Below are 144,179 nucleotides of genomic sequence, written 5' to 3' on the forward strand. Positions count from 1 at the left end.
AAATGGCAGAACATCCTGTGCCGGTGTAATGAAAACACAGGCACAGGAAATTATGTCATATTCTCTCCTGGATTCCTTTTCGGATCCAGTGTGAGAGAAGAGAACATCTACTGTGAGTACAAGCACTCCACTGACACCAGAACACATAGTAAGACACATTTAACCCCTTGATCACCCCCCAGTTAACCTTTTTACTCCCTGTCACAGTTTCATTAGGTACAGTGTACAGATTTTTTACTGATCACTGTATTGGTGTCACTGGTGACTCTAGATAGAGTTAGCTGCAGTTAGCATCAATCCCGGATAGCGTCAGATTACCCGCCACATATTCAATAATACATTTTAACTCTTTAAATGCCAGTAGCATCGGCAGTTAGCGGCAGTCACAGTTAGGGTCAGGGTACCTAGCATATATTCCCTAATAAAGTTTTAACCCCCTGATCGCCCCCAGTTTACCCTTTCACTGCCCTGTAACAGTGTCGTTAGTATAGTGTGCAGATCTTTTTTCTGATCACTGTATTAGTGTCACGGGTGACACTAGATAGCGTTAGCATCAGTTACAATTAATCCCAAACAGTGTCACCACATATCCACAAATACATGTTAACCCTTTGATTGCCAGCAATACTAACACACACACACACACTATACACTTCCATTACTAGTATAGTCTGAATGGATCAGCCCCAACACCTGGTAGCCCCTGCATTTAGCCCTCCCCCCAACAAGTGCAGTGCCAGTAGATCACTGTCACATCTGATACACAGTAGTGTATCAGTTATGTTAGCAGAGTTAGCAGAGTTAGGCCTGATCTTTGCAGGTAGCGGTTCAAACAGTCCTTGACAACCAGGTGCTTTTTTACCTGTGAGTCATACTAGGTACCTATAAATTTATTGTCCAAAATGTCAAACGAAAGGTACACTAGTGAAGAGGCCTACAGGATACTGAGAATAACAGATCACTGTCAGAATCAGGCTCAGGTATATGAACCTGTAGAGAGCAGCGGCACCCAGACAGATAGCTCTGATGACGGAGTAGAGATCAATGCTACTGTTGCCCGTATGTAGCAGAGTGCCAGTATTAGTGCTGCTCTACCTTCTGGTGAACTGGTGAGCACCAGCGGCCTAGTACATTCTGGTCGTAGACAAACCAGCACTGCATTAACACTTGGTGATGTGGCGAGTCCCATAAGTGCAATTCAAGCTGGTGTGGTGGCTAGCACAAGTAGTGTCCTGCAGCCACCATGAATTCAAAGACAGGCCCAAAGAGCTTCCTGAAGCGCTTGAAAAATCCTGATTGGAGGCCCATAGATTCTTCAGCGCACGTACATCCCCCCAATAAAAGTGAATTATTTCTTAAAATATCGTACCTGGGGGGTGTCTATAGTATTCCTGTAAAGTGGCGCATGTTTCCCGTATTTGCAACAGTCCCTGCACAAAATTACATTTCTAAAGGAAAAAAGGTAATTTAAAAGTACTCGCGGCTATAATGAATTGTCTATGGGAGAAATCAATAGTGCTAATTATAAAGGCTTATATGCATGGTATTGTCATAAAAAGTGTTTGGGGACCTGGGTCCTGCCCCAGGGGACATGTATCAATGCAAAAAAAAGAGTTTTAAAAACTGCAGTTTTTGCTGGATTAGTGATTTTAATAATGCTTAGAGTGAAACAAATAAAATGAAATATTCCATTAAATATCGTGCCTGGGGGGTGTCTATAGTATGCCTGTAAAAGTGGCAAAGTGTTCTCATGTTTAGAACAATACGACAGAAAAATAAATTTCTAAAGGAAAAAAAGTAATTTAAAACTGATCATGGCTGTAATGAATTGTCGGGTCTTGGCAATATAGATAAAAGTCACTGGAAAAAACAGCAAGGTTTCCCTCCCCCCCCCCAGTCCATTTCCAGGCCCTTTGGGTCTGGTATGAATATTAAGGGGTAACCCTGAACCAAAATTAAAAAAAAATTGTGTGGGTATCCCCCCAAAATCCATACCAGGCCCTTCAGGTGTTTTTTTAGGGGAACCCTGCACAACAATTTAAAAGAAAATGGTGTAGGGATCCGCCCCAAAATCCATACCAGACCCTTATCCGAACACGCAACCTGGCAGGCCACTGGAAAAGAGGGAGGAGCCATACCAGGCCACATGCCCTCAACATGGGGAAGATGCTTTTGGGCCCTTGTTAAAGGGGGCTTCCAGATTCTGATAAACCCCCAAAGCCACTGGGCAAGGGTTGTGGGGATGAGGCCCTTGTCCCCATCAATATGTGCCCTGGCCATGCGCACGGCCTCATGGCCGTGCCTGCTATATCTATTACACAAAGTGACATACAATGGAGGCGATTCGCGTAATAGAGCCAACCTGCTGCAGTACAACTGTGGCAGCTGGTCTTTAAGTGGTTAAAGTGGTCGTGTTTGGTATCTATGTACTCGGCATAAGATCATCTTTTATATCCTACCAAACAATTGGGGAATATATAATGTGATTTGTGATATATAATGCTTGGGAGTTCAAAGTAATTTTCTAGCAAAAAAAAAATAAAGTGTCAGAAAAGGCTTGGTCTTCAAGTGGTTAGAAGAATAGGTGATGTGTAGCATAAGCTTCTGATGTTGGGCATAAAATGCCAGGACAGTTCAAACACCCCCCAAATAACCCTTTTTTAGAAAGTAGAAACCCCAGGTTATTTGCTGAAAGGCATGTTGAGTCCAGGGAATTTTTTTTTTCCACAATCAAAATGTATTGAAAGTTTATAACAGATGGCAATATGACATCATATCAATGATCAAATACAGCTTGAGTATATATGTCAGTTTACATGGATTTTAAAGAGACAAATTAAAAAAATATATATATACTTAAAATAATGAATTAAGTGGAGCATACTGTATCTATGTAAAGAATACATAAGGAGAAGGTGATAAAGGAGGTATTGTTTTTTTTTATAAACAATAAAAAAAAAAGGAATAATAATCATAATGGATAAATTATAATATAAATTAAGTAAACATTGGTAATAATAAAATGGTCTGGTATTGTAGATTAAGGAGTTTATTGTACTAGGCACTTAAAGTGGATGTATAGTCAAAAATTTTACTTTTACCTACAGGTAAGCCTATAATAAGGCTTACCTGTAGGTAAAAAAAAATATAGATCTAGGAGATATTGCCCCTGCAGTGCGCACAGGGGATTCTTGGCTGAAAGCCCGGCAGACAACGGACTTTGCCGGAAATAAGTCTCCCATGCAAATGTGCGGGAGTGACGACATAGCGGCTCCAGCCACTCATAGCGATAGAGCCGCGATACCCGGAAGACACACCGAGGAAACATGTCAGATACCTCGGTGTGGACCAGGTGAGATACCGACGCCTCGTTCTAAGGTAAGTATTTTATAATGAGCTAGTAGCTCATTATGCCTTTTGCCTACAGGTGTAAAAAAAATAAAAAATAAAGTGTCAGTGGGTTTACTATCGCTTTAAGATTACATCTTTAATGTAGGAATATGTATGAGAATTATGTATTCGCATCAATAAATTTGTCAAATTGTGTGGAGAGCCACCAATGTTTCCACATCTTGTGAAATTTTGTAGTTTCTTTTTGCATCTGGCAACAGATTATAAAATTGATTAAACATATCACTGAAACTGAACTCTTACTCAATTGGAAAATATAGGAAATCGCTTATTATGCATCTCTTAAACGCAGCCAAGGCTCCTATCCCATTACATTGGAAATCCACTCATGTCCCAACAATCAAGGACTGGTTTGAAAAGATCAATAATATTTATAAAATGGAATATTTTATGTTTGCTACAAGTTTCTGGAACATGACAAAAAAAAAAAATATATATATATATATATATATATAATTTATTTTACACAAAGTTAAATGATATATTGCTCAAACATGTTGTGGGTATATGTGCACATACACCATAAAAACATTCTGCTCCTGAGTATGGGGATACCACATGTGTGAGACTCTTTTGCAGTCTAGCTGTATATAGGACCCCAAAAACCAATTGCTGCCTTCAGGCTTTCTAAGCCCTTGTACACACGGTCGGAGATTCCGACAACCAAATCCGTCGGATTTTGTCCGAAACTGTTGTATACACAAAGTTGTCGGAAAATCCGACGTGATGACGTTATTTCGTTACGACGGGACTATGTTCACGCTAGTAGCCAATAGCTTTGGTGTAGGAATTTGATCTGAGCATGCGTGGCACTTTGTCCGATCGGAAATTCTCTACACATGATTGGAGTATGTCTGATCAGAGCATTTTGTCAGAAAATTTTACCAACAAGTTGGAAAACTTGGTCCGTCGGATACTCAGACGGAAATAGTCCGATGGAGCCCACACAGTCGGAATAGCCGACAAAACAGTCCAATTGGACACATTCCGTCGGAATCTCCGACCGTGTGTACAAGGGCTAAGGGTGTAAATTTCTCATTTCACTTCCTCACTACCTATCACAGTTTTGGAGGCCCTGAAATGTAAAGATAGCGCAAACCCCCCCCCCCCCCCCCCCCCATGACTACTTTTCGGAAAGTAGATACCTCAAAGTATTTGCTAAGAGGCATGGTGAGTATTTTTTCAGATCTCATTTGTTGCCACAATTTTTTGGAAGATCTAGAAATAAAAGGAAAATGTTTTTTTTCTTTTCTTTTTTCAATTTTCAAAACTTTGTGACAAACAGCAAAATCTGCAAAATACTCCACATGCCCCTCAGCAAATAGCTTGGGGTGTCTACTTTCTGAAAATGTGTCATGGGGGGGGGGGGGGGGTTGTGCCATTTTGGCATTTCATTGTAACTGAAACTATGATAGAAAGCTCTTAGAAAGCTTGAAGGTGGTGATCGGTTTTCAGGGTCCTGTACGCGGTTAGACTGCCAAGAAGAAGCAGCAGAATGTATTTTGGTGTGTAATTCCACATATAGCCATGGCATGTGTGAGCAATATATCATTTAGTTGACAATTGGGTTAATTAAGTGGGTTAATTGCTAATTTAGGTCTAGGGGAACAAAAATAGAAGTTTTTTTTTCCATCCCATTATATATTTCACTGCTGCTGATCTCCTCTAGCCTCTGTCAGCCCCTTCCTATCTACAAGCACTTGCTTCAGGACATCATTGATCAGGACCAGCTTCCTATAATGCCGCGTACAGACACGACCAGTTTTCCCTTTGGAATAAACTCCAAAGGTTTTTCCAACGGAGTTCCACTGAAACTGTCTTGCATACACACAATCACACCAAAGTCTGATCGCTAAGAACGCAGTGACGTACAACAACAACGACGGGACTACAAAAAGGAAGTTCAATAGCCAGTAGCCAATAGCCTCTGTCTCATACTTGCTTCAGAGCATGCCTCGTTTTTAGTCTGTCGGAACAGCATACAGACGAGCGGTTTTCCCGATAGGAATTGATTCCGTTGGAAATATTTAAAACATGTTCTATTTCTAGGTCTGTCAGAATTTTCTTTAAAAAAAAGTCTAACGAGGCATACACACTATTGGAATATACGATGAAAAGATTCCGTCGGACTTTTTCTGTCGGACATTCCGCTCGTGTGTGCGCGGCATTACTGATAACAGCAGAGCATGTCAATGTTTCCATTAGGGGTGCATGTAACAGGGTGACAATGCAGGAACACAACTGGGGGACAATTGTCACCCCATAACAGAAGTTTCTTCATGGTGTGATCATCACCAGAGGCTATTTTCTGAAAACTGCACATTTAAAAGGATTGAAAACATCTCTTGAAATTGCATTAACAAGGTAAAGCTTACAAGAGATTTTAGTAATTGAGTTTACATCTTCTTTAGGAATATTGTTCAAGCAGAAAAAAAAAAAAAAAAAAATGTGACAGAGACATTTGATGGAAGAAGATCTAACTATAGGCGTCTGTTCTGTGCAAGATCATTTTTATCCTACTCCTCCCCCATTGCCTCCTCCTCCTTGTCAGTGCTCTCTCAATACTCTCAGCATCCCTTTCTTCCGATGAGGTGGAGCCTGGGCTGGCAGTTTTCGTAGCTATGAGCATAGAACAAGTGAACTTATTCAAAGCAATCCCCACTTCAGTGATCAGTGGTGCAGACAGGAGTCTGGGGCTTCACTGCTCTCCTCCAGCACATCTGGAAAACTACAGGCAATCTGTGAACAAGAAGAGGACCAGGCAGTATTGGGAGCTGGCTTATCTAAGGGAAGACAAAAGGGACCTCTTTATCATCTTACCATATAAAAACAGCTTTGTGCTCACATAAAAGCAGAAAAGTTCTCAACAGTCATGACATTGGACATAATTACTGGCCAGCTGGGAGCCTGCAGTCATGTAATCCAGCTCCTTCAAGACACAGGATGCTATCGTAAAAGGTAAATGCACAGAGGACCATCTTCACTAATCACCACCCATACACTTTTGGCTTTGTAGTAGTTACAATGGTCACATTTAACTAGACTTAAAAAATTGATTGAATATGCAATTGTATATACATGAAAAGGGGATAATCTTGCTAACAAACAGAACAGCATGTCTTTACCAAGGATAGAATAGAATAGAATAGAATAGATAGATAGATAGACAGATAGACAGATAGACAGATAGATAGATAGATAGATAGATAGATAGATAGATAGATAGATAGATAGATAGATAGATAGATAGATAGATAGATAGATAGATAGATAGATAGATAGATAGATAGATAGATAGATAGATAGATAGACAGACAGACAGACAGACAGACAGACAGACAGACAGACAGACAGATAGATAGATAGACAGATAGACAGACAGACAGACAGACAGATAGACAGATAGACAGACAGACAGACAGATAGATAGATAGATAGATAGATAGATACGTAGATAGATAGATAGATAGATACATAGATACATAGATAGATAGATAGATAGATAGATAGATAGATAGATAGTGTATAGATTTATGGAGCAGTAATGATGTGCATTAAACCACAAGAACAGAGTAGTACTCTAGTTAGATCAGTAACAAGGTGAATTCACCTTGATTTCTGTAGATCGCGTGATGCTCATTGCCCTTCACCTTTTTTAAATAAGTTGCTAATTGTTTTAAATATAGTAAAAACATATTCCGGTTAAATTACATATTTTAGAATTATGTTGTGCAATGTTTTTGATTAAATTGATAAAAATGTAATGAGCTTATTGACAAAAATAGTACTAATGGAAATGAAATTGCACATATATTAGCATTAACAGTGGCATTATTATTATTATTATTATTATTATTATTATTAATAATCACCTTTAGAAATGAATGCGGTTAAGTATGAAAAATGTATAAAATGAATGTATTTAAGTATGAAAAATGTATACAATGTTTTTATTATTAGTTGCATTTTTTATATGTAATACTGGGAAATGTAGGGGTTAAATATAACAAACAACATGACAGCATATGGTAAGGGAGAGAAACCCTCTAAAGACTATTATGCTTTATGATCCAATCTCGCTGTTAGGAGTCAGAAGCAATGCTCCAACATGCACAGCAGTGTTGTGATGTGAAATATTTCTGAGATGCAGCTTGTGTCACCTATAGTAAATCACTGAGGGTTATACACATTATAGAAACAGCAGAGCGTAATGTATGGCAAATTGAAATCAAAGCCATACATATAGTCAACAATAGTGGCAAAAGCAAAAAAATCTGAACCTATTTGGTGTAGTCCATATTCCTGATGGATACAATCATAAGCATAATGTAATTAGAAAAAAAATACTTAGATGCCGTTCAAATGTTTAATGAAACCACACTGTAGAGAAATGTGTGTAATGCTACATACAGATATTCAGCATACAATACAACAGTTATTTTATGGAATTGTTATTCAAAGCTCCCACATAGTCCACGGATTAGTGTCTGTTCATTGTAATGCCTTGGAAACAGCCAATCTAATTCGCCCTCTGGTTTCAAGCAAACCCTTCAGGGGCAAATGGCATGTGAGGATACCTTAAATGATGCCTTATTCTGAATAAATACAAATTTCTGAATTATTTTATTCCCTCTGCATTGTAACCATGATGACTGTTGAATGCCATTGGCACAATTGAAATGATCCAATGTGGCTCTCTCACAATGGAAACTCAATTAACTGTGCATGACTAGGGGAGAATCATGTGCATCATTTCATTTATAGCAAAATCAAACCATAAAACCTACTACAGCTTACTTAGTTAATTGAAGATGAACATTAATAATGTTAACCATGTGCAATTAAAATAAACAATGTATTGTAATGTAATGGTGTCAGAATAAACTTTGTCAAATCCTATAACTCCATTAACAGTTCAAGCTGTTCCGTTTTTGGTGCTTCTTGAGCCTCACTCTACTGCTGAGGCAACTGAATGAGCAAGTTTTAGGATCACAGCATCAACCTGAATAAACTACACAGAGATCAAAGTACCGTAGTTAACACCCATACTGTTACTGCTCCCTCTTGCCTTGAGCATACAACTGCCTCCTCAAAATCTGGAAAGGATAGACAAAAATTTACCAAGGAACATATAAAAAAAATCTTCTGATCATTTCAAACCTTCCGTACTAACTGTACCTTACAGCAGTAGTTACTACTCAGTCACCCCTACTTTTTTCCCTGCCATTATCCTTCTGAATTGTCTCCATTGTAGAAAGTAATAATTTAGTTTAACTTATGGGTTGGGGCATTGAATCCAGCTTGGATTTTGGAGGAGGACTGCTTTTCCCTAGCCCCCTCCTCTCTGAGCCCCCATTCACATTATGTGAGAACTAATTGCAATCAAATGTAATGCATAACAAACAAAATATAGTGCAACCAAAATCAATAAATCAAGTTCACATAGTAACAAATTCCACCCATGTACAAATTTCAGTGACAGTTCATTAATATCCAGTGACTTCAATGAGTATAACCTCCTAGCTGGAATTAAAGCTTACCTTCAAAGGTTGACCCCACTACAGAGTCACACACGCCTGGTATAATATCTCTCTCTTTCAATAAATTTTTATTGGGTATGAAAAGTAGTGATACAAAACAAGAACAATGCTCAGTGGTACATATTGTAACATAGTGCTCTGCGAGAACAGTTTACGGATACAGAGACCTTGTGCCCAATGCCAACATAACAGTTCTGGCGGGTGTAAACTAGCATGAGAATTATCCAAGAGATATAACATTGTAAAAACATTAGTGACTGGAGATCGATAAGGTCCCCTCCCCCGGCAACATTGCTTTGTTCAAGGGGCAAACCTTCCAACCCCGGCACCCCAAATGGGATCTAACTGGGTATAATATCTCTCAGGGTGCCTCGGGAACATGACTCCTCATCCCAATGTACCTAGACAGCTCTGACCTCCTCCTGGGATCTCATTCAGTCTTGTGTGGCCATATAAAGACTAGGCTTGTGCAATTCGTTTATATCATATCAGCTAATTTATTTTGTGCCGGAGGATGGATTACTGGCAAAGTGCATTCCTGAGAACTGAGTGAGAAGGGTGTTGTATTGTATTTGAGCTGAGGAGAAGAGACGTTGTCATTGTGTGTGTTAAAAGATTCAATAAACAAACGACTTTCCAAACGAATCATTATCACAAATGTCTATGCATACATAAATAGCGAATTTTAACAAATACAAACGAATGAATTCGACACTCTACGAATAATAACGAATTATCCGAAAACTTATTAAAATAACATAACGAATATAACAGAACAAAATGATGTATTTTACGAATGACAACGAACCGAAACTAAACTAAATTTTCCGTTGTGCACAAGTCTAATAAAGACAAAGGCAAACCATAGTGCTCTCTGCTAGTAACATTTATTTAAAACTTTTAACTTAGGGATTAAAAATACATAAAAATGTGAAAAACATGTATATCATCAATTATGATGTAAACGGAGAAAAGACGTCCTGAATGGCGGCACCTTGCACCAACCTATTTTTCCAGGTGTGTGTGACTCTGTAGTGGGGTCAACTTTTGGAGATGAATAGGCATTCCAGCTAGAGGTGGTAGTCACTGGATATTAATGAACTGTCACTGAAATTTGCCCAACTATGGAATTTGATGTTATGTGGACTTGATTTATTGACTTTTGGTTGTGCTACATTTTGTTATTCGTATACTGAGAATCACAAGTGGATACACTCTAAGGCCGCGTACACACGGGCGGACTGTTCGTTCGTCGTGTGTGGTCAAGTCCGTTCATGCTAATTTTGAACGGACTGTTTGTCAAACTGTTTGACAAACAAAGTTGGGCGAACAGTCCGCCCGTGTGTACACGGCCTTAGTGGTGTGGGCAGCAATCAGGGCAAGCCTAATAGTAGGCTAATACATTGAATAGTATAATTCATGCATATTATTTTTGTATCAAATATTGTGCTGATTATATATTTTTTCACATAAAAATGTAATGCATATTTGCATTTAATATTTTATAAATATTTTATTATAGCTAAAACAGATTACAGAAACTAAATTGTCTAATCAATATTGCTGCCTAGCCCAAAAAAAAAAAAAAAAAAAAAAAACAAGCAAATAACAGAGTGGAGTCTGCATCTAGTAGAGTGAAGACTTTCCAACACAGCAGACAGATGTATGTAAATATAGACAAGAAAATGTCTGTTTTTGTGGGCTCTGACTAATGTTTCAGGATAGTTTGTGACCTGTTCTTTTTTTTTTTTGTATTGTTTTGTTTTTTTAGCATAGACTAGATTTAGGTGGCAAAAGAGAGTATGGAAACTGAAATAGGCACCACATCCCTAAGGATAATAGATTTTTAAGGTACAAAATGCGTGACTTTAACCACTTCAGCACCGGAGGATTTGGCTGCTCAATGACCAGGCCATTTTTTGCGATTCGGCACTGCGTCGCTTTAACTGACAATTACGTTGTTGTGCGACATTGTACCCAAATAAAATTAATGTCCCTTTTTTCCCACAAATAGAGCTTTCTTTTGGTGGTATTTGATCATCTCTGCGATTTTTATTTTTTGCGCTATAAATAAAAAAAGAGCAACTGTTTTGAAAAAAAAAGCAATATTTTTTTACCTTTTTGCTATAATAAATATCCCCCAAAAATCTATAAAAAAAAACCCATTTGTTTTCCCTCAGTTTAGGCCGATATGTATTCTTCTACATATTTTTGGTTAAAAAAAAACGCAATAAGTGTATATTGATTAGTTTGCGCAAAATTTATAGCGTCTACAAAATAGGGGATAGTTTTATGGCATTTTTATTATTATTTTTTTTATTAGTAATGGCGGCGATCTGCGATTTTTATCGTGACTGCGACATTATGGCGGAGGATTTGGCTGCTCAATGACCGAGCCATTTTTTGCAATTCGGCACTGCGTTGCTTTAACTTACAAATACGCGGTTGTGCAACGTTGTACCCAAACGAAATTAATGTCCCTTTTTTCCCACAAATAGAGCTTTCTTTTGGTGGTATTTGATCATCTCTGCGATTTTTATTTTTTACGATATAAACAAAAAAAGAGTGACAATTTTGAAAAAAAATGCGATATTTTTTACCTTTTGCTGTAATAAATATCCCTTAAAAATCTATTAAAAAAAAGCATTTTTTTTCCTCAGTTTAAGCCGATATGTATTCTTCTACATATTTTTGGTAAAAAAAAAACGCAATAAGCGTATATTGATTTGTTTGCACAAAATTTATAGCGTCTACAAAATAGGGGATAGTTTGATGGCATTTTTATTATTTTTTTTTATTAGTAATAGCAGCGATCTGCGATTTTTATCGTGACTGTGACATTATGGCGGACACATCAGACATTTTTTGCACTATTTTGGAACCATTGTCATTTATACTGTGATCAGTGCTATAAAAATGCTGTGATTACTGTGTAAATGACACTGACACCTCTCCGTGACACGATCGTCGGGAGACAACGGGCATCGAGTCCACGGGACCTGCGGGCGCGACGACGGAGCACGCGGGGGGCATGCATGCAACGGCATGGTGGGAAATTCAAAGGGACGTACAGGTACGCCCATTTGCCCAGCTGTGCCATTCTGCCGACGTAAATGCGGTCAGCAAGCAGTTAAAGGTGCCAATTAACTAGACAGTTTTTTTTTTTTCAATTATACATTTTATTAAATAACAGTATCTTTAAAATATTTGACTACTCTTTGTCATTTTAAAGATACTATTATTTAATAAAATATATAATTAAAAAAAAACTGTCTAGTTAATTGACACATTTAAAGTCCCGCTTTTTGCACCTTTAAAAAAATATATAGATTTAGGTGGGCCTCCACCATACCACATCCAATATATATATATATATATATATATATATATATATATATATATATATATATATATATATATATATATATATATATATATATATATACACACACAGAATATGAACCCTATTTATCACACAAGGCAGACATTATCGGAACAACTTGAGGCAGCTTGTGTTAGAAATGTTAATATTTTAATTCTGCAGCAATTAAAAACTTAAAAGGGAGTTACAAACAAAAAATAAACTCCTATGAAAACAGAAGCACTCACCACCCACCTCATTTTTGGATTTTTTATTTTTCATACTTTTTTGCACGGCACTGTGCCCTCCTCCTTACCCCGGTCATCTTCTGGGACCTGTGTGCATCCCAGAAGACGACAAGACCATTCAAAAAGCGCCAAACAACTCGTGCATGCAAAGCAGGAAACAGGCAGTGAAGCTGCAAAGTGAAGCCTTGCAGCTTCACTGCCTGTTTCCTGCTTCGCATGCCTCTTTCCCTTAGTAATGATGCCATCGCCTGCATCCAGAGCCAATGGAGGGGTCGGTTTCAGGTGCTGACATCGTGGGCTCCCTGGACAGGTAAGTGTCCTAATATTAAAAGTAAGCAGCTACAGTATTTGTAGCTGCTGACTTTTCATTGTTAACCCAGGCTGGAACTCCGCTTTAAATATAAAACAATTGCAACACCCTCTGTACACATAGTAACCAATACCAAACAGGTACCCAACCCAGAAATGGAGATACTCAGTCGTCATGAAATTTCATGTCGACTGTGTACCTCCATTTCTGGGTTGAGTATCTGTTTGGTATTGGTTACTATCTGTTCAGAGGGTGTTGCAATTGTTTTATATTTAAGTTTTTAATTGTTGGAGAAATAAAATATTAAAATTTTTAACACAAGCTGCCTCATGTTTGCCATTAAAGTCCGCCTTGTTTTATAAATAGGGTTCCTATTTTTTCTGTATTTAGCATAGAATAGGTGATTAATTTGTGATTATCTCCTGCTTTGACTGGGTCCTCCCAAGAGGTCATCCTTCGGGTCTCTGGTCCTCCCTTCCTGCCATTTTATCGCCCCATCCTGTGCTAGGCTTGGCCTTGTAACATATTTTTTCAAAACGACAATTATACTTGTGCTAGTAGTAAATGTGTTCTTAAAAAAGTGTAATTCAGCAAAAAGTTATGATTTATGTAGGTTAACCTCCAGGTGTGAAATCCTCAGTACAAGTTGCTCTAATATCCTATATGGCAGCTGCAGGTTTTACTGTGTATTATTTAATAGCGTTGTAATACAGTATGCACTAGAGAGATCCAGGGTACTCAGTCATCAGCAAAATCTGACAGTAAAAAAAACTTCAGGGCATGGAGAACAGAGGCATTTATAGCACAGAAGTAGATTGAACAAGCTAACTTAATTTCCAGATGATGACATAATAGGGCACACGGATACTTCCTCTGAGTGTGTTGTCTTCTTGGAATGCTAAACAGACATGTTTGCATGAAGTGATGTCAGGGTAATATAAAATGAACCCCGGGTATATACATACATTTTTTCACAGGTAATGCAAGGAAAAAATATAATCAACTGTCAACATAAATTTGCCATGAATACTTTTTGGCTTTTAAAATGTCTGTTTCCCTGGCTGCCAGACCAATCCTTTGGCTTTACCAATCAGCAAGTCACTGCATGTGACATATGTGCCTTGGAAGTTCACTGACTACATAACACCTAAAGCAACTGTTAAAGGATGTTACCAATGGAAGTACCCACATTTCAAGTGGACTTTAAGTTTATTGGGGCACTAACCTGAGTTAGTTTGAGGTGAGTGTATTATCGGGGGGTACCTGACAAACAGACTTTACCCTGAAATATATAGCATCTTCTAATGATAAATACAGGCTGAACATCCCTATGTTGTGCTTCTTTCATTGCTGTCTGTATGCATTATAGGTATAAATCATTATGTAGCCACCCACTTATGAGGTCTTAAAGTGGTTGTAAACCCTTACAAACCACTTTGACCTACAGGTAAGCCTAGATTAAGGCTTACCTGTAGGTCCAAGAAATATCTCCTAAACCTACACGGTTTAGGAGATATTTGGCAAAACACAGGCACCGCTGTCAACGGCGATATGCCGCGAGTACGCATGCGCAGGAATGACGTAATCGTGGCTTCGTCGAATGACAGCGGCGGAGCAGCAAGATCCATCGAGAAGATGGATGCGCCGGACTACAGGGGACAGCGGTGACTTCGCTGGCTCCTGTGTCAGGTAAGTGACACATAATGGACTACTATGCGATGCATAGTAGTCCATTATGCTTTACCTTTGCAGGGAATCAAAGAGGAAGTAAAGGAAGGTTTACTTCCTCTTTAATATTTTCCTATGAGGTATTATAATATCTACTAAGATCAGAATAGCTATACAGTTGTAATCCTACACAGCTCCAAAGATCTGCGGCTTCCAGGAACAGTCCTAGCCTCTGATGACTTGTCCTTGGAATGATGAGGTATTATAATATGAGGTATTATAATATCTACTGAGATCAGAATAGATATACAGTTGTAATCCTACACAGCTTCAAAGATCTGCGGCTTCCAGGAACAGTCCTAGACTCTGATGACTTGTCCTTGGAATGATCTGTCTGTTTTCAAAAATGGCAATCTATACAATTGCTGAACATCCTGGTTTTCTATTTTTATGCAAATACATGCTGAAAAAAAAAACGTTATAGCCTTTTTCCCATATAGTCTAAAATTAACATAAAATGCACTCCTTATTTTACTGACTGAAAAATTATTATATTTAAGTCTCTGGCCAGAATAGGTTTAGCTCACATCTTCCTACACAGAACGAGTAAGTAAAATTGAAGTAATGGAAGTGGGCTTTCAAATCAATTGAGTAGAAGGTGCTGTGGGGGAGTACGGATTTAATAATTTTGTGCTCTGCAAAACAAATGAAGAGGAATTTCCATACTTCATATAAAAGGTCTCTAGGTGAGAAGTCATTAAAACCTTCTAGAAGAAAGGGAACAATACTTGCACACGAAAGCAGTCATTGTCACCATTTGTACCGCAAGAACAATGGATCATTTAAAGAGGTACATGCCTTATCTATCAGAAAAAAAAACATTATGTTTGTGACCCAGATTTTTGAAATGCCTTGTGAGCATCTTAAATTCTTGTGACCATAATTTCACCAATTACACAGAGGGGGTCTATAATCCAGATTACTAATGGCAGTTTTTTAGATTAGGGATGTTTCCATAATTTCTGAGAGTATGGGGCTTATTTAGTAATATGGTCCAAAGAGAAACCATGATATGCAATGTACAGTAACCCACAGCAATCACACAGATTTAATTAAAGATATAATGGCCAGGACAGACATATTGTGAACAGGCTATAGGACTACAATACCTTGTGGTGTCTACTCATACCTCCGAACTTTATCTTAGATTCCCAAGTGCCCCAGGTATTATGATGAATTTTGGGTGTCCTAATATACAAATAGCAACACTTCTAGGTACTGTTGGTAGAAGGTCAACCCTACATTTATTACACCTCCCTGTTGTCCAGAAAGCTGTACCTTATAAGCAAAAAGAAAAGTGCAGTGGTTGGGAGGAGTAGGCCTGCTATGGACACTTCAAGAAAGTACTGCCATTTCCACATTAGGTTCCCACAGAAAGGAATGGCCCCCAGAACTCTTGACAAAAATGTTTTAAATGTATGTGCAGGCAGTGTCTGCATTTTAGTCTGGTAACCACTTTACAACATTTCTAAATGTGTACTCTAAAGCCCAACCCTAGGAAAATAAAGATATTACCCCTTTGCATTGCCCCCACTGTAAGCCCTTGTACACACGGTCGGAGATTCCGACAACCAAATCCGTCGGATTTTGTCCGTCGGATTTTGTCCGACGGATCTTGTCCGACGGATCTTGTCCGAAACTGTTGCATACACATGGTCGGACAAAGTTGTCGAAAAATCCGATCTTTCAGAACGTGATGATGTAATTTTGTTACGATGGGACTACGTTCAGGCTACTAGCCAATAGCTTTGATGTAGGAATTTGATCTGAGCATGCGTGGCACTTTGTCCGATCGGAAATTCTCTACACATGATCGGAGTATGTTCTATCGGACCAGTTTGTTGAAAAATATTTCCAGCAAGTTTGAAAATTTGGTCCAACGGAAACAGTCCGATGCATACCACACACAGTCGGATTATCCGGCAACACGGTCCGATAGGACACATTCCGACGGATTCTCCGACCGTGTGTACAAGGGCTTAGGGTTATATGCTCCTAATGTCTAGCAAATTGTAGAACAGACTCTATCACTGACCCAACTTCTCGCTCTATCCAGTTGCAGCACTCTCCTCCACCCAATACTCTGGTCTGTAGGTGGGGCTTCAGCATAATCATATATAATACAGGAACATTAAGCCTGTATGGGGCATTGAGGAGGCTGAAGTGCAACCAGACTAGGTTATAGCTTACAGAGCAGCTGCAGGGGAACAGTGACAGTGCTGGTTGGAGTCTGCTGGAGCTATGAAAGCTTGCAGTTTGTGGGGGCCCCACTGCAAGGGGATTTAGTTTTTTAATTTTCCTGGAACTGGGTTTTAGGTGAAGTCAATCAGAGAAAAAAAAATTTAGATTAAGTGCAGTTTGCACATTTCTTGGGACATTTCAAGGCAAATGTTTTGCTGCACTGAATGACTAAGCCCTTGTACACACGGTCGGACATTCCGACAACAAAATCCGTTGGATTTTGTCCGAAACTTGTGTTGCATACACACGGTCGGACAAAGTTGTCGGAAAATCCGATCGTACGTAACGTGATGATGTTATTTCGTTACGACAGGACTACGTTCAGACTAGTAGCCAATAGCTTTGGTCTAGGAATTTGATCTGAGCAAGTATGGCACTTTGTCCGATTGGAATTCTCTACACACAATCGGACACAGTCCGATCGGATCATGTTGTCGGAAAGTTTTATAGCCCAGCTCTAAAACTTTGTCCGTCAGATATTCCGAACGAAAACAGTCCGATGGAGCCCACACACAGTCGGATTTTCCGTCGGAATGTCCGACCTTGTGTACAAGGGCTAAGAATGTCTAAAATATATCAAGTTACATTTAGAAATCCTTCTTGCACATTTTAACTGTATATTAACTAAAATGTAGGCTATATATAAATATTCATTTCATAAAAGTAAATGCACTAGTTTGAAGTAAAAAATACAATAATTGGTTAGTCAGTACAGCCTTCATGTTATTTCCATTTCCAAAAGAGTTTTCTCTCTTTGTGCAGATGTCCAGTAAAAGTTGAGACTTGCACAGAACTGTTAATCCAAGGACACTAAGGGGTAGATTTACTAAAACTGGTGCACACAGAATCTGGTGCAGCTGTGCGTAGTAACAAAACTTCAATTTTTTAAAAGCATAACTCCACTTTTGTTGGGGAAAAAAAACATTCCCCTCTGGGTGATCAATGTACATCACAAGGGTTATAACAAACTGTTGCAGATTCCTACCTTTTGTTATTTTGAATAAATCCATGTGTGTTTGTGCCTCTGTTCTGAGTAGGTCTAATGGGAATAGTTTCATAATTAACTGTCAGGTGTGGACCTACAAGGCACTAATGGGGACATCTGCTGGTCATGCATCCCTTTAGATGGGTTCCTATTGAAAGTATCTCTCAAAAAATGAAATTTTTGTTGCAATGGATGTCTTAAATCTGACTGGTATCTTAGGCAGACTTCTGGGAAAACTGGTGAGCCAATACCACAAGCAGGAAATTATGTTTCTGGGGAGTGGTCAGTACACACTTTGTGTACAGAAAACTCCAGGTAGCCATATTGCAATGTATTCTCAGAAAATTATATTGGCTGCAGATTGAAAAGGAAATGTAATTTTTATTAACTTTCAATTACAAAATTATTAGTGTCACATTCATATGCGCTATATTATCTTTTTCTTTATTTGCTATTTTTTTTCCCCATGAAAGTGGAGTTACCCTTTAATTGAACAAGCTGAAGTTAGAAGCTAATTGGTTACTATGCACAACTTGCGCTAGATTCTGTGTGCACCAGTTTAGTAAATCTCCCCCTAAGGCCCTGTTGATATCTACTACCCAAGTCTGGAACTTTGTTAGTTCTTCCCATGATAATTTTTCCTGCTTTTTCCATTTAAAGTATTAACATTACAATCAGCATTGTAATTTCCTAGAATGCAGACTAGCGGACACGTGTAAAATAATAGAAGTAGCTTTGCATCACTCTTCAAAAATGAGTGTAGCAATATAAATAGGCTTTTAAAGGACAGCCTCAGGCAAAAACAAAATTCCATAATAAATATTTCAAGCGAATGGTTATTTATCTGTGTCTACTTTTTGTTGCTGGATTCACAGTTTGAAAGGAAAAAAATAATGTCCTAAAAAGATATTAGCCTGTAGCAGGGAATGAAATCTGTCTCAAATAAAATCCTGCTTCTGACAACTTAGTAGCCATTAGTCAAAATGCATTTTGATCCAACACTGAATAAACGCTTGTATTCTTTTTCTTTTTTAACTGGAAGTTGCTGTCAACTATTGTTAAATGATTTAAGAGAAGTGACCTGCTGCAGTTCCAAGTAACAATGGCATGCTTCCATCCCGGGTAAATTGTATAAAAAAAAGGGGGGCAAGTGGGACTTTAAATTAAGCATGTCAATTGAAAATAAAAATAATAAATACATGTGAGTAGATGAAATGATTTAGATTTAATTTATAATCAATAACCCCTAGGGGTTTACCATGATCTGAATGCATACAATGGTAATACAGTAATATAAATATAGATATAAAATGAATATATTTTCATAATAATAATCAGAAAATCTGGAGTATAGACAAATCAATGGACATACATGGATGCCGTTCATATCAGAAATACATAAATTACCAATCAAAATCATAAAATCACATGAATGAGTACAAACTCTATAGGAAAAAATTGGTATCAAGGATTAAAGGATTAAGGATTAGGCTTGTGCAATTAGTTTCGTAAAGAAATGGAAATTCGGCCGAATTTTGCATCTTTCGGACATTCGGATGCATACGAATGTCCGAATAAAAGATAACAAATTACAACGAATATGAAAGAAATATAACGAATTAATTTGAATGAATTCGACATGATTCAAAATTATTTCAACCGCATTCAAAATTATTTCAACTGCATTCGACATTATTTCAACCGCATTCGAAAATATTTTGTGACCCGACTTTAGGGCCATATGTCTTGGGGTCACTTGGTGCTAGACACTTCAAATTTGGATATGTTGTAGTGCTAGTATTATTGTGTTTGCATACTAAATTTGGGGTTTCTAGCTATAAGTGACCCCAAGATATGTGGCCCCAAAATCGGGTCGCAAAATGTTATTAGTTATTAGAGCAGAGAATGACATTTTGCGACCCGATTTTGGGGCCACATATCTCGGGGTCACTTATAGCTAGAAACCCCAAATTTGGTATGCAAACACAATAGTACTAGCACTACAACATATCCAAACTTGACCCCGAGATACATGGCCCTAAAGTCGGGTCACAAAATATTTTCAAATGTGGTTGAAATAATGTCGAATCATGTTGAAATCATTTCGAATCCAGTAGAAATATTTTCGAATTTGGTTGAAATATTTTCGAATGAGGCCGTTTTTTTGAATTTGGTAGAAAACGAAATGAAATCCGAAAACAAATTTAAGGAAGTTAACGAATATAACTAAACGAAATTAATGAATTAACTAATTAAAACGAAACGAAACTAAACAAATTTTTTCCTTTTGCACATGTCTATTAAGGATTAATCCTTAATCAAGGATTAAAATAATCTTAATTGGGCATCCTTAGTTTGAGAACCCGACGCGTTTCTTAGCTTCTTGCCAGTCATCAGGGGTGGGATGCATGTTTTTAATAAAAAAAGCAAATAAATATGACAAATATTAATATATGTAGAACCTCAGTTAAATAGAGAGAGCATCAAATTGATCTACTTAATTGATAAAATGACTTACAATATAGCCCAAAAATTGGGCAGAACTTCCAGCAATGGAAACTGTTAGAGCTGAGATATAACCGTCTCATCCGGGGTTGAGGCAGGGTTCCAACCATCCCCCCCAACAATGTCAGGGGGCAGGCCAGGGGGAACCGAACCAGACACCCTCAACACTAGTCCACTAGGTACTGAATGTATATGTATCACCCAAATCTGTGAAAGAGAAAAAAGAGAAGTGTGATGTGTCACAAAAAAAAGACCAAAAACCCCCCCAAAAAACAAAAAAAGCAAAACACTGAGTGTTGGATTGAACGTTTTAAAAGGATATAGCTAATTACTGAAAAATGTGTGCGAATGAGATAATCAAAAATGATTGGGAAATAGAAGAAAACGAAATGTGTGTAAAATAAGTGGGAATGGATGATAAGGAAATACAAAATCATCCAATTCAAATGTGTGAAAAAATGTGTGCAGTGCTCTGAATGAAACAAAGTATGTGCATAGAGGAGAAGAAAAAAAACAAAAAACACATGAATAAAACTATTACCCATATGTAGAGTTAAGGAGTGATCCCTTCCTAGTGGAGGAGGGAACCGTCTGTCTGTCTCAGCTCATATACCCCAGGCCCTGGGCGGGTCCCTGCAAGCATCATGCATGACGTCTTTTGCAGGTGTGAGAAGATGAGGGAACACTCACAGCTGAGGATAATCGGTGGGTGCCCACCCATCTTAGCTGCAGCATCAGGTGGAAAGAGAAAAAAAAAACACACAGACTCCCACCTTGCAGCGTCTGTTGACACCGCTGCAAGGTGGAAGCCCCACTTGCCCCCCCCACCCCTTTTTTCTATACTGTTAAATGATTTGTAACCGTCATTGTGCAGGTATTTCTTTATCAATATTAAATACACATAAACTGATATTTTTTAAAGTCACTGAGAATGTTTATCCCAATTGAAGTTTACATTTTGGGAACTTAAGTTAAATTATTACAATTTGTGTTTATAGTATAATTGTAACCTGGAAATTCTTAAAGCCCAACTGTAGCCATTTGTTACGTTTTCGATAGAGTGAGGAAGAGTTAAATTGTGTGCAAGGTATTTCTTTGCTGAGACTTCATTATGGAGATTTTTCCTAACTACTTGTCGCTGTGTACAGGCATCACTCACCTGGACAGGAGGCATAGACAGCAATAAAAATATAACTGTACTAAAAGAGTGCTTTCATCATTGTCCGTGTTCCTGTTTTGAGAGCATAATTTTCTACCCAATAAGGAACAAATGGAAAAACAAAAAAACTAACAGAGACTCTAGTAATTAAAATGTTTTAACTTGAGTTGGGCTTTAACCGGTTCCCGACCAGCGCAAGACGATGTACGTCGGCAGAATGGCACGGGCAGGCATATTGGCGTACAGGTACGTCCAATCTTTAATGCCGCCCTGCCATGCCGCGTGCTGGTCGGGACCCCCGTGAGTCCGGTCGTGGGTCCCGCGGACTCGATCGCTGTGGGCATACCCACGATCGTCTCACGGGGCGGCTGAACATGTAGTACAGAAATTATTTCACAAACTCTGAATGATCTTTGGTCATTATTTTAAGTGATGAGGCACTGAGTAGAACCATTAAAAGTTATAGTTTTTGCAGCATTAGAACTATTCATGCACTAAAAGCACCATTCACCTAGGGACATTTGTGTGGCAAGCTTGACATACCGATGTAGTAGCATGTTGAAGCTTGGAGTGATACCATCATATTTGCATTTTCATAACTACTATGTATGTATTGATCAGTAAGCTCAGCAGAGACGGCTGTTTTTTTTGGGGGGGCAAACAATGCACCCCACCATGGGTCAGTCTGTCGGGTCATCCGCAACCATACCCCAACCCCCCCACCCCGTGGGTCGGTCTTTCAGTTGGTTGTTCAGCCCTGCACTTACCCTATAAAGCAGGCAGTGCTACCCTCTGGGTGATGGGTGACGGCTTCTCGTGAGTCTCCTCATGGCGGTTGTGCATCTCCTCCCTCCTACTCTCTCCTCCTCCCTTCTTCCCCTAGGCCAATAGGATCCCTTTTCCTTTCAGCCAATCAGGAAACGGGTCCATATTCATTTGCTATTGTCACACAACTGGGTGGGCTCAGGGCACAGTGCTCTGCGCCCCAAGCCCATCCTTTTTTGAAGCCTATTGGAGCCTCAAGCTCTAATCACATGCTTAAAAAAAAAAACATTGGAATCCATGTGTTCAACGCCCCGCATGTAGATTAGGGGGCCGGATGCATGAATGGGGGGGCGACACCCCTGCACCCTTAATGGATGGGCTGCCACTGAAGCTCAGGTAATATTTATAACCCATTGGCTAAGCTCTATAGGTGCTAAAACACGTGCCTGGATCCCCAACATGAGGTTTTTGCCAAATGATCTCATACCAACTATGATATGGCCTTTACAGGTTTTAATTGGCTTCCAAGGTTGCATTCTGACTTCATTGCATTAAATTCTTCCTATATTTCTATAAAGAACCCACTGAGGGGTAGGCAATACTATCACTGAGCACAGTGTGAGATTAGCACAGGTATGTTATGGATGCAATCTCTCCACTGAGGTTCCATTATCTGTATAAGAAGCATAGAATCTAACTTCATCTTAGGTGGAGGTGAAATTTGTAGGGTTAAAGGAAATGCATACTGATTTTATGTGTGTTTTCTTTATTGTGGCCAAGACAAAAAAAAACTTTTTACTCAGGATAATATGAAATGTGGCATATAAACTATTTGTTTTCTCATTTTCAGTCCTCAGGGGGACTTTTTAGCTAAAGTAAAGCCTGTTAATTTTTAGAGTTCTGTAACAAAAGCCGTAAGGGATAAATAGAATCTTATCTTTCTCCCTCTTCAATGTTAGCTTAGTTTTTGTTGTTTTGGATAGGACAGATAAGGTTAGGACCTCAGTCAAGGTTTTATTGTGTGAATGTCCCCACTCAGGAGGTTCCCTTTCTCTATGTATCTTGGTGACCATTATCACTAAGCCCTTGTACACACGGTCGGACATTCCGACCACAAAACCCGTCGGATTTTGTCCGAAACTGGTGTTGCATACACACGGTCGGACAAAGTCGAAAATCCGATCGTTGGAAACGTGATGACGTTCGCTCATTATGACGGGACTACGTTCAGGCTAGTAGCCAATAGCTTTGGTCTCGTAATTTGATCTGAGCATGCGTGGTACTTTGTCCAATCGGAATTCTCTACAAACGATCGGACAAAGTCTGATCAGATCATGTTGTCGAAAAATTTTACATCCAGCTCTCAAACTTTGTTGGCTGGATATTCCGACTGAAAAAGTCAGATGGAGCCCACACACAGTCGGATTATCCAAAAACACGGTCCGACCGGACATTTTCCGTCTGAATGTCCAATCGTGTGTACAAGGGCTAAGGCTAAAGCCAGCCATACATGAATCACAATTCAGTCAGTTTAGCAGGAAGTTTGGCCTTGCTGTGGCCTTTTTATAATAAAGATTAAAAGTAATAATGCTGTTATAGATGTTTTAAAATGTAGCTAAATGTAAAACTTATTTTTTTTTTCATTTTGGATAGAGTAAGTGAGGGTTATAACCTCTGTCAGTTTCTTTTTGCCATCTGTGCCTGTTGGAGAGATTTCCTATCACTTCTTGCCCAATATAGCCAAAACAGGAGGTGAGAGGAAATCCTGCCAAAGTGAGGAAAACCCAACAGTGTGTGTGTGTGTGTGTGTGTGTGTGTGTGTGTGTGTGTGTATATGTGTGTGTGTATATATATATATATATATATATATATACAGTACAGACCAAAAGTTTGGACACACCTTTGCATTCAAAGAGTTTTCTTTATTTTCAGGACTATGAAAATTGTAGATTCACACTGAAGGCATCAAAACTATGAATTAACACATGTGGAATTATATACTTATAAAAAAGTGTGAAACAACTGAAAATATGTCTTATATTCTAGGGTCTTCAAAGTAGCCACCTTTTGCTTTGATTACGGCTCCGCACACTCTTGGCATTCTGTTGATGAGCTTCAAGAGGTAGTCACCTGAAATGGTTTTCACTTCACAGGTGTGCCCTGTCAAGTTTGATAAGTGGGATTTCAAGCCTTATAAATGGGGTTGGGACCATCAGTTGTGTTGTGCAGGAGGTGGATACAGTACACAGCTGATAGTTCTACTGAATAGACTGTTAGAATTTGTATTATGGCAAGAAAAAAGCAGCTAAGTAAAGAAAAACGAGTGGCCATCATTACTTTAAGCAATGAAGGTCAGTCAGTCCGAACAATTGAGAAAACTTTGAAAGTGTCCCCAAGTGCAGTGGCAAAAACCATCAAGCGCTACAAAGAAAATGGCTCACATGAGGACCGCCCCAGCAAAGGAAGACCAAGAGTCACCTCTGCTGCGGACGATAAGTTCATCCGAGTCACCAGCCTCAGAAATCGCAAGTTAATAGCAGCTCAGATTAGAGAACAGGTCAATGCCACACAGAGTTCTAGCAGCAGACACATCTCTAGAACAACTGTTAAGAGGAGACTGTGTGAATCAGGCCTTCATGGTAAAATAGCTGCTAGGAAACCACTGCTGAGGACAGGCAACAAGCAGAAGAGACTTGTTTGGGCTAAAGAACACAAGGAATGGACATTAGACCAGTGGAAATCTGTGCTTTGGTCTGATGAGTCCAAGTTTGAGATCTTTGGTTCCAACCACCGTGTCTTTGTGCGACGCAGAAGAGGTGAACGGATGGACTCTACATGCCTGGTTCCCACCGTGAAGCATGGAGGAGGAGGTGTGATGGTGTGGAGGTGCTTTGCTGGTGACACTGTTGGGGATTTATTCAAAATTGAAGGCATACTGAACCAGCATGGCTACCACAGCATCTTGCAGTGGCATGCTATTCCATCCGGTTTGCGTTTAGTTGGACCATCATTTATTTTTCAACAGGACAATGACCCCAAACACACCTCCAGGCTGTGTAAGGGCTATTTGACCAAGAAAGAGAGTGATGGGGTGCTACGCCAGATGACCCGGTCTCCACAGTCACCGGAACTGAACCCAATTTAGAGGGTTTGAGGTGAGCTGGACTGCAGAGTGAAGGCAAAAGGGCCAACAAGTACTAAGCATCTCTGGGAACTCCTTCAAGACTGTTGGAAAGCCATTTCAGGTGACTACCTCTTGAAGCTCATCAACAGAATGCCAAGAGTGTGCGGAGCAGAAATCAAAGCAAAAGGTGGCTACTTTGAAAAACCTAGAATATAAGACATATTTTCAGTTGTTTCACACTTTTTTGTTCAGTATATAATTCCACATGTGTTAATTCATAGTTTTGATGCCTTTAGTGTAATCTACAATTTTAATAGTCATGAAAATAAAGAAAACTCTTTGAATGAGAAGGTGTGTCCAAACTTTTGGTCTGTACTGTATATATATATATATATATATATAAAATATTTATCTAGGATCCTTGAATGAAGATTGTCCTCTGCCTTATACCATTTTGAAGGCTGAGAACTTCATTTAAAGGCTTCGGTTTCTGCTGGTGTTAATTATGCACAGTAAATTTTGGAGAACACCCTCTAGTGGATTCTCAGTACAGATATGATTCACTGCCGGTGTCTTAAGCAGATTTGACTTTCAGCCTTCTGTTCAGCCTGGAATAGATGCCTAAACTTTGCAAAGGTTTTAAATTTAATAGACTGCAAAATCACAAAGAAATGTATTTTCTGCAAAAGATCTTCTATGCTCATTTATTATGATCACGAGATTATGTAAATGAAAATCATCCATTAAAAAAAAAAAATCTCTAACTAGCCAAGGTAAAATAAAGCTAGCATTGGCGTTCACAAATGTTTTCATATGTGATGAAAGTGATGATGAAGTGAAATCTAACTCATGCAAGCAACGGTGCTATGCCAGATAATGGCAGATCATTGCTTGTTACATTCCATTTTCTAGAACACAAAGGAGAATCTGCGTTACGGGGATAATTATACTGTTGTAGCAACCAGGTAATATGTACTGCATGGGTAACCATTTTATATTACAGAGATGCACCATATTTACTAAAGAACAATGATAATTTCCCCTTATGATTACTGGCTCACACTGATAAGCTTAAGGGTCCAATTTAATTCTATTTGCGCAAGGAGACCATACTGACAAAAGGAATCAAAGGACAGCTATTAGATATACAAAAAGAAAGATTATCCTTTTATAATAAAACAATATTCATTGCCTATCATGCTAGAAGCCAAAATAGGCACAATGTAAATTTCTTAAATATCGACTGTACTGCCCCCCTATCAGATAACAATATTGTGGGCCTGGAAAATTACCATTTGAATATGATAAGCATACCTGAGAATTATAAAGGCACAAAGCTGTAAAAGGGGTAAAAACAGTAACCCTACGGCAGAGGCGTGACTAGAATCTTCAGGGCCCTGGCGAAACAAACCATAAATGGCCCCCCTGACCCACCATCTTCCTTTTCCATTGGTTCTAAGGCCCTTCCCTATGAGCCTGAGGCCTTTCCCTTTGGGCGGGGGGGGGCACTTCCTACTAATACCAGTGGCATGCCTCATGAATTATATCGCCTGCTGAATTGGACCCATTCAAATGAATGGTGCTGCTCGGCAAGCGCCCCACAACTGCGTGAAATGCACATAATTGCAGCATGCTAATGCAGGGTGGAAGGGGTTAAAGCAGGCAGTGCAGAGGTAATACAATGCCTCCTTACTGCCTGTCAAATGATCTATGAAGAGCAATCTGAATGCTGATTGTTTTTCAGAGACCAAATCAAGTCCTTAAAGTGGATGTAAACCCACTGTCATTGTTTCTTATTTAATAACATAGGGCTTATCTAGAAGGATATACATGCCTCCTGCATGTATCTTTATCTGTCATAATTCACCCCTTTAGCTTAGTGGAGACCCACAATATCCCAAATCTGTGGGCGGATCTGCTGTCCGGCGCTTGGTGGGCAGAGTCGTGACATCGGAGTACTCTTCTGTCCACCACTACACTCCCCTGGTCGAGCCTCGTGCCAGGAGAGACTAAAGTTCACTGTCAGCCCCTATAAAGCTAGGGTTACACCGTTGCATGTAGGGATGTGCACAAAATTGTGGTTTTTCTGAAACACAGACGCACTGTCCTTTAGTAGACATGCAATTCTAAGCAACCCCCAAGGAGCAGTGCTACACTTAATAAAGAATAAAAAAAAGTGTCCCCCAATGTAAATCCCTCATCAATCACGCCACCCATCGCACCCGGAAAAAAAAAACACTCCTGCCGTCCATGAAAGCTGGCCACTTACTGCAGGCTAAGCCATTTGACAGTCATTATATAGGTAAGAGGCAGGGTTACCTGGCTACGTCACCTAATGGCACCTTCTGACATCACTGCCTCGGCATGAAATTGGCTGCTGTCAATCAAAGTCAGTTAGCCACTGAGGAGAGAGAGGGTGCAGGGCTGAACCGCGGCTCCATGTCTGAATGGATACAAGGAGCTGTGGCTCGGGTGCCCCCATAGCAAGCTGCTTGCTGTGGAGGCACTCAACAGGAGGGAGGGACCAGGAGCACCAAAGAGGGACCCGAGAAGAGGATGATCAGGGGGTGCTCTGTGCAAAGCCATTGCACAGAGCAGGTAAGTATGACATGTTTGTTATTTTTATAGAAAAAAAAATTAGACTTTACAATCACTTAGTCTATCCTTTATGGTAAGAGAGTGCTTCACTATTGGGTTAGTGATATGCTGTCGAATTGCACTCAATTGTCTCAATATGTACCCAAAGAGGAGATTCATTGATTGTGTGGTATTTCGTAAATGGAGCTATTTGAGCAGCGTAGTTATACCTCCCAAAATTGGGTAGGCCAGCAGTTAAGAAGGGTGATAAGTTTAGATAGTATAGGGGGATAATTAACTTTAAAGAGGTCTTCAGTTCTTCTAGGTAACTTTATACCAAGATAAGAGATGCAGTGAGGCGCCAAGGTAAATGAGAATGTATATTGTTGCTGAGATAGGGAGGGCTTGTGATTTTCGAAGATTGACCATTTGGATATGTGGGCAAATCATGTCAATAGGGGTACAAGGTTAGGTAAGGAAGTGAGAGGTAATGTTAAGAAAAGGAGGACATCCTCTGCAAAGAGACAGAGCTTGTGGTGTTCTCCTCCCAGTTCCATTCCATTCATTTTTGGATCTGCATGAATTAGCTGGGCCAAGGGTTCAATAGCAAGGGCAACAAGAAGGGGGGTGAAAGGTATCCCTGTCTGGTTTCTCTGCTGATAGGAAACATGTCTGATTTACAATATGTCCAGTGTATTTCAAATAAGTTTTTGGGTCTTTATATAAATAGGCCACCCATTGAGGAAATTGAGGCCCAAAGCCCCAATGTAAAAGGATATACTAGAGGCAAGACCAAGAGACCACGTTGAACATCTTCCATATATCAAGAGAAAGGAGGCAGGTGGGAATGCCATGTGTATGTGCCTAGTGGAATATGAATGAGGCTCTATAAATATTATCCCTTGCTTGATGTAGGGGGATAAATCTCACTTGAACTTTACATACCAGGCAACTGATTAGAGGGTTAAGGTGGAATGCTAGAACCTTAGCTAGGAGTTTATTGTCTAAGTTGAGAAGGGATGTGGGTCTAAAATTGGACAACGGGTAAGCATCGGAGTTCTGCTTTTGAATCATTCTATTAGGCCGCGTACACACGCGGGGACTGTTCGCTCAACTTTGTCCGTCAAACAGTTTCAGCGGACAGTCCGCTCAAAATTAGCATGGACGGACTTGCCCACACACGACGAACGAACGGTCCGCTGAAACCGTGCGCGATGACGTGAACAGCACGTACGACGGGACGAAAAATACGATGTCCTATACACTGCAATACAACTTTCGGCGTGTAAATCCTTTCTGAGCATGCGCGGAACTTAGTTTGACGAACAAGCCTACACACGAGGGGACTGTTCGCTGAAACAAAGTTTCAGCGGACAGTTTTTCGGAAATTCCGAAAAACTTTGTTCAGCAGACTGTTCGCTGAAACTGTCCGCTGAAAGCCCACACACGAGCGGACTGTCCGCCGAAACACCGTTCAGCGGACAAAGTTGAGCGAACAGTCCCCGCGTGTGTACGCGGCCTTACATGTGCTTAAAGTTTCCAAGCAGAAGTGCTGCAGCTAAAGTAAGGTATTAAAGACGGGCATGAGTATAGGGGCTAAGAGATCAGAAAATTTCTTGCAGTAGGTTGCTAAAAGTTATTTGGGGCCTGAATGCTTTTTGATTTTGAGTGATTTATTAGCTGATAGTACTCCTGTGAGGGCAATAGGGCTCTTGAGGTTATTTTGTTGTGCGTTGGAGTGTGTTGGCATTGTAAGACATGAAAAGAGGTCTGGGGCTAGTTGAATGACCCCTAAGCATGATATAGATGCATGAGCCAGGAGTGGAACTCTTGTAGCACTTTAACTGGGTTACTTCTGTGGGTAACCAGTGTGATACTGTAATTATCTATACTATATAGCAGTGATGGCGAACCTTGGCACCCCAGATGTTTTGGAACCACATTTCCCATGATGCTCATGCACCCTGTAGTGTAGTTAAAGCGGTAGTAAACCCGCAATTTTTATATATTTTTTTTAAACCTGCAAAGCAAAAGGCATAATGAGCTAATATGCACCGCATACTAGCTCATTATGAAATACTTACCTTAGAATGAGGCCCCGACATCTGGCCCAAACCACGCCGAGGGAGCCGACATGCTCCCTCGGCGTCTCTTCCGGGTATCGCGGCTCCGGCGCTGTGAGTGGCCGGAGCCGCGATATCGTCACTCCCGCGCATGCGCGCAGGAGATTTCAGTCCGGCCGGATGAGCGCTGCCGGATTTTCACGGAGAGAACCCCCTTGTGCGCATGCGCCGCTGCAGTCAGCGGCGCATACCGAGGGGAATATCTCCTAAACCGTACAGGTTTAGGAGATATTTTTTTTACCTACAGGTAAGCCTTATTATAGGCTTTCCTGTAGGTAAAAGTTAAAAATGTGGGTATACAACCACTTTAAGCATCATGGGAAATGTAGTTCCAAAACATCTGGGGTGCCAAGGTTCGCCATCACTGCTATATAGTATTATTCCAAAGTGTATGCAAATGGCAATAATAAATACTAAAATACCAGAAAAAATTAACCAAAGTTTGTGCAAAAAACTATACCATGATACATTAATAATGGGCCAAATAAACATCCTTATCAATCATATATATAGTACATTTCATACTGCGTAGTACAAATCTGTATCAAAAGACCCTGTAAGTTCCTATCCAGTGCACACATAAATGGTGAGAGCATTGTGAGCACTGAGGTAGCACAAAACAATGTATTATGGTTTTACACTGTTGTTTGAGCTAACAGCACTAGAAGGTTCAAAAGCATTTATGTGTGCATGGTATTTGAACATATGTTTGATATAGATCTTTACTATGTATTATGAAAGCACACAGACTATATATGATTGATGAGGACTTTTTTTTAGCACATTATTAATGTATCATGGTATAGTTTTTTGCACAGATTTTGGTCAACCTTTTTTGGTTTATTATTGGTATTTGTATATACGTTGGAATAATATTATATAGTATAGATATTTACAGTATCACGCTGGTAGCACAGCACTATTTATTAGTCTATTCATGTAATCATTGTGGGAACACAATGGGTGTTACCAGCTACCCACACATATTTTATTTTATTGCGTAGATTTATTTTTTTGGTGATTTTTTTTCTGTGTTTTGTTAGTAGTGAAGGAGTTAGATTTCATTGTATTGCCTGGTTGGAATCCCTGCAAACTATCAAGGTACCTGATGTTGTTCTCCTGATGAAGGCACGGGGGCGTGATGTAATGTGTAGGGTAGCCCAGACCCGAAGTGATGTGTTGGAGATCTTTTTATACTGAGTATATGATACCAAAAATGTTTTTACTGTTTTTCTGATGTAAGAATTACTCCTTTAATAAAATGATTTTTACTGACAAAATTACACTATGGGTGGTCACTTTGTTTTTAACCTAACATATGGATGAGCGCATGTGAGGGAGTCTTAAAGGGACCAACACCAGAGGATATCCAAATCAAGAAAGGAGTACAAGTGGGTGAACATCGATGGAGGAGGATTTCTATATGTAATCAAATGTATATTTGATTACTCATTGAGGTGAGAATGCTGGGAGCACTGAGGTGTCACAATTGGGTGAAAGTATACCATTTGTCTATATGTTGTCACACTGAAGCTGCCTGCACCGAAGAAAGAAAACTAGACACCTTATTTATCATTTGATATAGACTATTATGCACTTTTTAGCACACGTGCACTTTACTTTTATTGAACTATTAATTTGATGATTTGATATATTTTCATCATTAGTTCATACACTGTGGATTTGTTCTACGCAGCACAGAGATATTATTTCTTATTTACTTTCAAGGTACCTTGTTTATGGGAGGCTACAACCTGCAAGCGGTGGAAAAGGCAAGGGATTGTATTTTTGTTGGGTGCCTATTAAGAGACTACTGTTGGCTCTGAGTCTTTGCCCTTGTACACACGGTCAGACATTCCGACGGAAAATGTCCGATCGGACCGTGTTGTCGGATAATCCGGCCGCGTGTGGGCTCCATCGGACTGTTTCCGTCAGAATATCCGACCAACAAAGTTTTAGAGAAGGGCTATAAAATTTTCTGACAACATGATCCGATCGGACTTTGTCCGATCGTGTGTAAAGAATTCCGATCGGACAAAGTGCCACGCATGCTCAGATCAAATTCCTAGACCAAAGCTATTGGCTATTAGCCTAAACGTAGTCCAATCGTAACGAAATAACGTCATCACGTTCTGAACGATCGGATTGTCGGACAGCTTTGTCCGACCGTGTGTATGCACCAGTTTCGGACAAAATCCGTCGGACAAAATCCAACGGATTAGGTTGTCAGAATGTCCGACCCTGTGTACAAGGGCTTACAAATGACATACTAGGATTGGGTAATGACCTTCTCTAGGCATGAAAGGACTCCTCTTTGTTTAGTTGGTGCAGAGGCTAAATAGACCTGGGGTAGCAGTGACCAAAAAATGTAAGGGGTTAAATGAAACACAAAGTGCATTTCCTGGAGGCAAACTATATCAGTATAAAAACAGAGGAGAAAAATAGTGGGACTTTAAATGAGGACTATCACTACAGACAGATATTGCATAGAGTATAAATGTATATTTTATTGATCAAATACAGGTACATTTGAAGATTCCATATTCTGGATATACATAATGCATTTGTAGCTAGTGATATATCATATACAAAAAAGCTGCCATGTACACACACAAGAATACACATACATAACATTGGACTTAAAATCTATAAAATCTAGGTACATAAGTTGTATATACGGGCCAATAAAATTGATGAATAGTACCCCGACCTTGTCAGGGCACCCTAAAAAACTTGACGTGTTTCATGGCTCTTTACCATTCCTCAGGAGTTAGGTGCAAAGATAAAGCTTTAAATACAAAAGAAATGGGTTAATGAATTCTACCCTTTAAAAAGGGAGAAAAAGCTGTAAGCTGTTGTCTGTTCCGGGGCTGAGGTGGGGTGCCCCGACCAAAAAGGGAGCCCAAAGGCCGCTCAGATCGACATGTCACATTCCCCATGTGTAGAGAGTGTGTAGTGATCTAGCAAAAAAAGTGTGAAAAATGTGAAAAAAATAAATAAAACTGCGTGGAAGGGTGTGAGTGCCGACATGGGTGAATAATGGATATGTGTAGGTTTACAAAAGGTGAACTGTGTGTGGTGCCTCTCTGATGGTGGACACATAATGAAAGGTCTGTCGATCTGCCCTGGCTATATATGAGCCCGGCTAGGGGCGTGTCCCCACCAACGCCATGTTCAACGCCAAATAGGATGGGGGCAAATAGTGAAATCCACCCTCAGTGCGTGCGCCAAAAGTGGAGTCCAATGACCAATGAGTCCAAAAACACTGAAATATGCTGAGTTGCAGACTTGTCGCTGTCATTACTTTTAGTGTTTGATGCCGAATTTCCCCACTAATTATTATCGCACAATTCTGCAAGTGATTCTACTTTATTATCGCTGTTTTTTAGCTGGTCTATAACCACTTTTGATGTAAAGTGGCACTTTTTGGTTGCCATGGACAATCTCCAGTTTCCTGGCATAAGAACAGTATTTATAATATAAAACTGTATGCAGGGCACTGGACAAACCACTAGGGACAAAAGGGATGTGTAATTATTTGATACAGTGCTGTAATCTCTAAGATTACAGTATACTGTATCTATACTGTGTATTTTACTTTTTGAATTTGGAACCGAACTCCGTCCCTGTGCGTCGCAACGCTCGCAGGGAACGGAGCCCGGTGATGTGACAGATCGAGTGGAGGACGGCTCACAGATCACAGCGGGGGAACATCGCTGGATCCAGGGGACAAGGTAAGTAAACCCCTCCATGGATCCAGCGACGCGGTCCCGAGTCTGGCTTAGGAATATCGCTTATGGTATTTAAATCTTACCCCGAGTCAGATTCGGGAATACCGCCAGGGAGGCTACGCTTTGTCAAAAAAACTGGAAGCTGATTGGTTTCTCTGCACAGCTGCACCAGATTTTGCACTCTCCAGGTTTAGTAAATCAACCCCACACTGTATCTCCAGAATATGAAATCTTCAAATGTATCTGTATTTGATCAATACAATATACATTTATACTCTATGCAATATCTGTCTCCAGTGACATCCCTCATTTAAAGTCCCACTATTTTTCTCCTCTGTTTTATATGTATACAAGGGATGGAAGTTTGCCATTGCGGTGGTGGTCAGGTTACACCCCTGAACCTCTGCCCCAGTCTCAAGTCTTTTCCAGACTCTAATGCTGCATACACGTGATCTGACTTTCCGGCAGACTTGGTCCGGCGCACTGGAATCCGTCGGACAATTCGATCGTGTGTGGGCTCCAGCGGACTTTTTCCCCCCAAAAGTCTGATGGACCTAGAAATAAAACATGTTTCAAATCTATTGGACGGACTCAAGTCCGACGGACTAAAAATCGGGAAAACCGCTTGTCTGTGTGCTAGTCCGACGGACCAAATACAACGCAAGGGCAGCTATTGGCTACTGGCTATTGAACTTCCTTGTTTAGTCCCGTTTACATCATCGTGTTCAAAATGAACGGACTTTTGAACGGACTTAGTCCGGTCGTGTGTGGCCAAGTCTGTTCATTCAGAAAGTCTGTCGGACCTCCGCCGACAGTCCGTCAGGAAGAACGTCGGACCTAGTCCGTCGAAAAGTCTGGTCGTGTGTACGCAAAAAAAAAAATTTGATGACTCATGTGACCAGGTGTGTAATTGCCATCATCTCTATGGTAACAAGAAAATATGAAAAAACTCTAGTTTGGGATTTTTAAGGCAATGAAATAATAATTTAAAAGAAAATTCTATATATAAGAAATTTAATTTTAACATGTAAAAAATAGTAGAAAAATTCAACATGTTGCATAATTATACAAAGATTAAAACAATGCATGGTGTATTGTATTGGAAGTGGTATTTCCCAACTACTTAGTGAATGACCACCAGTGGAAACCGAATGGTAAAGAGTAGAGGGATATCCAACGTGTATCGAATAATAAATTGTCCTGTATTTGGCTCCATCCATCTACCCATCAACTCGGACCTGCTTCCCGGTCCCTGCTGAAGAAAAGCATCCCTACAACATGATGCTGTCGTGATAACCTTAGTGAAACAGCATCATGGTGGCCAAGGAACACACCAGACATGTCAGGAATAAATAATAAAATTAAATACTATGCCTACTGAAATAGCGTGTGAGATGTACCACAAGTAGAAAAGATGTAGCTGGATAGCCACACTCCAAATTATTCAACTTTATTTCAAATATGTAATTAAAATCATAGCATCTAGGCTGGTAAACAGACTAGCTGCACAGCCGCTGACATATTTCACACCGAACACAGTGATTCGGTGTGAAACATGTCAGCGGCTGTGTAGTTAGTCTGTTTACCAGCCTAGATGCTATGATTTTAATTAAATTTTTGAAATAAAGTTGAATAATTTGGAGTGTGGCTATCCAGCTACATCTTTTCTACTTGTGGTACATCTCACATGCTATTTCAGTAGGTATAGTATTTAATTTTATTATTTATTCCTGACATGTCTGGTGTGTTCCTTGGCCTCCATGATGCTGTTTCACTAAGGTTATCTAACAAACCCCTGGGGGCTTCACAGAACAGCTGTATTTATACTGAGATTAAATTACACACAGGTGGACTCTATTTACTAGGTGAGTTCTGAGAGCAGTTGGTTCCACTAGATTTTAATTAAGGGTATCAGAGTAAAGGGAGCTGAATACAAATGCACGCCATACTTTTCAGATATTTATGTATAAAAAAAATTGAAAACCATTGATCATTTTCCTTCCACTTCACAATTATGTGCTACTTTGTGTTAGTCTATCACATAAAATCCCAACAAAATACATTTACGTTTTTGGTTGTAACATGACAAAGTGTGGAAAAATGTCAAGGGGAATGAATACTTTTTCAAGGCACTGTCAAAATAGAGTTATGTCTCTAACAATCAAGAGAATAGTCTGATAGGCAATGCTCATATGATAATCTGCTAAATATTGTAAAAGTCTTAGCATAAGCTAAGTTGTGTTGATCCAGAACCGTACATGATCCCAAGCAACAATCTCTAGCCACTGGGTACAGAGGTTGGTAGGTTAGAGGTGAAAAGCATCCACGTTTTTGGGGACCTTGTAGCCTGCAATCTGAAAAGGAAGCCCCAGATTTTAAGGAAGAACAGGAGATCTAGCATCTTCAGGAAGCGGGAAGACAGGTGAAGATCTTCCAAGACAGGTTAAAATTCTACATACAAGTTTGATATTTGCCTTGATAAGTAAAGTGGAGCCCAAAGGGAAAGTCTAATTTTTACTTGATCTGGTGTTGTGTGAGAATTTGTACTTAAGGTTTTATAGCTCTGAATTTCGCTATAGTTAGGGGGGCCAGGTCCATGAAGAGCTGATGGGCTAGTCCTGGAAGACAATAGGCTCTTTTTCAGATGATGCAGACATTAGTGGTTCTTTTGTGTGATAATGACATTGTTTCGCTACAACGCCCCTGGGTGGGCTGTGTCGTTCAATTGGAATAGAGGGCAAGAGTTCTATAAAAAAAAAAGGTGGTGACACTGGGTTGTAGATCTAGCAGGGTTTCCGGGATCCCCTGTCTGCAGATATTAAACAGTTTGGATCTATTCTCAAGGTCCTTCAGGTGACTCTGAACCTTTAGAGTCTCTTCTTTAAGCACTTCAAATTCACAATCATGACCTTGAGTTTGTAGTTATTGGGATTGAGATTGTGGTTATTTCTAAAGTGTCTACCCTATCTTCGAGGTCAGCTGTGCATTGTCCAAGATTGCAAGATTTAGAGGCAATCTGTAATTTGGTCTGAGGTCACTTTAAGAGCATTTTTCAAAATCCTCTAAAGTTGTTTCAGAAGTGCTTATGGATAAAAGCTTTCTGAAGAGGTGTGTATTACGCTGACAATGTTTACAACCAAATCTTCATCCTCTCCCAGATCTGCAGGAGCTGTAGCAGGTTGTCACTGTGAGGCTGTGATGAGGGAGGGGGGTGCACCATTTTATTGGAAGCAACCTTTACAACACAGCGGAAACCCTGAAATAGTTCTCCGGTCTTGGGGGAACCCCTGCTAAAAATTTGAAAATCGACAACTCATGATACAATAGTGTGATGTCAGTGGGAAGAATGGTCCTTACACTTGGGCTCATTGGACAGAATTAGCTCCTTGCAGACTGCTAAAAAGATCAATGGTGTCAGTAACTTATCTGAGAGTCAGAAATTGCCCAATGCTGAAGGAACCCCTAGCAACCATTGGAGGAACCCTAGAGTTCCACAGAACCCTGGTTGAGAATCACTGGTTCATCTTGGGGCGGGTGCCCTTCAGGCACCATCTAGCCAGGTGTCTATGTTCCGGTGGCTGGGGAGCTCGGTTTGAAGCTGAATAGGGGCCTGGAGTGATGTGCCACCTGCTGATTACTCCTGCGGTTTGCAGAGCTCTAGACTGACACCGCCCTCCCAGTGAGCTGATGCACCCCCCTCAATCCTAGTCCATCTTAAGGGTGAGCAAGAGAGGGTGAGTACATTCCTACATATAATGGGGCCTTGGAGAATGAAAGTAGCCACATTCTAACAGGAAGTCAGATCACAGAAACAAATAAAAAAAGGAATTGCTGCGAGCAATAGAAGATGTTTGGGTTAAGAACACATAGCTAAATAGAATTTACTTTCTTAAAACCAGAGTTTAGTGTTAATTTAAAGTGTATGTAAATTATAACAATATATTCTCATATTTGCTTCCTTTTGGTCTGTTAAATATATCAGGGAAAGTATTTTATTATATCTGTTCCACAAGTGCAAAAAGGTAGCTGCGTCTCATGCCAGAAAACTTGTGACATGATAACTTCCTGTACTCTTCTCTGGACTGTTATCAGTTAGCCTTCCATGCTATATCTCTGGGGACTACAAAACACCTCCCCTGTTATGAGGATGGGGGGGGGGGGGTTATGTAGTCCTACCACCATCCCTGTCCTAGGATAACAGTGCTACTCAGTATAGCCACCCTGGGACAGGGAGAGTGTTAATGGCAGGATTACCAGGATAAAATAAGAGAAAAATGTGTAAAAAAGAAAATGAATGCTACTCCCATATCAAAGGACCAGTAAGCTGCAGTTCTATCAGTTTCTGTTCTTGGGTTTAGACACACTTTAAGTAATCTCTGAACCTGGCAAATAATGTGTTACTTACTTACTTAACCTAGTAAATTATAGGGTATTATGCGCAGAACTCTGAAATGTAATAGTTGTGGGGATAAAAAGGACATGCTCAGCCGTTAGTACTGTGAACAAAGAGACATATAAGATATAATTTTCGTTTTTATTGGAAATGTCTTTTTATCTAGGATATATCTGACAGAACAATTACTTTGGCGTTTTTTTCATTCTATACATCATTTCATCTGGTATAAAACAGTTATCCCAGAATAAAACCTGACAATAATTTTTTTTTAAATTACTTGGGATAAGTCAGATGAGTATTTTTGATTTTTCTATTTAAAGAAGAAATTTGGTTTTATTAAAAAGCAGGATATTTCTTTAAAATAAGGACCCACTAAAGTAACTAAATGGAATCGGTAGAAATGTATGAATTCATCTCCCAACCTTGAGATTCAACTCTAATCAGGCCAGTTTGGTTTACAACAGGGATTTGCAAAAATCTAGCCTGTACACACGTTTGTGATCTTTTGACATTATTAATATCTACCTGGCCTGGTGCCTCGATGACCAGAAAGCCCCTCTTAGCCCTTGTACACCCGGTCGGAGATTCCGACGGAATGTGTCCGATCGGACCGTTTTGTCGGATATTCCGACTGTGTGTGGTCTCCATCGGACTGTTTCCGTCGGAGTATCCGACGGACCAAGTTTTCCAACTTGTTGGTAAAATTTTCGGACAAAATGCTCCGATCAGACATACTCTGATCATGTGTAGAGAATTCCGATTGGACAAAATGCCACGCATGCTCGGTTCAAATTCTCACATCAAAGCTATTGGCTACTAGCCTGAACGTAGCCCCGTTGTAATGAAATAACGTCATCACATTCTGAACGATCGGATTTTCCGACAACTTTGTCCGAAAGTGTGTATGCAACAGTTTCGGACAAAACCCGTCGGACAAAATCCGACGGATTTGGTTGTCGGAATGTCCGACCATGTGTACAAGGGCTATGCCTTTGCTGCTATGAGCCACAGAAAATGATAATGCAATGGCACATGTGTAGCAATGCTTATCTGAACACTGAGTTAGATAGATCCCCAGGCTACTCAGAGGTTCCTTATAAGCAAAGATTGTTTCTTTCAAATACAACATCTGCACTGCTGCCAAAACTCTTCCTTATGATTATCGATTGCGCTCTTTGTTAGGAATTATCATATATGTTTATTCATCAGGCAAACCAGCAGTTTGCAAAAGTTCATCTAAATACTGTCATGCAAATTTGTCCAGTCTGCAGAGAAATGTACAATCCATGAATTGTAACTGACTGTATTACTGAATTATGTGATTCTTATTCAAGTACATGGAACATTTGAGAATCACTAATTCTCTTGATTTAATCACCACTAATCGTCATCATTCTCAGTCAGTCAATTGAAGCAGCTCTGGCTAAAGCTTACAGAGTTATAGAGAATGCTTGTTGCTAATTTTGATCCTCTTAAGAGGCCAATTTGACAGCCAATGCGAGAGCATTACCCCAAATGCAGACAGTGCGCATTCAGGGCCATCCACTTGCACCCACACAGCTGTCAAGTTAGGAGCAGTGGCCCCCGTTTGTGCAGCTGCTGCGTTCCAATTGAAATTAAATGGACGGGGATACATAAAACATCAGTGTATACCCATGCAGGCGAACACAGCCGAGGCATTATTGCCAACAGAAAAGCATACATCCCAAATGTCCTGCATTTTCAGGGACTGTCCCTCTTCTGGAACCAAATCCCTCTATCATACTCAGTTGTCCCTCTTTTTGGACAGATTTGTAGGCTTCTATAATAAATGTAATACTTAACTACCAAAAATGTTACACTACATTAAACCTTTCAAAAAAACTTTTTTATAATAATATTATTGTTTAACCGCTTGCTTTCTGGGCACTTAACCCCCCTCCCGTCCAGACCAATTTTCAGCTTTCAGCACTGATGCATTTTGAATGACAATTGCGCGGTCATGCTACACTGTACCCAAATTACATTTTTGTCATTTTTTTCCCACAAATAGAGCTTTCTTTTGGTGGTATTTGATCACCTCTGCGGTCTTTATTTTTTGTTAAAAAAATGTAAAAATACAGAATTTTTTTTATATATATATTTTCTTAAATTTTTTTGCAAACAGGTAATTTGTCTTGTTCATTGATGTATGCTGATGAGGCAGCACTGATGGGCACTGATAGGTGGCAGTGATGGGCACTGATGGGTGGCAGTGATGGGCACTGATGGGTGGAAATAATGGGCATTAATCGGCACTGGTTGGTTACACTGATAGGCAGCACTACTAGGTGGCACTGATTGACAACACTGGTGGGCATTGATAGGTGCCACTTGGGGGCATTGATAGGTGGCACTCATGGGCATTGACAGGTGGCACTGGTGGGCACTGGCAGGTGGCAATGGCAGGTGGCACTGGCAGGGGGTACTGGTGGCACAGATGAGGCAGAATTGCCTCTTCCTCTTCGGGACTGATGTCCCTTGCCTATAAGCCAGTGATTGGCTTTTTTTTCTCCTCACGCTAGAAAAAAAAACGATTACCATGATTTTGTTTACATCATGTGATCAGCTGTCAAGGTCAAAATATTAAGTTGAGTTGAGAAGTTGAGCTGTAGCTGGGCTCTTAACATTCACAGGGATGTTGAGGTCACCAAGAATGATAGTGGGTATTTCAGAGGAGAGAAAGTAGAGTAGCCAGGCATTGAAGTCATCAATAAAGTGTATTAATATCAGTTTTCACCCGTCAGCATTTTGAAGGAGCCAAGGTGTAAGGTACGTATATTTTTGCTGTTCTCCAGTGTTTTTTTTTCCACATTTAATTTTGTATGTATAATGGGAATGGGGGGGTCTTTAAAATATGTGTCTTGCTTTGCTCATGTCTTAATAATTCAATGGTTTATACATTTTAAAAAATATTCAGGGTTGGAAAAGCTATTGGGCAGCATTGTTAAGGAATGCTCATATAGTGACAGACCTTATTTTGTTTCATATGTTTACAGAAAATGTGCAGTAGAAACAGTATTTGTACTTGGACATTGATCCATGATCCAGATAAATGTTCCATCTCCAAGCAGAAATCTCAGAAATACGAAAGGAAAGAACAACAGGCTATTATTAGAAATGATCTTTTTTTCGGGATGGACATGAGTTTGACTGGATCTTAGCTTCATGGCAGTTTAGCGAATAGCCCCAAACAGACCAAATGTGGTCAGTTGTCTACTCGAACCCCCAGCTTATGTAAATTACCATCAGCAGGGGATCTGTCATTTTGTGTCAGTAGCACTACTTCCACAAACTGACAGATGCCCAACTGTCCAGTGTTTGTACATAAACCAGTTGGTGAATCCTGGTAATGTCATTGACCATTGATCACTAAATGACAGATCCCAAACTGGCTTATTTACAAGCAGAAACTGGCCATGTATTTTCCAATTAGCAGTGGTAGTGCTATTGTTGCCAAATAAAAGAAGTTTGACTAGCTTATGTTTGTAAAAAAAAGTCATGTTTAAAAGGTTACTGATACTGTTCTGTAACTTCTTTGAAAAATGATCTGTCATATTTGTACACACAGATACAGTTACAGTCAGAATTGGAGAAACGCCAATGATAAAAGTTCTGTGTGAATTTTGCAATGTTGTGCTCCCTTTCCCATATGTCCCTGCTTTCCATGCCTCCTCATTCTCTTCCAGTTCAACCTCTCACACCATGCTTGTAAGGTCCTTGAGTTTATGTTCAGATAAATGACAGTTGAAGTTGATTAAACAGCATCTGGTCTGCAGTTTTTGAAAAGTGAACTCTGTCATTCCAACTTGTAACCATAGAGAAGTTCTGGAACTGCAGCCAATCAGGAAAGGTCTGGCACTGATACATAACTGTATCACAGCATCCTGATTGGAGGCAATTCCAGGGCACCTGGCTAGTTACACTTTTCAAAGACAGAAAACACTTATATTAAACTGCGAATCTGCTGCTGTTTAATTCATTTTGGCTGCCACTCTCCTCCCCCCCATCCCCGTCCCCGTGCAGAATAATGATGCCAGGCAGTGGTACATTACTGGATTATGCTTAGATCTGTGGAACTGCAGGATTTGTGTAAAATTCAGGGACAGTCCCACAGAATCCAGGACTGTTGGGAGGTATGGTACAGCAAATGCACCTACTGTCATGAAAAACGGACACATAAAATCTGCTTGTTGCCACAGTTTCCTTTCTGATTTTAGAAGCAAAAGAAGGATTAAAATGGATCTGTACTTGTTCCTTTTATGAGACCCGCTGCTCCTACACTTTATGATTGACTAACTGACCCCAAGGCCAAACTCAGAGTGTGGGCACATGTAAAGATCTGTACAAACCGAATTAAAAGTATAACCACACAAATTGAGAAAGTAAACATTATACTATATGTAGCGCTGATATCCTTGTCTTCTGATGTGTATTAGCATTATAATGAAAGTCTAAGGACGGTTCTATAACTTAGTGTTGGCGTCATCTAGCGGTCAAATACCGAAAGTGAACTTAAATGATATTTGGCTTTCGAGCACTGAACTATTTACAGGAAGTGACTGTTATTTACATTGGAGAGTTGACCCCTTTACCCAGGATACTGAGTGACCTACCCATGCGATAAAAGGACCCTGAGCGGCCATTTTAGGTCTCTTGAGAACGCATGCCTGTGAGGACTTGTGCAGAGGCTTCCCGGAGGAAGCGACTTGTTGCCTGTGTGGAGAGCAACCCTGCTCGGTTGTGTGAGTGACTTGAAGTGCCAGCGACTCAGAGATCAGATTGAGAGGATCCAGAGATACTCGTTTGAACATCGGAAGACCAGGTCCACCTGTTGGGATGGGATGGAAGGATGGAGCCGGCTGAAGCAGAACCAAGCTGCAACTACTGGACCAAAGTTATGATACCAAAGTTCCGATCCAGTTGGTGAGCGGGTTGCTACCCACCATTTTCTAAACCATTGCACCTAGTCAGACTTATATACAGGCCTCGCTGGGATACTTAGTCCCACGGAGCAACTGACGCTAGACAGGCATAAGGCCTACTTACTATCACACTTCAAGCACTGTATTATATTTGTAGAAGCAACTCTAGGATCATTCTTAATTCAACTTTAACTGCTTTAACCTTGGATTACAAATTTTTATGGCGTTACCCTTGCTAGCGAAGATCCGAAGATAAAGACTGAGTATTTTAAGTGAGATCTCACGCATAGCTACAAAAGTAGGGGGAGCTCCCATATATATATATATATATATATATATATTGTTTGTAACTTTGTTTTACCAGAGTTCATTGTCCTGTCGATCTATTTTGGATGACAGTACAATTGTTGTTATCACCTATTTACAAATATATATAGTAAAATATACCTTGGTTAAGTACCACATTGTGTGGAGTATTGTCTTCTCTCAGCAGGTGGAGCCAGTGGATCCTGATAAAACATTACTAATATCAAGATAAAAACTGTGGAAAATTGAACATCAAATAAAAAATGTTACGTTAAAAATAAAAATTTAATTAGTCCATAACCATGTGTTTACTCATTCATTCATAGTGTACAAAATGACCATGCAGTCTCTGAATAGTGCTGCGCTGTATCCCTTTAAATATGGTGCAAATATTGTGGTTCCCTGCAGTGCTCCCACTCACTCACTAGCAGGTATGGACTCACATGTACATTAAGAATACAAGCAGAACACTGAACTAGAAGTAGCGCATCGGCGTGCATCTCACCGGCCGTAAATGACATCACCAATAACTGTAATCTGAAGCGATTCACCCCTTTTCCCCTGCATTCGCTGGTGTTCTGCTTGTATTATTTTTTTTCCCAACTATGTTCAAGAAATTAAGCAATACAAGGCATAGTGAATGTGATAGGTCGATGTCCCATTTCACCAGAATTAAACATTTTTAAAATAAGTAGTGTTTACAAATGAAGAGCAGGAAACAGGATTTGTCTAGTCAAGTGCAGAGATGTACTGGGGGAGTACAGGGTGGATTATAGCGTAGAAGTAGTGAAAGAAAGCATATTGGGGATATTCATTGTACCCCAATCTCCCATATCTGAGGGGGGGATACAAAGAGAAAAGACAGAAGGCAGAAAACATAAACATAACTTAAATCAAACATAAAATAAACCATCAATAATTGAGAATTGAATGGATTCTGCTAGCTGAAAAAACATTTTGTGTGTGTGTGTGTGTGTGGGGGGGGGGGGGGGGGGGTTAATGGTACACCTGTTTCCTCGAGATAAGACACATGTAGGTGAAATATAGATCAGGGAGAAAGTGCCATCCTTTAATGTAGATGAGAGAAGAGAGAGCTTAAGGGGCATCCTCCTTGTTGTAGATGCATTTGGAAGTCCTTGTGATATGCAAATGAGCTATCAAATGCCTTTATTTCCTCTTGAGACAAAGTGGAGCACATGAAGGCCTGCCATCTTAGGTAAAAAAAATTCCTGGAAGTATTGTGATTTAAGTCTATGGTGAGTTTTTCCTTGTATAGTAACATCATCGGTAGTTCCTGTTTCATCTGTGAAACTTTTGGTAGATAGGAAGAGGTTCAGTTTTTTAAAATGGCTCTCTTGGCCACTAAGAGGCAGATTAAACTCCAGTCCTTGTGTTGGGTATGAACATTTGGGGACCACGTTAGGAGTAGGGATGGGTGAACGGTTTGGCCCGAGCATAAGTTCAGGCCAAACTTTCGCTGTTCGGATGTTCCGCAAACAGCCAAACAAATGGGTCCTTCGCCCATTTGTTCGCCCCCCCCCCCCCGAACCAACCGCAATGCATTGCGGCACTGAACAGGGCAATGCAAGCCCTGATTGGCTGAAGCAGTGAAAGCTTCCGCCAATCAGGGCACAAGGCACTGTTAGAGTCAAGATTGGACACTGACATAATGACTTTATCCCATCATGGCTCATTCCCGCCCCACAGTATAAAAGTATTCTTTCAATGGCAGTCATTTTCAGTGTGATTTTGGCATGGAGAGAGCTAGAACAGGGCTCTCTTCAGTGCTATTAGTTAGTTAGTGTGCTATACTGTGTTATTTGGCTTCAATTGTCAGTGTATCAGTGTATAATATTCGCTTAGTGTCAGTCTAGAGATAGTGTGAGTGTAGTGAGGAGGACCATCATTCAGCTTTGCTTGCTTAGTGTGCAGCTAGAGTAGGGACAGCTCAGATAATTTCACTGTAGTATAGTGAGACCATGTAATTCATACATACATTAGGGTAGAGTAGGGACAGCTCAGATAGTTTCAGTGTAGTGTAGTGAGACCGTGTCAGTAATCTTTACATTAGTGTATAGCTAGAGTAGGGACAGTTCAGATAGTGTCAGTGTAGTGACGGTGATTTGATTGCGTTACTGCCAGTTTAATGCCATTTACTTCTGTGTGTGTTACTGCCAGTTTAACGCCATATTGTTTTGTGTGCGTTACTGACAGTTTAATGCCATATAGTTCTGCATGCGTTACTGCCAGTTTAACGCCATATAGTTTTGTGTGCGTTACTGCCAGTTTAACGCCATATAGTTTTATATACATTACTGACAGTTTAACACCATATAGTTCTGTGTGTCACTGTATGTTTGGCACATTGTATTGCAGTAGATTATAGTGTATCGGTGGAGTGTGTCTGTATAGTGTGAGTACTCAAATTAGAGTGCACCAAACACCTCTTTACATTGATTAAAGTGCATCTACGTACAGAATAAAGGTATAAAGTATTCTCGCGCCAGACTCCGTGCCCTAAAGTAAAAATAAAGACTATGGTTGCAGCAAAACACCGGCAGGGGTGATAACCCTCCCCAGGATAAGTGATAATAGATAATAGTTGGTGTTGCGCTCCAAATAAACAAACAAAGATACCAGTAAACTAAAATAAACTAACTACAGTGCCTAAACAGCAATAAATAGTAAATAAATAAACTCCGTGCATAAATAAACTCAGACAGGGATGAAGTCATATGACGATACGCGTAGGAACGCTATTGGAGAGTGAGGACACCGGAAGTGACGTCCGGAGTACGAGCGCGGCGCTCGTTCGTTTTGTAATTGTACAAGGTATATTTTTTAAATGTGAGTACCCAAGCTGTTTTCTTATCTGAATAAATCGAAATTGTGAATACATACTTCACTATTGGAGTGTTCCCCTTCCTTCCCTCTATGATACTACATGCATATGGTGATTGAGTGTCCAGAGTAAAACCATTTACTGAACCCACACCAACGGATAGCAAGTGTTTCTTGGAATGCTGTTTGCCTTACAGCAGTAAGGTAAGGTAGTTACTGCACCTATTGTGTGAACACAAGATTCACAGGAGCACCGGTGGAATTACCCCCCCTTGTTTGATCACGCAGGACATTGATTCGTTTACCACTGAATGGACTCACTCTTTGCATGATCATAGCTAACTATTATTTGATGCGATATCTTAGAGCACTTTTTTGGATGGTTATATTCTAGAGCACATTTTTGATGTGCGTTCGGTTTTTTATCATTATCTTCAGCACTGTATGCACTTTTGATACACCGATTGATATTGCACTGTATTAAGTTGCACTATTCAGTGTTTTATAAGCTTTACTCTTTTTTATATTTTTGATTTATTTGTACTTTAATTCTATATATATATATACTTTATTTATATATATGTCCATTGTCATTGCACGCTGTTTCACCGCTATTTTTGATTTCACATAGCACTTGATCCGCTACCGCTTACATTAGGTTTAGTGCACCGTTTGATCCACTGCATTAAAGTGGATATATACACTGTCTGAGTTTATTTATGCACGGAGTTTATTTATTTACTATTTATTGCTGTTTAGGCACTGTAGTTAGTTTATTTTAGTTTACTGGTATCTTTGTTTGTTTATTTGGAGCGCAACACCAACTATTATCTAGCATCTACGTACAGATTTCAACTTCTTCTTTACATTTGCTTATAAGCACCTCCCGCTCCCTCCCGATAATGTCTGGGAGAACAAAAAGGAGAGGCAGACGTTCCCTTTGGCATGATAAGGGGGTCAACAACACATTTGTCCACAGGCAAAGGTGGATGTGGTGGTCAGTCCTCAGGCAGGGCATCATTTCCTCTGTTTAGTGAGTTTGCCCATGCTATCCAGCCACAGCATGCAGAGGAGGTGGTGGACTGGCTTACTAAACCTTCTTCATCCTTGTCATCCTCTCTCAGGCAAGCAGTGACAAATGTGCAGTCCCTGCAGTTGCCAGAGTGAAGCAACCTGCCTCCTTGTCCACATCTATTCCTGCCATAGCCCCAACATCAGCCAATCAGGAGTCAGCTGAGTTATTTGAACATAGCATCAGCCACTTGCTCCTTGATGATACCCAGCCGTTACTGGATTCAGATGTTGGTTCTGATTTTGAGGATGACAGGAACATGGGCCTTGGGAGAGGGAGGAACACTGGTAGACAAATTGGCATTCATGTTTCCCAAGCTGCAGCATATTGCCAAGTTGTCTCCAGTGGTAATGATGAAGATGGAGGAGATGGAGATGATGATGATGGGTGCCAGATAGAGGAGAGGAGGAAACTGAAGGTGAGGCGGCATAACCCCAAGGAGGCTGACATCAAGAAAGAGTAGAGAGCCACCACCCTATTCCATCACATTCTGCAGCTGTTATCTCCCAGCTCACTCCCCAAAGCTCAGCTGTCTGGGCCTTTTTCAGCACATCTTCAGCAGATCGCACTGTTGCTATCTGCAAACTGTGTCTCAGGCACATCAAACGTGGCAAAAAACAGCAACCATATGCATATCATTGCGATTTTTTTTGCCTTCATCAAGAGCACCTCTATATGGTTATGGTGGGAAGGCGCCCCCGACCCCCAAAGACCAATTTTTCTGCACCTGTTTGACAGGTGCATATTATTGCAATTTTTTCACTCTTGTTATAATTGATGTGAAAGCCAGAGCAGAGTTTAAATTTATCAAAGGTTTCCTTAATGATAATCATGTCAGAAGCAGGGTTTACTGAAAATATGAGCACGTCATCCGCGAATAATGCAGTACGCAGTTCGCAGTTACCTATATGAATTCCATGTAATGGGGCCTGTCCATTTAAATATCTGGAGAGGGGTTCTATTGCTAAATTGAAGAGTAATGGTAAAAGGGGACACCCTTGTCTCATTCCTTTGTAGAGGTCGAATTCATCAGTGAGGAGGCCTGCCATGACCAGCTGGGCTGCAGGAGAGGTACCGTATATACTCGAGTATAAGCCGAGATTTTCAGCCTCTTTTTTGAGGCTGAAAGTGCCCCCCTCGGCTTATACTCGAGTCACCGCTGTCTGACTGCCCGAACAGCGTGTCGAGCAGACAGACAGCGGCCATTCTACCTTTCAAAAGCCGCGCCTCCGCCTCCGCCTCCGCCTGTGATAGGCGGAACACTCAATTTCCCAGCAGTCAGTGTTCCGCCTATCACGGACATCGGCTCATCCTCGGATGAGCCGATGTCCGTGATAGGCGGAACACTGACTGCTGGGAAATTGAGTGTTCCGCCTATCACAGGCGGAGGCGGAGGCGCGGCTTTTGAACAGGGGAATGGCCGCCAGGGCGCCGACGAAGAGCGGCGATCCTGGCATGGGACGACACGGAGGCTCGGGACGGGACGACACGGAGGCTCGGGACGGGACGACACGGAGGCTCGGGACGGGACGACACGGAGGCTCGGGACGGGACCGGACGGAGGCTCGGGACACAGGTAGGCTGGACACACAAGGCTGCACGGACACACACACACACACACACACACACACACACACACACACACACACGGATGGATGGACACACACACACACACAGGGATGGATGGATGGATGGACACACACACACACACAGGGATGGATGGATGGATGGACACACACACACACACACACACAGGGATGGATGGATGGATGGACGCACACACACACAGGGATGGATGGATGGACACACACACAGGGATGGATGGATGGACACACACACGGGGATGGATGGATGGACACACACACAGGGATGGACGGACACACAGGGATGGACGGACACAGAGGGATGGACGGACACACACAGGGATGGACAGGCATATCTCACCCTCGGCTTATACACGAGTCAATAGGTTTCCCAGTTTTTTGGGGGTAAATTGGGGGCCTCGGCTTATACTCGGGTCGGCCTATACTCGAGTATATACGGTACATTGATTTTACAAGGTGGTTGAAAAAAACAGTAAAGTCCATTTTTGATAATACCAATGAAAGCCTGTCAAAACTGACATTATCAAAGGCTTTCTCTGCATCTAGATTGATGGTGGCAAAGTCCTCCCCTGGGTTGATTTTGGCCTGTTACAGAACCACCAAGACTTTTCAAATATTTAAGGTAGCTGTTCTCCCTTTCACAAAACCTGACTGGGCGGGATGTATTAAGGATGGAATAATGGTGGCGAGTCTGGTGGCAGCAATATTAAAGAGAATTTTGACATCTAGGTTTAAGAGTGATATAGGCCTATATGAGCCCAAGTCAAGGGGGTCTTTACCTTTTTTTGAGAGTAATTTAATGATGGCTTGATTCCATATAGGAAGGTAAGGGCCTCCTGCCCATATGCCATTATATACTGCTCTCCAAGGGTAGGCTTGACCGTTTCCCAGAGGGTCCTATAGAATTCACCTGTGAATCCATCAGGCCTAGGGACTTTGTTAGGGGCTAGGTGTCGGATAATCGTGGCAAGTTCTGGCAGAGATATGGGAGCATTTAGAATTTCTAGTTGGGAGGGAGAGATTTTTGGTAAGTGTAGCTTATATGAGAATTTCTGTGCTATATTTTTGTCAATAGGATCAGGGGTGTATAGGGAGGAAAAGAAATGTAGCATAAACTTGTTGACTTCTGAAGGTGTGGTTTTAATGGTCCCTGAGATATCTTGCAAAGAGATGATGTGGGTAGAGCGATGTGGACCTTTACAAAGCATCGCTAGAAGCTTATACGCTTTGTTACCGTATTTATGTAACATGGCATCTATATGTACACATTTGGTCAGCTCTAGAGTGTCTGCCCAAGAGTCAAAGGCCCATTTGGCTGTGTGCCATTCAGCCTTGTTTGCTGGGGAGTCTTGAGTGGAAAGGGAGCACTGAGCAAGCTTGAGATGGGAGCTTGCTTCCCTATAACTCGTTAATGCATGTTTCTTGTATGAGGCAGCATATGAAATTACCCTACCCAGGATATAGGCTTTGCCTGCTTCCCAGAATAAGTTGGGGTTGTCCATGTGAGTTGAATTGTCAGAGGAATATTCTTTCCAAGCCTTGTCTATATATGACTGAAAATCAATATTGTTATGTAAGTAGGATGGAAAACGCTATAAGCGTGGATTGGATTGGGAGTTCAAAGGATACTGAGATTGGGGCATGATCTGATTTAGCAATATCATGGATGTCTGTCCCACAGATAGTCAAGATGATACTGTCAGTGCAGAAAAAGTAGTAATTTCTAGTAAATACAGTATGTGGGGAGGAATAAAAAGTAAATTCCCTGACAACCGTGCGGAAGAGCCACCACACGTCTGTGGGGTGGTGGGAGGACTTTGTAGAGGCAAAATAAATTTGGTCAGGTTCTCTGGTGATTTTATGTAGACGTTTGAGTGTGGATCTATCATCTGTTGGGTGTAGAATAGAATTAAATGCCCCACCTATTATATGTGAGATATGTGATGATTTTAGCAGTCTGGTCGAAAGATCCCCAAAGAATTGTTTCCCAGGGCTGTTTTGGAGCATACACATTTGAAATCATAAGGTCTCTATTACTGAGGCATACGTGGGCTGTAATAAAGTGTCCCTGATCATCAGAGTCCACAGCGTGATTGTAGCGATTGTTTGGACCAGAATATCTGAAGAGTTTTGGGGAGTCCTTGCCTTGGAGGAGAGATTGGGTTCCAAGTGTAATGATCACAGATATATCTCAGCCTCTGATGGGTCATGAAATGAAATGATCTCCGTTCGGTGCTTTGAGACGGTGAGTGGCGGGAAAGGCCAGGGTGAATTTCACTTGTTGCTGAATGAGCCATGCAGCTCATTCAGCAACAGCTGCTGGAAGGCTTTCCTTTTCTTAGAGATTTTGATGGAATAATTAGCAAAAATCAGGATTTTTATTCCATCGATTGGGACTCCCACAAAGCACAGAGTCTCGATCTGTTTTCCAGGTCTTCCAGCTTCTGGAGTATATATTGATTTGTTTTATCCTGTGCCTGTTCTGTAGATTGAGCCTGGTACAGCTCCTCTTCCATAGAGGAAATTCTCTGCTCAGTCTCATTAAGCTGAGTGGCATGTTCCCCTAACTCTTTTTTAAGAAGCAGCATCCCTACGCTGACATCCTTCTCTACTGTGGCTGTTATGGTGGAGGAGAGCAGCGCAGCCACAGCCTGAGCAATCCTTTCCATGCTGCTGTACTCTTGGTGTTGGAAGGGAGGGGAAGAGCTGACACTCCCCTCCATGACAGGCACCTCTGCCATGTTGGAGAGCAGGGCCGGATCCACAATGTCAGACGAGTGCTGGGCAGATTGCGATTTAAAAAGTTTAGAGCTGCAGCCAGTCACATATTGATCTTACATTGGTAGAGGCACTTTACTGGTTTTACACTTATTTGATCCTAGGCCTGGGTGTATAAAAGAAACAGTATAGGTTTTTACTGATGTCCAGGGCTCCATTAGAGGGACTTACCCTAATTTCCTGTCCTGCTGTCCTTCTTGTCTGCTGGCAAAGGTTTCATCAGATAGGATAGTGAGGGAAATCTGCAACAGGAACACAAATCTGACAGAGGTTCTTGCCTTTCCCTACCCTACTAAAGAAAACCCTTTCTTTTTTTCTTTCTGTGTTGCTGTTGGAGAGTTTTCTTCATTAAAAACTGAACCCGTGCCCACACTATGGACATTTAAGAATTTGCATGTTCCTAAGTTGTAAAAAGAGCTTTAACAAACAAGCCAATCCTAACCTCTCTAGTTGCTTTCACTGTGAATTAATTAATTCTCAAAGACAAAGTCAGGTTTCACTGGGTTTCAAACAGCTTAGAAACATCCACTGTTTACATTTATAGGTTGCTGGACTGACAAGATTCTGCAGCAATAGAAGGTAGAGGAGTAAGAGCAGCAATATCAGAGCTTCTGTTGTGAACTTTGTAGCTACAGTTATAGGCATTGTGGAGAAATTCATCCTCAAAGGTGATTGATGGCTTGATTAAAAGTGCTTTTACTGCTTCTTCAGAATATGTATAAAAACACTTTGTTGAGCATAGTCTGGGCACTTTTTCTCTTGATTGAATGAATGAATGAATGATTTTCACCAAGAGGGAAATAAGGTGTGTTAATGTGCTCCCAGATGAACCTGTGTACATCTTTGGAAATAGAACCTGCTTTGTGTTTTTTGCACAATGTTGCTTACACTAGTAAGAAACCACGCTAATTAAATACTACAAATTCAATGTTAGTAGCATCATGCAAAGCATTCATCAGACACTGCCTAAGTAATGCCTGCCAAATATTAATTATCCTTTATAAATGTTATCCCAAGTGGTGCAAATTTATGACATGTTAATTTCCCTGACCTTACTGGACCTATATTAGCTCAACTCCTATTCACATGATGCATGATCTAGGGCTTGAGTGTGACAGAGACTCCCCACATCTGCTAGTCCACAGTGCTTTCCATTCTATAGTTGCCAACGTTATTTCTCCTGGGATTCTTATCTAGGGCAGGTACAACAACAAGTAGACATGTGGCTCCATTGGACAATGTTACAATAATCTTTTGAAGTTCAAGCTGCTTAGAATTCCATTCAGTTAATGTGGGATAAGTCCTAAAATAGCATAAGATTGTAGACACTCCTGCTACCAGTGAGGTAGGGCAGTAACATATATAAAACCCTTACTGAATATTTTGTGAAAGTGGTAAGAAGGACTTTGTTTTATTTAACTCTGCCTTTCCTGTAAATTTTATATTCTTGGCTTTGTGAAGAAGATGTATTTCTCATCTTACATCTTACTCCCTTCAACTACCTAATATAGTTGAAGGAGAAATATCCAAAGTGTGCTTCCTTCTGGGGGAGGTCAATGAATATTGTGCTGGAAGCCAAAGTCACAAGGAGACTTTAGGATGCAATGCCTCCCTAAATTCCGTTATGTGCTGCCTTCCCCTAGACAGAAAACAAGTCTGGTGGAGCAGAATGCAGACGTTCTTGATACATTTTGGGTACTCAGTAATGCCCAGGATCTTGCTGGAAAGGATGGTAACACCACCCATGACTAGATACAGTAAGTGGAAGCCAGAGTAAGGTAAGTATATTAAAGAGGAACTTCACTCTGGGATAAAAAAAAGTTAAAAATCTGCAGCTACAAATATTGTAGCTGTCAACTTTTAGGAACTAAATGCTTACCAGCCTATAGAGTACAGCAGTTTTTTCACATCAGTCAGTTCTTCCCCAAGTTTCCGCTTATCAGCACCACACTCTTGGATTTGGGAGCTAGCTATGACTTCCTAGTGTCTCACAGCCCAACCCCCACTGCACAGCGAGGCATGGCAGAATTGTGATATGAGTCCTGCAGCCTCCTGGGATGTAATTGTCATTGTCGCCTGGAAGAGAGCTGAAAAGGTTGGATCGGGTACCTGTCAAAAAAAAAAATCACCTGCTCCCTGAAAAAAAATATGTGTTAGGGGTGAGGAAGAGAATGAGCAAGACTTTTACCTTTTGGATTTTTTCTCCACAGGCCTTTTTTATATTTTGATATCGGGAGAATGAAAAGAAACATGTTTGGTGCAAAATCTGCTATAAAGTGCCATAAAAACATCAAATTGATAAGGGCTCCGCAATTATTGTACATTCTGCATCAGCTATTTTTTATATGGCTGACTTAGATCCTACCAAGACCTGCAAGGAGATTCTGATATCTCTTCTAGCAGATTTTTGCAATACCTTCAGTTATGACACGCTCTATCGGTGCAGGCCAAAATAACCAACATGGAATTGATTTCCATTTCCTCATTGATTCTTTGGTCAATGTGGTGGACAAGAAGGGTCTTATTTCTTCCATCTACAGCAGTGGTTCGCAATGCCTGTCCTCAGGACCCACTAACAGGCCAGATTTTAAGTATTACCTTGGGGAGATGCAGACTAGAATACTGCAATCACTGAGCAGCACATTATATCACCTGTGATGTATTTCAGTTATCTTGCAAACCTGTCATGTTAGTGGATCCTGAGGACAGGAGTTGAGAACCACTGCTCTACAGGATGCTACTGGAGAAATCTTTAGCTAACATTCGCACACCTGGTAGGATAGGATAGGAAAAAGATATTGGAGAAATAGATGAAGAGACATGGCAGGTGATGCTTGATCAGGTTCAATTGACTTCTCTCTCACCCACACAGAGCTTGTCCCAGCTGTTTGTGCTCCATAGATCATATAGAACGCCCATACAGCTTCATAGATGGAATCGAAGGGAGGATTCTGATTGCCCACATTATCACAGCACCTTAGCTGATCTTTTATATCTGTTCAGGTGTTGCCCCAAATTGGTTCACTACTGGCACCGAATCATAGATACTATCAATGGGGCATTTCAAGTTAATTTGATTAAATTGGGGGTTTATGGATGAGGAAGTCTTTCCAACTACTATTAGAATCCCTCTTTCCAAACTGATATTTCTGGCATGTAAATGCATTGCATCTACATGGCTGTCCCCTCTCCCCCATACAGCTGAAGAGTGGCGATCACAAGTCAATTGCATGCTCCTCAAAGAATGCCATCTTTATTAACAGAGAGGTACTCCTCGCAGATTTGAGAAGTTGTGGGACCCATGGTTGCAAACCCCTAGCTTATCTCCCTTGACATTAGTATCTCTACGGAGTTTTCATTGTTAACAAGTATCAAAATGTGCCTGTTTTATTCCTTTATTCTCGCATTCACAGATAAGTCCAGTCACTTAACACATCTCTGATGGTACATGGGATGATTGGTACATGGGATGATAGGTACTGGCGAAATTGTAGGCGGGCACTATGTTAGCAGGTGTAGGGATCGTGACATTATTTAATACTGAGTAAGCGTTAGGACATGTATTATATATTCTGGTGTTTTTTGCTGTATCTTATGTTAAAATCTCACAAGGCACAGCATGCTGCATAGTGCAGCATGCTGTGCAAAGTTGCCATAGTTTAATTGCTTTTGGAGGGATTACGATTAGTAGTAGGGAGGGATTTGCCATGTGTTAGGTCCATGTTTGGTTTTTATAGAGTGTAGCTGAGGTGTATGTGAAGTGGAGTTGTAGGGAGAGTCTGTGTTAGAACTGGATACATTAGTACAACGGGGAGGGGGGTAGTAGGAAGGAGAGCTGAGAGGAGGAAAGGAGGAGAGTGTGGGGAGGAGAAAGAAAAGAGGGCAGAAGAGAGAAAAAAAAAGAGGGGGCGTGATGATGAAGGGGAGGGGAGGGGGGGTGTCCATCTCTGACTTCCCTCCTCAGGTTTTAAAGGAATGCTGGAAATTCCGATTGGATTTATGTATGCCTTGGAGTAGGACGAACCTTAAAGGGCGAGGGGTGGCAGGTAGCGTAGGATATGATTTTTTTTTTTTTTTGAGGGGATCAACAGAGTATGTGTAGTTATCTATAATTCCTTATGTGAGTGAATTGTGTATGTGTAAGTATGCAGGTGTCTTCTGAAAATGTAACCAGCATGCCATTTTTTTGCTGAATTTGATGGGGTGTCATATGAAATGTGGATCAGTTCTTCCATTTCAGCGACTTTACAGATCCTGTTAAACCAGTCTTTGATTGTGGGTATCTGAGGAGAGCCCCAGAGCAGGGGGATGTATTGTTTTGCTGTGTTATTTATGTGCATTGCCAAGAATTTAAGATTGTTTGAGGATTTGTGTGGTAGGGGTGAATGGTGAAGCAGGAATTGGGCTAAATAATAAATCTATATAAAAATAAATCTAGATCATAAGAGGTTACTTGGGAGGTGATGCGGCATACTTCTTTCCAAAAAAATTGTAAGGGGGTGCAGGTCCACCAAATATGTAGTAGAGTGCCTTTGTCTTTTTGGCATCTCCAACAAGTATCTGGTTTAGTAGGGTTAAATGTGTTTAGTGGGGCTGGTGTGCAATACCACCTTGATTGCATTTTATATCCATTTTCCTGTGTGGTGTCATTCATTGAACCTTTATGGATAGTTAAAAAGATTTGTTCCCAGTTCTCATCTGAGAAGAAGAGATCTTTTTCCCCAATGTTTGCAGACAGTGCTTTCATTGGGATGTAGGTCTGCGAAAATAACGTTGTGTGTGGTGGCTTTAAGATGCTGTTGGGGTGATTTCTGAGTGCAAAGCCTTTCAAAGGGGGTGAGTACTCTCAAGCATTGTGAGTCTTTGTCTAATGATTTTAGGTAATGGGCAAGCAATAAGTATGTCCAAGGGGGGATGGGTGGCTTTTCCATTTGCGTAGCAAGGCAGGGGCAGCGGGGAGTTGTCCTCTGTGAAAGAATTTGTGGGCTCGGGTTTGATCTTGTGACCAGTTATCAGTAAGAAAGTGGTGATACAGCCCTGGGGGGAAGTCAGGGTTCAATTTTATTGAGGTTAGTGGTCCTGGGATAGAGGATATGGTAGTTTGGGTACACAAATTCCGCAAGCAATGTAAAGTGAGTCCAATCAGTGGGTGGTGCTGAGTTGCCAAAGGAATGTGACGTTGGGGTTGTCCATGGCAGAGAGGCCAGAGGAAGGATAGTGAGAGATGCTTCTAAGGGGACCCAGTCTTTTTAGGAGGAGTGGACATTCCAGTCTACATTCTACATTCTATTCTGGAGAGATGTACGGCTGTATAGTCATTTAGGAGGTCCGGGAGACCTATCCCCCTTGTCATTTTGGCCGAATGAGCTGTTTAAAATGGATTCTGGGTCTACGTCCCCCCCCCAGAGAAATCTGGAGCATATATTTTTGTATGTTTTAAAAAAGGCTGGTGGGACATCGTCTGCAAGATATATAACAGTCTCGATAGAGCATTCATCTTTACTACTTCCCTACCGCGCCTAGTCATATGACAGGAACCCTTTGTCCCTCCGGGCCGCCGTCATATGACATATTTTTCTTTTCGAAGACTCTAGGGGGTGCGCACGCCCGCTCCGTCACTAGGCACTTGATGCACGTGCCCGATGGCCTCGATGTCTGCGGGGCACCCACTATTGCCCATGAACACAGCAGGACCGTGGATCTGTGTGTGTCCTGTCAGAGGAGAGGAGACTGATGGTGTGTTCCCAGTACAGAGGAACATGGATCGATCTCCTCCCCTTGTGAGTTCCCTCCCCCTACAGTTAGAATCCCTCCCTAGGATACACATTTAACCCCTTCCTCGCCCCATAGTGTTAACCCCCTCCCTGCCAGTCACATTTACACAGTAAGTAGTGCATTTTTATAGCTCTGATTGCTGTATAAATGTGAATGGTCCCAAAATAGTGTCAAAAGTGTCTTAAGTCTCTGCCGCAATATTGCAGTCACAATAAAAATCGCAGATTGCCGCCATTACTAGTAAAAAAAAAAATGCCATACATGTATCCCCTATTTTGTAGATGCTATAACTTTTGCGCAAACCAATCAATATACACTTATTGCAATTTATTTAACCCAAAGCATGTAGAAGAATACATATCGTCCTAAACTGAGGAAAAAATGTGTTTTTGTTTTATTAATGGGATATTTATTATAGCAAAAAGTAAAAAAATATTGTGTTTTTTTCAAAATTGTTGCTTTTTTTTGTATATAGCACAAAAAATAAAAACGGCAGAGGTGATAAAATACCACCAAAAGAAAGCTCTATTTTTTGGAAAAAAAATTATCAAATTTCATATGGGTACAGTGTTGCATGACTGCGTAATTGTCATTTAAATTGTAACAGCACTGAAAGCTGAAAATTGGTCTGGGCTGGAGGGAGAGTGAAAATGCCCTGTATCAAAGTGGTTAAGATTGCCGTTCTGACAAACCATGAAAATATTGGGTTATTCCAATTTTTGAGGTCGGCGGTTAGCTTATTTAGGAGAGGCAGGATTTTTCATATAGAGGTCTGAAAGTTTGGAGGGGAGTTGTATACCCAAATATGTGATTGAGTTGTGTTTCCAGTGAAATCGGAAATTCTCTGTACATTGGTCTACTAGGTGTTGTGGGAGGGATATGTTGAGGGCAAAAGATTTAGAGAAATTGATTTTGAGATTAGAAATTCGTTGGAAATATTATAATATCTGTTAAGAGTACAGGTAGAGTAGTCAGGGGTTCTGGGAGAAATAGCAAAACGTCTTCCGCAAAGGCAGAGTATTTATATTCTCTAGTAGTTGCTTGAATTCCCTGAATGTCTGGGTTGAGTTGTAGCTTACAAAGGAAGGGTTTCAGCATAAGAGTAAAAAGGACAGGAGACAGGGGGCAGACCTGTCTCGTTCCATTATGGTTGGGGAAGGCAATTGACAGAGTATTGTTGACTTGTACTCTGGCTGATGGACTACTAGAGTAGAAGGACAGAATGAGGTTGATTATGCGAGGGCCTAAGCCAAAAGCTTGTAGAACTGCAAGCCTGACTAGCATTTATCTGTTTCTTTTTCTGTTTCTTTTTACTCAAGTTATTCAAAGTGTATACAGAGTCAAAATGTTTTATTTTATTTTTAGATGGCAGAGAAAGGTTAAATCCTCCATCAATTTATTGTTTGTTGTGTGTCCCACTGTAGAGATTTCTTTTCACTTCCCCTCTTTGGGATGCAACAGGAAATGAGAGGAAATCTCTCCAAAATGAACAAAATTCTCAACTGGGAGAGTTGTCATAGCAATAGATGTCCCAATTGGAAGATTTTGTTTTATTTGCTCTGACTAACAACTCAAAACCTGAATTTCCCCTCACATCTTTTTTGCCTTTACATACATCTTAACGTTCACAACAGTATAGCTCCCTTATGGTTCCTTTACATTTGTTTGTATGAGCAACATACTAGATTTCACTTTACTGCTCATTTAATTACCGTATTTATCAGCGTATAACACGCACAGGTGTATAACATGCACAGGTGTATAACACGCACAGGTGTATAACACGCACATTCATTTTAAGGGGGAAGTTTCAGGAAAAAACGTACATTTTTGTATTGGCGTATAACACGCACACGCTATTTGCACCCGATTTTCATGGTGAAAAAGTGAGTTTTAATACAGTAAGTGGCATACGTGTATAGAAAAGTGTGACTTTTCATTCGTTGACCCTAGTTTAGCGTAATGCAATAATCCCTACCATAGAGTTATTCAATGATAATGCTGCTGCTTCAGATTGATTTTTTTTTTAATCACAGAGTTCTTATAGGGAGAAAAACAGCAAGAGGAGAAAGTAGTGTCATGTTTTTACTCAATAAATATAAAAAGCGTGATCATAGGAATGTGAAATATTCAAATCAATAGCTGCCTTGCAGTACAATTTGATTGGTTTCTAACATTCAATTGAAATACTTGCTCTACCATATGTTTATTGCAAAATACAAAATAATATGTTCAACATGAAAAAGTTGTCGACTTCTATCTATATTTTGTTTTTTTTTACTACTTTTTGGAAGGAGAAATAGTGTTTCATGTAGCAGTAAATGAGACCTGACAGTGATGTGATTTTGTTTCCAGGGAGCTGGGAACACAATTACCCACAATTCAACTTAATCCGCAGTGAACCTTCTCCCATCCCCCAAATTTTAAAGAAATACATTTGAAAGAAACAACTAATCTGCAACCCTCTAAGGAAGTTCTGCTGTAGTTCACAAAAAAAAAACGAGAAAAAAAAAACACACACACATTTTAATGAGCCTATTCTGATTTTTTTTTTTAAATATATATACTGTGGATATTTAACTTTACTGTAGTTCTTCTTTAGATTGGAACCTAACTGTATTTGAGCACCACAAGCAAAAATGCTGTTTAAAGCCCCATACACACTATCAGATTGTCTGCTGATTTTTTCCTTCAGGTTTACCAAAACCATGTAGTACAAGGACCTGCCTGATTGCATACACATTGATACCCCTAAGGTTTGACCTAATATTATATGGTTTTGGTAAATCTGATGGAAAAAAATCAGCAGACAATCTGATAGTGTGTATGGGGCTTAAGTCATTTTTAATAATCTAAGCAAACTCACCCATCCATTCTGGTCTCCATGCTTTAATTTGTTTGGAAATCAACTTAAAAAATTCCTTCTGTCCTGCCCATTAGCATGTTGATTGATAGAGTAAAGTTCCCCTTTAAAGCTAAATTTCAAAGTGGTTAGGATGGTCAGCACAGCGTATTACTTGCACATTATGACACACTTTGCTCTGGGTGGGCTCTCCCCTAGCACTGTAATGTCTGAGCTCCTGGAAGCCACGCTCTCCTTCCGGGTCAGCTGTCTTCTGTATTTACCTGCTGGCCAGGCACCCATGATGTAACTCCCACACATGTGAGCTGGAGTTACATTATATCAGCACTCGGCCCCATTCCCAAATCTTACAGATACCAGGACTGTATACTATACTTCCCATGAGCTGTAGTTAATACACAGAAAAATAAAATTGGTAGCAGGTAAGTAAAAGATTTTTTTGCGGAAGAGAATGATAAATTCCGCTCTACCAAAGATCCTACCTGCTGCAAATTTTGGTTTCTTAGCTATACTTTCACTTTTGTACACAGATAAAAAGTTTTTGGCTTCATGGTAACCTGTAGTCTACTGTTTTGTCTGGTTAGGGTTTCCTAAGCTGGGTGTTTAATTCATCCCACCGGCTTCTGGAAAAAGCTCCCAGAATATAGAGAGAGTCAAATGGTCAGTATGAATATTTATCCTGCCCCAGCAATCACTAAAAAGAAACATCCAGAAGGTGGCTGGGTAGGTGATAAATATCTGGGAGGCCTTTCCAGAGGGTTTTTTGCTCTCCAGGGAGGGCTCCATTTCTCCTAGGAATGCTGCCCCTGTGAATAGCTAGTGAGACAAGAAGTTGCAGTCTGGACTTCAGTAGGTGCTGGGCAGAGGGCCTGGAAAAGATTGCCAAATAATTATTTGCTGGAGGGCATCATCCTAAGGTTCTTAGCATCCCAAAGAAGTTTAGTGCACTTGCTCAGCATCATATCCAGAGGTTGTATTTGGGAAATAGACATAAGGGGTGTGGGATCAGCCTGTCAGTGCTCAGACCATACGCCGCACACTGCATCAAACTCTTCTAAAGATGATGCACAAGATAGCCTACAAACAGTTTGCTGAAGACAAGCAGACTAAGGACATGAATTACTGGAACCATGTCCTTTGGTCTGATGAGACCAAGATACATTTATTTGATTCAGATGGAGTCAATCGTGTGTGGTGGCAACCAGGTGAGGAGTACAAAGACAAGTGTGTCCTTCCTACAGTCAAGCATGGCGGTGGGAGTGTCTTGGTCTGTGGTTGCATTAATGCCAGCACTGGGGAGCTACAGTTCATTGAGGGAACCATGAATGCCAAGATGTACTGTGAGATACTGAAGAAGAGAATGATCCCCTCGGAGACTGGGACGCAGGGCAGTATTCCAACATTATAATGACCACTGCCTTGCTAAAGAAGCTGAGGGTAAAGGTGAGGGACTGGCCAAGCGTGTCTCCAGACCTAAACCCTATTGAGCATCTGTGGGGCATCCTCAAACGGAAAGGTGGAGGAGAGCAAAGTCTCTAACATTCACCAGTTTTGTGATGTCATCATGGAGGAGTGGAGGAGGACGCCAGTGGCAACCTGTAAAGCTCCAGTGAACTCTATGCTCAAGAGGGTTAAGGCAGGACTGGAAAATAATGGTGGCCACACAAAATATTGACACTTTGGGCCCAATTTGGCCATTTACACTTAGGGATGTACTCACTTTTGTTGCCAGCAGTTTAGACATTAGTGGCCGTTTGTTGAGTTGTTTTGACGGGACAGCAAATTTACACTGTTATACAAGCTGTACATTCACTAGCAAAGTTTAATTTCTTCAGTGTTGTCACATGAAAAGATGTAATAAAATATTTACAGAAATGTGAGGGGTGTACTCACTTTCAAGAGATACTGTATATTATAGCAGAAAGTAAAATATATATATATATATTTCTCAAAATTGATGCTCTTTGTTTGTTTATAGCTCAAAAAATAAAAAATGCAGAGGTCAAATACCACCAAAAGAAAGCTCTATTTGTGGGGAAATAAGGACGTCAATTTTGTTTGGGTACAGTGTCGCACGACCGCGTAATTGTCTGTTAAAGCGATGCAGTGCCGTATCACAATAAATGGCCTGGTCATTAAAGGGTCAAATCCTTCCGAGGCTGAAGTGGTTAAATCTGTCAGGGGTTAGCCACTCTGTGTGTCCCAATGTGGGAGTTTTCTTCACACTTCCTGCACCAGTGACGTCTCTCCAAAGTGGACACAGACAGGGATAAAACATGTTTCTGCTACAGAGGATAAGGAATAAATTGCTCTATTCTCATTGATGATTTCACCTTACTTCCTGTCTGATGATAGGTGACCACTAGGAGAGGAAGTAAGGGAAAATCTGACCAATGACATCACAAACAACAAACCTATTCCTAATCTTTCCAAAATAAAACAGATAAAAAAATGTTTTAAAACGGTCACATTGGGACAATCTATACAGCAGCAATGGCTAGTTTTTTGGGACGCTACCGGAAGTGACGCACACCGAGCTCGCTGCTCGTTTGTACATCATTTATCCTGAATTTATGTTTGTGAGTATCCTTTTTTTTTAAAAACCTGAATAAAAATTCTATAATCAAATTTACTACACTATGGGGCATTCTTCCTCTATACCCTTCTGATCCTACATATACGCCATCCGCTGAGGGACCCCCATTGCTGAACATCTCAGAGCCACCATTTAAAGGGGCCACACAGCGCAACTAGGCAGGACAGAAAAACGCCAGGATTTGGGGACACCACAGCGGGACCTTAAAGGGAAAGACCATCAAGGATCCCAAAGACACATTTGTCACATGCTGTTACCTTACAGCAGTAAGGTAAGGGGACACCCATAATCAGATTACAAAGGATCACGGGAAATATCGCCACCATCACCAACATCACTATTTATTGCAATTTTCTTCACGATTATTTGCACCATGTCATTCAAGCATTAGCACTCTATGCAATTTCTTGGAATAATTGGCCACACTAGGCACAATGTAATGGACACTTGTGATTTTGACTTTTATAATTTTGGAATTCATGTATTTATATCGCATTCAAGCACGGGCACTTTATGTGATTCCTGCAGCTAATCGCTACATTCTACACTATTGAATGATATCTTGATTTATCTTTATATTATTTTAATTTTGTTGCATTGTTTTATTTATTTATTTATTTATTTTATGAGTGGATTGACGCGCCTACTATGAATGTCACCATTGTTTAATTATAGATTGGAATCTTAATTTTTTAATAGACTTGGTGTTAGCCCTTGTACACACGGTCGGAGAATCCGTCGGATTGTGTCCTATCGGACCGTGTTGTCGGATAATCCGACTGTGTGTGGTATGCATCGGACTGATTCCATCGGAATATCTGTCGGACCCAATTTTCCAACTTGTTGCAAATATTTTCCGACCATGTGTAGAGAATTTTGATCGGACCAAGTGCCACGCATGCTCAGATCAAATTCCTAGACCAAAGCTATTGGCTACTAGCCTGAACGCAGTCCCATCGTAACTAAATAACGTCATCACGTTCTGAATGATCGGATTTTCCGACAACTTGGTCCGACTGTGTGTATGCAACAGTTTCGGACACAATCCGTCGGACAAAATCAGATGGATTTGGTTGGCAGAATGTCCGACCGTGTGTACAAGGGCTTAGACCCTTTTGAGTAGCTAATCGCAGTTTCTGCCAAATCTTCTCGATTTTGTATTTATTCATCCTAATAATCACATAAGTCAAGACACACACACAGTTCAACCATTTCCATTTCTAATATACTGTCCGGTGGGACATGCTAAATCTGTCCCAGTACAGCGCACCACTACTTTCTTTGACTATAGCAATGGCTAGTTTGTTGGCATTAGACAAGCTTTGCCATATGTTGTTAGCATCTTGAATTATTATCGCTGAGATGATGACAGAATTGTCACTTTAGAATGGGAAATCGATATAAAAATTGTCAGTAAAGTACAAACCTCATGTGATAAATATATAAAAATCATGTTTCATTCCTGCACATGAAACTATTTTCACTGCAGCTGACACCTACACACATAGACAGCTTGTGTCTACGCTTATATATTTTATTATTAATTTTAAAATAAAAATTGTGCTTTGTTCATCCTTGGAGTTCCAGCTTCATAAGCAGTCAATAGCTTAGACAAAAAGCTTCAAAGAGCTCTCAGCTTTTGATGAGATTCTCTCTGTATTGCCTGTAAACTCTGCCCTCTAATCACACACATCCAGTCCCTGAATCCAAGCTGCAACGTGCTCAGAGTCATTGATTTACTCACAATACCCCAGTGACTCCTGAAGTTATTCTGTGAAGAATATTAAATGAGAGCATGGAACAAACACAGCTTCTCAGATCACCGAGAAAACCAGCAACAAAACATACACCAGAAGCATGATATACATTTAGAGGAAAGAATTGCCTACTGTAAAATGGAATAATGCATTTTCATTTTCCAAATCTTTTTTTATGAAGACAGGGGGATTTAGAACATGATACAAAATAATGTAACAGTAATCAAACTATATACCAAGCCACAATATCACGGATCAGTGCATGTATCTTTGACTCAGTTACTGTTAGTCTTTGGAGCAGAACCGTCTGATGCAAGGGACGTTTGAAGTCAAATGGTTAAATACTATTAGGGGAAGGTTAAGGTTGAAGATAAAGTAAGAGTGAGGATTAGGGTTATGCCTAGGGTAAACTGGAAGGATAGAGTGAGAAACCCTATGGGAAATTAATTGTATTCTTATTTTACAGCCCAGTGTTTTTGTCTGTAATCTACTGTTAGGATCCATTAGCTTCCCGGCCTCCACTGTATTATTTAAAAAGGAGCTGCACCTTTAAAAAAAATATTAAAAGCCAGCAGCTACAAATATTGCAGCTGCTGACTTGTAATAAATTGACACTTACCTGTCCCAGGGTCCAGCGATGCCGGCGGCAGATGACGAGCAATTGATCGTCTCTCCGCTGCCCCCGCCGCCATCCTCTGTCAGGGAATCGGGAAGTGAAGCATTGCAGGTTCACTGCCCGGTTCCCTACTGCGCATGCGCGAGTCGCGCTGTGTGTCTCCACTGGTCCCTGCTGTGTTCTGGGAACTGTGTGTTTCCCAGAACACAACGGGGGGGGGGGGGGGGGGCATCTGCGACTAGCTGCGGCTAGCTTGTCCCAGAAATGGGTGCAGATACCTGGATTATCCAGGTATCTGCACCCCTCTCTCCCCTGAAAGGTGGCAATTGTGGCACCGGAGGGGGGGGAGGGATCAGATAAGCGGAACTTCCACTTCAGGGTGGAGGTGCACTTTAAGATGTTAAATCTCAATGTCAAAACATGGTCTAAATAAAAGTTCAACAATGGCCACCTAGCCTTTAGGAAAAAACTCAAGACCTCTTCTAGATGATGGACAACTAAGCTCTTAGCAGTGCCTTGAGGCGATTCAGTTCACGTTGTGTGCTATACAAATATTTCACTCACTCACTCACCCTAACTTCAAACCTATCATCAAGTTTTAACCTCATCCTAACATTAAAGGCAAAACATTTTTGTATTCTTCTGTTTTGGGTAGAGTAGTTTGAAGGGATTCTAATAAATATATAGAAATATCATATACAATTGCGACACATGGCATATTGTAATTGAATCTTATTAAAAATAACCTTTCCTTTTCAATCTGCAGCTCTGTAATTTTTTGTAAAGTGCAATGCAATATGGCTACCTGGAGGTGTTCTGTGCACAGAATGTGTACAGAATGCCCCCCAGAAACATCGCTTCCTTCTTGTGTGATTGACTCACTGATTTTCCCAGAAGTCTGCACTAAAACACAAGTCAGATTTCAGGCACCCTCTGCAACAAAAAAGTTTTATTTTTGGTAAGATACTCCCAATAGGAACACGTCTAAGCCCTTGTACACACGGTCGGACATTCCAACGGAAAATGTCTGATCGGACCGTGTTGTCGGATAATCCGACTGTGTGTGGGCTCCATCTGACTTTTTCTGTCGGAATGTCTGACAAACAAAGTTTGAGAGCTGGATTTAAAATTTTCCGACAACAGGATCCGATCGGACTTTGGACAAAGTGCCACGCATGCTCAGATCAAAGTACGAGACCAAAGCTATTGGCTACTAGCCTGAACGTAGTCCTGTCGTAACGAACGAACGTCATCACGTTCCGAACGATCGGATTTTCTGACAACTTTGAACGTGTGTATGCAACACCAGTTTCGGACAAAATCCGTCGGAAAAAATCTGATGGATTTTGTGGTCGGAATGTCCGACCGTGTGTACAAGGGCTAAGGGGATGCAGACCCTGCAACCTGCCTCATTAGATCCCTGATTCTGCAGCAGCTGGTTGATAATTATGAAACCACTCACATTAGACTCACATGGGCACAGAGGAACAAACAGTGAATTATTCAGAATAACGGAAGGTAGGTGTCTGCAACAAAATGTGTTAAAATCCCTGCAATGTACATAGATCACCCAAAGGGGGAATGTTTTTTTCTTTTTTTTTTTTTTTCAAAAACATTTTATTGTAAGAAATAAAAAACAGGGTTACATGCACACAGAATCACATGTATCATTAACATTGTAAGAAAGAAAAAAGGGAGAGACCAACGGCATAGTCCAGTGTATAGTAATATCTTAGTGTCCATATCAGGAGTATCTGGTATCTATGCAATTCAATAGTAAGATAGAGAGGCAAGGCCATGGTGTCAGGACCAATGTGAATATGATTCAGAGGCTGAGGAGTTTAGAGAGGATTCAGTATATGGGGTGTTAAAACAACCTATAAGGGAAAAAGAAGCCTCCTGTGTTGGTCAAATTGGATCTCATTAGGGATCAGTGTAGGGGATGGGTAACCAGACCAAGATCAATCTGAGATTTCAAGAATCCCTTTTACTTAGACCGGGCCAATGAAATGAGGGGCAAAACAATCTATCGGACCTCTCCACTGGAGCTACGTCCTATATACGCTGGTAAACTCTTTGGTTATATTAGTGACTCTTATCGTAACAGATTATATCAAGAGGTACCCTTCGGGTGAGGACGGGTAAATAGAGGGGAAAAGAGATTGGGGAATAGAAATGATATGAATATGAAAGGGAAGTAAAAAGGGGAAAAGAGGGGAAGGGGGAGGGGGGGAGGGTAGCAAGACAATGAGGAGGGGAAGGGGAGGGGGGGGAGGGGAGAAAGGAGCATGTGGGGGGGGGGGGGGATACAGGCGGCCACCATTAAGGATCATTTAAATTGTGTAACATAGTTCTCCTAAAATAACAAATGCCTGTGTATCATGTGTGGATCGAAAGAGGGATCCAGACATGAACACCCAGAACCATCCGACAATAATCATTTAAAATGCCATAGAATACTTTGCAAACAAATTTTCAAAAATGTCATGTCAAACTTAGAAATATATAATAAAACAAACACAGGGTTCCCTCATAAGTGGAGTACAGGGGGTTGATATCAGACTTCAGTCAGGGTTAGAAAAAATGGACTTATATACCGTTGTAGTCTCAAATTCTTTCCAACAGGCCCATTTCTGAGTGAATTTTTGTGGGGTATCTCTGGAGATGTTTATTAGTTCTTCCATTTCAGCTATCGCTTGGACTCTCAATGTCCAGTCTTTGATGGACGGGCTATTTTGGGATTTCCAATATCTGGGAACACAAAGTTTTGCGGCGTTGATCAAATGAATAAGTAGGGACTTCCGGTAAGAAGAGGTGTTTATATTAGTGTGGTGCAACAGGAATTGTGCTGGGGTAAAAGGTAAGTCATATGTGGTGATCTTGTGGATTAGTTCGTGAACCGACCTCCAGAAGGATTGCATTTGGGGACACTCCCACCAAATATGTAACAGTGTACCCTTAGCCAGTTGACAGCGGCAACACGTTGCAGGGGTGCTAGGGCTCCATTTATGCAGGAGTTCCGGTGTTCTGTACCACCGCGTGAGAAGTTTATACCCGTTCTCTTGGGTACAAACATTAAGGGAGCCCTTGTGTATATGAAGAAGTATATTTTCCCATTCTTCCTGCGTTAAATTGAGCCCTAGATCTCTTTCCCATGTTTCACATACTTTGAGAGATTTGGGAGTTTTATCATGGAATAGAAGGGATTGGGTTTGGGAAATAAGGTGCGATTGAGGTGCGGAGGACATGCACAACGATTCAAAGTATGTCAACTGTCTGGAGCATTCTTGTGCTTTAGAGATAGTATTCAAATAGTGTGTGATTTGATAGAAAGTCCACCGTGGTATGGGGGGTTTTCCGTGTGATGTCGCTAAGTGTTCAGCCGTTAATACTGTCCTATTAGAGTAAAAATGTTGCACCAAAATTTGATCATATGCCCAATGTTTCTGGAGAAATTGGCTATGCATTCCAGGAGGGAAGTCTGGGTTAAATTTCAAAGGCGTAAGCGGTCCCGGGATAGAGGAGATCAGGCGCCGCTTGCATAGAGTACGAAAACATTGTAGCGTAGGTGCAATGAGTGGATGAGAGTCAACGTCTGTCTTGTAGTGTACATATTTGATCCATGGTAGAGAGCGTAAGGGAAGTTTGGTGAGGGAAGATTCCAATTGTACCCAGTCTTTTTTTTGTGCATGAACGTTCCAGTCCACAATTCTGGTCAAGTGTGCAGCGGTGTAGTAATTAGATAAGTCAGGTAAACCGATCCCACCCAAATGTTTAGGAAGGGTAAGTTGGGCATATTTGACCCTGGGCCTGTGTGAGCTCCACAGGAATTTAATACATGCGGATTTGTACGCCCTAAAGAAGGCTGGGGGAAGACGTATCGGTATTGCTTGTAGCACATATAAGAGACATGGTAGGATATTCATTTTTATTATTGCAGCTCTTCCAAACCAAGAGACGGGGAGTTTATTCCAGTTTTTTAAATCGTTACTAATTTTTTTGAGGATGGTTGGATAATTAATAGTATAAAGATTGGTTAATACACTTGGTAGTTTGATACCTAGGTATGTAATGTCGTGTGCGTCCCACTTGAAAGGGAAGTTTGTTTTGCAATGAGCTACCTCGGATGGGCTAAGGGAGATGTTAAGAGCATACGATTTATCAAAGTTAATTTTGAAGTTAGAGAGTAGGGCAAACCGGCGAAATTCTTCTAAAAGGATCGGGAGAGTAGTGTGCGGATCAGAGAGAAATAATAAGATATCGTCTGCATATGCAGCTAGTTTGCTAGTCTTATTACCAGTCTGTACACCTGTGATGTCGGGATTTTGTTTAATACTATTTAGCAGGGGTTCCAAAGTTAGGATAAATAAAATGGGGGACAGGGGGCATCCCTGTCTGGTCCCATTCCGGATGGAGAAGGCACTCGACAGGGTACGGTTGACCCTAATTTTCGCAGATGGGTTTAGATAAAGAGATTGAATAAAGTTGATCAGTTGCGGGCCCAAACCAATATGTTGTAGAACAGCGTGCATATAGTCCCATGCTACCCTGTCGAATGCCTTCTCCGCGTCTAGGGACAGAAAGAAGCTCTTCTGTTTGGATGTTCTAATGATATGGTGGATATTGATGGCTTTAATTGTGTTGTCCCGGGCTTCCCTGCCCGGGACAAAACCTACTTGATCTAATGAGATAATATCGGGGATAATAGTTAGTAACCTATTAGCTAAGATTTTAGAGAAGAGTTTCAAGTCCACATTAAGTAAAGAGATTGGTCTGTAGTTAGCCGTTTGCGTTGGGTCCTTCTCTCCTTTAGGTATTACTACAATATGGGCTTCTAACATTTCAGGGGCGATATTGTCATGGGTAAGCAGAGAATTAAATGCTTTCATAAAGGGAACTTTCAAGATATCTGAGAATGTCTTGTAGTATGCCGTTGGGAGCCCATCCGGGCCCGGGGATTTTCCTACTTTAGATTGCTTAAGGGCCATATCCCACTCTTGTTGAGTGAGAGGGCCTTCCAGGCCATCAATAAGGTCTTTGTTAGTCAATTTGGGGCAATTTTGCTCAAGAAATTGCTAAATCAAACGGGAACGTGTTTCGTGGGATTTAGACGATCCAGTGGATCCCGGTAGGTTATATAATTTGGAATAAAAATTTTCGAACTCCATCGCTATATCCTTGTTAGTGGTTAGTTTAGTTCCTGTGGAGGAATGTAAGCAGTGCACATTCAGTTTGGATTGGTGTGATTGCAAGGCCCTAGCTAGTAGGCAACCGCTCTTATTGCCAAATTCATAAAACTGTCTTTTTGGTCAGGAGATATCTTTTTTTACCCGCTTATTTAGTTCCGTCTGGATGGAGGTACGAACCTCTTGCAACTCTACGAGGGTATTGGAGGCTAGGGTGCGTTTATGGGCAGATTCTAGTCGTTTGAGTTCAACATAGAGACCGGAAAGGAAAGCTTTTTTGTCTTTCGCAATCTTTGCTGATATGGAGATCAGTTTACCTCTAACTACACACTTATGGGCAGCCCATTGTGTCATGTGGGTCGTGTCTGGGGTGTCATTAAGTGTGAAATAGTCTGTCAGGCATTGTTGTATTTCAGTAGTATGTAGTGAATCCGTTAAAATTTGGGAGTCCATGGACCAAACCTGTGTGCGTTCTTGCATTACTGGTAACGTCAATGTGGTGGAAACTGGGTAATGGTCAGATAGGCACATGGATTCAATTTTGGTCGCAGACAGGAGAGGGAGGTCGGTTTGTGTAAGGAAAATGTAATCAAGTCTGGAGTAACGGTTGTGAGGGGCCGAGAAAAAGGTGAAGTCCTTCTCGGTGGGGTTTAAGGTGCGCCATGTATCGTGTAGCATGAGAGATTGTAACGACAGTCTTATCTGTCGGATAGCTCTGTATGGCAGATGGGAAGTGCCCGTCGAAGTGTCAAGGAGTGGTTCCAATGGGACATTGAAGTCTCCGCCCAACAGAATCATACCTGATTGAAATGTGGTAAGTTGGGCAATGGTTTCTCTGAAGAAGGTGACCTGACCCGAATTTGGACTATAGATATTGGCAAGTGTAATAGGTTTACCCTGCCACGTACCTTTTAGGAAAATAAATCTTCTTTGGGTATCAATCAACGAGTCAACGATTTGAACGGGGACATTTTTGGACAATAGGATTGACACCCCTTTTGTTTTGGAGTCTGGTGAGGTTGCATGATAACACTTTGGATAATGATGGTTAGAGAGCTTTGGTATGGCCTGAGACTTAAAGTGAGTCTCCTGTAGGAAAATTACATCCGCGCGCATCCCCTTTAGGCTGTTTAATATTTTAGATCTCTTTTCAGGAAGGTTCAGGCCTTTCACGTTTAAGGAGATGAGTTTTAAGGTGCTGGGCGTGAGCACAGTCTTAGGGGAAGCCATTGAAAGTATTTGTCTAGGTGTACAGAAGCGACAAGGAGTTAAACGTTCTTAACTGTTATCTTCAAAGGTATGCGATGTGGGTGGTGAGGAACTATGTGGTTAGGCCGGGGGACTAACGGGAGGGGGTGAGGGGGAGGAGGGAGAAACGTCTGAGGGGGTAGGAAGAGAGAAAAAAGAGAAATATGAAGTGGAAAGGAGAGGCGATGGGTAAATTTAGTCTTATCGGCGGAGTGTCCTTTCAATAATGGAAAGGACACCCCTAGGGGAAGTGGAGTAAATATTGGGGTCGGTAACAACAGTTGGGTTGCACCGAATTTTGGCACCCAATAAGTGTCAGGAGAATCTCTGACGAGATCCCTGTGTGTGGGAGTGATTGGCGCGTGAGGGAGGGAGGGTTTTTGTTCGGTGTTGAGACTAAGGTCCCGTGAGGTCCTAAGTGCCAAGTGTATGGCAGGCTATCAGCGTTTTTGAATACGGTGTGGGAAGGTTGGGGAATGAGCTGGAGATTGTAAAGGCGATTCGTCTAGGAGCATCTACGTGGTACGCGAGTAAGGGAGCAAGTAAGGGGAGTGCTAACGGAAATAAAGCATATGCAGGGAGTGAATCCCAACAATAGTAACAACCCATTATAACAAAATTATAGATCTTTAAAATTTCAAGGAGTTAGATCTCCAACAATTGAACAGAAAACGACAACAGGCGTGATGTCGTTGCATCAAACAGTACTGTAAACATATCATTGAGTCAACAGTGTACGTCTAATATAGTAAGTATTAGATGTCTCTAAAAAATCTCTTAAGCATATATAGAACAATGCTAAACCTAGTATATAAGCTGATCGGTGGTGCTCACCTGGCCCCGCTGCTGTCAGTCAAGGAAAGCAACTGGTGCTAGGTTGCGTTTGTTGGGAGTGCGCCACTTTGCGCGAGTTAATGAATAATATTAACTAGATTTGGGGCAATAGAAAGGCCAATGAACTTTATCCGGAACTGTTCAGTCCCACTATGTGAGGAATAGCGGAAGCAGGCGATGCACCATCGATCGTAACAACATTTCATCCGGGAAACTGTAAAAATAAAAGAACGGTTAATAACAGGCCTCAGCTAGATAGCTAGCTGGTGAGCATTCCTGGATGATATCAAACATATTCTAGACTGAGTCATTAATCGTGGGAGACAGCGTGCTATGAGGGTTAGAGTAGCCACCATTAGTGCGGAGGTAACCACTCAAAACCTCTACTGGGGATCTAAGTTACTTTCTCCGGGCATAGAGACAACTGAGCGTGAAGCGAGGACCATATAGATATTGTGGCAGTTCGTGTACAACGGGTCGGGAGAATACTATAGAAATATGGCCAATTCTCTATGGGAGAGCCTAAGCAGTATGTTAATCATTAACAGTCCTTAACGAGACATATCTGAGATGGTATTCTGTATTGTGTAGACTTCAAGGTCCAAACACTGATAACGCAGTGAGGTCGGTGATTGAATATGGTGCAACAGGGCCTGCAGGCCAATAGAGTCCATGTCTGAATAGCAGATCAGCTAACATTTTGTTGTAAAAACCAGGATATAGGTGGAAGTCAACAAATCATAGGTAATCAGGCAAAAAGTCAGATATTATTCTTGAAAAGGGAGAGCTCAGGAAACTATAAAGGAAAAACAGCACTCATCTGGGGTAAAACGAAAGATGAGATAGGAACAAAGGATCGATCTGACCCGCTTTATGCTCGTCTTTGCCTACGGTGGACCGGAGAAGCCGTGGGGCTCGTGTTTCTCAGTAACCCCGCAGGTCTCTGCGGGGAGGATGGGTGAGGTTGTCTTCGGCGGCGACTCACGCTGTAATTACCTGCTTCGGCGATTCCATCCATTGATTCTGCCCTGTGCAAAGGAGATATGCGGAAGTCGCTATACCAATCTGGAGCTTCTACTGGTGGAATATGGAGAGAACTGCAGAAATGCTCCAGATCTTCAGGGACTTTAAGGTGGAAAGTGTGACCATTGGCGGTGGCCGCTAGACAGAATGGAAATTTCCACCTGTATGGAATCGCTCTGGCCCTTAAGACATCTAACAGAGGTTTCAGTTCTCTTCTCCTTTGGAGCGTGATGGTAGAGAGATCCTGAAAAATTTTAATTTCTGAGCCCTGATGTAGAAGCCTCTCAGTATTTCTAGCTTTGCGCATTATTTCCTCCTTGAGAATGAAGTCAGAAAGACAGCATATAACGTCTCTGGGGGGGTCAGTCTCTCTGCCTCTAGGGCGCAAGGCTCTATGGACTCTTTCCATCTGAATCGCCGTGTCTGGGGGGTGATCAAGCAGATCATTGAATATGGCTGTAATTTCTCTCACTAGCTGCGGGGCATCTATGGCTTTGGGGAGACCTCTTACTCTAAGGTTCCGTCTCCTTCCTCGGTTATCGAGGTCCTCGACGTGTCTGTTCATGTCACGGAGGTGGATGGCATGTGATTCCGTCAGCTGCTGTACGTGACACAGGGCCGCATCATGGCGGGCCTGTGTCTCTTCCACCTCCTCCATTCTAATGGCCATGCTGTGGAAGTCTTCCCTGAGTTCCGATATAGCCGCTGACATAGCTGATTTTATATCCGCAGCAACGGCTCGGAGGTCAGCCAGGCTCAAAGACTGCTGTGAGTCGGAGGCCGGCGGGGAATGCTGCGGGCTGCGGCTCCTGGAGCGAGGTGTCGCTCTGCTGTGTGAGGAGGCCTCGTGCATTGCGGCCTGTGCCTCCTGAGACGTACCTCGGGCGCGGGAGCGAAAAATGTCCGGGATATGTTGAATCGGCAGGTGATCCGCATCCCGCTGGGATCCGGAGCGGATCGACGAAGCCGCCAAGCCTATGAAAGCTGGACCACGGGGACCTGGAGCTCTGGTTCAAGCGTCCATCTTCCCTCGGCGCCAAGCCACGCCCCCAATGTTTTTTTCTAAACAAAAGGGGAGTAACCATTCCCTACTCTATACAAAAAAAATAATAATACGTTTTGACTTTGGATTTTAAATGAACTCTTAACAGTACCCTAATATTAAGCCTGAGAGACTGATGTCACCAGCACACTAAGCACACTAAGATCTCAAAAATGGGTCCAAAGCTTCAATCAGCAATCACATCATTACAGCAGAAAGCAACGTTTCAGAGCGACGCAGGACCCCTTCATCAGGCATGTGACCTGCATGGCTCCGAAATGTTGTGCTTTCTTCTGTAATGATGTGATTACTGATTAAAGCTTTGGGCCAGTTTTGGAGATCTTGGTGTGCTGGTGACCTCACTCTCTCTGCCTATAAACGGTTCCAGGTGTTGGTCGCTTCAGCACCCACTTACAAATACAGCCATCGCTACAGAAAATGTGTGTGTTGGGAATAGTTTGTTCTATTAACACTATCAGATTGTCTGCTGATTTTTTCCATCAGATTTACCAAAACCATATAATATGAGATCAAACCTTAGGGGTTTCAATGTGTATGCAATCAGGCAGGCCCTTGTACTACATGGTTTTGGTAAACCTGAAGGAAAAAATCAGCAGACAATCTGATAGTGTGTATGGGGCTTAAGACTTAAACCTAACCTCCAACCTAATGCTTGTTGTAGGTGTAGCTAAAAACTACTGTGACTTAGCATTGAAATATTTACTAACCCCCTAACCTTAACCCACTAGCACTTGACCCTAACCCAAAGCTAACCCTTAACCTCACCCTTAAAGTATTACCTTATTGAGCACCAGAAATATAAATGGCAATACCACCAAATCATGACATCAAGGATAACATGTTTGCCTTTTTTTTTACATCATCTTATTTTTCAAGCAATTGTATACCTATACGTGCACCACTTTAAAGAAGCCTGCTTATTTTATTTATTTTTTTCCCAACAGCATACTGCCATCTTCAAATAACCACCCCAGCAAACTTGGTACAGCTTAAGCTCAGAAAGACAGAGAATTCAGCAGTGCTGCCTTACTCCACTACGCAACACCATCAACTTCATGTTCAGCAGTTCTAATGTAGGAAGTGATGTCTGACAAGCAAGCTAACCTTGGTAATTTACACGCAATTCTAAAATAACCAACTCCCATTGGCTTCAGAATTATTTGTTATGCTTAAATTCTTCAAACAAAAGTTAAAAAAAGTTCATGGAGGCTATAATGGATTTTTGGTGAATTCAGTTATAATTTTAGAATTTTATCAATTATAAATAGTTTTTATCCTTTTTTTTTGTTTATATAAAAAATTTTAAGTGAACATGTTTGTGCTATCCCATCTAACAGTACCTGTTCTTAGAGGCTGTTCTAAACTTTATTGCTACCTCTCTCATATCATATGTATTGATCAATCACTAGATAGCATCTGTGAAACTGTGTACACAATTGAATTTACCTTTTGAAATCTAATCTCCAATAATTTTGTATGGAAAAAGAAAACACATCATCCATCCTTTCCATTTGACTGGAATTTATAATTTTTTTCTATTGGTTGACCCCAGACATTTTATTATGAGATGCACAATGACCCTACATTTGTACAGTGACTAATTTGTACAATAATAAAAGATTCCTCTTTTGAAATTGATGGTAGTTTGGGAGCATTTACATTATACTATATTGAAACCTGGTCAAACAGAGCAAAAAATTAGAGTGACCATGTATAAAAGGCCTATAAGGTGCATTTTTAGCTGTACCTTGAGAAATAATAATCTGCCCCCTTGTTGCACTGCGTATCTCTGTGCAGCATCTTTAAGAAAACCATACTGACAGGCCACCACCTCCTCTGCATGCTGTGGCTGGATAGCATAGGCAAACTCACTAAATAGGGGAAATGTTGCCCTGCCTGAGGACTGACCACCATGTCCACCTTTGCCTGTGGACACATTTGCTGCTGGCCCCCTTACAGGGCCAAGAGAACATCTGCCTCTCCTTGTTGTCCATGCAGACATTATTGAGAGGGAGAGGGCAGTGCTTATAAGCAAATATAAAGAAGAAGATGAAATCTGTACGTAGATGCACTTTAATCAATGTAAAGAGGTGTTTGGTGCACTTTAATTTGAGTACTCACACTACACAGACACACTCCACGGATATACTATAATATACTGCAATATAATGCGCCAAACATACAGTGATGCACAGAACTATATGGCGTTAAACTGGCAGTAACGTACGCAAGACGATATGGTATTAAACTGGCAGTAACGCACACAAAACGATATGGCGTTAAACTGGCAATAACGCACAAAACTATATGGTGTTAAACTAGCAGTAACACACACAGAACTATATGGCGTAAAACTGGCAATAACACACACAAAACTATATGGCATTAAACTGGCAGTAACGCACACAGAACTATATGGCATTAAACTGGCAGTAACGCACACAGAACTATATGGCGTTAAACTGGCAGCAACATACAAAACTATATGGCGTTAAACTGGCAGTAACGCACGCAAAACAATATGGCGTTAAACTGGCAGTAATGCACACAAAACGATATGGTGTTAAACTGGCAGTAACACACGCAAAACTATATGGTGTTAAACTGGCAGTAACTCACACAGAAGTAAATGGCATTAAACTGGCAGTAGCGCACACATGGCGTTAAAATGGCAGTAACACACATAAAACGATATGGCGTTAAATTGGCATTAACGTACACGAAAACTATATGGCATTAAACTGGCAGTAACGCACACAGAAGTAAATGGCATTAAACTGGCAGTAACGCACAAAACTATATAGCGTTAAACTGGCAGTAACGCACACAGAACTATATAGAGTTAAACTGGCAGTAAGGCCGCGTACACACGGGCGGATTGTCTGCCCAACTAAGTTCGTCAGACAATCCGACAGACAGTCCGTCCAAATTTTGAATGAACGGACTTGACCACACACGATGAACAGACAGTCCGCTGAAAACTTGCGCGATGGCGTGTACAGCACGTACGACGGGACTAGAAAAACGACGTCCAATACACTGCAATGCAACCTTCGGCCGTGTAAATCCTTTCTGAGCATGCGCCATACTTAGTCCGTCCAACTTGCCTACACACGAGCAGACTGTCCGCTGAAACCAAGTTTGGACGGACAAAACCAAGTTTGGACGGACAAAATTACGGAAATTCCGAAAGACAAAGTCCGTCAGACTGTCCGCTGAAAAAGTCCGCTGAAGCCCACACACGAGCGGATTGTCCGCTGAAACACGGTTCAGCGGACTAAGTTGGGCAGACAATCCGCCCGTGTGTACGCGGCCTAACGCATGCAAAACAATATGGCGTTAAACTGGCAGTAACGCACACAAAACTATATGGCGTTAAACTGGCAGTAACTCACACAGAAGTAAATAGCATTAAACTGGCAGTAACGTACACATGGCGTTAAACTGGCAGTAACACACATAAAATGATATGGTGTTAAACTGGCATTAACGCATGCAAAAACTATATGGCGTTAAACTGGCAGTAACGCACACAGAAGTAAATGGCGTTAAACTGTCAGTAAACGCATAAAACTATATCGCGTTAAACTGGCAGTAACGCACACAGAACTATATAGCGTTAAACTGGCAGTAACACATGCAAAACTATGTGGTGTTAAACTGGCATTAACACACACAGAAGTAAATGGCGTTAAACTGTCAGTAACGCAATCAAATAGATGTGTTCAACTACACTGACGCTATCTGAACTGTCCCTACTCTAGCTATAAACTAATGTCAAGAATACTGACATGGTCTCACTACACTACACTGAAACTGTATGAGCTGTCCCTTCTCTAGCTGCACACTATGCAAAGCTGATGTTGGTCCTCCTCACTACACTCACACTATCTCTAGACTGACACTAAAATAATATTCTACATTGACAATTGAAGCAAAATAGCACAGTATAGCACACTAACTGATAGCATGGAACAGAGATCTGTTCTATCTCTCTCCACGCCGAAATCACACTGTAAATTGCTGCCATTGAAAGAATACTTTTATACTGTGGGGCAGGAATGAGCTATGATTGGATAAAGTTATGATGACAGTGTCCAATCATGACTCTGATAGTGCTCTGTACCCTGCTTGGCTGAAGCTTTCACTGCTTCAGCCAATCAGGGCTTGCAATGCACTTTGGTCAGTTCATTGAATGTCCGAACAGCTAAAGTTCGGCCCGAACTTATGCTCGGGCTGAACCGTTTGCCCATCCCTAGTGACCACCATTCAACTTTACATTAGTGTGAATCTAGTGATAGTTTAGTCAATGTGAGTGTAGTGAGTGTCCATTAATTTTTACTTTAGTGTCACTTTAGTGTGAATCTAGTGGTAGTTCAGTCAGTGTAAGTGTAGTGACCTTTTAACACAGTATATTTCAGTGCGTTACTGCAACTTAAACGCCGTATATTTCAGTGCGTTACGTGCCATTTAATGCAGTATATTTTAGCGTGCTACTGAAAGTTTAACACCATATATTTTAGTGCAATTGTTTTAGTTTTAGTCATATATAGTCGACTAAATCTCCAGTGCATTTTAGTCAACTATAATCATTTTAGTCACTTAAAATCCAATGGGTGTAGTTAAATTGTAATGCATTATTAAAGTATTGCTCTACAATTTCCAAACCCATTATATATTGCTGGAGTGAAAAATCTAACATGTTATTATTTATGGTATTAAGGTTTGAACATGCACTACAGACCAGTGTTAATTTTGACGTCAATTTCAATTTAGTTTTAGTTATACTCTTTTGACTAAAATGCCATTTTAGTAATATTTTAGTCTTTTGACTAAAATGCCATTTTCGATTTAGTTGTATTTTAGTCAACTAAAATAGTATTAATTTAGTAGACAAAAATGTTTTGGTTGATGAAATTAACACTGGTTGGAAGATCTGCTAAAGCAGGCCAGAAGAGTCCGTAGCCATTTCAGGTAGTCATACACAGCCAGTGCACGGTTGGCTGAAATTCAGCAGGAATTCCACCTGCCCATAAACCGCCTTATTTGTGACATGCTCACCAGGTTGAACTCGACTTTGGCAATGCTGCAGTGGCTACACATGCAGTAGAGGGTCGTCAACAAGTACCTGTGTGAATATGGCACAATAACAGACTCAGGTCGCTTCAGCTTTTTTTCCCCACGCCAGTGGCTGCTCATAAAAGATGCATGCACTGTACTGTCAACATTTGAGGAGGCCACTAGGATGGTGAGCCATGGCAATGAATGCATCAGTGACACAATCCCTGTTGTGTACCTGCTGGAGCAGACTTTGCATGACATCGTGGACAGGGCAGTCGAGGCAGAGCAGCGGAAGGAAGAGGAGGACTTTCTTTCCTCTCAAGTCTCATTTTATGCAGAGACCATTGTTCCTACACCACAGAACACACAAGAGGAGAATGAGGAGGAGGATTTTGGCAGTTTTGGAGGCATTGAAGCATAGGAAGACATACATCAAACAGTAAGAGATGGTTTTCCATCCCCAGAACCCTTGGGAGTAGTATGTGGCTGGAAGGAGGCAATTCCAGATACTATAATCCTCAGTGACCCAAAGGAGTCTGCTTTTCATGCCTCTGCATATTTGGGGTGCATGGGCCCCCTCATGCTTCAAAGCTCCGAAAGAACCCAGAAAACATGGCCTAAAGGAGAAGGATCACTATTGTCTGGAAAACCTCCTTGAGCACTGCTACAAGGGGAAAGTCTCAGAACTCATCCTGTCCCCACAGAGAGTGCAGAAGATGAAAGCTCTTGAGGAAACCTTAAAAGGAGTTTATCGAATGCTTTTCCCGACTCTGGTCGGTTACAGTGTCATGGAAAACATAGTTTTGAGGCTTCTGTTGGTCAAGAGAGGAGCGATGGAGAAGACGGCTGCCTAAGTGATGCATTTCACAATTTCTTTAGTCCTCTCCGCCCAGGGCTGTTAACTTCCACATCCAACGTGGATGATTATTTAGGTGATGCCCTGCATCCAGTGTGCTTTCCAAATGGGCATTCAGTGCTGCTGTTGAGCTAATGCAGCAGGAAACAGGAAGCAGGCTGGTAGGTGCAGAGTTGGGAGACACTGAATACGTAGTCAGACAAGCCAGGTTTGGTAACAGACGATCAGATGTAGATATAGACGACAGGCAGAGAATGGTCAGGATACTGGCAAAGTTTGGCAACAAGATATCAAGCAGTATAGAGCTGAGCATGGCTGCAAGGCCGGCCGGGCTCAGGGTAACAGAGATCAATCGTAGTCAAAACAAGCCGGGTCAAACACAGGAAACAGATCGGATCACAGGAACAGGAAGCCACGGGAATAGGTATGAGCTGCAGACCAGACAGCACCCTCATACATCACATCAGGAGGCCTATGCAAGAACATCCTGTTAGGATATGAATTCCCATTTATGACTCCTTGTTTTGGACAGCCTGCTGGGTAAACTTGCTGTACTGGCATTCCAAGATGACAATTTCCAAAACAGGCCTAATGGCTCTATCAACCAGGCAGTAAAACTCCAGAAATATATTATATTAAACCATGTTGCCTTCAAACACATGCCATTTTCCTGGTGACTACAATTCAGATTTGAAAAACAAAACCTCAATTCAACATACGGTATCTGCAATTAACTTAAGACTCATTCACATGCCCACAGAGGGCCATACAATGTTATATTTCTGCGAGCCCGGTGTAACAGGTGATTACATACAGCTGCAGCCAGCCGCCTGCACAAATCAATGATGAATTTTGACAAATGCCATGGCTTTATGCATATAAGCGCATATCCAAGCCACTCCTCCATCGCTTACAGCTTCAACGAATGTCAGCCTAGTATTGATTTGTACAGACTGCTGGCCATTGCTATATGCAAATACCTGTGACTCCCGGGCAAAGAAATACACTCCTTCTTGACAATGTATGGCCCTCTGCGGTTATGTAAATGAGACCCAAGATAGTTTTAAAGTCCTTCCTGGAAAAATGGAACATTACTCTTTTAAACAAACTATAAGAGGTGACCTTGTGTGATACAAGAGACTCAATACTGATCAAGATGCCAAAAAAAGGTTTTCACTATGGCGCCATGAATGTTTTTATGCACAGTAATTACATCCTCCTTTGAACGTCTTTTCTCTTAACAACAACTTTGTCTATTAATTGATTTAGTTGACCTTCTCTTTATGTTCTCCAGTTTGAGATGATTGCATCATGTTTGTTGAATAATGTACAAAACATTACTGCAGTAATACAATGTGTTATACAGACCCCTTTCATTCCTTCTTAGGTATATGCCCTTTCAAAGACGATGTCCAGCTCAGATTTCTTATTGCTGCATTGTTTTATATTTTATCTCCAATGAGGCTAAACTTATCAGCATTACATTCAGTACTTGTCATCAATATAGGATATAAAGATGGTCATACACAGAAAGAATTTGATCGGCCTGCTGTTTTAATATTTTCATATAAAGTGTGAAAATCCACATAATGGGCAACTGTCCAGGCTTGCTCCCTGTATAGGAGGCAGAGGGCAGATAGAAGAGGGGTAGGTGTGCCTGTGTGTCAAGAGTGATTTGATGTTAAATATGAGGGATGACATTGTTAACGGGGCTAGTGATGAGGTGGAGTCTTTGTGACTGGAGCTTCAAAGGGATGAAACAAACAGTAAATTAATTGTGGTTGTATGCTATAGGCTCCATAACATTAAGAAGGAAGAAGAGTTAAGTTGGTGGGAAGGTAGGGCAATGCTATAATCATGGGGGACTTCAAATATCCTGATATTGATTGGGCAGATGGAACTCTTTATTTTAACTTATACCGCGTACACGCGACCCGACTTTCCGGCAGACTAGGTCCGACGGTCTTCCTGACGGACTTTCGGCAGAGTTCCGACAGACTTTCCAAATGAACAGACTTGGCCACACACAATCACACCAAAGTCTGGCGGACTCAAACGTGATGACATAAGACCAGATAAAAATAGGGAAGTTCATAGCCAGTAGCCAATAGCTGCCCTAGCATCGGTTTTTGTCCGTCGGACTAGCATACAGACGAGTGTATTTCTCCATAGGAACTGGGTCAGGTGGAAAAATTTGAAACATGTTCTATTTCTAAAGTCTGTCAGATTTTTGGACCTTTGCTTTCGAAAAAGTCCGGTCATGTGTACGCGGCATAAGGGTTGTCATTTCTTGAATGTAATGCAGAACAAATTCATGAGTCAAATAGTGGAAAGCCCAACTAGAACAATGCTCTGCTGGACCTGGACTAGCTGATTGCAGATGTGGAAGTAAGGGGTAACTTAGGTAACAGGGATCACAGAGTAATTCAGTTTGCTATAAACTATAGGAAAACGAGACACAACAGTATGACAAGAAGGTTACATTTCAAGAGCCAACTTTACTAAGTTGCACACCATACTAGATAATACTAAATGGAATAAAATTCTTGAAACAAAGAACACTTTAAGGATATATTAAATGGTTGCATTAGTCAGGGCATTCCAATGGGCAACAAATATAAAAAAGCAAAAGTTTAACCTGGGTGGCTAAATACCAGTGTAAAAGGCATATTAATGAGAAAAACTGTCCTTAGAAAATCAAAGGCCAAAGGGTCACCATCGGCATTACAAAACTACAAAGAATGCAATAAAGAAATGCAAGAGCATGATCAGGGCAGCTAAATTCATTTATAAGAGACACATTGTTGAGGAAAAAAAAATCCCACAAACTTTTCCAAATATATTAATAGCAAAAAAGCTAGGTTAAAACATATTAACCCCATAAATGATGAGCAGCGGAAGTGGGTCAAAAGTTAATAACATTATATTGAATGTACCCCTGTGGCTGAAAGAGACAAAAAAGACTAGAAAACTTAATGTGAACAAATCTCCAGGACCAGATGGCTTATACTTAAGAATTCTCAAAGAATAGCCGGACCATTTTCCTAATTTTTAAGGACAGGTTACTGACTGGAATGGTACCAGCTGATTGGTGAAAAGCAAATGTGGTACCAAAATTAAAAAAAGGTCCGATGTATATACCTGGGAACTGTAGACCAGTCAGACTAGCATCAGTAGTAAGGATGAGCCGAACACCCCCCGGTTCGGTTCGCACCAGAACCTGCGAACAGACCTAAACTTCGTGTGAACTTTAGAACCCTATTAAAGTCTATGGGACTCGAACGTTCAAAATCGAAAGTGCTAATTTTAAAGGCTAATATGCAAGTTATTGTCCTAAAAAGTGTTTGGGGACCCGGGTCCTGCCCCAAGGGACATGTATCAATGCAAAAAAAGTTTTAAAAACTGACGTTTTTTGGGGAGCAGTGATTTTAATAATGCTTAAAGTGAAAAGCCCCGTACACACGAGCGGACTTTTCAACATCCAAAGTCCGACGGACTGATTCCGTCAGACTATTCGATCGTGTGTGGGCTGCAACGGACTTTTGACTCGCCAAAGTCTGAAGGACTTTAGAATATGGAACATGCTTCAAATTTTTCCGAAGGAACTCCGCCGGACCCGGTCCCTTCGAAAAATTTGCTCGTGTGTATGCTATTCCGACGGACTAAAACCGACGCTAGGGCAGCTATTGGCTACTGGCTATGAACTTCCTTATTCGAATCCAGTCGTACGTCATCACGTTCGAATCCGTCGGAGTTTAATGTGATTGTGTGTGGCCAAGTCCGCTCAGCCGAAAAGTCCGTCAGAACTCTGTCGGAACTCCGGCAGAACTCCGACAGAACTCCTTCGGAAGTCTGTCGGACATAAGTCCTCTCGTGTGTACGGGGCTAAACAATAAAAGTGTAATATTCCTTTAAATTTTGTACTTGGGGGGTGTCTATAGTATGCCTTTAAAGGGGCTCATGTTTCCTGTGCTTAGAACTGTCCCTGCACAAAGTGTAAGGAAAAAAAGTCATTTAGAATCACGCTATAATGAATTGTCGGCTCCTCGTAATACAGAGAAATCATTGAAAGTCACTGATAAAAAAAAAAAAAAAAGCGTGGGGTTCCCCCAAATTCAATTACCAGGCCCTTCATGTCTGATATGGATATTAAGGGGAACCCCGTATCAAATTGAAAAAAAAATGACGTGGGGTTCCCCCTAAATATCCATACCAGACCCTTCAGGTCAGGTATGGATTTTAAGGGGAACTCCACACCAACTTTAAAAAAACATGGCGTGGAGTTCCCCCTAAAAATTCATTTTGTATGGGCTCAAATCGTACCACAAAGGTATTGGTTTCGGGTATCTAAACATTTTCATAAGTACGAGTACTCACGAAATTGACTTGGCTTAAAGAATATCATATGATTTGAACAGGAATGCAGTGCGATTCCTGTCTGAATCGCATGTGGTGAACCCAGGCTTAACATAGTGATTAGGGATGAGCTTGGTGTTCCAGGCGAACGCATGTGGTGTTAATATATGTGAATATGTTAGTAATCCATCCTCCTCTAATTTTAGGGTGTGGCAAGACTTTGCTCAACAACTAGAACTGGTGCTGGTTGAAAAGACACAAAAAAATTACTTTATCAAGCCCAACAAATCTTTGAATATGGAGCTAAGAACAGCAAACTGCTAGCTGACTTAGCTCATTCTCAACAGGGCCCTGCCTCTATTCATTATATATACAATGAACACCAACTTTTATGTACTTCTCCAGATGACATAGCGAATGCTTTCCTACAGTTCTGCTCCACTCTATACTCCTCCTCTGTGTCTTATGAAATGGAAGAAGTGTAACGATGTTTACAAAAGATCCCACTAACTGAGTTGTCCCAGGAGACAGCAACAGAACTAGATCTCCCTATATCTGTACCAGAAATAGAAGTGGCGATGCACCCCTAACAAAACCCCGGGGTTAGATAGATACCCAGTAGAGTGGTATTGCACTTATAAGTAGGGATGAGCCAAACATCCCCCGGTTTGGTTCACAGCAGAACATGCGAACAGGCAAAAAATTTGTTTGGAACACGCGGACACCGTTAAAGTCTATGGGACACGAACATGGAAAATCAAAAGTGCAAATTTTAAAGGCTTGTATGCAAGTTATTGTCATAAAAAGTGCTTGGGGACCTGGGTCCTGCCCCAGGGAATATGTATCAATGCAAAAAAAAAAAGTTTTAAAAACAGCGTATGTATTTTTCCAGATCTAGATGTTACCTTGTGACTGCTCAAGTTGCCCTGGTTCACTCCTACGAAGCATTGATTAATGTACTTTATAAAAATTGCCCATATCCTGAAGAAGGAGCGGGTATTCTTAAACTTTCGCATAAAAATTTTCACCTCTACAATAAGAAAATAGGGGGCTCCTCTTTGAATACATCGCCCAACGCACCCCTTTGGTTCAATCCCCAATTAGATGAAGTATTTAAGATCCCTGAGGGGATAAGGTGGGCCAGATATGGCATTAAATATCCTCACCAACTGTTTTCTGATGGTCTCTTTAAAATATTTAGGGATCTTCAGTTGGAATTTAAGATTCCCAACAAGCACTTTTATATTTACCTGCAATTGCGACATACGGTAGCGGCTCAGTTTGGTTTGACAGAGGTGTCACTTTCCCCCTCTACATTGGAGAAATTGCTATTTGAAGATGACCATCCTAAACTTATTTCTAGATAATATTCTCTTCTCTTGACTTCCTCCTCTCAGACTATGGAGAAAATAGCTAGACAATGGACATCTGACATCCCGAAACAGATGAAATATGGTCTGAGGTAATGGGGGCTCTATAGCCCTCTGTGATATCTGCTAGGGACAAAATAATATAATTCAACTTTCTGCATAGAATTTACTATACCCCAGCTCGTTTGTATAAGATGGGTAGGGCGGATTCATTTGAATGCTATCACTGTTACACTGAGGTGGGGGATTATTTTCATATGATCTCGCAGTGCCCACATGTAGCAAGATTTTGGAAGGCAGTCCTGGTGTTCTTGCAGGATAAACTGGCCATCTCAAATGTTTACTCTCCAGCCAGATGTTTCTTAGGTGACTTTGGAGAGGAAGATTTATCTGGTAATAAAAAGACCTTGTTGAATATAGTGTTTTTATGCTAAGAAAGCCCTAGCACGCAAATGGAAAAAACTACCTTCTGTTCAATTCTGGGTAGACTTGATCAATAGAGCACTATCGTTGTTCAAACTAACATGCTTCTTGGGGTTGCCCTAAAACTTTTCAGAAGCTATGGTCATAATGGATCAATTCAGTCTCTGGTGACATTGTTACTTTAACAAATGTAGGAAATAGCATACTGCAAAATGGGATGAGATGGCGTATCTTCAAATGCTCTACAGAGTGGTTTCGCCTGTACACAGTAGACCCTGGAATAGGTGTCAAGGTTAGACTCATGCAGATGATATTATATACTTAAGATTTGTTGTTAGTTCTTTATATGATCAGCTTGATGTACTATAAGGTTCATTAAGAATACGTTATTCTTTTTATAGATTTTGATAATGCCTAAACTGATGTATATTGAACAACTATACTTCTATCTGAACGGATGTTCTATTATTATTATTTCACCATGTATTTTAGGAGATGTGGATGTGTTGTCATTATTGTTTTATTTTGTGAAACATCAATAAATTTACCCATTAACCATGAGATGTTACTGGGTTCTCCTCTTCACACACCGATCATGTATAAGAAGGAGATTGCGGTAACATCTTATTACCGCTTACACTGTACACCAATCACACTGATTGCCCCCCCCAATAAAGAGAACCTGTCACCACCCATCAAAGTACCTGTCACAGTTCATCTGAGTACAGTACCTGTCACAGTCCATATAAGTACCTGTCACAGTTCATCTGAGTGCCCGAGTACCTGTCACAGTCCATCAGAGTACACAATTACCTGTCACAGTCCATCAGAGTACACAAGTACCTGTCACAGTCCATCAGAGTACACAAGTACCTGTCACAGTCCATCAGAGTACACAAGTACCTGTCACAGTCCATCAGAGTACACAAGTACCTGTCACAGTCCATCAGAGTACACAAGTACCTGTCACAGTCCATCAGAGTACCTGTCACAGTCCATTAGAGTACCCGAATACATATCACGGTTCATCTGATTACCTCTCACATTCCACCTGAGTACCCGAGTACCTGTCACAGTCCATATGAGTACCTGAGTACCTGTCACAGTCCTGCTTGTGTGCGCACTTCCTTGCTGACCTATGCCGTGATTGGACACGAGTTTGGCAGCTGATTAAAAGTGATAAAAGTGCATACAGAAAGTCCAGTACAAAAGATCTTCAAGTGACAGTTCATATGGAAAAAGTGCATGTGTAAAGTAGTCGACAAAAATGTTTTCACTTCATCCAATTGCTTTCACCATCCGATGTGCTCCACTCATTTGCCCCAGCCTCTGACCTTACAAGAAGACCCCTACAGGTCAAGTCAGGCCCCTATATGGACAGACGCTGGATCCTCATTGATCGATCAGCTCCTACAGATATCCATAATAATCCCGGACCAAGGAGGATTTCAGACTTATTCAATGAAGTGTTATCTGGCTAAAAATGGTGTTGTCACTTCTGGTCATGGCCGAGACTGGAAGTTCTTATACTAAGCTGTACTAATTGTTCTGAACTGTAAGTTACTACTTGTTTTTGTATTAAAGTGTATTTAATTGCTACACTATGGTGTCCCCCTCTTTATTGCATAAAAACTGTAGAGGTGATCAAATACCACCAAAAGAAAAGCTCTATTTGTGGGGAAAAAAGTACATACATTTTGTTTGGCTACAACATCGCACGACAGCGCAATTGTCAGTTAAAGCGACATAGTGCCGTATCGCAAAAAATGGCCTGGTCAGGCAGGGGGTAAATTCTTCCGGGGTTGAAGTGGTTAAAGAAAGAAAATCAGTTGTGATCAAATACTACCAAAAGAGAGCTAGATTTGTGTGGAAAAAAATGATAAAAATGTAATTTGCGTACAGTGTTGCATGACTGTGCAATTACCAGTTAAAGTAGCGCAGTGCTAAATAGCAAAAAGTGGTCTGATCATGAAGGGGGTAAAACTTTCCGTCGGCCAAGAGGTTAAATAAACTCTTTGGTGTGTTCCTCAGTGAATATAATATACAGGGATATTGAAAATTGAAAATGGAAGTGACATAAACAAACACACACACAGATACACTCAGGTTAAACTGGATGGACTGGTATCTTTATTCAACTTCATCAACTATGTATGGAACAAGAATGCCACATGTGGAGTGGTCTCCCTTAACCATCACAATGCTGGATATTTGGGTGAGCACTGTTGTATATGGATTGATAAGGTTTGCTTGATTTAATAGGGGTGCTCTGATAGTGAGGTGGCTGATATGCACCGTATAGCAGAAGTGCAAGAGAGAATCATCCAAGGGTCCTAATGTTGAAAATTGACAAGTACTTTTAAGCAATATTGGCTTGTTATCATTCATAAAAATATGTACAAAACTTTAGTCAGGACTAGAGCTCTTGTTTTTTTCTTCATAAAGAGATTGTATTTTGGGGGGGAGGTCAGTTTCATTTATTTCATTTTGTTCTTTGCATTTGTGTGTTTTCCTTTTGTTGGATTTGAGTGTGATTTGTGTGCTGTTACTTTCAATTTTGTATTGTATATCTTCTTGCTGTCTGTTTTTATTTTAAACTCCAATACAATTGAACAAAATATTTTTTGTCCAATTTTCAAGGACATTCATTATTTTGCTCTTCCCTACTGAGTTCTGAGTGACAGCGAAATAAGTTTGTGCTTTACTAGAGTCAACACTTGCAGTTGTGTGTATTAACCTCCCTGGCGGTATTATTATTTTGGATTTTAGGTGCTAAAAGCGGTACAATTATTTTGCATGAAAATTTGGCGTTTTGTCCAAACCAGAGTCTAGCAGACATCCCGGGTATGATAAAGTTTGAAAAATGAAATCATAAATTATAATATAATAAATAACTATAAATAATTATACCAAATAATAATATAACAATAATAAAAATGATTTAATAATGTAATGAAATCAAAAACACTGAAATTTGCTCAGTTGCAGAATTGTCGCTGTCATTACTTTTCAATATTTGATGACGGATCTCCCCACAAATCGCTATCGCTCAATTCTGTGAGTGATTACAATTTATTATCGCTGGTCTAAAATCATTTTTGATCTAAAGGGACAGTTTTGGTTGCTATGGACAATCTCCAGTTTCCAGGCAGATAGAACAGTTTTTATAATATAAAACTGCATGCAGGACACTGGACAGAACACTAGGGACAAAGGGGATGTGAAATAATTACATACAGCAATGTAATCTGTAAGATTACATTATACTGTATGTATACTGTGTGTTTCACTTTTTGAATTTGGCGCCGTTCTCCGTACCCGTGCATCGCAACGCTCGCAGGGAACGGAGATCGGCTCCGTGATGAATTGAGCAGAGGACGAGCCGCTCGTACAGCGTGGGGACATCGCTGGATCCAAGGGAGAAGGTAAGTAAGCCTCCTCCTGGATTCAGCAATGTGGTCCCGAGTCTGGCTCGGGGTTACCGCTTTTGGTGTAAAACTTCCACCCCGAGCCAGACTCGGGAATAACATTTGAAACTTGTCACAGACTTTAGAGTATTGTTGCCTAATCCTTTGGCAGAGTGACAATTATCTTTACGTTGATGGTTACCGTGAAGTCCCGTACACACGATCGGACTTTCCGTCAACAAAACCGTGGATTTTTGTCCAAAGGATGTTGGCTCAAACTTGTCTTGCATACACACGGTCACACAAATGTTGGGCCAAAATTCCGAACGTGGGAACGCAGTGACGTACAAGATGTGCGACGAGCCGAGAAAAATTAAGTTCAATAGCCAGTTCAATAGCCTTCTGCTTGATTCAGAGCATGCGGGAACTTTTTTTGCGACGGACTTGTGTACACACACCATCGGACTTTTCGAAAACAAGTTTTGTTGGCGGAAAATTTGAGAACCTGCTCTCAAACATTTGTGGGCGGAAATTCTGACAGCAAATGTTCGATGGAGCATACACACGGTCCGACTTTCTGAAAACAAGCTTGTATCGAACATTTCCCGTTGGAAAATCTGAACGCGTGTACACGGAATAAGACTTAAAAATGTAAACCATTCAGTTAAATGTAATAAACGAATGTTTCCTCCAAAGATAACATCAGCAAAATGGTTATCTACAGGTCAGTAAGAAAAAACAGCTAGCATCAGTGGTTGGGTAGAGATGGATGTAGGGAGTATGGGATGAATGAGCAAAATTCAAGTTTTGTAGCCTCTGTGAAATGTTGGCAAAAGTTGGGGCATTTTAGCAGAATTTACCATTCAGTAAATTGCATAGGAGTCAAAAGGGAAAGTGAAAATAAAGCCTAAATTGTAGCTTTTTTTTTATCAAACCACTGGAGATAGACTTTTTCTCTCAAACAGAAGTCCTCATTTTCAGTGTGTTGACTGTGAAGGTCTGGAGCACGATTAAGGCTGGGTTCTATTGCAAATTGGATGCCGCTTCCAACAGCAAATGTTCTTTGCTTTGTTTACAAACGGGTTCTCCACATCGGGGCTACCCTGCAGAGCTGACACTCGGGGCTTTAGGGGGTCACATTCGGGGCTTCAGCCCCCCCAGCCACCCCTTCCCGACGTCCTGCAGCTGGCTTGTTTTTTTTTAGCATTCAGATTAAACTTATGGATGATTGTGGAAAGCCTTGTTGCCTAAAATGCATTATGTTTGTTTTTCAATCAGTAACACTTGCTTGAAAAAAAAAAAACCACTAAGAGAAGATATAATACAACTAAACAACTTTGCACTGGCACAACACTAGGTAATAAGGTACATTATTTCCTTTCATGCATGCATAGCTGAAAAACTCTTTCAGCCAGATATGGGAAAGATTGAAGCAATATTTACAAAATAAATCTCTACTGATCTTTTATTTCAATATATCTTTTTCTCGTTACAGAGGTATAACACTGGAGGAACAGCTGATGAAGAAAAAAGTCCCATTAGGAATGAGCTCTTCAATGATCAAATGGGCATTTTATATTTACCAAATCACTTTTTGATGTTTTCATCGGTGAACTTCTTGAACTTTGCCAACACAATGGAAATGCAGATGAACAGCAGTGCTTGCTCTAAATCACAGACAATGTTGATTTTACATTAAATTAATAATTATGGCTCATGCTGTTCTACATTTCAAAAACAAAAAACATTTGGCATACGAAAAAGAAATTTGACCGACTAGAATTAGTTGACCAGCAGATCTAGGTCTTCTGATTTGGTCCTACACTGTCATTGCCTTGCTTAGCATTATTCAAAATACAACTTCAGTTGTAAGTACACAGTAGTGTCTCAAGCAATGACTGAAGCCTACTTCAAGTTCCGCGGAAACCGAACTATCTATGTACAGCAGTTTCCAACAGTGGCCACTGAAGCAACAGCCACAACCACAGATAAATATTCTAACCTTTACATGTATGTTGGCTTGTTCTTAGGTCTGCTTGCTGTGCTTCTGGTTCTGTTATTTACTATGCTATTGCGTATCAAGCATGTTATCTCTCCTATTACAACCACTACAGAAAGCTCAGAGATGCCGCAGTTCACAGATGTAGAGATGCAAGGAAGGTCTCCAAGTGCCTGATGGATTTTACCAACCTGGATACCTTGCAGACTTTCACAGATTAACATGTGCAATTGCAAACTCTTAAAGCATGCTGATGAACCTTTAAGTGACTTACACGTTAACAGGATCAATATGGTCTTCTCAAGCATTTCCTTGTTGAGTAGAAGGACCACATTCTGTTCAACTTCTAAATTCTTTTTTTCTAAAATGCTTACTTTAAGATGACATTGTATATGTTGGTTACTTTTCTATGTATTATAACTTTGGATACAGCACAAACATACAAGTCAATTGATGCAACAAACTATTACTTGTCATTACTATCTATTTCATTGGGTAATGAAAGTTGTGACTGGATTTTGAGCCTATAATTTAGAGGAAATCACTGTTTATCTAAGCCATGATTTTTAATTTGGTTTAAGTATGTTTAGGACACCAGTCAGCTTCTTAAAAAATTATGCAAAGAGCAGGGGTGTTAAGTATCCTATGGTTACATGCGAAATTCATGGTGATGCCAACTAAAGAACAATAAATGGGTATGTGACTAATTGCTGTGGTTTTCTGCACTTTGAACCTTCCTCTTTGCCCTAATTAATAAGTCCAAGGGTATGTTAAAGTGTAAAATTTTATGTAAAGTTTCTACTGTGGACCTTCAGCAAATATATTATGTGGTATTATATTTTTTATGTTACATCCATGAAGACAACTTACGTTGTTACATTATAAAAATGACAAAAGGAGAATTGAAAGTCCTCCTACTAGAACACAAGTGTGACTCAATGAGGGGGCCGATATAGCCAAACATAATGGTGGACTTATCTTTTGATATTTTAGACTCATTTTTTTAAAATTGCAGTTCAATACTACATACAGGCATCCTTTTGGCGATTGAATTCGTATTTTATAGGATACAGATTCTCTGTTCATTACTTAATTTTTGGCAAGAGGATGAATATTGGTTCATGGCACAAACTTATCCTTTTAGTATGGAGAGCAAGCCCTGTTGAAAAATATTGCCCGGTATCTCAGAATAACTTAAACAGCTCACATTAAAACAAATAATATTGCTCTTTGACAAACCATGCCTGTTGTGGTTAAATAGTTGTAGAATGGGTGCAAGAAACGTGAAAAAAAAATAATAAATGATGACATAAATAAAAATAAAAATACATGTTACACATTTGTAGCTTCTATATGGAAGCCAGCATGTGTCTGAACCTGAAATGTCTCCGTTTATAATGCATTCCACTGGTCCTATCTACTCTACTTTATTGAGTCAGAATGCCGTTTTATTATAAGCAGACTATTATAGCTTATTTTCTATTGAATTATTTTTTTATCTAAAGTAATGTTTACATAATATACAAATATGGAGCAGGGCTTCTGTTTTACTGGTATATACATCTGTGATAAAAGAGTGTCAGGAGTAAAGCAGAAAGATAGTTTTGGTTATATAATACTCTGAGTATAATACTATAAGTTCTGTAACTCCAGTGGCACAGAAGAATTTGTAGTGAAAGATTTTCAGGGATAAAAACCCATGGTTGCTTTGTTAAAGTTGGCACAATTGAGAGCCCTAAGTTGTAGGCATAGCATCAGTAGCAATAAGTGACTGAAAAGTAAATGTTTTGCCTTCTCCTCATATACATGGTGTTGTCTGAGTCTTTTGAAGGGAACCTCAAATGAAGATTTTTGTCAATGTACATTTTATTGTATAGCATTGTTGTGCAATTCCACATTATAACAAATAAACATACGTTTATTCTGTATGACAATTGATATTTCTTTTTTTATGCTAATATAATATTAATTTATAGTAAGAACGCATCTGTGTTTGGTTTTGCCTTCCCTTTGCAAGAATTAGAATTTTTGTCTTGAGTATTATACGAGTATTATATGATTAGTTGACTGACGCCAAGCTCAGTCAACATTCATTTCACAAAATGAGCATTTACTTTACTAAACGAACAGTCTCTCTTTTGATAGCAAATCAACACATTTGTCTTTAAGTCTATATTTTAGTTCATTGTGGTCCAGAATTTGCTTGTGTTTTGCTCTGTGCCTGCTGCTGTGACCATGCTAGTGAGATTGTCCCTCCATTTCTGTGAGGGTAAAACAAAGGTTTTTGTTGTTATCTAAATGTCTTGTAACCCTTCCTGTAACTTCATACATTACTATGGATCAGTGATTCTCAAGCTGGGTTCCGTGGAACCCTAGGGTTCCTCCAAAGGTTGCTAGGGGTTCCTTCAGCATTGGGTAATTTCTGTCTCTCAGGTAAGTTCCCACTGACACCATTTATCTTTTTAGCGATCTGTAAGGAGGTAATTATTCCCAATGACCACAAGTGTAAGGACCATTCTTCCCACTGACCATCACACTAATGTATCATGAGTTGTAGATTTCTCATTTTTAGCAGAGTTTCCCTGAGACCGGAGAACTATTTCAAGGGTTCCTCTGTGTTGAAAAGGTTGAGAAAGGCTGCTATGGATCATCCACCTGGAAGCCATGGTATTGTCACTCATAGCCCTAACTAATTTGATGCTGATTTTCACAGAAAGTAATATGACCATTTAAGGCATACTTCTGCTTTAAATATTTTAATTAACCACCTCGCGCCCGCCCTATAGCCGAATGACGGCCGTAGAGCAGGCGCGTTCGTCCGCTAGGCCGTCCCTGGACGTCCTATTGTTTACTTCCGCAATGCGCGCGGGCACGCATCGCGGAAGTTCTGTGTTCGCCGTGTCCCCCGGGGACAGGCAAACACAGATCGCTGTAAACGGCCAATCACAGCGGCCGTTTACAGCGTGATCGGCGTGTCCAATGGGAGATGATCTCATATGTAAACATATGAGATCATCTCTCAGCGCCGCTCTCCCTCCTCACACAGAGTGTGAGAGGGGAGAGATGAATGGCTGCAGCGGCAGCCGTTCTGCTTCGCTTTGAAAAAAAAAAAAAAAAGTGCCATCCTCCCCCAGCAGTGCCATCCATCCTCCCCCAGCAGTGCCATCCATCCTCCCCCAGCAGTGCCATCCATCCTCCCCAGCAGTGCCATCCTGCCCCAGTGCCATCCTGCCCCAGTGCCATCCTGCCCCTGTGCCATCCGCCCCAGTGCCATCCACCCCAGTGCCATCCACCCCAGTGCTACCTGCCCCAGTGCCATCCACCCCAGTGCTACCTGCCCCCAGTGCCATCCACCCCAGTGCTACCTGCCCCCAGTGCCACCTGCCCCCAGTGCCACCTGTTGTCAGTGCCATTTGTCACCAGTGCCATCTGTCATCAGTGCCACGTATAAGTGCCATCTGTCATCAGTGCCACGTGTCATCAGTGCCACATAGTGCCATCTGTCATCAGTGCCACGTATTAGTGCCATCTGTCATTAGTGCCACGTATCAGTACCATTTGTCATCAGTGCCACCTGCCAGTGTCACGTGCCATCTGTTGTCAGTGTCACGTGTCATCAATGCCACTTATCAGTGCCATCTGTCATCAGTGTCACGCGTCATCGGTGCCATGTATTAGTGCCATCTGTTATCTGTGGCACGTATTAGTGCCACGTATTAGTGCCATCTGTCATCAGTGCCACGTATTAGTGCCACGTGTCTTCAGTGCCACGTATTAGTGCCACGTGTCATCAGTGCCACGTATAAGTGCCACGTGTCATCAGTGCCACATATTAGTGCCATCTGTCATCAGTGCCACATATTAGTGCCATCTGTCATCAGTGCCACGTGTCATCAGTGCCACGTATAAGTGTCATCATTGCCACGTATCAGTGCCATCTGTCATCAGTGTCACGTGTCATTGTCCTGGTGCTTCAAAAGTGTAATAAATAGTCAGATGTGTAATTTATGTTCCTAGAACACATGATGGCGCTACCTGCATGTTGGGCCTCTCTATGTGGCCAGGCTGTGAAAAAGTCCCACACATGTGGTATTGTAATACTCAGGAGGAGTAGCAGAATTTTTTGGGGGGTGTAATTTGTGGTATACACATGCCATGTGAGAGAAATAACCTATTACAATGACAATTTTGTGGAGAAAAAAAAATGAAAAATCTTAATTTTGCAAAGAATTGTGGGAAAAATATGACAACATCAAAAAGCTCACTATGCCTCTTACTAAATACCTTGGAATGTCTACTTTCCAAAAAGGGGTCATTTGGGGGGTATTTGTACTTTCCTGACTTGTTCGGGTCACAAAAAGCGAGATAGGCCACCAGTACATCAGATGTGATCAATTTTGTGCGATTCGCACCACAGCTTGTAGACTCTATAACTTTCACAAAGACCAAATAATATCCACTAATTTGGGTTATTTTTACCAAAGATATGTAGCAGTATAAATTGTGGCCAAAATTTATGAAGAAAAATTAATAATTTGCATAATTCTGTCACAGAAACAAAGAAATATGCGTTTTTTTTCAAAATTTTCGGGCTTTTTTCATTTATAGCGCAAAAAATAAAAACCCCAGAGGTGATCAAATACCACCAAAAGAAAGCTCTATTTGTGGGAAAAAAAGGACAAAAAAATAATTTGGGTACAGTGTTGCATGACTGAGTAATTGTCATTCAAAGTGTGAGAGCACCGAAAGCTGAAAATTGGTCTGGGCAGAAGGGTGTTTAAGTGCCCAGTAAGCAAGTGGTTAACTTACTCTAGTAACAACAAAATACACACAAAAAATAAGGGAGCAAGGTAAAGGCCAGGGAATGCATTTGTGTTTTGTTTACTTTTTGATGCTATTTGATTTTTGAGTTTTTTACAGAAAAGGATTGCAAAAAAAGTAACATAGACAAAGTTAAAAAAACTTTTGTTGTCTTTTCTGTCTTTCCGTGAAAAAACCTTGAAATAACTCTAAATGACACAAAAACATTTATAGAATACAGTGTTAATTTTGGCAGCAAATTTCGATTCAGTCTTAGTCTTGGGACTAAAATTTAATTTTAATTTTAGTCCCATTTTAGTCTTCTGCAATTGTTTTAGATATATTAAGTAGACTAAATCTCCAGTACATTTTAGTCGACTAAAATGTCCTAAGTTTTAGTCGGCTAAAATCTCCAGTACAATTTAGGTGTCTAAAATCGAATAGGTGTAATTAAATTGTAATGCATTAGTTAACATTTCTTTACAATTTCCAAACGTATTATATACTGCTGAAGTGAAAAATCGCATGTTATATTATTTAAGATATTGAGGTATGAACATGCACTACAGACCAATGTTAATTTTGAAGTCAAATTTCAATTTAGTTTTAATCTTAGTCTTTTGACTAAAATGCCATTTTAGTTTTAGCCCCATTTTAGTCATCTTAATTGTTTTAGTTTTAGTTGTATTTTAGTCGGCTAAAATAGTATTCATTTAGAAAACAAAGGTTTTAGTCGCCAAAATTAACACTGATAGAATACTATACCTCAACAACTAAAAGTGACCCCATGAAAGCATGAAAATCAAGTATTCCCTGAGGGCTGAGACTGTACTATTAAAACTACTGAAGAGTAGAGTTTCAGGTAACTATATAAATGCCAAGTGGTGGCTTGTTCTCTTTAAACAACGTTGTTGACAACTCTATATGCAGTTTCAGTATTCCTGATGTTACAAAGATGAACTGATTTTCAAATATCCTTGTTTTTTAACAAATTTGGTCCCCAACCATTTATCCACTAAGATAACAGTTTTAAACAAGTGTACATATCAAATAAAATATCAAATAAAAATATAGACACCATCGTACATATCAAATAAAAATATAGACACAAACTAAAGGCAAGTGGAGAGATTTAAACTGAGAACCAACCCCTAAAAGTAGGACAAGTGTGTATCACTTTTTTAATGACAAATATAAGATTTTAGATTACACAACAAAAAAGCACATCTGATGGCAATATCTCCAAAAACACTTCCTGCTGTCTGCAGAGGGACATGCCACAGAGATCGCTATTGCTACTCGAGCCTTTCGGGATAATAGAAACAGACAGGCCCTCAATAAGATATTTAAATATAGCCCAGCCAGAGGGCTCTGGGGAAATTCTTATAGTTAATTGTCCAGAGTTTGTTGCTGTGTCTGCAAAAAAATCAGGATTTTGAAACGAACCAAATGCGTATACATTAGTATAACACACAAACAAGGATTTTTTTTTCTCAGTTTCACATTTAAAATGGAACTTCACTTTCTCAATCAACATTCACTATTTTTAATCCTTATGCTGCTAGCAATAGTAAATAGATAGGAAGGTATATTGAATGTACTTGTTTTAGACTTTTTATTTTTACAATTCTTCAGTTACTTCCTGGTTTCCATGCCTAGGCAAATGATGTCACACATCCCAGGAGTCTTTAGGAGGGGAGGAGGGGCTTTCTCAGCTAAGAACTCCCTCCGGCATGCATGCATGAGCTAAGGGCAGATGGATTCCAGGAAGTAAATGCTACATGAATCATTTGCCCTTACTCAAGATGGCTATGGCCAGAAATGCTAGGGAGGTGTTTTTCAAAGTGATTTCTCAGCAAAATAAAGCATGGAGACATGGAATAGAGGGAGGGTGTTGTCTTTGAATATTAAAAATGTATTAAATAGCATTTGTAGTGCTCAGATGCAGTGTAGTGCCATGTTAAGACAACTACATAGTCCAGTATGCTATACAGACATGGTGTTTTGTGCAGTAAAGTAATATTCAATATACTGTGTGAAAAACATGCATATTGCGCCACTGATATGTGCTTGCTGCAGACTGAATCCAGTCCACTGTCACATCTGCTCCGACATTGGGAGGAAAGGGTGTACTCTAATATATGCAGGGATGTGCAATTAGCGGACCTCCAGCTGTTGCAAAACTACAAGTCCCATCATGCCTCTGTCTCTGGGTGTCATGCTTGTGGCTGTCAGAGTTTTGCTATGCCTCATGGGACTTGTAGTTCTGCAACAGCTGGAGGTCCGCTAATTGCATATCCCGGCTCTAGTGACTCAGAATGCATGTAGACTGTCTCTTCCTCCCTTTGCACCACATTACAGGTACCTGGTGAAGGCTGAGTGGAATGGGACATAATTAGGTGCCAATGCTGGGAGAAACATGTACTGGTGGAAAATATTGATAAGCCATCTGTCAGTAATATGTCTGCTAATATTTTACTACTAGCCACCCCTCTGATGCTGTAAAAGCTGACAGAGGTTCTGTGAACTTGCCCCAGATCTTTCATTAGCTATAAGCCATTACAGTAAAGAGTAGGAAGTGGGCTCTCATAAGGTGTGCATTGCCCAATAATAATGAGGCATAATGATCTGGAGACTAAGAAAACTGTAGGCTGGCACTGCATATGATACATTGGCCTCTGCCATATTAGCAGAATAGTAGAAAAATCTAAGCTGGAGTTTGCCAATTGTCCACAAAAGACAAAAATGTTAACACACGGGTTGTTACTAAAGCTGACCATACACCTATAGATTATCTGCAGATTTTCTACGGTTAGATGGAAAAAGTGGGAGATTCCTCCATCCACACAGTTTAGCGAACATGGAGAAATCTGTTGGACTTTTTCCATCTAACCATAGAAAATCTGCACATAATCTATAGGTGTATGGCCAGCTTTAAACTGGAGTGCAAAATCTGGTGCAGCTGTGCATGGTAGTCAATCAGCTCCCAGGTTTTAGCCCAGGTTCACACTGAGCTGCGGGAATGAAGCCGTGAAGTTCACCTGAACTCGCACAATATCTTTCCCGCATGTCAGTCCTGATTTTGGCTGCAATTTCACAGACATCTGTGCTGGTTTCTGCACAGATGTCAATGGAAATCGCACCCCAAAATCGCAAAAAGTAGTACAGAAACTACTTTCTGAAATCGGTGTGACATCGCAAATGCAGTGTCGCACTGATTAGAATGGTGCCATTGCCGGCAATTTCCGCCAAATTGATATGTGATTGGACATGTCAAATTGCATGTCAAAACATACCAATGTTAACCAATGATTATTGTCAAAGTTTGATTGAGCAAGCTGAAGTTAGAAGCTGATTGGCTACCATGCACCGCTGATTCGTCGGAGCTGCGAGACGCCACCACCAACATGGATGCGGCGGACTACAGGGGACAGCGGCGACTTCGCTGGCTCCTGTGTCAGGTAAGTGACACATAATGAGCTACTATGCGATGCATAGTAGTCCATTATGCTTTACCTTTGCAGGGAAAAAAAGAGGAAGTAAACCCATCAGGGTTTACTTCCTCTTTAAGTTCAGTGATATATGGTGAAGACAGTAGCAAATCTCTCAACATCTCCTAACATATAAACAAGTATTCACAGAACTATACAGAATAAATATATAGAGCATCCAGAGAATATCCACACAGCATGAATAAAGAAAAAGACACAATGACATCTCTGACAAGTTCAGTGCCAATACTAAATAAATATTTGCTACAGATCACACAAATGCACCTTCCTTCTACGCCTTTTCATGTCCAGTCACATATCCTGCTGGACTTGTTTTCTTCATGTACCTATGTATAACAGAGCATAGCTTACATCTTAAACCACTGAATCTGCCTTTAGTTAAAACAGCCAGTGTGTAGGCCAGTGGCGGCTGGTGCTCAAAATTTTTTTGGGGGGAGCAAACAAACTGAAAAATTCTGAAAAAAACCCCATCAATTGCAGCCTCACTGTACTATCAATCGCAGCCACTGTACCATCAAACGCAGCCACTGTGCCCATCAAACACAGCCACTGTGCCCATCAATTGCCGCCACTGTACCATCAAACACAGCCACTGTGCCATCAAACACAGCCACTGCGCTAGGGGCGCCCCCCCCCCTCCAGGCAGTCAAAACATAATGTCAAAAAATATATATTTTTTTAAAGCTGGCCCTTTATAAAAAAAAAAAAAGGTCCTTAAGTGCACTGTGTTCGGACGCCGGACACATAGTCCGACGCCGGACACAGTACACCTATGGGAAGCGGCACGTCTATACAATCACGAGATTGCAGACGTGGAGCTTCATGTGCGGGCGTTTAGCCCGCCTTGCGGCGCTTTCTGAAGTGCTGAGTAGCTTCCGCCGTTCGTAGTATATATTGCAACAGCCGGGCGTTTGACATATGAGAGGATGTCACTTCCTGTTTTCTCTCTCCAATTGTGTCTAGGAGAGAGGAACCAGGAAGTATGAGAGGACAGACCTCTCTACAGGAGACATCGTTGGAGAGGACAACACACTGCAAGGTAAGTAAAGGGGGATTTGATGTGAGGCTGCTGCAACTTGGTAGGACACATGCTGCTGCAACTTGGTGGGACACATGATGCTGCAACTTGGTGGGACACATGGTGCTGCAACTAGGTGACACATGCTGCTGCAACTTGGTGGGACACATGATGCTGCAACTTGGTGGGACACATGGTGCTGCAACTTGGTGACACATGCTGCTGCAATTTGGTGGGAAGCATGCTGCTGCAATTTGGTGGGACGCATGCTGCTGCAATTTGGTGGGATGCATGCTACTGCAACTTGGTGGGACGCATGCTGCTCAATTGATGGTGACACATGCTGCTGCAACTTGGTGGGACACATGCTGCTGCAACTTGGTGGTACGCATGCTGCTGCAATTGGTGGTGACACATGCTGCTGCAATTTGGTGGGATATATGTTGCTGCAATTTGGTGTGACACATGCTGCTGCAATTTGGTGGGATATATGCTGCTGCAATTTGGTGGGGACACAGGTGGCAGCAACTTGGTGGGACACATGCTGCTGCAATTTGATGGTGACACATGCTGCTGCAATTTGAAGGTGACACATGCTGCTGCAATTTGATGGTGTCACGTGCTGCTGCAATTTGAAGGTGACACATGCTGCTGCAATTTGCAGGTGACACATGCTGCTGCAATTTGATGGTGACACATGCTGCTGCAATTTGGTGGTGACACATGCTGCTGCAATTTGATAGTGACACATTCTGCTGCAATTTGGTGGGACACATGCTGCTGCAATTTGGTGGGACACATGCTGCTGCAATTGATGGTGACACATGCTGCTGCAATTGATGGTGACACAGGTTGCATTTGGTGGGACACAGGCTGCATGTAAGGAGGGACTCCGCTGAGGGCACCGGATGTAAGGACGGACTCTGCTGGGGATACCTGATGGCATCTGGTGGCAGGCGACGTGGCTAGTGACATGCTCAGGGCTCCCACTGATTCTGCATTATAGTGAGTTGAATGATTTCATTTTATATTACAATGTTATAACAGAAATAATGTGCTTCAATAATCCTGACACCATAACAACCATGGTGCTGGGATGAGTGAAGTGCTAACACCAGGTGTTTTAAATATCTTTATCTGGTGATCGTTAAACTTTCTAGAATACACATATTTTTATTGCTGTGTAGGATCTGGGCCTGCTGTCCCTCCATCCCTCTCTCCCTCTCCCTCCGTCCCTCAGACACTAACCACACCACCTTAGAGCCGCGCCCAATATTTAGCTGAAACCACGCCCATTTTCACCAAGTGGGAGGGATCAAAAAGGAAGGACGGGGTTTGGCGCCCCCCATCCTAAAACTTCACCAGCCCCCACTGCACTGCGCCCATCAATTGCTGCCACTGTGCCATCAAACACAGACTCTGTGCCTATCAAATGCAGCCACTGTGCCATATCAAATTCTGCCACTGTGCCATCAAATTCTGCCACTGTAACATCAAATGCTGCCACTGTGCCCCATCAAATACAGCTACTGTGCCCATCTTATGCAGCCACTGTGCCCATCAAATGCAGCCACTGTGCCATATCAAATGCTGCCACTGTGACATCAAATGCTGCCACTGTGCCCCATCAAATACAGCTACTATGCCCATCTTATGCAGCCACTGTGCTCATCTTATGCAGCCACTGTGCCCATCATATGCAGCCTCACTGTGCCCCATCATATACAGCCTCACTGTGCCCCAATGCACTCGGCCGTGACAGGAAGTGATGACACCTGACTCCTCCCTGGCACGTTGCATCACTGCTCACGTGACTTCATCAAAGGTCACTGTGAGCAGTGATACAACGTGTCAGGGAGGAGTCAGGTGTCATCACTTCCTGTCATGGCCGAGACTAGGAAGTACTGTGTTCAGTGCTGTTTTACCTATACTTTTTATGTAAGCATATATGTTTTTTTACCTATTAAATTTGTTTTAAACTACTGCACAATGGGGATGCTTTTCTTCTTCACATGCCTTCACATCATCTGCTGAGTTTGAAGTTCCCCACTAGAGATCCGTCGTGTGCTGTGACGATCGGAGGAGATCGATCAACTGCTGGCTTACCATTGCCTTCGGATTACAGGCTGGGGGAAACGTGTGACACTCCATGGATTGCTGCTGATTGGATTGGAGGAATCTGAAATCGATCACTTTCTACACATGCACTTTACATCTTTTATATGAACTGTTTGATGAAGATTCAGTACATTCACGTTTGCACTTTACTGCACTGATTGAACTTTGCACCTTTTCCTTTTTTTACATTGACTTTTATTATTTAGCATTTCGTGCGATTTCTTGCACCTTAGCGATTTCTGTGCATTTTATGTGTTTTTTTTTAATGTTATTTATGGCTTTGTTTGCACCTTTATGCACTTTAGACTTTCCTATTCCTATTGGATCCTTCTTGCACTTTATGTGAAGAGTTTGGCACTTTATGCGATTTTATGTGATTTTTTGGTTAATTGTTCCGTTTTGTGATTGTTATCCACTCCCATGCATTCCATGTGATTGCTATCCATTCCTTGCACTTTATGTGAATACTTTGGCATTATATGTGATTTTATGCAATTGTTTTTCTCACTTTATGTGATTTTTGGTTAATTGTTTTGCTTTGTGATTGCTATCCACTCCTATGCATTTCTAGAGCTATATTGGTTATGTTTGGTTATTGGTTTCTTTTATCATATGGATTTAGTCAGTCTGGTGATGTTACACTGCTGATTCTTTTGTTTATTTATTTTATTCAGCTTGACCACTCACCTTTCCTTACTGCAGTTAACACATATTTATTTTTATTTCATATTTAGGTATGAATCTCTTCCTGCATCTCCATGCAGACTGCTGTTCCTCCTGCAGCTCAACCTCTGCAGACTATTCCATCTTAGGCTGCTTTCACACTGCAGCGGGAGCGGCGTCGGCGGTAAAGTGCCGCTATTTTTAGCGGCGCTTTACCGTCGTTTTAGCGGCGGTGTGCGGGCGCTAGCGAGGTGAATACACCGCTCCTTCACCGCTGCAAAGATGCGGCTAGCAGGACTTTTTTCACCGTCCTGCCAGCGCATCGCTCCAGTGTGAAAGCCCTCCGGCTTTCACACTGGAGTTAAAGGGGCCGGTTTTTTTCAGGCGTTACACAGGCGCTATTTTTAGAGCTGTAACGCCTGAATACCGCCCCAGTGTGAAAGCAGCCTTAGAGTTCCTCACCATCCAATCGTGTGGTGGCTGAGACATCACTAATGACCGTGTAAAAGCAATGTTCTTAGATCTCTTTCACCTCCTCTTCCTCCTGTACACTTGGTTCCTCCTGCACAAACTTGTAGTTACCGTATTTAAATATTACACATCCTTTTCTATTGAATAGTAGGGGCCCACTCTGAATACTCCTCCCTCCTATGGCTCTTGTTGCTTGCTGCCACTAGGCCTGAGGCCTGCAGAACTTCTCCCCGGAGGCCCAGTGGTTTAAAAGCATATCTTCTAGGAAATATGGACTACTGTTCCCAGCCAGCCCTACTTGCAAATCATGTGCCCTCATGTGAGGGATGTACTCACTTTTGTGAGATACTGTGTATATATGTATATATATATATACACACACACACACACACACACACACACACACACACACACACACACACACACACCATATATATTTCTGGGGTTCAGTTTTAATGTAAACAACGACATTACTATGTTTTAATGTATGTTTTACAACCTTGTTTGTATAATTGTAATTTTCTTTGAGTTTTTTTTTTAGCCAGAGACCATTTTGCCCTATAATGCCTAAGCGGAGGGAGCTTTGAAGCAGCAGATTATTTGCATGGCAGAGGTACTGCTTTACTGAAAATAGACGTATAAATGGTTAATGTTGACTTTTGCCCTGCTGATGTGAAATATGAATTTAATTGGGATTCTTTAAGTGATGGATTTCTACACTAGGCAGGACACAGGGACAAGAGTCACTTTAAAATATTATTTTGCAGTCATCCCTAGCATCTAAACCAGGGGTCTCCAAACTATAAGAGAGAAAAGAGGGCGCACCCCACCCTTGAAGGCAGCAAGGCCAGCGTGCGTTGTTTTACAGCCGGTCTGGTGGTCTGCTTATGCGCAGGAGTGCTTTTGTTTTGTTCTGGTAATAGTCTCCAAATTATGAATTGTAGTTCCTGAACGGTTGTTCAGGAACTACAATTCCCATCATGCCTAGTCATGTCTGTGAATATCAGAGTTTTACAATGCCTCGTGAGACATATAGTTCCGCAACAGCTGCAGGGCTGTCTTTAATATTGACTGGACCCGGGGCAAAAAATTTCTTGGGGGCCCCCCATGCAATTTCACTCTCCACCTGCTCTGAGACATACAATAAATAGCAGCTAGACTTAAAATCAGTTTAATGTATCAGATCAGGCGGCAATTGCGATTGGTTGCCAGCGGTTACAGCATATCTTTACTGCTTAATGACTGGTTGCTAGAGGTTACAGCACACATTATGGCTCGCTGATTAGTTGCTAGAGGTTACAGCACATAATGTCCTCACTGCAGGGGGGCCTGATATACATGTGAATGCCACCTTTATTTACATATCAATGCCGCCGGCCGCAGCTATTGACACATGAATGCCGGTTATTTACATGTAAACACATGGTCTGGGCAGCATTACAACCAGCAATTCACACTGAGATATTGTGACACAGCACAGGACTAAAACTTCAAAGGACAGGGGAATTTAAACTGGGATAGTTGGCAAGTATGAGGCAGCTGTTTTGGGCCCCACAACAATGACAGGGCCCAGGGCAGCTGCCCCTTTTTCCCTGCCTTAAAGACGGCCCTGAACAGCTGGAGGGCTGTAGTTTGAGACCCCTGATCTAAACCATGGAGTGAAATGTGAGCTACATTCTGAAAACCACCTGTTAGCTACACTATTAGCGAGTTTAAAAAATTACAATAATGACTTTATGCAACCAGTATTTAGACACCATGCTGCTCTAGGTACACCAGAACAATGATGCTCTTTTGTACCATGATTATTTAAGTAAAAACTGCTACTAGAATGCGCTGTTGTATGCAGCTCATTAGGGGGTCATTAGGAAGATGTTATTAATCTCCATTAAAGCAATTCTGCCTCTATTTTTTAGCAGCTGAATGAAGCAGCTGCTATTTTCAGCACCTGGTAAAGCAATCTCTGCAAAGCAAGCAATTAATACTTACCTGTCCGGATGCTAACCTCTGCTATGCTGAAGAAAGAAACTTGAAGTAAGATCTTCAGCATCTGGCACGCTCTAACATGTGTGTTGGATACCTGGTCCACCACCGTGTGGTGTGGTTCTATCTGCCCCCTTAATAAGTACTGTGTCCTTTAGTAATATAGGGGTTGGTGGATGGAACCACACAGCACAGCAGTGTACTTTGGCATCTGACACTCCTGGAATGTTAATTGTTAAGTTTCCTACTTCAAAGGAGAGGCATTTGGCTGCATGGACAGTGGGACAGGTATGTATTAATGGTTGCTTTGCAGGGATTGCTTCTTTTAACAACTTTCAGACCGGACCATTTTGCAGGCCAATGACCAGACCACTTTTTGCGTTTTGGCACTGCGTCGCTTTAACTGACAATTGCACGGTCGTGCGACGTGGCTCCCAAACAAAATTGACGTCCTTTTTTTCCCACAAATAGACCTTTCTCTTGGTGGTATTTGATCACCCCTGCGCTTTTTATTTTTTTGCTATAAACAAAAAAAGAGCGACAATTTTGAAAAAAAACACATTATTTTTTACTTTTTGCTATAATAAATATCCCCCAAAAATATATAAAAAAAACATTTTTTTCCTCAGTTTAGGCCGATACGTATTCTTCTACATATTTTTGGTAAAAAAAATCGCAATAAGCGATTATTGATTGGTTTGCGCAAAATTTATAGCGTTTACAAAATAGGGGATAGTTTTATGGCATTTTTATTAATATTTTTTTTTTACTAGGAATGGTAGTGATCAGTGATTTTTATTGTGACTGCAACATTATGGCAGACACATCTGACATTTTTGACACATTTTTGGGACCATTGTCATTTATACAGCAATCAGTGCTACACAAATGCACTGATTCCTGTGTAAATGACACTGGCAGTGAAGGGGTTAACCAGGGGGTGGCAGTGTAGGGGTTAAGTGTGTCCTAGGGGCGTGTTACTAACTGTGGGGGGCTGGGGTGTGTGCTAGTGAACACTGATCTCTGCTCCAATCACAGGGAGCAGAGATCAGTGTCACTTGTTGCTAGGCAGAACGGGGAGATGCTGTTTACAACGGCATCTCCCAGTTCTCCTTCCCCATGAGACGATCGTGGGTATCCCCCCGGCAATTGAGTCCACTGGACCCGCGACCGGAGTCAGGGGGTCCCAACGGTGGGGGTCGCGATGGCAGGGCGGCAAATTCAAATGGACGTACCTGTACGCCAGTTTGCCTGCCCGTGCCTGCCCGTGCCATTCCGCCGACGTACTTCGTCGTGCGCCAGTCGGGAAGTGGTTAAGCTGGTACAAAAAGTGACTCCCTGCTGGTACAAAAGGGGACTCCCTGCACAGTTTGCTCTAGCTGTCATTGGTGGGTTTCCCCAGTTAAGCAAGAGCTTACCAGCATCCATAGACTGGTATTGTATGGTGTGGTTATATAGCAGTAACTGGAAGAGTGAAGCCCCATACACACTATCAGTTTTTCTGCTGAGTTTTTCCTTCGGGTTTACCAAAACCATGTAGTGCAAGGGCCTGCTTGATTGCATACAAATTGAAACTCCTAAGGTTTGACCTCATATTATATGGTTTTGGTAAATCTGAAGGAAAAACTCAGCAGAAAAACTGATAGTGTGTATGGGGCTTAAGAGTTTTTCTCTTTGACCTTTAGAAGAGGATTGCCATTCAGAAGTCTACATGTAGATAGTGTTTTGTGTCCCTCATTCTAGGGAAGTATGGCATTACCGGCCCAGGACTTTCGTGTCATTTTGTGTAAGCAGTTAAAGATTCTGAACCTCCATGTGGATTGAAGGGCTTAAAGTGAGAATGCTCCCGATGTCACTTCTGATTATGTGTAAACCTAAACAGTGAAGTTAAAGGAATGTTATGATTTTTGTGAAAAATAATATTTCAAGCAAACTCAGTTTACATTTATGATAAACCCACTTGTGTGGACTTCAATTACTTTTGTTACACCATAAAAGTGGCCTGTCTGTCGGGTGATAGCTAAAGGAAAGAGATGACAAAGGGTAATGAGAGACTGAGGGCTGCTGTCTGCAATCCCATGCACAGTCAGGTCTGGGAAGAGGCAGCAAGTAGAGAGGAACTTGCAGTTATGATCAACCATGACTGGTGGTCTGCAGATGGGCATCGTTTCCTACGGCCCAGTGAGAACCTAATGCCGTGTACACACGATCGGAATTCTCGTCAGAAGAAGCTCTGATGGTTTTCCCGACGGAATTCCGCTCAAGCTGTCTTGCCTACACATGGTCACACAAAATTCAGATAGTTTAGAACGCGGTGACGTACAACACGTACGACGTGACTAGAAAAAGGAAGTTCAATAGCCAGTAGCCAATAGCTTCTGTCTCATAGTTAAATCTAAGCATGCGTGATTTTTTGGAGTGTCAGAATTGCATATACACGATCGGAATTACCGATAGAAAGTTTTTCCATCGGGGAAAATTGAGAACATGCTATCAATTTTTGGCTGGCGGAAATTCGGACAGCTAGATACCGATGGAGCATACACACGGTCGCATTTTCCGATGAAAAGCTCTCATCTGTCTTTTTCTGGCCGGAATTCCGACTGTGTGTACGCGGCATAAGAGATAAAGAGAGATGGGTTGTCATTTGCCTGGAGTGCACTTGTGGAGCAGCGTTAATCTTGTAACCTACTGAGGCCCTGGTCTTCGGCAGATCAAGCATTCTAGGTGAGGGGCACTGAGGGAAAAATGGGGTCCTTTAATGTATGTCACCTGTGTGGGTACCTCTATATTAAATAATTAATGTTTTACTTTGACCCTTTTCTTTGTTGTCTGGGATAGTAAAAACTGAAGTGAGATTATTTTTCGAAAAGGTGGGGAATCGGATATCTCACAATAATAAACAAACTGACTGAGGTCAGATTAGTATACTGGAGTTGTTAAGATGAACTTGTAGGAGAGGTGAAGCGAATGCTAATGCAATAAGGACATGAGACATTGCTGCAATGATAACGAGGAACTGAATTTATACATTATCGGTTGTACTGTTATAGACAGTAGGGGTGGTGTTAGTCAGTTATGATTTTCTAACAGTAATCACTCTCAAGATCTGTTATTAATTGTTGCTGTGACTATGACCAAGCAACAATGATGTTGTGAAATGCATCAACTGTCTGTCCTGCTTCTGTTGTCACATGAACATTGACTCTTTATTACAATAAAGGCTTTTATAGGAGTGCGGCTGTCCAGAATCCATTTCTTCTACACTCTCAAGATCTGTTATTAAATGTTGCTGAACCATTTTATATGTTGTGCATCTTTTCATAGTATCATATATTTTTATGATAAAAGATTGCTAGGAACTATTTCCTGGCCATGAAACTGTATATTTAAACCCAAGAATGAAAATTTACAGTATTGCAGTTCATTGTTCCTTGAATATGGTGGCACATTCATTTTTTTCAAAACTTTTTCCTATGATTTTAACCTTGTAAGTTAGATTGATAAGACAAACCTTTTACCACTGATGGGGATGCTTACAATGATCACCTTTTTATTTATAAATGTAAAACCTTTATCCCAAAAGGAGCAAAACTGTTGCTGTAACTATTTAACCAGTTCCCGACCGGCGCACGCCGATGTACGTCGGCAGAATGGCACGAGCAGGCATATTGGCGTACAGGTACGTCCAATCTTCAATGCCGCCCTGCCATCGCAAGCGAGCCGCCGGCGTGCCGATCGGGACACTCGTGAGTCCGGTCACGGGTCCCGCGGACTCGATCGCCGTGGGCATACCCGCGATCGTCTCACGGGACGGCTGAATGGAGGAAATGCCGTGTAAACAGCATTTCCCCATTCTGCCTAGCAACTAGTGATGCTGATCTCTGCTCCATGTGATTGGAGCAGAGATCAGTGTTCACTAAATGAAAGCCCAGCCCCCACACAGTTAGTAACACACCCCTAGGAACACTTAACCCCTACACTGCCACCCCCTGGTTAACCCCTTCACTGCCAGTGTCATTTACACAGGAATCACTGCATTTATATAGCAGTGATTGCTGTATAACTGACAATGGTCCCAAAAATGTGTCAAAAATGTCCGATGTGTCCGCCGCAATGTCGCAGTCACAATAAAAATCGCTGATCGCTGCCATTACTAGTAAAAAAAAAAAAAAAATTATTAATAAAAATGCCATAAAACTATCCCTATTTTGTAAACGCTATAACTTTTACGCAAACCAATCAATAATCGCTTATTGCGATTTTTTTACCAAAACTATGTAGAAGAATACGTATCGGCCTAAACTGAGGGAAAAATATGTTTTTTTATATATTTTTTGGGGGATATTTATTATGACAAAAAGTAAAAAATAATGCGTTTTTTTCAAAATTGTTGCTCTATTTTTGTTTACAGCGCAAAAAATAAAAACCGCAGGGGTGATCAAATACCACCAAAAGAAAGGTCTATTTGTGGGAAAAAAAGGACGTCAATTTTGTTTGGGAGCCACGTCTCATGACCGCGCAATTGTCAGTTAAAACGACGCAGTGCCGAATCGCAAAAAGTGGTCTGGTCTTTGACCAGAAAATGGTCCAGTCTGTAAGTGGTTAAAAAGTGTTAGCTGGAGTTTGGCTTTAATTTGTTAGTGTATCTAAATATGCTATTGCATCTAATACTACCCTTTCCCTAGACAAGAGGTCTCCAAACTTTTTAAACAAAGGTCCAGTTTATTGTCCTTCAGACTATAGGAGGGCCATCCTATGGCCAATGGGAGTAGAAAATGCATGGGGCTTGGTGGTCAGTGAAAGTAAAAAAATACATAGGGGATTATTTACAAAAGGCAAATCCACTTTGCAGTACAAATGCACTTGGAAGTGCAGTCACTGTAGATCTGAGAGGTAGATCTGAAATGAGGGGAAGCTCTGCTGATTTTATCATCCAATCACGTGCAAGCTAAAACCCATTTTCTTATTTTCCTTACATGCCCCCCTCAGATCTACAGTGACTGCACTTCCAAGTGCACTTGCAGTGAAAAGCAGATTTGCCTTTCGTAAATAACCCCCATAGTGTCTGTGGCCAATAGGAAGAGGAATGAAAAGAATAATGCCCTATAGTTGATGCCGATGGAAGGAGAAATGCACCATCATTGATGTCAGTGGGAGGAATAGTATCTCAATGTTGGCGTCAGTGAGAGAAATAGTGCTCCATCATTGGTGTCAGTGGGAGGAATAGTGCCGCATCGTTGGTGTCAGTGGGATAAATAGTGCCCCTTCACTAATGTCAGTAGAAAGAATAGTGGTCCAACATTTATATCAGTAGAAGGAAGTATGCTCCATCGATGTCAGTGAAGGAAAAGGGCCCCACCATTGGTGTCAGTGGGAGGAAATACGGGGCCTCATTTCTGGTTTCAATAATAGGAATAATATCTTGCATCAAAGACAGGAATAGTGCCCTAAGGGCTGAATAAAGGCAGGCAAAGAGCCGCATCTGGTCCATGGGCCACAGTTTGGAAAACACTGCCCTAGATTGACAATGCTGAGGTGAGATAGTGGCTTGTTCACCAGATGAAAACAGAGGGGGAAAAAAACTTAAAAAGAAAACAAATGCAGTCACCACATCCAATGATTGGTAAGTCGCGATATATTACATTTTTAGTTTTGGGTTTAATACTGGTTTAACTTGGTTTTCCAAGGGTGACAATTATACTGAGGACCATTGTCACATTAGGACAAGGAGTTTGGTAGGACTACATAACACTCCTCTTCATCACAGGTGGAGGTGTTTTGTAATGAGCTGAGATAGCTGGGAACAGGAGAAGTTTTCAGCTTGCAAGATTTCTGATGGGATGAACCAAGGACATGCAGGCAAGGGAGGCAGGTGAGGCAGGGCATGAACGTAAAAAAAAAAAATAAGCTTCGCGGGTCGTAGCTATGTGACCCGGAGTCACAGAGGGGAGTATGCAGCCTAAGTCCTACCCCACCAGTGGTAAAAATGTGGGGCTCCTATGACCTATGTTTACAGAGATATAGGGCTCCTTGCACAGCCTGTCATAAGCTAAATACAGAGTGGCCACTTTAAATACAAGCTTACACACTCTGAAGCAGATTGGGAAGTTGAGCTCACAGTGCCTCTCACTTCTTGACAGAGCCATTGAGCTCAATGTATAGCTTGGAGTCTTGGACCAATGGTAAAGCACCACTGGTCCCAGCTGTCCAATAAAAATGTTGCAGTGGAGGCACGCCTCTCACTGCATTGTCATACAAGGGGCATGTCAAGCCCAGCCCTCTTAACTACAAGGAAAAAAACTGTGTTTATGGGTATAAGATTTACCCAGAAACCCATGTTTTTCTCACAAAGATAAGAGGGAGAAACTGATTCTGTTGAAAGGGTACTGTTATATTCTAGCTAAATCATATATGTATATGCTATATGTTATAACATAATAATTTATTATTTATCTATTTACTGTGAAGTTACTGGTTGGAAGTTATAACTTCAAATTTCAGTAATTTGTCAGTTAAGCCACCTGCTTGAGTACAGATTTTGAAAATATAGTACATTACCTTAAAAACAATAGATAATAATTATTTGTATATTACTTATGGTAATTAACCCCTTGCCACCCAGGCCAATTCTGACACTTCTCTACTACATGTAAAAACCATAATTGTGTTGCTAAAAAATTATTCAGGACCTCCAAACATTATATATATATATATATATATATATATATTGTTTTAGCAGACACCCTAGGGAATAAAATGGTGGTAGTTGCAACTTTTTGGGGAAAATAACGGTTTCATGAATAAAAAAAACAAAAAAAAACACTAATGTTAGCCCAATTGTTTTGTATAATGTGAAAGTTGATGTTACGCCGAGTAAATAGATACCTAACATGTCTCACTTTAACATTGCGCACACTTGTGGAATGGCGCCAAACTGCAGTACTTATAAATCTCCATAGGAGATGCTTTAAAAATTTTTACAGGTTACATGTTTAGAGTTACAGAGGAGGTCTAGTGTTAGAATTATTGCTCTCGCTCTAACAATCGCGGTGTATGATGTAACCTGTGTGTATCTGGCTCTGACACTAGTCAGTACCTCACCATCCATTGACCTCACCGCACGTCCCTGGGATTAACAGTTCTCTTTTTTTGTCAAACAGATATGATAAAATGCTTTCAATGGTACTGTATATGTAACAGAACAAGGAATAAACAAAATAAATGTATTGTTATAACTTAAACATATCTTTCAAATCATGAGACTTTAAAAATACCAAAGAGCACAAGTACACCAACACAGACACAGTAATCCCTTACAAATCTATAATGTTTTATTTCCATTCATATTACATTTCATAGGGATGCATGCCATTATTCTTTGTGTACGAATATCTCCTGAAAACACTAATCTCCCACGATCTCCCTTAACAACCTATTGATATTAAATACCCAATTATCTTTCAATTCTCCAGCTGATACTTGCTGAGAGACAAGACCACTTCTCATCACATATCCCAAATATTAAATCTGCTTCTTCGGGGAAAAAAAGGCAGTAATAGATCTACAAATCCACATCAACATAATTATATGCAGCAAAATAGCATACACTGGCACACAGATAATTTATATCCATAATATAACTAAATCCCGCTTGCAATGTTGATTTTGCATTCAGCCATTCAAGCATCTCAATCAAACTCACCCCTTAAGTTTAGGCATTGGGGGGCAGGGGGGGCAGCAGAAATGAGGCTGCAGAGAAAAGCTCTACCTCAGTTAAGGACAGGCTGATTTATAGCCACTACAGTTTTTTGATGATCCTGGTTGCCCTTATTGCACGTCGCACCACTTTTTGACAGCATCCTTTTCCATATCAGGTATATGCCCATGCATGGTTTTTCAATTCTCCCCCTTTTTTCATTTATTCTTCTCCTTAAAGTAAAATAATTTTTCACCGGGTGGGCCCCTGTATATCCCTGGTATACCCCCAGGGGGGACCCCTCCTGGCAGCTCCCTGAAACTGAGTATCTAGTACAGCCTAATATTATTTACATTCTTATATATTCCCCCTTTTATACTTATTTTTTTCTTTTTTACTGCCATCTGTGGTTTGCCTCCCAGTCACCTTTCACCTGTCTGGGGAACCTTCTGGCGCCCTCTGTTGGGGACTTTTCCATTGGCGACGGGCTGGGGGGCTCCACCTTTGGCTCCGGGAGAGGCACCTGAGTGCAGAGCAGTGACTTTCCTCACCTTTGTGCTTTTTTTTTTTTTTCATAATGTTTGTTTGGCAAAAAATAAAAACTTCAGCTGTGATTAAATACCACCAAAAGAAAGCGATATTTGTGTGAAAAAAATTCAAAAAATTTCATTTGGGTACAGTGTTGTATGACCGCGTAATTGTCATTCAAAATGTGACAGCGCTGAAAGCTGAAAATTGGTCTGGGCAGGAGGGGGGTTTAAGTGCCAGTAAGCAAGTGGTCAATTCAGAATGGTAAAATCCCAACCCCAATGAGTTGGACTATAATTTTGACACTTTTTTTATTATTTTGTATGATTAGATTACATTTTTGAAGAGCATAGAGGATGGGATTGTGGTAAATTGATTCTAATGCCCCGTACACACGAGCGGATTTTGCGTTAGAAATCTTGGATGGTTTTTCTGATGGAATTCCGCTCAAGCTTGACTTGCATACACACGGTCACACAAGAGTTTGCTGAACTTTCGGCGTCAAGAACGCAGTGACGTACAACACTACGATGAGCCGAGAAAATGAAGTTCAATGCTTCCGAGCATGCGTCAAATTGTTTCCAAGCGTACCTTGGAATTTTGTGCATTGGAATTGTTACAGACGATCGGAATTTCCGGTCGGAACTTTTTTTGACCGAAAAATTCAGAACATGCTCTCAATCTTTTGCTGGCTGGAATTCGGCTAGCAAAAGTCCGATGGAGCATACACATGGTCGCATTTTCCAACCAAAAGCTCTCATCGGTCTTTTGCAGGCCGAATTTCCGATCGTGTGTACGCAGCATAAGAAAAAGACTGGACAAATACAAACCATCAAAGCTAAACATTCATCCCATTTTAATGAAATATTTAGTTATACACTTTTTTTTTTTTTATAGCATAGCAACTTAAAAACCTAGAAAAGTGACGGCAAAAAAAAAAAACCAGAGTGGTCCATCAAGTCTGCCTATTTTTTTTGTTGTTTTTTTTTTTTTTTACATCTTTTTTCCAACACTTTACCCCCAGTTTTGTACTCTCTACTTCCCTAGGTGCATTCGTTTATGCTTAAAAAAACATTGAACTGCAGTTTCCACTGCTTTGACCAATCTTTCAGTAATGCCAAATCATGTTCCACGTCATAGACACCTCCAGGGATATCAAACCTATTACACACCTTTGTGTCAGCAGCAAACATACATACCTTGCCCAACAAACCAATGGTTATATCACTTACATATATCTTTCATAGAATAGGACCCAGTACAGAGCCTTGTGGTACACTACTAGTGACTGCTCTCTTTTCTAAGTAAATCCCATTTACAACCACACTGTGGTATCTATCCTTTATTCATCTGTATATTCACTAAACCCCACAAGGGTTAAGTCCTAGTGTGTACAACTTTTGTATTAGATCATTGTGACGGATCTCGAATACCCTGGCTGGGCACCTCCGCCCGACCTGTGTCTCCTGTTCTCAAAACGCACTGCAGACTCACCATAACCAGCCCTCAACCACCCAATCATGAAGCAAATCACACAGATGTTGAGGGTTAAAAATACAAAGCATACACTGTTTATTAAGTACAAAACATACACCTTTAAACACAGTTAGGGACACTCCCCTTAGCCTCGTCATAGAGGGGGGTAGGGGACAAGGAAGAACCAATGGAAACTCTACACTTATACATTCAAGCAACTGCAGTTAAAACACACCAAGGGATTATAATAAGCAGGCAGCTCCTTACACATCCCCCACTGGGATGTGTCTCCATGCCTTTTGTCTATGTCCCATGACCTAACATAAATAAACAATAACAAGAGGGGGGGGTGGGGGAGAAGGGATGCAACTTACATAGAGACCTTATTACATTGCCATTTTGTCCACAAATCTCTCCTTCTCTGAAGTTCCCTGGGTAATGGAGCAGTCGGCTCATCTCTCCTGCCACAGACCACAGAATGTATGGGTTTAATTGACTGTTCATCAGAAGATGTTATAGATTATGAGTCACCTGTCAAATTGTTGGCACTGGGCTCAAGTGCAGCCAACCCATGCCCCGGATTTTCAGCAATTCGAGAGACGTGTGATTTAATTGACTTTTCTTCTGAGGAAGAACAACCGAGTGAGCGTCCAGCAAAAAAGCTAGCATCAGGGTAGAACATCACAGAGCTCTGCCCAGCACCAACAGCAGCATTTGCGAACTTCCCCAGCTAGGCCCCACATCTGTGGCAGTTCCGGAGGCTTAGGGGGAGAAAATGGCAGTCACTTCCCAGCAGCAGATCAGGATACAGGGGGAGTAAATAGAGGAGGTGTTCGTCGTCCCTCCCCAACAGTCAGCCATGGTGGCGGAAGCAGTCTTTCCTCCCCAGCAAAGATCCATGCACCTGGGAGACAGTACCAGAGACATGTCACCCCAGCAGCCAGATGAGGTAATGGAAGAGGAAGCATCCGACTCACCTCCCCAATGCCAGCTACACAGTTTGGGAGAGGAGGAATCCAGCCTCCTGCCGAAGCGGATGATGAGGAGTCCCCAGCAGAAGTACTGATAACAGGGCAGAGTGCTACCAACCTCTGTCCAGCACTGGCAACAACTGTGTAGTTCCAGGGAGTCAGGCAGTTAGCCCCTCTCTCCAGCAACAGGCTGATGTAGTAAAGCTTCTACTCCCAGCTGAATCACTGGCAACAGGGCAGAGCACCACTGGCCTCTGCCTAGCACCTACAGTGTCTCTACATCTTCAGGAAGCTGGGATGATTTGCCTGTCTGCCCAGCAGCAGACTGAGCCCTGGAATGTTAAAAACCACCCAGCTGAAGCGCTGGCAGCCAAACAGAGAGTCAACGGCCTCTGCCCCACACCAACTGATGTTAATTATTCCTTACAGCCAAGAATGGAGATCATGCGGACTGACTATGTGAGTTCACTCTGCCTGACTAACGCATGTCCAGACCAGGTCGAGGTCTGGGGCTTTGTTAGTCGACTTTTGATGGGGAAAATGTGATAGACTCACCTGGGACAGTGGCTTTTGGAGGGGACTGAATACTAGCCTCCTGGGCCCTGACATTTGAGGGAGCTACAAACATTTAAGAAGACATTCTGTTATTTAATGCAAAATGACATCATTAAGGAGGCCATGATGGTCTCTGCCAGCTTGGGACTCAGTGGACAGATGCATACCTCCCAACTGTTCCTGATTTGGAGGGACTGTCCCTGATTTGTAAAAATGTCCCTCTGTCCCTCATTCCTCCTAAATTGTTCCTCATTTTAGTCTGATCTATATAGATGTAAATAAAATGCACTTTTTATCTATTAAACAGTGTTTCCCAGTGCTAAACCTTTCATCTAATTTCTAATTGTCTGCATGTGTAAATGCCAAAAGCTAATATGAAGGAATGGTAGTGGTAAAAAAAATCACTTGTGGGTTTAACCCATCTTGTTTTTTTGTACAATTCTTCTTTAAGGGGGCATGGCAAGGGTGTGTGTCCTATGCTTTCATACTTTTGCTGATAGGTGTCCCTCATTTCCATCTCAAAAAGTTGGGAGGTATGCAGATGTACGTGAAAGGAATGCTGATTAATGAGATCTGGAAAGCCCTGGCCTTTCACCCAATAGTTTGTCTCATTTTGTTGTGTACTCTTTGCGGGGTTGTTTGGGGTGTGGTTGTATTCCAATGTTCTATTGGGTCTGTCTGCCTTGGATATTATGGGATGTGTAGATTAGTTAGTTAATTGCAATGTCCCATCTCTCCACTTTCTGTGAGTTTTTTGAGGGCTTGAACAAACAGTGAACTGAACAATAACACAAAACCCTGTAAAATGTACTTCTTATAATGTTTTATTATGAATGGGCATAAAACATGAAAGTTTTTAAAGGCTTATTTTTGTTGATGTACTTTGGTACCTTTGGGCTGGGTTCACACTATTGTTGCATGTGGCTCACAGGAGGGGTCCGGTGTGTCCCCATTCACCGTTTCAGGTTTGATTTCAGCTTGAGATTTTTAGCTGAATTCGGACCTGAGATGGACCAAAAGACGCAGTGGATCCCTGTGCAAATTCGCACCGGAGCCACAGCGGAGATATGCAAACCAATTCCATAGAGAGCCAGTAGCAATCTCCTACCATGGGAATTGAATGCGAGAAACCCACATCCAATTCGCATAGGTGTGAATCCAGCCTGAAAGTCCTATACTTTGAAAGATATGTATGCTCATTGGAGATGTGGTACCATAGACCATAAATCAGTACAAAGTTTATTATTTAATTGAAGCATGAAACTGTTAAATGAAAAGGCATGTGGAAATTTTCCCCAGGGTTCCACATAGCAGTGCATAGCAAAATAATTTGGGTCACACTCTCTGTATCCATTTCAGTTATGTCTTGGGCAATGGTAAAATGCTCCTGGCTGAAACTGCGTGCATCTTGTGTATGAATGTAATCAATCATGCATAATCAGTCTTCATTTGGATATAATCAGCTCTTTTACGTCCACTTTGCAGGCTGAAGAAAATTCTATTTGAGCAGAGTGATCACTCTGTGGATTTCATTGCACAAGCCATTTATCATCATAACACTGAACTGACTAAGGAGATCTGGGAGGTAGAAGATAGAGGATCTGTCAGTACAACTAAACCTTGCCTTTATATCATAAGGCAACAAATTCTGTTAATCAGACCCACCCCACAAGGTTCAATTATTAAAAGTTTAAAAATGTGTCCTTTGAATAGCTGAATTATTGAACTCTTGTAACTAAGTTTGAACTGGCAATCTGGAAACTGCAACATTTTCCTGATGAGCTATTGTATTTGTTAGCATTTATGAGCTGCCTTATGTGCTTTCCTGGGGTTATTTGAGAATAGCAGTCATTCACTAGGCCTGCGCACATGATCAGGGTAGTGATCTCACCATTTCTCTTAGCATTTGACATCAGCTAACACCTTGGATTTCACTGATGCAGCAGATCCAAGAATTGTGAGTAGAACTGGGAAAGGGAGGGGGGTTTTGCAATGTCACCTGACCAGCATGGGGAAGCTGACAGTGTCTCTTTTACCTAACTGTGAAATAGAAATGGGCCGAATGACCCGCTGTTCAGTTCCCAGAACTTTCAAAAATTGCAAAAGTTCGGAACGGAATAACGAACCCCATTGAAGTCTACGGGACCTGAACTTTAAAAATCAAGTGCCCGGCGTTTGATCGGCTCAGCTGGCCCTTCATGATAGCTACATTACTCCACATGGGATTTAGGGGACCCTTCTTACAAGCTGTACAGAACCTTTACACCGCCCCCTCCTCACAAGTCAAGACCCCCTTCACCACATCATCAACCTTCCCAATTACTAATGGCACCCCCCAGGGATGTCCGCTCTCCCCTCTGCTATGTGTAGAGCCCTTGGCCATTAGGGGTAACCCAGACATTCAGGGGGTTTCGGTCAGGGGCAGGGAATTTAAAATATCTCTATTTGCAGATGACATCATCCTCACCTTGACCCAGCCTAGGATCTCCCTGCCCAATCTCCATGCCGAACTAGACCGCTATGGGGCGCTCTCGGGCTATAAAACTAACACCTCCAAATCAGTGGCCCTCCCAATCAATGCTGTAAAAGATGAGATCGATCATCTGCAATCCACATTCCCTTATAAATGGGAGAGTACTTCCCTTAAATACTTGGGGATCTCTATCACGTCGTCCTTTAATACCCTATACCAAGCCAACTTCCCCCTTTATCGGTCGATTAGGGAACTTATTCAAAAATGGAAGACACATCACATCTCGCTTTTAGGGTGGATTGCATCCATTAAAATGGTGGTTCTTCCCGAAGCTCCTTTATCTGTTCCAGATATTGCCCATCCCGATTCCATATGCGCATCTACGTAAACTTCAGAGGGACATGTTGAAGTTTGTCTGGAACTTTAAAAAGCATAGGATACCCTACTTCCTTATGACAGCCTTACGCTCAGACGATGGCCTGGCTTTCCCTAACTTCGTTCGGTACTATCAAGTGGCCCAATAACGCACAATAGTCTCATGGTTCCCCCAGAGATCCTACAGTAAGTGGTCGGAGATAGACAAAATATGGCTGGCTCCAGCACACCCAAACAGTCTCCTATGGAATACGAATGTGGAGGTGGACCATGGCAGGCTACTGGGGTCGATGTCCCAGCTCCACCAGCTGTGGCGCAAACTTTCCCGCGAATGTGAGCTTAAATCAGAGTGCTCCTTGATGAATTCCTTTCTTTGCAACCCCAAAATAATGGCCAGTTTAACTCACCAGATGTCCTGGCCTTGGGCCTGATGGAACCTGTTCCATCTGGGCAATATAGTGGACCCCAGATCACGTAGGCTACTGACATTCTCGGGGCTCCAAGCCAAGCATGAACTCCCCTGACAGACGTTTTACAGTTACTTACAGATTAGACACTTCGTCCAGACTATAGCTCCACACCTCCAATTCTTCCCATTCGAACAGATTATACTAGAGGGATGCAACCGTAGAGGACTGATTTCAGACATATACCGGATCCTAAATGTGCACCAATTCCCAAAGAGAGGTAAACATGCATACATGGTGCGATGGGAGAGAGAGCTAGGAGAGGAGCTTCCACTGGAGGCATGGCAGGCGGTGTGGAGACAAGCAGCCAAAACCTCCTTGTGTACTCTCTACAAAGAAAATTCATATAACATTCTCTTCTTTTGGTACCAGACCCCAGCCATACTCCATAAAATATACCCCTCCACCTCTGATCGCTGCTGGCGCTGCCAGCGGGACAGAAGCTCTCTCTTCCATGTCTATAGGACATGTCCTCTCATAGCCCCATTCTGGAACCTGACCCGACAGCTACTTACCCGCCTCTTCGAGGTGCCAATACCAATGACTCCTAAATGTTTCCTGTTCGGCCTCTCTCAACCAAAGATAGCTAAACCATCTAAGAAACTCCTTAGACACATCCTTACAGCAGCCTGTTGCCTGATAGCTCTCAATTGGAAGAGCAAGTTGACCCCATCCGAAGAGGCCCAATATTCCAGGATTAAGGATGTAGAACTTATGGAAAAAACGACAGCTAGAATACGGGACAGGCTGGAGGAACATAACCTGGTTTGGGAGAGGTGGCATCTGCGGGAGGACTAATGGTGAGCCCGTTCTGGAACGGAACCGAAGACCTTTGAGTATCTACTACTTTACCTTTTTCTACCTTTCCTTTCCTTCTCTTCTACTACTTCTTATGTTGCAGACTAATGACACTAGACAAACATCTGAACCACTACTATGTACAACCTATCCACTCTTGATTTTACAATGTATAGATGGCATATTGTTTCTGTCTTTGTGTACTGTTAACTTTACTAAACTGACCAATAAACAAAACAAGTTAATAGAAAAAAAATCAAGTGTCCATTCTGAAGGCTTATATGCAAGTAATTTGGCATACAATGGTTATGGGGTTTGGGTACTGGCTTAGGGGACATCAATATAAAAAAAAGTTTGTAAAAAACATAACCTTTAAATGAGCGGTGATTTACTAGTTTGTAAAAAACATAACCTTTAAATGAGCGGTGATTTACTAACGCTTAGTAAAAAGATGTTGTTAAGGCAGTGCACACAATCACTGCCAAACCCTCTGCTAGGATAACCTGCAGTATTTACTGTATGCCATTTTGTGAAATTAATCTTCTAAATACTTTATTACTTCTCACCGATCAGCGGTCACGTGACCGCCCCTCAATGTCTTCCTCCAATATGTGTACTAGGGAAGCAGGGGTTGAGATCTCCCTCTGACATTTTCCGGGCAGTCATGTGACCTCCCTCTGTAGTACATACATTGGAGCAAGACAGCAACGAGCAAACACATGACCACTAATTGGGGAGAAGGAATAATGTATGTAGAAGATGAATTTTACAAAACAGCATACAGTACATACTACAGGTTATCCTAGCAGTGATTGTGAGCAGTAATATTTGCACTGCTTGGAGTGGTGCTAGAGGGGGAGGGGCAGCTCCCACACAGAGCTGACAGACAGTGAGGGGAGGGGGAGGCTGACACAGGAGAGCAGAGAGGAGAGCTGCGAATGACGGAAGCACGTAAACCGACCACTGTGTCAGGGCTCAGCAGCCATGATCAGTGTTGGTCATCTTACTTTAACTAATTACTTTTTTAAGTTACAAATTACTTCTCCCAAAAAGTAATTGCGTTAGTAACTCAGTTACTACATTGGAAAAGTAATTAGTTGCTCAACAAAATAACTGTGACTTTTTTTTATATTCTATAATGCAATTACGTTCTATAACATCTTTAATATCAAAAATGTTTATATTAACTGATTGAAGAATAAAAACACTATATATAGTATTTTAGAACATTTGTTATTTATTTGAACTCAACTCAATAGATTGCAGCCTGCCAAAGATATGAATGATCTGCATATAAACATATAAAAAATGAAATATTGAAACTAAAATTCAAGTGCAAAATTAAGACACACAAATCTAAACTTGGGTAAAAAGAAACAAAGGATAATCTGGCCTTTATTTCACTTACTTCCATGCCTCCAGGGATGACTTTCCTCATGGGGAGAGAGAGAGACCCTCCCCTTCACTCGATTGGTGTCAGCTGGTCAGTTGACTTCCTTTTTCAGTGTCCTCCCCGCCTCCCTACATTCTCTCCCTCTGGATAGGCGGGGCGGGATAGGGCGGTCCAGACAGTCTCTCTGAATCTCAGCCTCTTCTCAGCTCAGTGGGCGAAAGCCTCCCTCCCCGCGGCGGAACGAACGGCCAGGCAGCGTGGCCACGGCGGGCCTCCCATTACTGTCTAGGTGGTAGATGTAATTGCGGTAATGCCACCTAAGTAATGGTAACGGCGTTACCATGAGGGGAAGAGTAATCAGTTAGATTACTCGTTACCCTCTAAAGTAACTGCATTAAGTAACTCTGTTTATTTTAACTCAGTTACTTACATCACTGGCCATGATAAACTGTGTTAAGTTTACAGGGTGGAGGACATAGGATCAGCCAGGTATTTAAGGTGATATAGGGGGCTAATTTACACAGAACAAGCACTGTGCTGTTATTCATACATTAAAGGAACAGGATCCTTTTTTTTTAGGATAACAAACACTTTAAAGTGAAACCATAAAAATGAGAAATAACAATAAAAATTAACAATTCCTTTAAATTTAGTGCCTGGGGGTCCCCTTAGTCTGCCTGTAAGGTGGCACATCTGTACCGTGTATAAAGCCTGCTGCAGCATTAATGACATTTACAGAGCCAAAAAAAAATTACCTTTTCTGTTCAAGCTTTCTTCATTTTATTAGCAATGGCTTGGTGAGCCAGTCTGTAGGATTTTCTGGATACATTCCGGTGTCTCTTTTGCAGACTTTGAATGGAAATAACAGGTGCGGAAAAATTGGGCTTTGGGTGTTGCTGGTGTCTTCATGCCATAATGCTATAGAGGTACTTTTGATGAAAGCAAGAATTGGCCTTGCTGTCAAAAATTGAAATGATATGCACCTGCAAAACAGGTGTGGAAAAATTGATCCTTGGGTGTTAATTGTGCCCATGAAACCTACACCAAAGATTTTCTTCCAGATGAAAACAACACCCACAAAGCTAGGCAGCCTAGACAGTCTTTTAGAGATTCCAGATCCAGAAAGCACTTAATCATGGCACCTTTTAGCCTGACTCATTGAAAAGCCCCCTGAATGCATAGTGGGTACTTGTGGGTCATAAGACAATTCAGCAGGGGAGGGCATGGAAGAGGAGGAGGGGGTAGAGTTGACAAATCTTGCATCATCACCACTAGCTGTAAGTTGCGGCACAACAAGCTACAGCACTGAGCCCTGTCCTGCATCCTTCCGAGTTGCAAACAGAATTACCCAATGTGCTCTGAACTAAATATATCGTCCCTGACCATGCATGCTGGGCCACGTGTCAGCAGTAATGTGGACCTTGCGGCTGACAGCCTTGCCCAACGATGCCACAACATTGCCTTCCACATGATGGTACAGACCTGGAATGGCCTTTACGTGAAAATAAATAGCAACTGGGAAGCTGCCATTGTGGTACAGCACATTCTGCAAGATCATGGAAGGGGGCAGAATCCACCAGATGGAAAGACAGGAGTTGTAGAGCCAGCAGCTTTGACAAGATTGAATTTAGATGCTGGGCATGTGGGTGGCAGTGACTATTTTTTTTGCAGCAGATGGGGCAGAGAAATGTACCTGCTGTAGTCTACAGTCTGTGGTGTGTTACTGCAGATGTGCTGCAAGGACCTGGTCCCTGTCAGTGGATGCTGCTGAGAGGTCATGAAGTGTAGTGGGGGTAGACTGAACAAGGAAGGAGTGAGGAGAAGCAGAATTACACCTCTTTTGTGTGGCTTTTAGGTGCTCTTGCCAATAGGAGTGGTGGGAGGTAAATGCCTGGTCAAGCATGTGGTACTCAAATGTCTGGTGTTTTTGCCATGCTTGATGGGCTTGAGGCAAAGTTTGGCCCAAACAACTGAGTTGTGGGAAGTGAGCCAGGAGATAACAGCTCCACAATCTAGTGGAATAGGGTATCTGTTCTCTACTCTTCCATAATAGCTGTCTGTTTGGTGTTGTACCAGTGCCCTCATCATCATTCGCTCCATCCTTCTGATGCTGACACTGTGTAAATAAATACCTCAGCTGATTCCTCCATGCCTGATGCTGGGGCTATGTCCAGAGTAGCTGTGGACAAGGAGGCAGAATAAGCCACTCTGGCAGCTGCAGTGGACTGTGCACTCGTCTCTGCTTGGGTGACAAAGGATGAAGAGGAGATGGATGATTTATTAAGCTAGTCCAGCACCTCCTCTGCATGCTGTGGCTGAATAGCATGGGCAACATCACTATACACTAGAGGAAATTATGTCCTGCCTGAGGTCAGACCATGTCCATCTTTGCCTGTGGACAAATATGCTGCTGGCTCCCTCACAGTGTCATGGGAATGTCTACCTCTCCTTGTTGGCCTCCCAGACATGATGGAGGGTGCTTATTAACAAAATGTGTAGGTGGAGTGGTGTTTGGTGCACTTTAACTTGAGTACTCGCTACACTGACACACTATACTGCAGAAAAACTGCACTGACACACTGCAATATACTGTGGTAAACATGCCCTACTGCACTGAACTATACAGCATTAAACACACAGTAACACACAGAAATATACTGCGTTAAACGTGCAGTAACAAACTGAAATATACTGCATTAAACGTGCAGTAATGCCCAGAAATACACTGCTTTAAACATGCAGTAATGCACAGAAATATACTGCAGTAAATGTGCAGTAATGCACTGAAATATACTGCCTTAAACGTGCAGTAACGCACTGAAATATACTGAGTTAAACAGCACCTAACACACTGAAATCTACTGTGTTAAATGTGAAGTAATGAACTGAAATATACTGCATTAAATGTACAGTAATGCACAGAAACATACTGCGTTAAACGTGCAGTAACGTCCAGAAGTGCACTGCGTTAAACATGCAGTAATGCACAGAAATAAACTGCATTAAATGTGCGGTAATGCACTGAAATATACTGCCTTAAATGTGCAGTAACGCACTGAAATATACTGCTTTAAACGTGCACTAATGCACAGAAATATACTGCATTAATTGTGCAGTAATGCACAGAAATATACTGCATTGAACATGCAGTAATGCACTGAAACATACTTCATTAAACGTACACAAATGCACTGAAATATAATGCGTTAAACGTGCAGTAATGTACAGAAATATACTACATTAAATGTGCAGTAACGCACAGAAATATACTGCATTAAAGGGCACATAATGCACTGAAATATACTGCGTTAAACATGCAGGAATGCCCAGAAACATACTGCGTTAAACGTGCAGTAATGCACAGAAATATACTGCATTAAATGTGCAGTAATGCACAAAAATATACCGCATTAAACATGCAGTAACACACAGAAATATACTGAATTGAACGTGCAGTAATGCACTTAAATATACTGCGTTAAACGCGCACAAACGCAATGAAATATACTGCGTTACACGTGCAGAAACTTACAGAAATCTACTGCGTTAAACGTGCAGTAAAGCACTGAAATCTACTGCGTTAAATGCCACGTAAGGAACTGAAATATACTGCATTAATTGTGCAGTAAGGCACAGAAATATACTGCATTGAACATGCAGTAATGCACTGAAATATACTGTGTTAAACATGCAGTAACGTACAGAAATATACTGCATTAAACATTCAGTAACACACTGAAATATACTGAGTTAAATGGCACATAAGGCACTGAAATATACTGTATTAAACGTGCAGTAACGCACAGAAATATATTGCGCTGAAAGTGCAGTATCGCACTGAAATATACTGCTTTAAACATGCAGGAATGCCCATAAACATACTGCGTTAAACGTGCAGTAACACACAGAAATATACTGCATTAAATGTGCAGTAACACACAAAAATATACCGCTTTAAACGTGCAGTAACACACAGAAATATGCTGCATTGAACATGCAGTAATGCACTGATATATACTACGTTAAACATGCACAAACGCACATAAATATACTGCGCTGAACGTGCAGTAACACACTGAAATATACTGCATTAAATGGCACGTAATGCACTGAAATATACTGTGTTAAATGTGCAGTAACACACAGAAATATACCTGGTTACACGTGCAATAATGCACTGAAATAAATTGCGTTACAATATAATGCGTTAAACAGCACGTAACAAACTGAAATATACTGCGTTAAACCTGCAGTAATGCACAGAAATATAATGCATTAAACATGCAGTAACACACTGAATTATACTGCAGTAAACATGCCCTGACAAAATAAACTGACACTAATGTAAAAATGAATGGTCACTACCCACACACTGACTGAACTATCACTAGATTCACACTAAACTGAAATTCTACACTGATAATAGAAATAGATCATTTGGGTGTTCGTCAAACAGGCAAACAGCCAATGTTTGGCCCAAACTCATGCTCAGGCTGAACTGATCGCCCATCCCTAGTGGTAACATACCTCTCTGAGCTAGTCATCTTCCTCAGCGAGCATGCTGACTGGTTCAGAGAGGCATGCTGAGTGGACGCATCACAGGCCAGACAGGTACAACCAAAGGGCCAGATGTGGCCCTGGGGCCGCAGTTTGCCCAGGTTTGTTTTACAGCCTCCCTCCCTTTGCTGTGAGTGACACAGACTGTTTTTTTTATTTATTATTTTTGCAATAATAAAATCACATAGGAACATATTAAATAAAGCACAATATGAAAGAATTCTGATACTGTGTTGTTTAAACCTCCATATCATCATACATCACTGATCATCTATTTTGATATGCACAATTCGGTCAAGGATAGACATCAATCTATTTCTATTTCTCAGACTCCCTCGACTTTGCAAGATAGGTTGTCTGCCCTTTGCTGAGCAGATGATATTTGCTGGACTCGGCACCTGGGGGGTTGCTTTTCCCCCAGGGAGCCGGTCCAAATTTACTGAAGATGCTCTCTATAGCTTCTTCATATTTTCTTGCTATTATTTTCACTCATTCATTATTTTCTCTTCCCTTCTCTCCTATCTCCAGTCACCCCATGGAGAAATTAACAGTTGTTCTTTTATCAGTCACCTTTCAGGTTCAACACAAGATTCCTTTGTTTACAGTGTTACAGTTTGGATGGCTCTTCTGTATGGGTAATCGATATCAGTTCCGTCTGACGGTAAGTGACACAGAGCAAGACAGCATCCACCTACATCTGCTCCATGGCTAATGCTCCCAGACCCACACTTAATTTAGCTACATATAACGCCCAGGGCCTGAACTCTCCCCTCAAACGAGAAAGATATTCAATAGCTACAGCTCCCTCAAACTAGATGTTATCATGGTTCAGGAAACCCACTTTCCTAATTGGTACATCCCCAATTACCTACACCGTCAGTATCCCTTGTTCTACCTGGCAAAGGCAGAGGGAAAGTGTAAAGGTGTAGGTATTCTATTATCCAAAACTTGTAATTTTTTCCTGGCAGGTGGACTATAAAGACCCAGATTTATCCTGGCTAAAGGGTTTATAGACTCCAGCTCCAAAATTATCGACACCACACTCTCAGACCACCTGTCAGAAACCATGAATCAGACCGAGACAGAAGTACAATTAAATCACACTTGTTTATTAAATAAAAATAAAAAGGTAAATAGAATAAGCGTAGTCAAAGCATAGACAGAGTCCAGTAACCGGATCGAGTATTCAGTCAGGCCAGAGTTCAATAACCAGATCGGGTAATCAGCCAGGCCAGAAGTTAGGGATCCAAGGGGAAGAACAGCAACAGGCTAAGGAGCCAGAAGGGATGTCAGTAAGCCAGTCTTTAAAGTGGCTGTAAACAATCCCCCACAACTTTTTCCCATGTAAATCAGCATAAAAGACCCTAATGAACACTGCTTGTAGATATCTCCTTACTTGCTTAGTATTGTTGTAATCCTTGTTGTTCTGTAGAATGAAGTCACTGAGCATGCCCAGATCTCCCCTGATTTAAGGCACACTCTCTATGTCTTATCTATCTGTTATCAGGACTTCCTACGGCACACCACTGAACTCTGCTAATCACTCAGAGCTTCCTCCTACACACCATGTGACCATGTGACCTCACATAGTCTAAATATTGCCCATTACTGCAGTCTTATCAGCTGAAGCTGATAAGTCTGACAAAGGGAAACATTAGACATCTGCACAAGAAAATACTATGAAATAAACAAGTAAGGTATGAACAGGGAAGCAGGGTTGCCATAGAAACTTTGGATTGAGAAGGAGGCTTGGTTAACAGTACAGGAAGCGCTCAATGTAAGGGCGGAAATACACTCCACTGTGGACTCAGAAAACAATACTTAAGATGGTGCTGCCTAACCCCTGGAAACAAGTTTTTTAAAGTTTCTTTAAACAGTAGTAATATGCGAGTTGGGCTGGATTACAGTGCCTATAGTCTGATAATTACTTATTATAATGGACTAAATGAAAAGAAGCATCAGAGTGGGAGAGTTTACTTCCTCTTTAAACAGGTACACAGGAGATGGTTTCTTGTGAGGTGACCAAGGCAAAGGCAGAGATGAAGTGAGCTGGACAGCTTTAAGTAGGCAGATCAGATAAACAGGATCAGGAACAGCTGGGTAACTGTGGAGAGAGATGAGAGCTGGCAATACTGTGTACACCGCCTGCACTGTATTAGAAACTGTACTACGGCTGCACTGTAGTGTATAATGTGTACATCATCAGAAGTGTAGTAGAAACTGTACACACTGTATTAGATACTGTGTACACCGCCTGCACTGTATTAGAAACTGTACACACTGTATTAGATACTGTGTACACCACCTGAAGTGTATTAGAAACTGTACACACTGTATTAGATACTGTGTACACCACCAGAAAAGTAGTAGAAACTGTATACACTATATTAGATATTGTGTACACTGCCTGCACTGTATTAGAAATTGTACACACTGTATTATATACTGTGTACACTGCCAGAAAAGTAGTAGAAACTGTACACACTGTATTAGATACTGTGTACACCGCCTGCACTGTATTAGAAACTGTACTACAGCTGCAATGTATTGTATACTGCGTACACCACCAGAAGTGTAGTAGAAACTGCACACACTGTATTAGATACTGTGTCCACCGCCTGAACTGTATTAGAAACTGTACTGTGGCTTCACTGTATTGTATAATGTGTACACCATCAGAAGTGTAGTAAAAACTGTACACACTGTATTCTATACTGTGTACACCGCCTGCACTGTATTAGAAACTGTACACACTGTGTTAGATACTGTGTACACCACCTGAAGTGTATTAGAAACTGTACCCACTGTATTAGATAATGTGTACTCCACCAGAAAAGTAGTAGAAACTATACACACTATTAGACACTGTGTACACTTCACCAGAAAAGTAGTAGAAACTGTATACACTGTATTAGATACTGTGTACATCGCCTGAAGTATATTAGAAATTGTACACACTGTATTAGATGCTGTGTACACCACCAGAAAAGTAGTAAAAACTGTACATACTGTATTAGATACTGTGCACACTGCCTGCACTGTATTAGAAACTGAACTGTATTTTATACTGTGTACACCACCAGTAGTGTAGTAGAAACTGTACGCACTGTATTAGATGCTGTGTACACTGCCTGCACTGTATTAGAAACTTTACTATGGCTGCACTGTATTGTGTACTGTGTACACCACCAGAAGTGTGTTAGAAACTGTACACACTGTATTAGATACTGTGTAAACCGCTTGAAGTGTATTAGAAATTAGACACACTGTATTAAATACGGTGTACACCACCAGAAAAGTAGTAGAAACTGTACACACTGTATTAGATACTGCGTACACCGCCGGCACTGTATTAGAAACTGTACAGCGGCTGCACTGTATTGTATACTGTATACACCACCAGAAGTGTAGTAGAAACTGTACATACTGTATTAGATACTGTGCACACCGCCTGAAGTGTATTAGAAACTGAACACACTGTATTAGATACTGTGTACACTGCCTGAAGTATATTAGAAATTGGACATACTGTATTGGATACTGTGAACACCGCTTCCACTGCATTAAAAACTGTACAACAGCTGCACTGTTTTGTATACTGTGTACACCACCAGAAGTGTAGTTGAAACTGTACACACTGTATTAGATACTGTATACACCGCCTGAAGTGTATTAGAAACAGTACACCACCAAATTCACTGTAGATATAGGCTACAAAGAATGCAGAGTATATATATATATATATATATATATATATATATATATATATGTACATGTATATATATAAATAAGACTGTGTATATAGATATAGATATATAGATATATATATATAGATATATATATATATATATATATATATATATATAGATATATAGATATATATATTAATACAATGCCGGAATTGTATTAGAAATAATACACCACCAAATGCACTGTAGATATAGGCTACACTGGATGCAGAGCATATATATTAATTGCAATCATTGCAATGATAATTGGTCTTTGGGTGTCGGTGGTGCCTTCCCACCATAACCCTATAGAGGTACTCTTGATGAAAGCAAGAATTTGCCTTGCTGTAAACAATGATATGCACCTGTCAGACAGGTGCAGAAAAATTGGTCTTTGGGTGTTAATTGTGCCCATGAAACTTATACCAAAACCATCCTTCCAGATGAAATAATTGAACACCCTCAAAGCTAAGCAGCCTCAAAGTCCTGCAAAGATTCCACATCCCAAAAAGACTTAATCAGTGATATCGGGATCAGGGGCTTCCTAGCTGGTAATCCAGGACTGATTCATTTTTATAAAGGTCAAACAGTTCACGGAGTCTGTGGACAGACAGGTTCTATGATCAGTACCAAAACCTCCTGCAGCACTGAATGCCCGTTCTAAAAGCACACTGGATGCAGGGCAGCCCAACAACTCAATAGCATACTGGGCAAGTTCTGGCCAGCTGACTCCTCAATGGCTGATTTTAGGGCTATGGCGGGAATAGATGTGAACAAGGAGGCAGGTTCATCCACTCTGGCAACTGCAGGGGACTGCACACTTGTCTCTGCTTAGGTGACAGAGGATGAGGAGGATTAGGAAAGTTTAGTAAGCCAGTCCACCCTCCTCTGCATGCTGTGGCTGGATAGCACAGACAAACTCACTAAACAGAGGAAATGATGCCCTGCCTGAGGACTGACCACCACTTCCACCTTTACCTGTGGACACATTTGTTGCTGGCCCCCTTACAGTGGCAAAGGAATGTCTGCCTCTCCTTGTCCTCGCAGACATTATTGGGAGGGAGGGGGAGCTTCTTATAAGCAAATGTAAAGGAAAAGTTGAAATCTATACGTAGATGCACTTTAATCAATGTAAAGAGGTGTTTGGTGCCCTATAATTTGAGAACTCACACTACACAGACACACTCCACGGATACAATATAATACACTGCAATATAATGCGCCAAACATACAGTAACGCACACTGAACTATATGGCGTTAAACTGGCAGTAATGCACACAGAAGTAAATGGCGTTAAACTGGCAGTAAGGAACAAAACTATATGGCGTTAAACTGGCAGTAACTCACGCAAACGATATGGCATTAAACTGGCAGTAATGCACAAAACGATATGGCATTAAACTTGTAGTAACAAACACACACAACTATATGGCATTAAACTGGAAGTAACGCACACAGAACTATATGGTGTTAAACTGGCAGTAACGCACACAAAGCTATATGGGGTTAAACTGGCAGTAATGCACGCAAAACTATATGGCATTAAACTGGCAGTAACGCACGCAATACGATATGGCGTTAAACTGGCAGTAACGCACGCAATACGATATGGCGTTAAACTGACATTAACGCACACAAAATGATATGGCATTAAACTGGCAGTAACACACACAGAACTATATGGCATTAAAATGGAAGTAACGCACACAGAACTATATGGCGTTAAACTGGCAGTAACGCACGCAAAGCTATATGGCGATACACTGGCAGTAACACACGCAATACGATATGGCGTTAAACTGGCAGTAACGCACACAAAAAAATATGGCATTAAACTGACAGTAATGCACGCAATATGATATGGAGTTAAACTGGCAGTAACACAATCAAATAGACGTGTTTAACCGTCACTACACTGAAGCTATCTGAACTGTCCCTACTCTAGGTATACACTAATGTCAAGATTACTGACACGGTCTCACTACACTACAGTGAAACTATCTGAACTGTCCCTACTCTAGCTGCACACTATGCAAACCTGAATGCTGGTCCTCCTCACTACACTCACACTATGCCTAAACTGACACTTAACTATTATTCTACACTTACACTTAAAGCAAAATAACACAGTATAGCACAATAACTAACTAATAGCACTGAACAGAACCCTGTTCTATCCCTCTCCATGCCAAAATCACAATGAAAGTGGCTGCCATTGAAAGAATACTTTTATACTGTGGGGCGAGAATGAGCCATGATTGGATAAAGTCATGATGACAGTATCCAATCACGACTCTGATAGTGCTCTGTGCCCTAATTGGCTGAAGATTTCACTGCTTCACCAAATCAGGGCTTGCAATGCACTATTCAGTGCTGCAATGCATTGAGGTCGGTTCGCCTGTTTCCCGAAAGCCCGAACAGCAAAAGTTCGGCCCGAACTTATACTCGAGCTGAACCGTTCCACCCTCCCTAGTAACTAACTCTAAAAGTACATTTGTAATTGGAGTTTGTCCCTGATGTTAGCAGATCACTTTTTTGGAGCCTGCATCCTTTGGTCGGGTGAGTGGTAAGGGGAGGCTTGTAGCTGAGTAGTTAGGATGATTTCCAATATACACTGTAATTAGGCAAGGGAGGACATTTATTTTATTATTATTTTCAGTACTGTGTATCTTAAATGTCATGTTCACATATGGAATAAGAAATGCTCTATTAGTCCACTTGCATATAGGAATTGACCCCATTGTGCTGCTCCTGGGAATATGCGATAATGTCACACCTAAGACCCCTTTCACACTGACGGACCGCTCAGGTCCGCCTGTCAGTTTTTCAGGCTGACCTGAACAAATGCTCCATGCAGGTCTATGGAACAATGGATGTCAGCGGTGACCATGTCCGTTGACATTCGATCCGCTAAAGTCAGACCTATGGCGATATGTTCGCATCTGTCCTGGCAAAACGGATCGGATGAGATCTGATGAAAATGGATGTGCTGTCCGTTTTCATACAGTCCCTCCATAGGAATCAGCAGCACTCTGAGGCCGCGTACACACGCGGGGACTGTTCGCTCAACTTTGTCCGTCAAACAGTTTCAGCGGACAGTCCTCTCAAAATTAGCATGGACGGACTTGCCCACACACGACGAACGAACAGTCCGCTGAAACCGTGCGCGATGACGTGAACGGCACGTACGACGGGACTAGAAAACGACGTCCTATACACTGCAATGCAAACTTCGGCGTGTAAATCCTTTCTGAGCATGCGCGGAACTTAGTTTGACGAACAAGCCTACACACGAGGGGACTGTTCGCTGAAACAAAGTTTCAGCGGACAGTTTTTCGGAATTTCCGAAAAACTTTGTTCAGCAGACTGTCCGCTGAAACTGTCCGCTGAAAGCCCACACACGAGCGGACTGTCCGCCGAAACACTGTTCAGCGGGCAAAGTTGAGCGAACAGTCCCCGCATGTGTACGCGGCCTGACAGGCCCCTTCCCCCTCAGTGAGCAGAGATGGACCTGTCATACGCCGGCTCAGCGTAGATCAATGTAGAGATCTCCTGCTGAGCTGGCGGACTCCACTGAGCGGATCCAACTTGTGTGAATATGGCTTAACACACATAAGAGACTGTTTGTATTCTATGCCTCGTTTTATGCCAGGAAGACTATCTTAACTAAATGGAAGCACCCTGAACCCCCCATGGTTTCCCGTTGGAGAGCCCTGATTGATTCCATTTTGCCACTATATAAACTCACATATATGAATCGCAAATGCTCTAAGAATTTTGAAAACATCTGGCTGCCTGAGTCAAGCACTAATGATTCAGCCACCTTGCCAGGAAGCTCACACGGAAGGGAAACCGTACGGGGATACAGTATTGCACTGCCCCCCCCCCCCCCCGCCCTTGTAATTTCATTGATCCTCCCCTTCGCTCCTCCCCCCAGCACTCCCCCCTCCTCTCCTTTCTTCTTCTTCCCTCTTTCTTCCTTCCCATACCCCCCCCCCCAAAATGGACTCGCTGGTAAGCTGATGACGTCACCCCACAACTAACAGTCAACCGTGCTAGTGAATAAATATTAGCATCCTAGACAGGTTCACCTAATGATGTCCTTTACCAATTGGGGTAAATATAATGCTGTGGTTCGATCCATATTTGGCACTCTATCACTTTATGTGTTCTTTTCCACATGACACATTTCACTAGTATTTATTTGTGTATTGTAGAGCTACACTGTAATTTGTATGTAAACTTTCTCTCTTCTGTTAAAGAAGAAAGAAATGCTCTATTAGATGCAGGCAGACATTCTCATTGTGGTGAAAGCAGAAATCACCATCTCTGTGCAGAATAGATGGAAAGGTCACGAGGAATTTTGCACATGCTGTAATTTTAACTTCCCATAGAAATTCAGAATGCTCAATAAATGACATTGACATTATCTTAAGGCCACAGCTTTTCATGATTGCAATTCATGTTTGACATCTTGTCAAACAAGAGATAATTCTCTCACAAAATGTTCCAAATATTCCAAAATGAATTAGATAAACATGCCAAGATGACAAGGCATCATCGGAACAGTATTTTAAATAAATAAATAAATAAATACATTATTATTGCTATTGACAATATACAGTAAGATAAGCCTTAAAAAAAAAAAAATATATATATATATATATATACACAGTATCTCACAAAAGTGAGTACACCCCTCACATTTTTGTAAATATTTTATTATATCTTTTCATGTGACAACACTGAAGAATTGACACATTGCTACAATGTAGAGTAGTGAGTGTACAGCTTGTATAACTGTAAATTTGCTGTCCCCTCAAAATAACTGCGGTTTTAACATTAATGTCTAAACCGCTGACAACAAAACGGAGTACTTCCCTAAGTGAATATGTCCAAATTGGGCCCACATTGTCAATATTTTGTGTGGCCACCATTATTTTCCAGCACTGCCTTAACCCTCTTGGGCATGGAGTTCACCAGAGCTTCACAGATTGCCACTGGAGTTCTCTTCAACTCCTCCATGACGACATCATGGAGCTGGTGAATGTTAGAGACGTTGCGTTCCTCCACCTTCCATTTGAGGATGCCCCACAGATGCTCAATAGGGTTTAGATCTGGACACATGTGTGTTTGGGTCGTTAACATGTTGGAATACTGCCCTGTGGCCCAGTCTCCAAAGAGAAGGGATTATGCCCTGCTTCATATAACACCAAATTTAACACACCTGCTCCTAATTCATACCTGAGACACTACTTTACATTGTAGCAAAGTGTAATTTCTTCAGTGTTATCACATGAAAAGATATAATAAAATTCTTAACAAAAATGTGAGGGTGTACTCACTTTTGTGAGATACTGTATATATGTGTGTATACATACACTATATTATCAAAATTATTAGGACGTCTGCCTTTACACGCACATGAAATTTAATGGCATCCCAGTCTTAGTCTGTAGGGTTCAGTATTGAGTTGGTCAACCCTTTGCAGCTATAACAGCTTCAACTTTTCTGAGAAGGCTGTCCACAAGGTTTAGAAGCGTGTCTATGGGAATGTTTGACCATTCTTTCAGAAGCGCATTTATGATGTCAGGCACTGATGTTGGAGAGAAAGCCTGACTTACAGTCTGCGCTCGAATTCATCCCAAAGTTGTTCTATCAGGTTGAGGTCAGAACTCTGTGCAGGCCAGTCAAGTTCCTCCACCCCAAACTCTTTCATCCATGTCTTTATGGACCTTGCTTTGTTCATTGGTCCAAATCACCTGTGTGTAATTTAATCTCAGTATAAATACAGCTGTTCTGTAAACCCTCAGATGTTTGTTAGAGAACCTTAGTGAACAAACAGCATCATTAAGGCCAAGGAACACACCAGAGAGGTCAGGGATAGTTTTGGAGAAGTTTAAAGCAGGGTTGGCTTATTAAAAATATATCTCAAGCCTTGAATATCCCAGAGAGCATTGTCCAATCTGATAGGCTGGGCAAGGAGAGCATTAATCAGAGAAGCAGCCAAGAGGTCCATGGTAACTCTGGAGGAGCTGCAGAGATCCACAGCTCAGGTGGGAAAATCTGTTCACAGGACAACTATTAGTCATGTACTGCACAAATCTGGCCTTTATGGAAGAGTGGCAAGAAGAAAACCATTGTTAAAAGAAAGCCATAAGAATTCCCGTTTGCAGTTTGCGAGAAGCCATGTGCAGGACACAGCAAACGTGGAAGAATGGGCTCTGGTCAGATGAGACCAAAATTGAACTCTTTGGCCTGAAAGAAAAATGGTATGTGTGGCAGAAAACTAACAATGCACATCACCCTGAACACACCTTCCGCACTGTGGCAGCATCATGTTGTGGGAATGCTTTTCTTTAGCGGGGACAGGAAAGCTGGTTAGAGTTGATGGGAAGATGGATGGATACAGGGCAATCTTAGAAGAAAATATGGTAGCCCTTGTACACACGGTCGGAGATTCCGACAACCAAATCTGTCGGATTTTGTTCCTCGGATTTTGTCCGAAACTGTTGCATACACACGATCGGACAAAGTTGTCGGAAAATCCGACGTGATGACGTTATTTCGTTACGACGGGACTACGTTCACGCTAGTAGCCAATAGCTTTGGTGTAGGAATTTGATCTGAGCATGCGTGGCACTTTGTCCGATCGGAATTCTCTACACATGATCGGAGTATGTCCAATCGGAGCATTTTGTCAGAAAATGTTACCAACAAGTTGGAAAACTTGGTCCGTCGGATACTCCGACGGAAACAGTCCGATGTAGACCACACACAGTCGGAATATCCGACAAAACGGTCCCATCGAACACATTCCGTCGGAATATCTCCGACCGTGTGTACAAGGGCTTAGAGTCTGCAAAATACTTGAGACTGGGGCGGAGGTTCACCTTCCAGCAGGACAACAACCATAAACATAAAGCCAGAGCTACAATGGAGTGGTTTAGATCAAAGCATATTAGAATGACCCAGTCAAAGGCTAGACCTAAATACAATTGAAAATCGGTGACAAGATTTGAAAATTGCTGTTCACAGACGCTCTCAATCCAACCTGACAGAGCTTGAACTATTTTGCAAAGAAGAATGGGCAAACATTTCACTCTCTAGATGTGCAAAGCTGGTAGAGATATACCCAAAAAGACTTGCAGCTGTAATTGCAGCTAAAGGTTCTACAAAGTATTGACTCAGGGGGCTGAATATAAATGCACACCACACTTTTTACATATTTATTTGTAAAACAATTTGAAAACCATTTATCATTTTCCTGTCACTCCATAATTACTTGACACGTGTTGTTCTATCACATAAAATCCAAATAAAATACATTTATGTTTTTGGTTGTAACATGACGAAATGTGGAAAATTTCGAGAGGTATGAATACTTTTTCAAGTCACTGTAGACATATTATGTACATATATATATATAAAAAAAAATCATATTATCATCTATATCAGTGAAAGTACCCACTGATTAATCTGATTATTTATAGGTTATGAGTTCAATTAGAACAGGCCAAGTGTTTCCAAGTAATTATGGGTTAAAAAGCAGTAGCCACCAAATCATTTTGCTAGTCATTATTTTATCTTTCAGTGCCTCAGGAAGCAGAAATTTCATTTCAAGCTTCAAGGAACAGTGTACTCCAAGCAGTAATAATGTATCATTAATGGGAAGCCCACCAGCCAAGCTGCATTTGTAGCCAGGGAACACACTCTGCCTAGAGCCCACACATAACTTCTACATAGAAAAGATGTGTCTGGAATGAATGAAGATAATTCTTGGAATAATCCCATGGTATACAATCTTGCTTTTCTATTAATCAAGAGTGTTAATTGGAACCCGCAGTGAGTCACATACACAGCACATTATAAAGCTGCATCAGTCAACAGCCAGCTGGTAAATAAATGGTGATAAGAAGTAATCATTAATTTTCCAACAGTCTGTTTTCAGCTCTGGTGCCCACTTTGTCATATCATAGCCCCCATGGTGTGATGTGGTGCATATAAAATGGTATGGGTAGGAAGACATCCTTCATAGTGTTTACAATCGTAGGATAATTTCCTGCTATTATCAGTGCTGTGGCTATTTGCAGCAAATATCTATTCTGGTAAAAAAAATCTGCCAATTAAAAAAAAGACCTTTGTAAGCAAAAAAAAGTTCAAAATATGAGAACTTTAATATATTTCATCATAATAGCTTTATCGTTTAAAATTAACAAAAAGGTATAATCTCCTAGAAAATGGTTTGAAGTGCAGCAGATCAAGTGGGGGGTAATCTTTGTGCGGAGCTTACTCATCAATGCCCGGGACCAGGTGAAGACTGCGGTCATATGAAAAGTGTAGCATTAAGGCAGTTCCCCCGACTTAGCCCTTGTACACACGGTCGGAGATTCCAACAACCAAATCCGTCGGATTTTGTCTGTCAGATTTTGTCCGACGGATTTTGTCCGAAACTGTTGTATACACACGGTCGGACGAAGTTGTCAGAAAAAAATCGATCGTTCAGAACGTGATGACGTTATTTCGTTATGACGGGACTATGTTCAGGCTAGTAGCCAATAGCTTTGGTCTAGGAATTTGATCTGAGCATGCGTGGCACTTTGTCCGATCGGAATTCTCTACACATGATCGGAGTATGTCCGATCGGAGCATTTTGTCGGAAAATATTTCCGGCAAGTTGGAAAATTTGGTCCGACGGATATTCCGACGGAAACAGTCCGATGCAGACCACACACAGTCGGAATATCCGACAAAACGCTCCGATCGGACACATTCCGTCGGAATCTCCGACCGTGTGTACAAGGGCTTAGTCTGTAGGGTTCAATAGTGAGATGGCCCACCCTTTGCAGCTATAACAGCTTCACCTCTTCTGGGAAGGCTGTCCACAAGATTTAGGAGTGTGTTTATGGCAATGTTTGACCATTCTTGCAGAAGCGCATTTGTGAAGTCAATGAGAAGGCCTGGCTCGCAGTCTCCACTCTAATTAATCCCAAAGGTGCTCTATCAGGTCGAGGCCAGTCAAGTTCCTCCACCTCAAACTCGCTCATCCGTGTCTTTATAGAAACAAGGTAAGGTCTGGTGTCACCGGTAACACACCTCCATCCCTGTAATATGCAGCAAAAAAAGAGAGAAAATTTCGCCCTGGGACTTTAGATGAGGTGAGCACCACTAAGCCAATAAAAATAACAAGAGTAAGTACAGCATATGTTTTTATTCAGTAAAAGTATTACAAGCATTATTGACATCATCATTATTGTCATATCCATGTCTTTATGGACCTTGCTTTGTGCATTGGTGCACAGTCATGTTGGAACAGGAAGGGGCCATCCCCAAACTGTTCCTACAAAGTTGGGAGCATGTTCAAAATATTTTGGTATGCTGACACCTTAAGAGCTCCTTTCACTGGATCTAAGGGGCCAAGCTCCACCCCTGAAAAACAACCCCACACCATAATCCCCCCTCCACCAACTGATTTGGACCAGTGCACAAAGCAGGGTCTATAAAGACATGGATGAGCGAGTTTAGGATGGAGGAACTTGACTGTGCTGCACCTCAACCCGATAGCAGGGCCAGATTAAGCGCATCATAGGCCTGGTGCTGAGGATTTTGGTGGGCCTTTTTCCGGAAACAAAATGAAAATGCAAAAATGTTTTGCTAAAACAAATTGAATATACTCTCACCAGTAATATCAGCCGTGCTGCTTCAACAACAGCAACATAGGGCGACCACATTTCCAAGCTGCCATTCAGGGACACCCCCCTTTACAAAAATAGATGAGAGGGGGATGCAGTCTCGGGGTTGATGGGAAAATAGGTGGCGGGGGTGATTTTTCGGGCAAATGGCTGGTGTTAGCACTTAAAATCATCCTGACACTATGCTTGATTTGGCGTCAGGATGATCAAATTCCATTATTTCTATTACTACATTTTTAATATATAGTGAAATAGCTCACCATGATGCAGAATCAGTGGGAACCTGAGCTTGTCACTTCCCACCAGATGCAGCGTGTCACTTGCCACCATTGCCTGCCGCCAGATGCAGCATGCCAGATGCCACCCGCAGCCTACCACCAGATACATTGTGCCACCAGCAGGCTGCCACCAGATACAGTGTGCCACTTGCCACAAGCAGCATGTCACCAGATACAGTGTGCCACTTGCCACAAGCAGCATGCCACCAGATACAGTGTGCCACTTGCCAACAGCAGCCTGCCAGATACAGTGTGCCACTTGATACAGTGCCACTTGCCACCCGCAGCCTGCCACCAGATACAGTGTGCTGCTTGCCACCAGTAGCCTTCCACCATATACAGTGTGCCACTTGTCACCAGATACAGTGTGCCACTTGCCACCCGCAGCCTGCCACCAGATACAGTGTGCCACTTGCCACCAGCAGCCTTCCATCAGATACAGTGTGCCACGTGCAACCAGCAGCCTGCCACCAGATACAGTGGGCCACTTGCCACCAGCAGCCTACCACCAGATACAGTGTGCCACTTGCCGCCAGCAGCCTGCCCTCAGATACTGTGTACCACTTGCAACCAGCAGGATGCCACCAGATACAGTGTGGCACTTGCCACCAGCAGCCTGCCACCAGATACAGTGTGCCACTTGCCGCCAGCAGCCTGCCACCAGATACAGTGTGCCACTTGCCGCCAGATACAGTGTGCCACTTGCCATCAGCAGCATGCCACCAGATATGGTGTACCACTTGCCAACATCAGTCTGCCACCAGATACAGTGTGCCACTTGCCACAAGCAGCATGCCAGATACAGTGTGCCACTTGCCACAAGCGGCATGCCAGATAGTGTGTCACTTGCCACCAGATACAGTGTGCCACTTGCCACCAACAGCATGTCACCAGATACAGTGTGCCACTTGCCACCAACAGCATGTCACCAGATACAGTGTGCCACTTGCCACCAGCAGCATGTCACCAGATACAGTGTGCCACTTACCACCAGCAGCATGTCACCAGATACAGTGTGCCACTTGCCACCAGCAGCATGTCACCAGATACAGTTGCCACTTACCATAAGCAGCATGCCACCAGATACAGTGTGCCACTTGCACCAGATACAGTGTGCCACTTGCCACCGGCAGCATGCCACCAGATACGGTGTGCCACTTGCCACCAGATATGGTGTGCCACTTGCCAACAGCAGTCTGCCACCAGATACAGTGTGCCAGTTGACACAAGCAGCCTGTCACCAGATACAGTGTGCCACTTGCCATCAGCAGCAAGCCACCAGATACAGCGTGCCACTCGCCACCCACAGCCTGTCACCATATACAGTGTGCCACTTGCCACCAGCAGCCTGCCACTCCCTCCAGGACTCTGCCCGGATGGATAGAATAGAGAGGGCCTGCATAGTCAATCAAATCCCTGGAGCCCCCACCCCTCCTGAGCTGGGATGGTATGGCTGTGTGTATGTATGCCAGGAGTATTGATCAGACCATGTTGTAAAAGGGGGGTTGTGTGTGTATCTGCAGTTTTATCTGCAGTCCTATTGATTTATATCAGGTTGCAGGTTTTTTCTGCATTTTCTGACAAAGCGCCAAAGATGCAGCATGCAGGAATTTTGGTGCGCTTTCAGAAAATGCAGAAAAAACAAACAGCCTAATAGAAATCTATAGGACTGTGGGTAAAACGCAGGAAAACTGTGGATACACTAGCAATGGGCCAAAACACAGAAAATCAGTGCGAACCCACCTAAAAGCACAAGGGGCCAAGCACTGCCACAGGCTGATGACACAGTTCTAAACACTTTGGCTGCAGTTATAACAGCTACTGCTGGAGAAAAAAAGTAAAAAAACAAGGGTAAGGGATATAAGAGTCCAGTCACTGAGCTCACATTTGGATGGTCCCTGGAGGCTGATCACTCACAGATATCCAGTTTACCTTCTATCTGCTGGTGTTGTGTTCATAATTTCCCACCCACACGGCTCCTTCACTGCACAGACTTCACAGAGGGAGAGGGGAGGGGAAAGGCAGAGCCAACTCAGCCTCTCCCATTTGTGTAGGGGGGAACTGTGCACTGTGACATTGTAATAACCACAGTGAGCAAACACAGATGCAGCCAGACACCCCTACATTTACACACACTTCTGTCCCATAGAAGTTTATGGACAGAAGAAAATCGGGCTTATGCTGCAGGCTGTGCGGGCCGATTTTAAGACAGGGGCTTGGAGCTGCAGCTCCATCAGCCCCTATGTTAATCCGGCCCTGCCCGATAGAACACCTTTGGGATGAATAAGAGCAGAGACTGCGAGCCAGGCCTTCTCATCCAATATCAGTGCCTGACCATACAAATGCGCTTCTAGAAGAATGGTCAAACATTCCCATAGACACACTCCTAAACCTAGTGAATTGAGATTTTCAATATTGCATGTGATATTTTGAATAAACTTG

At 41.5% G+C, this 144,179-nt stretch overlaps 1 protein-coding gene across 2 annotated transcripts; it reads left to right on the plus strand.

Moving 5' to 3' along the window:
* Window positions 1-5,955: 5,955 nt before the first annotated feature.
* On the plus strand, window positions 5,956-94,109 carry SERTM2 (serine rich and transmembrane domain containing 2). 2 transcript variants are annotated; one of them, XM_077480677.1, is made up of 3 exons: window positions 5,957-6,369; window positions 75,654-75,817; window positions 91,678-94,109. In XM_077480677.1, the coding sequence occupies exon 3, from the start codon at window positions 92,077-92,079 to the stop codon at window positions 92,356-92,358; it is 282 nt and encodes a 93-aa protein (XP_077336803.1). In that variant the 5' UTR covers window positions 5,957-6,369; window positions 75,654-75,817; window positions 91,678-92,076; the 3' UTR covers window positions 92,359-94,109. The 2 variants fall into 2 exon arrangements, with proteins under 2 accessions (XP_077336890.1, XP_077336803.1); XM_077480764.1 differs by lacking the exon at window positions 75,654-75,817 and having other exon boundaries at window positions 5,956-6,369.
* The last annotated feature ends 50,070 nt before the right edge of the window (window positions 94,110-144,179 follow it).

Source organism: Lithobates pipiens, unplaced genomic scaffold (genome assembly GCF_037356315.1).
Source record: "Lithobates pipiens isolate NorthernLeopardFrog02 unplaced genomic scaffold, aLitPip1_a1.2 Scaffold_1, whole genome shotgun sequence".
Classification (NCBI taxonomy): domain Eukaryota; kingdom Metazoa; phylum Chordata; class Amphibia; order Anura; family Ranidae; genus Lithobates; species Lithobates pipiens.

What these genes read in the sequence shown, in the direction of transcription:
- SERTM2 (XM_077480764.1), top strand. Translation starts at nt 92,077, where the DNA reads ATGACTGAAGCCTACTTCAAGTTCCGCGGAAACCGAACTATCTATGTA.